General features: G+C 33.1%; 2 protein-coding genes across 4 annotated transcripts; one reads left to right on the top strand and one right to left on the bottom strand.

Annotated features, from left to right (window-relative positions):
- Positions 1 to 25,968: 25,968 nt before the first annotated feature.
- On the bottom strand, positions 25,969 to 69,438 carry LOC127730832 (uncharacterized). The gene is made up of 8 exons (XM_052239437.1): positions 69,180 to 69,438; positions 51,599 to 51,677; positions 44,950 to 45,060; positions 37,303 to 37,465; positions 36,311 to 36,430; positions 30,357 to 30,428; positions 29,381 to 29,552; positions 25,969 to 28,715 (listed from the first exon to the last, which is right to left on the bottom strand). The coding sequence occupies exons 3-8, from the start codon at positions 45,056 to 45,058 to the stop codon at positions 28,398 to 28,400; spliced, it is 954 nt and encodes a 317-aa protein (XP_052095397.1). The 5' UTR covers positions 45,059 to 45,060; positions 51,599 to 51,677; positions 69,180 to 69,438; the 3' UTR covers positions 25,969 to 28,397.
- LOC127730831 (probable methyltransferase-like protein 24) lies at positions 62,953 to 132,958 on the top strand. 3 transcript variants are annotated; one of them, XR_007995316.1, is made up of 8 exons: positions 95,030 to 95,263; positions 106,038 to 106,158; positions 112,679 to 112,756; positions 114,369 to 114,609; positions 124,264 to 124,383; positions 126,034 to 126,105; positions 126,769 to 126,940; positions 130,748 to 132,958. XR_007995316.1 is itself a non-coding variant. In XM_052239435.1 (7 exons), exons 1-7 carry the CDS (start codon positions 63,008 to 63,010, stop codon positions 131,090 to 131,092), a joined length of 1,059 nt encoding a protein of 352 aa, XP_052095395.1. In that variant the 5' UTR covers positions 62,953 to 63,007; the 3' UTR covers positions 131,093 to 132,958. The 3 variants fall into 3 exon arrangements, 2 of the variants coding, with proteins under 2 accessions (XP_052095395.1, XP_052095396.1); XM_052239435.1 differs by lacking the exons at positions 95,030 to 95,263; positions 106,038 to 106,158 and adding an exon at positions 62,953 to 63,038; XM_052239436.1 differs by lacking the exon at positions 106,038 to 106,158.
- Positions 132,959 to 144,179: the final 11,221 nt, after the last annotated feature.

Below are 144,179 nucleotides of genomic sequence, written 5' to 3'. Positions count from 1 at the left end.
ATGAATCTGAAAACGCATCACACGGTGTAGCTGACTTGTATAAACCCTGAGACCAAATTTCAGAAATCCGTATGATGGAGTTTCTGAGAAAGATGCGACGAAAAATATTCAAGGGACGGATAGACGGACTGACGGATGGACGGATGGACGGACGGACGGACGGACAGACAGAGGTAAACAGTATACCCCCACTTTTTAGCTCACCGGGGCCCGAAGGGCCCCATGTGAGCTTATGCCATCACTTGGCGTCCGTCGTCGTCCGTCGTCTGTCGTCGTCATCTGTCGTCGTAAACTATTTCAAAAATCTTCTCCTCTGAAACTACTGGGCCAAATACCTTCAAACTTTAGCTAAATGTTCCTTAGGGTATCTAGTTTATAAATTGTATCCGAAGTTTTGATCCATCGACAAACATGGCCGCCATGGCTAAAAATAGAACATAGTGGTCAAATGCAGTTTTTGGCTTATATCTCAAAAACTAAAGCTTTTAGAGCAAATCTGACAGGGGAGAAATTGTTTAATTGGTCAAGATCTATCAGCGATGAAATTTTCAGACGAATTGAACAACCCATTGTTGGGTTGCTGCCACCAAATTGGTAGTTTTAACAAAATTTTGCAGTTTTTTGTTATTATTTTGAATATTATTATAGATATATATAAATTGTAAGCAGCAATAATGTTCAGCAACGTAAGATCTACAAAAAAGTTAATATGACCATAATTGTCAATTGACCCCTTAAGGAGTTATTGCCCTTTAAAGACAATTTTACACAATTTGTTTATCAGGTTTGCTAACATTTAAAAATCTTCTCCTCTGAAATACAGGTGAGCGATTCAGGCTCTTAAGAGCCTCTTGTTTTAAAGCGGGGGCATAATTAAGTATGGCTCGTATCTAACAACTTTTCCTTTTCTGTAGCATCATTTAGCAGCATATGGATAATATATATCTTAGTTAATACAATACTCCGTGTTTTATGTTTCATATGATAATTTTCTTGATAGAGGGTTGCTTTTTGACTACGGGTTCCAAACGGCAAATTTTAAGTCATTCTTTAGAAAATTTTGAGGACACCTTTATGATTTGGCTGACCGTAATTAAATATCTGTGTCATATGACCATGAATATGTTTCACTTGTCGTAACCTCAAATCTGTTTCGTCGATTGTGACGTCATTGAATGAGATTTATCGACAAGTTTGATTTACCATGAGAATCATGATGAATTCCACTATTGAAACAGGGCCCCCCCCCCCCCCAAAAAAAAAAAACACCACCCAGTTTATGGTTGTGTTTGTCTCCTCAATCTTAAGTTTTTTTTTGTAGTTTTGTGGATTGTTTGTCTTTATTGTTTTTCTTTTTGACCATGATATTGATGATATTGTCGGTTTTTCTTTTTGACCATGATATTGTCGGTTTTTCTTTTTGACCATGATATTGTCGGTTTTTCTTTTTGACCGTGATATTGTCGGTTTTTCTTTTTGACCATGATATTGTCGGTTTTTCTTTTTTACCATGATATTGATGATATTGTCGGTTTTTCTTTTTGACCATGATATTGTCGGTTTTTCTTTTTGACCATGATGTTGTCGGTTTTTCTTTTTGACCATGATATTGTCGGTTTTTTCTTCGACCTTTGGTTCCCTCAGGAAAAGTGCAAAACGGATATGGATAAAATCTAAGTAAAAAATATCTTAATTCAGGACATTAAATAGAAGTTAGATTCAAATAGGTATCTACCACATGTTAGAATGAACTTACTGCGAGTTAATCCTAAGCTTTCGGTTACTGAAAGGCAAAACAAAATACACTCAAGATAAATTTTCCGTTTTGACAACAAATGGATCTTTTTTTGTTATAAAATACAGACTTCATAATTCTTTTTGATTAACCGTTTATCAATATATACTATTCACTAGTGATTCTGACAGACCTAAATAAACATAATTAAAGGAAACACAAGAGGACCGATATTTTAATACAATTAAGTAGGTATGATATCTACAGCAGCAGATTAAATGCTTTGAATATGGTTTTATGTACTGAATACATTATTTGATACAGTATTTATAGCATTGTTTTCCTGTAACTTATAGTGTCTCTCTCGTTTGTTATATAGATATAACAGAAATTCAGTTTAATTTATCAAAAAAAAAAAATAAATAAATGATACTTATTTTACTGAGAGGATTAAATAGGAAACAATGTTTTACCTCGCAACATGTCTGATGTACATAAGAAAGCAAACCTCAACTTAAGAATGAATTGATTGATAGTCAAATGAAGTCAAAGCAAAGTAACTTAGTTTTCTATAACATAAAAAGAAACTGAGGATGGAATTTGTTCTGAAATTATTCGTGAAAATAACGTGAAGATAAAAGGTGCTGCTATGAAAGTGCTTATTTTGGATGCTTGTCAATTAGGCAAAAAAGGTGAAAAGACACGTTCAATTTCAGTTATATTTTCAACAATCGAAAAACACCACTTTTTAAAGAAACACGCAAAGCATTTGAAAGGTTCGAAATTTGGTGTTTTGGAGCAATTGCCTACAGAAATCCAGATACGAAGGAAGGCATAATTATCTAGTATAATTGAGGAGTTGTGCGAGTAAGAGATAAAGGCATATTTCGTTAAAGACCGTATATTTGATGGTGGTAAAGAATGTGTACATCCCCAGAGAACAATCTGATGAAAATAAAGGCATATTTCGTTAAAGACCGTATATTTGTTGGTGGTAAAGAATGTGTACACCCCCAGAGAACAATCTGATGAAAATAAAGGCATATTTCGTTAAAGACCGTATATTTGATGGTGGTAAAGAATGTGTACACCCCCAGAGAACAATCTGATGAAAATAAAGGCATATTTCGTTAAAGACCGTATATTTGTTGGTGGTAAAGAATGTGAACACCCCCAGAGAACAATCTGGTGAAAATAAAGGCATATTTCGTTGAAGACCGTATATTTGATGGTGGTAAAGAATGTGTACACCCCCAGAGAACAATCTGGTGAAAATAAAGGCATATTTCGTTAAAGACCGTATATTTGATGGTGGTAAAGAATGTGTACATCCCAAGAGAACAATCTGATGAAAATAAAGGCATATTTCGTTAAAGACCGTATATTTGATGGTGGTAAAGAATGTGTACATCCCCAGAGAACAATCTGATGAAAATAAAGGCATATTTCGTTAAAGACCGTATATTTGTTGGTGGTAAAGAATGTGTACACCCCCAGAGAACAATCTGATGAAAATAAAGGCATATTTCGTTAAAGACCGTATATTTGATGGTGGTAAAGAATGTGTACATCCCAGAGAACAATCTGATGAAAATAAAGGCATATTTCTTTAAAGACCGTATATTTGTTGGTGGTAAAGAATGTGTACACCCCCAGAGAACAATCTGATGAAAATAAAGGCATATTTCGTTAAAGACCGTATATTTGATGGTGGTAAAGAATGTGTACATCCCCAGAGAACAATCTGATGAAAATAAAGGCATATTTCGTTAAAGACCGTATATTTGTTGGTGGTAAAGAATGTGTACACCCCCAGAGAACAATCTGATGAAAATAAAGGCATATTTCGTTAAAGACCGTATATTTGATGGTGGTAAAGAATGTGTACATCCCAGAGAACAATCTGATGAAAATAAAGGCATATTTCTTTAAAGACCGTATATTTGTTGGTGGTAAAGAATGTGTACACCCCCAGAGAACAATCTGATGAAAATAAAGGCATATTTCGTTAAAGACCGTATATTTGATGGTGGTAAAGAATGTGTACATCCCCAGAGAACAATCTGATGAAAATAAAGGCATATTTCGTTAAAGACCGTATATTTGTTGGTGGTAAAGAATGTGTACACCCACAGAGAACAATCTGATGAAAATAAAGGCATATTTCGTTAAAGACCGTATATTTATGGTGGTAAAGAATGTGTACATCCCCAGAGAACAATCTGATGAAAATAAAGGCATATTTCGTTAAAGACCGTATATTTGTTAGTGGTAAAGAATGTGTACACCCCCAGAGAACAATCTAATAATAACAGTAAATCTTATAGACAAATATTATAATAACATTTCATTTCATTATACTTCATGTCAAAATGCCAGATTTTGATTGGGTAATGCGAGGGAGACAATTTACTCTTTCCCTCGGCAAATACTCTATTACCTTTCACGGAGGCGTTTGCTCAAGTGTGCGCTTTAATAAATACAAATGATTGTTATGTACAAGACGACATAGTTTATTACTATGAATTTGAAATTTAATAGACAGTAATAACAGAACATTCAGTATAACAAATATAACAAATTAAATAACATATCTGAGAGGGTGATAGAGCAGATTGTTACCCCTCGAAAAGACATTGTCAACCTTGGCTTCGACTCAGTTGACGATGTTTTCTTGGGGTAACAATCATCTGCTCTATCACCCTCTCAGCTATGTGTTATTTATATATTTTAGTGAAACATGGTTACAAGAAAATACCTTTATAAACATAGCAGAAAAAGTTCTTGTTTCTGTAGTGATAAAAATATTGATACTAGAAAGAAAGTATTGTCAACAGCATTTATGTTAAGGTACTTTTGTTTAAAATAGACCTCAGCCATGGTATTTTTTCATTTTAAAATTTGAGCACACATTTTTTTAATACTTGTGAAGATATTGTATTTTTACATTGAGAAATCGAAGTATTATGATATTAGTGATATAGATTTTCATGAGATAATTGAAATTATTCCATATTGATAGAACTTTAGTAGGTTTTTCTATATGAATGGGATTTTGAATAAATAAGCATATTCACCTGCGGAAAAAGTATATTCACCGCGCAAAATGTCGCGTGGTTTTACGTGTATAATAACGATACAATGTTTGACGTTTAGTTGGTTTTGGTAAATAACTGTTATTTTACACATATTTTTCTGTCTCGGAACATGGAATAAAACAATTACTGTCTTTTGTTTCGGTAAATATGTGGTTTAATTGAGTTTTGAAAAACCTATTGACATTCACTTCGGCCGTTGGCCTCAGTGAATATCAGTTTTTCAAAAGTCAATAAAACCACACATTTACCTCATCAAAAGACAGTAATTGTATAGTATTGTTTAAGGTTATAATGAAAAGGGCATTGTTTTGATATGCCGAAATTTTAACAGTCGCATTGGTAAAATGAGTGACGTTTTACATAATGACCAATTAGATAAATATGTTATAACCCCATTATTTCTTATCGATGTTGAATGGATAAAGTTCCTACGTTTTTGGACGTAAATTATAACTGGTGTTCTTTATCACGGGGTTAACTATAGCTAACAGGCAGACAAGATAGCGATACGAATGGTAATTTTCACGTTTTGTAATAGTAAAAGGACCAGTGTCAACGATTATCAATTATACTATTATCAGAGACTTTAAAGTTCTAGAAATGAGTTTTGAGATCATATGCCTTATTAATTTTTTAAACTTAACTTTTCCACTGTATATTCAAAGAGTAACGGTACTCGAACACACAATTACATTAAATGGAAAATCAAAAAAAAAATATGAGTATTCACAAATGTTATAACCTCATAGAAAAAGACTATTGTTACTCTTCAGAAGTCGACACATGACGCTCAAAGGGATACTACTCCTATTATTAAGGATAGCGCTTACACAGTTTTTGGACACTCCGTTTCTTTTCATGAAAATACAAATCGTCAAAATCGTCCGAATAATGAATGGTGCGATAAAAATTGCAAAAACGCATAAAAAAGATTTCATGTAACGAGAAACTTTTTTTACGTCCCCAATCGGATGCAAACATAAGCGAATACGTGACTTCTAGAAATTCCTACAATTTTAAAAGAAGAATAGGTCTGAAGCTTTGTAGTATTGCAAAAACGAATAAAACAAAATTAGTTGACTTTAATGCCAAAAATTAAATCAAAATGTGTTGTTGACAACGACGAAATGTTGAATTATTTTGAAAAATTTCTTAGTAGACATTTTCGAAAAGTCGTCTACACTGACACTTACACCGACACCGATACCTACACGGACTATAAAAATATAGGGACCGTATCAACATTTCGAAACATACTGAATGAATGACCTCGTAAAACTTGGTTGCAGATATAAAAAATATATTCTGTATTTTTTCTTATATAATTTTTTATTCGGAATCGGAGCTAGAAACCCCGAATGCTCTCATTAATTTTGGATTATTTCAAGTAAAGAATTTGTGACATTCCATCTGCTTTTTTTATTGTCTCCGTTTGCAACCATTTAAATGGAATACAATGTTGCGGTAGAATATATAATTGGCGAATTGGATTGCTAGAAAGATTTCGGAACATAAATAAAGTATCTTATATCTTATTTCTTATGAAGCAAGGCTTAGTGTATATTAAATCAATGTAAGTCAACAGGTCTTAGGATTTGTAATGGAAGTTTCGGTGACTCAAGTATAAAAATAAAAATGGTTATATTCCAAAAGTAAAAAAAAACAACTGAGACAAAATAAATAAAAACGAAATGCAAAAAGTAATAAAAAAAAAACTACAAAATTACAACAAAATAAATAAATAATGCCCCTCCCCCCAAACAAACCTTTTTTTGCCGAAATTCCTAAAAACAAAAACAATTTCTCAAAAGGAAACACAAAAATATAATTTTGATCCCCTTCCCCCACCTTCACAAACAAAAACATGTATATCAAAGTTATATTTGACAACGTGCGCGGCAAAACCAGTGTTGAATTGTAAAGTGGAAGTTCTTCCTAAAACTTTTCAATTTCATACCCAGGTATCAAAATTGGTAAAAGAAAGTTTCATAAGAAATAAAAATTTGTTTTCTTTGTTTTATTAGGGGTATACGGAATTTTACAATGTATTTCCAACACCGGTGTAAAATTCCGTACACCCCTGATTACACCAAGATAACACATACAATCATCTTTATATCTATACGTTCTGTTTCACGCTTTAAAAGACTTTACACGTTCCTGTTTCTGATTAAAGTTTTACTAATTTTTTTTTACAAAGTACAATATTCAGATCGATCAATTCTCAGCTACTAAACAGACCTAATAAAGTAGCAAATCATCCAAAATAAAAGTTTTAAAGAGTGTTTAAAATGTAGATTAGAAAAAAATATAAATGCCTGTGGTCGTTGTACATTTTGAGATGACCCCTTCTCAAAAAGGTTACCTGTAGGCATAGGCGTAGGTGTAAGCGTCGGTATCGAAAAGTTTCGAAAATGTCTAGTATGAACCCACCCGAACTATCTGAGGCAGTTTTATGTCTAATAAATAACACTTATTTTGATGGTGTAAATATATAAACTAGATTCAGAAGACGAAGTATGAAAGCTCCAAAGAGTCTGAAATCCGATAAGAATGTAGGTAACGATGACATTGTAGGTGAGATCTGTACTTATTGCACTAATTTTCAAAACTTTGAAAACCTAATCTGTGATATTGATATTGGAATATATCCAGAAAATTGGAGACTGAATGCTTAGTTATTCCTGTTCCTAAAAAGTGGCGATCTAAAAAATAAATGATTAATTATAGACCTATAATATTAGTAAGATTAGCTTCGAAGTTGTTCACTAGTATTCTAACTGATCGTTTGTTATCGTGGTCTCGGGACGAAAACCATATTTAAAAAAACCAAATTTGGATAAAGCCAGGACGTTCGAGTATTGATACTATATTTACTCTGCATGTAATTATTTCTCACACTTTCCATATCAGCATGAGTTTAAATTCTAATGTGGTTTCGTAGACTTCCGTAGGGAGTTTGATTAGGTTAACAGACGAATTTTTATACATAAACTTCTCAAATCCGGAGTTAGCAGTAAACTCGTATCAATGGTAATATAGAACTAAAGATAAAAAGATGAGGTATGATTGCCAATGAGACAACTATCCACCAATGTTTAAAGCAATTATAGACAACCGTACGGCCTTCAACAATGAGAAAACCCCATACCGTATAGTCGGCTATAAAAGGCCCCGACATGAAAATTATGAAAAATTCAATTGAGAAAACTAACGGCCTGATTTATAACAAAAAAGTTAATGAAAAATAAGTATGACAGACATGAACCAATGACAACCACTAAACTACAGGCTCCTGACTTGGGACAGGTACATAAAGAATGTGGTGTGTTAAACATGTTTGTGAGCGCTCAATCCTCCCCTTAACCTGGGACATTGGTGTAACAGCACAACATAAGAACAAACTATAAAAAATCAGTTGAAAAAGGCTTAACTCATCAGATCGGTACAAAGAAGAAAAACATCAAACATTAACACATATATTCTCTTTTATTCCACTATGGGATTACGTGTATGGTCTGGTGGAATACTATCAGATGCATTGATAACCATCAGTATGTAAAACAAAGCGACCCTTATCTCTCTTACTTTTCTTAAATGACAGTATTCAGATATTTCAATTAATATAGACGAAGATGTCGTATCTTTGATGGATGTCTTATTTGATAAACTTGTACTTTACTGCACTAAATGGAATATCGAAGTAAATGCTGATAATACCAAAGTAGTGGGATTTATAACTGAATCTAGACTAATCAGTCCGGGATGCGGTTCGATAAAATTGCTCCCCTTGTTTATTTCGCTCTCCTGTCAAATCATGTAATTTCGCTACCTCCAATGGTAGACGCGACAACGATGGGTGTAGTCTCGATCATCCAGCCGCTTTATTTTTCAAAGCATAGCGTCTGGATGACAAGTGATATAGAAATGGTAATTTATGACAATCGGAATAGTATCGGCTTTTTTAGCTTGTTTAAATGGATAATATCAAAGACGAATAACCAAGAAGTTGGTTATTGACTTCGGAAGAAATTACATTACGATAATATTATTGAAAAGTCCGACTGTTTCGATTGTTGTTTGGATTAGTCGAATGACGTCGTTAAAAGCTATTTTTATTTGTTTGTGACGTTATACAAATCATGGAAAACACCAGACAACAGTCAACATGGCTTGGCCGCGAAGGAAAATAACAGCACAGCCAACCTTGGGATTGGTAAGATGTTATAACAATACAAACTGTAACAAATTTCAATGCAACCTGATACATTGAGCAGTTATATTTTTTCATGCATGTTCGTGCTGTGCAAACGAGTTAATAATTGTACAATCAAATGACAAATTTTGTGTTGACTGGGACCACTCGAATAGTCGTTCATGCTATAAATACAATTTGGGGTTGATATGTAGTATCTTTAACTTTATAAATATTTGATGAAAAGGGGCTATGACGCCGAAATATGACCTTCATCCAAGATTAGATTGTTGTATCTATCTGTATAAGGGAGTTTGCATCTTGATATGTGTAAAAAAAAGGGGGAGAGGAGAGATTCACAATGATGTACATATTCAAAGGAGGGAATGCAATCCAAAACCATAAGAAGAAGAAAAACAGACAAAGTGTATCTAGAAGATGCCATTTTGTATATACACCAAACGGACAAAATGTTCTGTACTCGATTTAAAAAAAAAACATGCACTTTGCTGAAACAATACAGATTAGAAATGGGACACTTTGTTATGCAAAATAAGGAGATGCGGTATGAATGCCAATGAGACAACTATTCATCCAAGTTCAAATGAAGTGGATGTGAGCAATCATAGGCAACTGTATGGCCTTCAACAATGAGAAAAATCTATGCATGGTTTGGATAGAGAATAGAAACATAGACTGTGTCAAAGAGACACCAACCCGACCAAAAAGCAGGAAACAGCCCAATGCCTCCAATGGGTCTTTACCGCTGTGAGAAAATCACCCTTCCGGAGGCGAGATTCAGCTTGTCCCTGGACCCTTATTTATACAATATATTTGTATGATGTTTTTTTCTCAAACAATACTTTTTTTTCATATATATGCTATGTTGGTGACCAAAATTGATATGATTTTAATATTTATTTTCTTTTGTAGACAAACCAATGATGATTTCTGGACATAGATTTTATGTGATTAATGTCAAGAATTAAAACAATATAATGTTCAGGATATTCATTGTATCATGCTTAAACAGCTTCAATTTTATAAGAATAAGATTCAAAGATTTTTTTCAAAATACTGAAGTATATATCAGTATAAATAAATCACAGTACCAAGAATGTTGTGTAAACATTATTTTGACAGCAACCATAAAGCCAAAAAAGATACACAGACGTATATTAAGTCTATAAAACAAAAATCAAGAACAACATTGTTGTCAGACATGTCAGAGCATTGAGATTTGTATTAACAAATTAAAAATCATTTAAACAATTAAGCAGTTAGTTTTCTCGTTTGAATTGTATCACATTTCTTATGTCACGCCCTTTTATAGTTGACTATAAGGTATGGAGTTTATCAATATTGAAGGCCGTGCAGTGACTATATTTGCCTATATCCACGTCATTTTTAACTTTGGTGGGTTGTTGCCTCTTTAACAATCATACCATATCTCCTTGTTCTTATATAAAGGTTCACAAGAGAATATATTGTTCTTGTGAAGCTGTCCTTTCTTGCATACTAATACAAAGTAACATGATGGATATTAAAATTATAGTAGAAATGATGGAGATCTGAAACAATAAATCAGTTAATTAACAACAATACACTTTTGAGTTGTTGGTTTTTTTACAAGTTACCATGCAGTATGGGATAAATCCTATTCCATCTTCTCCATGTGCATGATACAAACATGCATTCAAAGAGTATTGGGTTTCATAAAAGACTGGTTAAGTTCTGTATTTCCTCTATGGACACGGGGGGTAACACTGGCACAGTGGTATTGTGTGAAGGTTGGTTCATAAATTTGTTCTTCCCAAAAAGGATTAAGCGATACTATTCTGTCGTTTGCAGTTTATTTTGTAAATGAAAATTGAATTGGCTCATTGTGTGATCTCACTGATCTGCAAGTAAGGAAATTTTTTTACATTGCACATTCTGAGTATTTGTGTTAGTTTTCTTTACAAAGAAGTAACTTGTTGTGTGTTTTTTGTAAGGTAAGTGTATCCTGAGACTGCCATAACATATATAATAGTCTCAGGTGTATCAGATATCTGAAAGAATATATAACAAGGACAGCATAAATTATAACAGGAGTTTCAGAAATGAGAATAATGGAGAAAAAAATAAGAAAAATGGACTAAAAAATAAAGAATAGAGACTAATGGTGTGCTACAAGATAAAAAATAGAGAAAAGTGGTGTGCTATAATGTGAACAATAGATAATAATGGTGTTTTATAGTTTGAAGATAGGAGAATACCGTGGTGTGCTAGAATATAAGAATAGATTGATTGCTGGTTGCTTGGTTATCGTATAGTGGTAAATATATTGCATATTACATGTTCAGGACGAAAAGAAATTAACAATACATATAATAAGTATAAAAAAGAAGATGTGGTATAATTGCCAATGAGACAACTCTCCACAAGAGACCAAATGACACAGAAATTAACAGCTATAGGTCACCGTACGGCCTTCAACAATGAGCAAAGCCCATACCGCATAGTCAGCTAAAAAAGGCCCCGAAATCACAAATGTAAAACAATTCAAACGAGAAAACTAAGGTCCTGTAATAGAGGCCGTCCGGGATACAGGTCGTTGAAATTATGACTGCAACCTGCAAAGGGGCAGAAATTTAGCCTTTAGTACAACGGCCCACCTACGAACCCCTCTCTTATCACATAGAGAGCGTGGTACCCTCTATACACGAGTGCTATAACATTTAGAACAGACATTCACATATTGGAAAACTTGGACTGATCATGTATGAGTATTTACCAATTCAGTTTTTTCTTTTTTTTTTAAATGTACATGTACAAAATTCAGGTCAAAAAGGTCACCGTAATTACAGTTTATAATCGTTTTTGTAGAAATTTAAGCTAGACAAGTAGTTAATGATAAAGTCTTTTAGATAAAAATCATGGCAAAAAATTATTAAAACTTATAAGTATTTTTAATCAACGATCAAAATATCCGAAATCTGAATAAGTACGGTGTAAAGCTTTATTTTGACTATATATATAGATCTTAAATAAATGTTTATAAACCACTGAGACAAGAATACGTGTGAAATGGTATTTGAAGCCATTTTATTTATTTGACATCATTGTCTCTTAAAAATGCATATCACTGTCAAGTTGGGCATCACTGCGTGAGCTACAAGAACAAAGAATGTCAGTTTAATAATCACATATAGATATACTAGTACACTGCTTACTATTTTTTTTTTTTTAATTATTTTGGGGATAACGGAAGTGCTATTTATGGATGATGTTCTATATTTAATTGTTTGTTACGCCCCCTATAAATATCTGACCAGTCCGGTTAATCAACCCAGACGCTATATTTATGTATGCGTCTGGGTTATCGAGACTACGATGGGTGTCAGGACAGGTACGATTAAAGGAATCAGTTAGGAATTAGACGATCCCCATTGGTATAGGTGAGTTGTTTAATAGTTGTTGCTTTAGGATAAATGCATGTTTTAGATTAATTCATAATCAGGAATAGCTGGAAGGGAAAGAAACGTATTGCTACAAGAACCCGGAAACCGATGTTAGAAAATTTATAAAAAATCTAGAGACGATCGTTCTGAGTGTGCCACCTACACATTCAAGCATGTACACAACCACAGTTTCCCCTATCTATCTAATGTGTTTTCATAATTATGTGATATAGGGCAAAAAAAGGTAGCAGTTTTTTGTGTCTTGTTAATAAGCATTTCCAGGGGAGATAATGTTATTTTTTACGGGTGTGTTTGATAGGTTTGTTACACTGTAACATTATACACACTCATAAACTTGCTAGAAAGCTCCTCTCACACACAATTAACTCAATTTCAATTATTCTATTTACCGGGTTATTGTAGTCCTATAATATAAGACTTCGGAGGTTCATATCATTTACATTCAACGTTTTTTGTCGGATTTTTTTTACTTTCAAGGTTGCACGGTTGATAGTAAAAAAAAAATCCGATAAAAACGTTGGATTTAAATGATATGAACCTCGGAAGTCTTATATAAAGTACTATAATATAAGATCTCTGAGGTTCATATCATTTATTATTATACCTCAGTATATTTTTTCTATATAAAAAAGAATGAAATATTTGTGCTATTTCATTCCACAGACTATTTGCCAGTCAATAGTTTCAAAGACTATCACCCCGGTCAATAGTTTTATAAACATATTTCCCGTACTTTTCATACTAATTTTTCATTGGACAACAATGACGTCATCGACTATTCTGCTTGGATTTGTGCGCTTGGCAACGTTAAACTCTGAAATATCGTAAACGTTATAATCTGTATGTATCTGTCGTAATTTCAAATTAATATATTACTTACCAGAAGCAATTGAAAAAGAAAATCTAAGCGACATATTTTAAGAACTAAAACATGTAATGTATGGTATTGGTCTGTTGTCGTCTTCATAATCTGGGATTGCTTTGGTGAACGGTAAAATATTTTAGCTAATAATTATCAGATGCACGGGAATTTTTACACAAGGATTCCTGGTCTTGATTACAGTAAATAGATTATTGACAAATACCAGACAGGGAAAAAAACCTGATAGTTCATGTTGTACATGTCTATGTGATCATTTTTTTTTTCAAGTGATGTATGTAGTCTTTTTAGAAAGTTGTTTTGTTCGGTATAATAAAACACTTAATGACTGGTTATGAGGGTAATAGCAAGTTTGTTGTCCCTTTGAAACTAACTATTGTCCTCGGCTTCGCCTCGAGCAATAGTTGGTATCTCGGGGACAACAAACTTGCTATTACCCTCATACCCAGTCAATAGGTGTATACTAGTACATTCAACGTTTTTATCGTTTTTTTTTACTATCAATGTTGAACGATAGTAAAAAAATCCGATAAAAACGTTGAATGTAAATGATATGAACCTCCGAAGTCTTACATTATAGGACTACTGATTATTGGTTCTTTATCCTAACTAAATGTTTTTGTGGTGTATATTACAAAAAAGGGGGTGCTTTAAAAACACCGAAACACCTTAACAATCCTACAATACCTGTTTACAGAATAAGAAAGATATTTCGTATTCTAAACCTAACTTTTCTCACATATTTGTTAGATATGTTGAAAATATTGCCAAATGTTAAATACGTATATCCATCCCCTCTTTTTCAATTCATTAGTTAAACAGACAGCTTTAAAGAATAGGCAATAACCGAACATTGATAATTAGAGGTTTTAAAGTGATGCTAATCTGAGATTCCAATTTGAACTATAGAAAGCAATATATAAAGATATGTAGGAGAAATAATCTATATGAATAAAATTATCCCACAATAGGAACTGTCTTTTTTTCCCATACAGAATTTTGTCAAATTTATCCATAACAGAAGGGATGTTAATGTATCCTTCATATATTTGTAATACTGATGGTAATTCAGATGCACAGTTGTTTTTCTTCTGCTTCATATATTTATTAACACAAGCTATATTTTTTTGTGATATAATTGCTGAGATGATATAGCAGTGCCATTGGTTTCCCCTCTATCTTTGTTCAAAGAACTTGATCATCTGAACTCTTTTTTTTTTAGATTGGAGTTCTGTTCAAGAACAGTTAAAAGAACATATGCTTAATTTTCGTTATCTTTTTAAGACCAGCTTCATGATCAAAATAAATTTTAAATAAAACAGGCTGTACATTCTACAAAATATGCCAGTCAACCGGAAACGTTAACACACAAACAAGGTCTTCAGTATATTCATTTTTAAACTTACAAAATATGTCGAAGGTTTTAGCATCCCCAACAATTACCATGTGACTTGAATTTTTGATTTGTGTCGATATTTTCCAAAACATGATAATAGTTCCGTTTTTATTATTAACAACAAAGGACTTACTCTTGTATAAAACTGTAACAGATTATCAAAGACTGTCTACAAGTACAATTTTAATCCAAGCCGCTGTTCTTTTAAGCAACGTGTTAGCGACGGCTTGGTTGATTGAAGGGTTAGGTGCAGAGACTGAAATATTTGTCTTTAAATAATCAGACTTGAGACAATAACATGGAGGTAAGTATGTGTAAGGACAACGTTTTCAAGGTTGGTTTGAACAGTGCGAAGGTCGTCTTGGAATGTAGAAAAAAGATAATGAAAGTCTTTGTGCTGGTTATTTACATAAGGGAACGACCATTTAACTTCAAAAGGTGAAAAAGGGGGAGGGGTAAGATTTATTCCCAAAAAATATCGTCTGATCCCCAATTCGATGGAAAAAATATTATTGTCAGGCAAAATTTATAACCAAAAAAATATGAATTCTGATTTCCCCATACCTTATAGTGTTAAATTTTGAAAAAAAAAATATTTGATTGATAAAGGCGGAAAAAAAATGTTGGAGCTCAAACAAGAAAACATACCCCCCTTTGAAATTAAATGGTTGCTTCCTTGTTGAGGGATTGTTTCCTGGCTTGCTTTGATAGAGTATTGTTGCATGTTTCACAGATGTTGCTTTCTTTCGATAATTAAAAATGTTCTTCCTCTTGATTGCAAGCAAATAATTAGTATAACGTCTAAGTCGGGAATTTGACGAAGATCGCGTTGGAGGGCGATTTTCTCAGACCAATGTGGCATACTACATGTTATTGACAAGAAATGTATCGTGTCCCGCGATCGTTTACAACGCGATTCGCAAAGAAAAACTTTGGTAGGATTAGTTGGCGACTCAATATTTGACATATAAAGTATTTCAAGATTATGTTGTCCGATGTTTACACATTACTGACGGATGTCTGTTTTTTTTTTGTCTCTTACATGGTGGCTTTCCTGAAATAATTTCGCCATTTTTATATTGCAAACATTGCAGATACAATCATCCGACCGTATGTTAAACATACTGTTAGACCAAATTGAAGATAATCTGAGGGTTTGCATGAGTAATGGTAACACCGCCAATAATTGGTTGACTAACATTTCACGCACAGTATGCATTTGTGTTTAGATTTGAAGTTCATCATACTTTGGGTTAATATGTAAAAGATTTTTGTTGACTACTTCATTAAACACAAATGCAATTTCAAGACTTAATTTTTAAATTATCCTTAAAATAATCTTTTCAAAAACAATACTAATTATGGGGCACTAGTAGCGACATTGTTAGCTGTAAATAGGACCCCAAAAGTTTGAACAAGAATGAAAACACACTAGAGTAATATATACGTATTTGTAGTACATGAAATATGGAGACACTCGTGTACTACTAGTAGTTGTAATAGTGAGCATGTATGAGAAAAACTGAAATTATAGCGAGCCACCGTATAAGGTAAAAACTAATATTAGTGAGTCCTTATGCAAAGAACTTTAATATTCTTGAATCTGTTTCTGAGTTGTGAAGAACTAACATACAACTAACAGTAGGACAGTTATTTAAGTAAAGTACGATAATACAATCGAGTCCTTATGGGAAGAACTATAATAAAATTTAGTCTAATGTAAAACAGTTAACTAAATCAAAATCTCGTATACACGACTGTTAATGTCTAACAAATTTTCGAATATGGGTAAACTATTAAGAAAAGAAAAACAATTAAATGATATTAAATCAAATCTTATGAATAATATTAGCGATCAAAGAAAAAATATCACATTATGTCGACGGACAATTGCAAGATGCTATAAGATCGAATAAAAATGTATCGAAAATATAACACAAAAGAAATCGATGAAACAACTGCAATCCCAATTCAAGATGCAAACCCATCAAAAGAAAAAAAAATCACACCATGTCGGCGGGCAACTGTCAACTTTTAAAACATTGTACGATCGAAACATATGACAAAAAAAAAAAAAACCCAACTGCAATCAACAAATAAGACGCAAATAGTCACAAGAAATAACAAGATAACGCCATTGGCGACTTGTCAATACTGTATGATCGAACACAAACATAGCCAAAACATGACACCAAAGAAATAAGACGCAAACTAAATTACAAGAAATTACAAGATCAATATAAGATGTATAAAAAATAATTCCGATAGTACAATTGTTTGACACAAACAAGAGGAATACAACGATATAAATCTATGCTACTCCAAAAACTCAACTTGACAATGGTCAACCAATCCGGGTTACCGCATAAATAAGGTGTAACAAAATGTGTAACAAAACTTTTTAAATAATACAGAAATTATGACTGTAGGAGTAATTGTTATTGTTTAAGAAAAAAAAACATGTCAAACATGCAAATATTATTTTTAAATAATAGTTTTAATCACTAAAAAGTCATATGATGTTACATATAAAGGACGGGGTGTGTTCGATGCGTCAATCAATGAGGAAAACCCCGCCATATAACACCCAACTTTGAAATTGCGTACAAATGTCAAATTTAGGTGTGCCACTTTGGGAATGGTCTTAACCGATTGATAATTCATTTCTCAATATTCTTAATTTTTCCCAGATTTTTTCTATGTCGGGCAAAAAAAAGTAGCAGTTTATAAGGAGACCCCCTAATTGACGTAACAACTTGACTTATGGTCGTTTTAAAAACGATTGTTTGGAAGTTGCATTGTTAACAGTTGTACAATATGAAAATTTATTAACGTGAATGCAAATATTCATAATGTTTTTACGGAAAGTAACTGTTGTGTCATCTTGACAACCGCACACAAAGTTCATTTCACTTTTCTACCTTCTAAACACAAGAGTTCGAATTCTTTTGTTCTATTTAAACCGCATACCGGACTGTAATCGTTTTTGTCGAGCCTGCGACTTTTGTCGCAGAAAGCTCGACATAGGGATAGTGATCCGGCGGCGGCGGCGGCGGCGTTAGCTAACTTTTTAAAAGCTTTATATTTTAGAAGGTGGAAGGTCTGGATGCTTCATACTTTGTATATGGATGCCTCATGTTACGAAGTTTCCGTCAGTCACATGTCCAATGTCCTTGACCTCATTTTCATGGTTCAGTGACTACTTGAAAAAAAAGTTAAGATTTTTTATAATGTTAAATTCTCTCTTATCATAAGTAATAGGATAACTATATTTGGTATGTGCGTACCTTGCAAGGTCCTCATGCCCGTCAGACAGTTTTCACTTGACCTCGACCTCATTTCATGGATCAGTGAACAAGGTTAAGTTTTGGTGGTCAAGTCCATATCTCAGATACTATAAGCAATAGGTCTAGTATATTCGGTGTATGGAAGGACTGTAAGGTGTACATGTCCAACTGGCAGGTGTCATCTGACCTTGACCTCATTTTCATGGTTCAGTGGTTATAGTTAAGTTTTTGTGTTTTGGTCTGTTTTTCTTATACTGTATGCAATAGGTCTACTATATTTGGTGTATGGAATGATTGTAAGGTGTACATGTCTAGCTGGCAGGTGTCATCTGACCTTGACCTCATTTTCATGGTTCAGTGGTCAAAGTTAAGTTTTTGAGTTTTGGTCTTTTTTTCTAATACTGTATGCAATAGTTCAACTATATTTGGTGTATGGAAATATTTTATGATCTTTTTGTCAGTCACGCAGGTTTTATTTGACCTTGACCTCATTTTCAAGGTTATATGCTCAGTGTTAAGTTTTTGTGTTTTGGTCTGTTTTTCTTAAACTATAAGCAATAGGTCAACTATAGTTGTTGTATGCAAGAATTGTTAGCTGTACATGCCTGCCTAGCATGGTTCATCTGACCTTGAGCTCATTTTCATGGTTCATTGGTCAATGTTTAGTTTACTTGGTTAATGTTAAGTTTATGTGACAGTTGTAATAAAGCTTTATATTTAGGACTATGTCTAGGTTAGTCTATGGAAAGGTATATACTATGAAATTTAGAGCGAGGGGCTTGCCCCGAGCTCTTAATTTCATAGTATATACCTTTTCATAGACTATCCAATTTAGCACATATTTACAACTCGAGTAATCTTTTAATTGGTCTATTGATAGTTTATTTTGGCTGACTACTAGTATCACAGGTGTTTGTAAAAAGGAGCTCATTAACGCAGTTTTGTAAATCTACTCACGAGTATTATTGTAAAATATGTGATTTCAAAAGGCCCTTCACTCCAGAATGAAAAGGTGGTAGCTGCTGGTGTAAGTATGTATACTGATATAAAGCGGTGTTTTACTATACATGTTCTTCTTACATGGTAAGATGACAAAATAAATTGACCAAAAGCAGGCATTAATTAAATTGCAGTGGAAGCTTTACATGTTTTGATAACATTTTTTAATTTCACAGTAAAACTAAAGCTATAATAAATTTAAATTTGAAACATAGAGATAGTTTGTCCCCATAGATATAGTCTAGCAGATAGGCATTAAAAAGCAACTACCAATAGATCAGAGATTATAGGTTTTGTGTTTTGTGTTTTTTTTTTTTTATTATTTCAAAGTAAAAACTAAAAGATTTATCAGAATATGTTTATATATATATATAGGTGGCACATTATCTTCAGACATAATCACAGTTTTTCAATTCATGACATCGTCCTGAACATGCATGAAATATTTGCCACTGGACATTAAGCAACCAATAATCAATAAATCAATCAATTCATGACGAAATAGATCACCTTCCTTAAGAAAGTTTAAAAAATTATCACCAAGTTGCTTTAATTTGTCCTGCACAAGGTTTCATAGTACACACTTTTCTGTGTACAAAGTAATTGCATGGATGATACATTATCATAATTTTAAGATATCGTTGTACTCTAATCAAGGTATAAAGAACCATATGTATTACCCTTTATTTTAATGATAAAATTTGCAATTGTCAAAAACATTTTTAGATCCAAAGATTTTAATAGCAGGATATTTAAAAATCAACGTGAAAACTAATTACAAACTATTTAATTTAATTTGGAACACAGAATTTTATTTCAAAATAGCCAGTGGCAATTTTTGTTTTAAATATCTTGATTACGATACAATAAAATCTTACCCTTGTGGTCATTCATGCGTAGTTACTTAGTACACAGGAAAAGTATGTACTATGAAAATTAGAAGGCAAATATAAGCAATTTGATTGGACGAGAAGTTGTAAGTACGTGCTAACAACATAATATCAATGATTAGTAAAGAAGGCGAGACATTTCAGCGTGTGCACTCTTGTTAGTATAATAATAATGAACTCCTTGGTATATTATTACACTACAGCGGAAAGTTTGTGATACTCAAAAACGTTTAGCACACCAAGGATATACATCAATGTTATCTCTAATGAACTCTCTTATATAATTCTGTTACTCGAGAAAAAAAAACAACATTTGTTTCTTTTCAATAGTATGGTCTTGTGCTATGCATAAGAAATAGACTATGTGGTTTCCGTCGCACTTATTCATAACCGTTTTTTTTTGTAGATTTATGTAAAAATGTACCGACATGTTTTTCTATATACCGAACTTTTCCATTTGCCTGTGTTTATTGTAAGTAAACAGAAAATATTGAAACACTGGTTACATATTATTACAATTAAACCATTTGAAAGTTTATAAACTCTTGAATGGCGGTGCTAACAATGATTGTGATAACTGCAATTCAAGAATACGTGATATTTAATATGATTTTGGGTTAAATTAGGTATGGTTATATCAAGATGCTAGCATAATCTGTTAGATGCTAAAATTACTCGCATTAAAGATCAATACTTGCAAAATTGGTCAACAAATGTTCAAGAATGTAATAAACTTTGTTTTTATAATTGATTGAAATTCTCCTTTTGTATTGAAAGAAAAATAGTCTTGTCTGTTAACAAAGTTACGTAGTGGAACAATAATGTGAAATGTTGAAGTTGTTCGTTGCAATAATATTCCTAGAGAAAATCGTTTATGTAGACGCTAGGAACATTCAAACGCATAAGTCGAAAATAAACTGACATCGTTTAAGTGTAAGCTAATGAAGATAGATATTCGTTTGTTTTAGTTTGTCCAGCTTTTTACATCGCGATGACCGTGAGGGCATTCCGATGTATTGTTGCCACAAAGATTTCTACTTACGTAACTTTCGTTTTTGACTGGTAACCGATCTATAAATACGCGGACATTATCAAGTGCAAAATAACATTCCTTATCGCTTGTTATAAATTCATTTCTTCAACGAATACTCATAAAAATATTGTTTTTAGAACATAAATTAATAATATGAAAAATTTTTGTCGTTAGAAATATATATATAAGTAAAAAATCATTAATATCTATGCACACGTACAGAAAAATTGTGTTAACGCATGCGGAAGAATATCTCAAGAACGTTTTGCAGGTAAATATGAATGCCTGCTCAAATCCAATCTATTAGAAAAATCGAATTATTACAGAAGCATGTCCACCATGCACTTGTACTGCACTATTATTAGAATAGTAGAATAGAATGATATACAAATGGATGAAAATTATATATACATGTAACTGTTATATACAAATATTAATATAATATTACTACAATATTACAGTTATTACGGTGAGGTTGAATTCCCTGTCATTTATTCATCATCCACGCACGAACTAGTCTTAGAAAAAAAAATATATCTCTGTTCATTAACCTCACTTTCAGGTATAGAGATGTGATTTACTTTCTGAGACAAGTGCTTGTGACCATCCAAAAGACTGGCTTGCGGTCATTCGATGTTCAGCACTTCAGTGCTTTGATTATTTGTGTGAACTTGTTCTTGACCTAATAATCATAAACTTATGTATTTACTCCAGGTTCAAGCGTCCAGTAAGTTTATCACGATCAAATTATGTAATTATATAAAAACTGCATGGAATTTCAGATCTCATATAGATTTATACCTTTACATTTGAAATAGTATTTTACTGTTGTTCTCTTCTGTCTATAAAATTGATAATGGAAATGGGGAATGTGTCAAAGAGACAACAACCCGACCATAGAGCAGACAACAGCCGAAGGCCACCAATGGGTCTTCAATGCAGCGAGAAACACCCGCACCCGGAGGCGTCCTTCAGCTGGCCCCTAAACAAATATGTATACTAGTTCCAGGGGCGGATCCAGGATTTTGGAAAGGGGGGGCCGAGCGGAGCGATGCGAGAATTTTTTTGGACCTTTCTTTGGCTAAAAAACATAAAATAAGTGTAAAATGCACTTTTTTAACGGTTCCTGACGTGGGGCATGTATATTTTATAGTAAAAGTGTAAGGGTTGGACATTTTTGATGCCGTATTCTCCCCATTAGTTGTCTATTATAAAATGATTGGATGGATCCAAAGCTATGTACTAATATATTTGATGTGGGAATTGTCAGTAAAAAAATGACATGGAAAATTCTCGTTTGTTGTATGTTTAGTTAGCATAACCTCACGGATTTCTTGTTGTAAACAAGATATACGCCGGGCTATTCAATGAAATTTACAATTCGACCGACACGAGTTAAGAAAGACAAACAAGCAATTTTTATCCAAATGTTTGGTTGAAATGTTTCACCCAACAAGGGAAGTGAGGGGTTCCAAATCAACCAAAGGCTACGAATGAGTCTGAAATGACAACGAATTTATGAATTACGGTCGACAAATGGAGACATAAAGGCCACACCCCGCAGGCAGGTTGCAGTCGGGCCTTGAAAAAAGTATTCATTTTATCAGTTCGACGAAACAGACATTCCGGTCAGATATGGGATTTACATGCAAACCCCCGGCCCCAAATAAATTACGCCCGTTTTTTTATTCATCATGTTCATTTAATGCTAAATAATTCTGTTGGGAATTTTTGTTTCTAATAACAAAATAGTGGACAAGATCATTGTTTTCAATCCAGATACGGCCAGAATTTTTGTTTAAGGCAAAAATCAGGGTCAGAATTTTTTCTCTCAAATATCTCAGACTGCCCCCTCAAATCAAATGGTCCGTACCTTAGACTTTAAATCTATCTGGAGCTTATTGACTGGGGATCATTATTCAGCTATGTTATTAATAGGCTGGGGCGTGTGGGGTTAAACATGTTTTCGTAGGTAAATAATATCGCTGTGGAACTTTTTTTTCATGAGAGTGTAATAGAGTATTACTTTCTGTTTGGTGGAGTTGTGAAATAGAAGTCAATAAATACGTTCTTGCTCAATCCTTTGTCGCTTTGAAGATGTCATGCTTGTCATCCTCAGCCTAAGCAATGTGTTACTGTAATTTGAATTTCAAAATGACTGAGTGACGTTTTTTCGACGCACTGGTCAACTCCACCGTATCGAATCACATGATTTTGACATAATCAATAATATATTACAGTAAATACGAGCGAAACATATCTTTATAAGTAAAGAATTGTCGCATAAAAATTAAATACGCGGGAAATGGCAAAGTTCACGAAGTCTAGTCTGATTAATCATTTTACAAAAAAAAAAAAAAAATGCAAGCAAAGGGGGGCGTACGCCCTCTACGCCCCCCTCTGGATCCGCCACTGAGTTCAGTGATAATGGACGTCATACTAAACTCCAAATTATACACAGGAAACTAAAATTAAAAATGATACAAGACTAACAAAGGCCAGAGGTTCCTGACTTGGGACAGGCGCAAAAATGCGGCGGGGTTAAACATGTTTTTTGAGATCTCAACCCTCCCCCTATACCTCTAGCCAATGTAGAAAAAACAAACGCACAACAGTACGTACAGTAAAACTCAGTATAAGAGAAGTCCGAGTCCGATGTCGGAATAGGAAACAAAAGAAAATAAATGACAATAATACATAAATAACAACAGACTACTAGCAGTTACTGACATGCCAGCTCCAGACCTCAATTAAACTGATTAAAAGATTATGTCTTCATCATATGAATATCAGGGATAATCCCTCCTGTTAGGGGTTTAGTATTATACCGTCATAAAATATATGAGAACATAACCCGTGTCATGCCAACAACTGGTTTTAGAATAAATGTGTTTAATTCCGATGCAAAGACCCTATAAGTGAATTAATATTAAAGCCAAAATATGCAATCTTTAATGACCTGACAACAGTATCGTAACTATATCCCTTCTTAATAAGTCTGTTTAAAGGTTTTGTTAGCTTTTGAGGTGAATACTGACATTCCATGTTTTATATTATGTAATAAATGTTGTTAATATTGACATAATTTGTTTATGCTTTTGCAAAAAAGAATCATTCAAAACAGGCGCCTTGTGTGAAACATTGGATTAATTTTGCATATCGGGTCCTTCATGGCTATCTCATTTACTTATATCAGTTTAGTTTACTTACCAATTACTACAGAAAAAATAAACCATATTTGAATCATACACTTCTGTAGGCCTACCATTATATAAAGCATGGTCTGTTACTAGTGTAATTTCAAGTAAGCACCAAATAACATTTCGATAATAACGCCAATGTATAGATAACTATGAACTTTCAACCTAGCAGGAACACAAAGTTCAAAATTGTAAAAGGTAATTGTTCCCATACATTTATGTACAATATTTGATTATAAATGAATGTATGTATTACTATCGTTCATAAATTCTTGAAAGTAACATAGATTTGGCTATTCTGTTTATGTCATGTTTGGTCATTATGGTCCTGACGTATTCAAGTACTTCTACATGTACATCCGGGGCTTTCAAATTATTGGGCTTAAGCGTTTCTAATGAATGTAAATCCAAACAAGCGCTTCGGAAGCACCATATAAAAAGTGTTATATTCATTTTCTAATTTTAGACATTTTTTAAAATTTTGAATGGTAATACGCTTCATAAAATGTCTGAACTTGACATGTTCAATAAAAAATGAAATATCGAACAAGTCATTTTGTAAAATGCCTTATTTTTTTTAAAAAACAAAATAAAATTAGTGAAATACATGGTTAAAATAAAACACATTTTCCCATGAAGCAATCGAACATGTTTAGTAAAATAAAGATTATTCTTCAAAACATCATCTCTAGGTAATGTTTTGAGGTGGTTAATAGTTTTAATGTCTATAATAAGTACTTCAAAGTGAAAATACTTTGGGTATGTTCTTTGCCTGTATTTCAAAGGGTCAGATGTATCAATTGTGCAAGAAAATGGCATTCATTCCTGCCAAATTATAAAAGGAATCTTTATCTTTAATAACTCGATAGATTTTGGGTATGGTAATACCCTCAGGGAGAAAACCTCCACCATCAGTGACATTGACCCAGAGGTTGTAAATAAACTCATCATAGATACCAGGATTAAAATTGTGTACGCCAGACGCACGTTTCGTCTACATAAGACTACGGAAGCCGGTTAGTGTCATGGTGGAGTTTTATTTTCAAATCGTTATAACGACTTAGCTTACCTCATTCGTTAAAACAACTTAGCTAACTCGTTTAAACGACTAAGCTAACACGTTATAACGACTTTGCTAATCGAACTCGTTATAACAACTTAGCTCACTTGTTATAACGACTTATCTAACTCGTTTAAACAACTTAGCTTACTCGTTTAAACAACTTAATTAACTCGTTAAAACGACTTAGCTAACTCGTTATAACAACTTAGCTAGTTGTTATAACGAGTTAGATAAGCTAAGTCGTTTAAACGAGTTAGCTAAGTCGTTTTAACAAGTTAGCTAAGTGGTTATAAAGAGTTTGATTAGCTAAGTCGTTATAACCAGTTAGCTAATTTGTTTAAACGAGTTAGCTAAGCCATTTTAACGAGTTAGATAAGTCGTTTAAACGAGTTAGCTAAGTTGTTTAAACGAGTTAACTAAGTCATTAAAACAAGTTAGCTAAGTTGTTATAACGAGTAAGATAAGCTAAGTCGTTATAACGACTTAAAAATAAAACTGCACCATGACACTAACCGGCTTCCGTATAAGACTTATAAGTGACGCTGTAATAAAAAAAGTTAAAAGGTCAAATAAGTACGAAGTTAAAGAGCATTGAGGACCCAAAATTCCGAAAAAAATATTTATGTGAAGAATGATATCAGCATTCATGTTACCATTATTTGTTGAAATATATATATAATAAAAATCATGCTAAAAATCATGCTACTAAAATAAGCAATGATAATAAAAAGTGTGTGTAATCCTTTATTTTTATGAAATGTTTGTACAATGACGTATGACAGAATCGCCCCTTTCCATTAATAATGGTATGTGTACAAATCGTTTAAAACCAGTATTCTACATTACTGTAAACGATTTGCGCGTCCAAATAAATTCAACAAAAATAGTTCTATCTAAAAAACGATAATATCTAGCCATGATAGTGATAGTTATATTATTTTATGATAAAAAATGCAAACTAAATTATACGGCAAATATAGATAATTGCATCGTTTTTTTTAACTAGGTATCTAATCTAAAAAACAAAAACCTTATAAAACAATATATAGCCGGTTCGTCAAGATGTTCGACTAAACACGTTTCTAACGTTCTTAACCCCATTCTTCCTACAGTAAAATTGTCCCTCAGAAATATGGTGATGATGTGTGTCCAACTTACGGTGTCAATCAGATGTGGATTCTTCAAATTTCTAAGAATCTTCTCCGAAATCTTCGAACACAATCTTTACGATTTTGCTGTAATTTCAAAACGTATTATTTTTCTACGCTTTACTCTACTATATTCCATTCTCAATTAAAAGGCATCCATCTTGTTAAACAGAGCTTTTCTATAAAAATGGGAAGCGCAAATTCAAAATACATTTTTAGGTCATGAAAAAGATCAAACTTTGTGAAGAAACAACACGTATCAAAAACAATCACACCAAGGATGATAGCATCAAAATGCTGGACTTTTCCTTCGAAAACACACCAGATTAGTTGATTGATATTTCAGATACTGATCATATTGTTGTATTAATTTGACAGATATTTCCTTCCCCAATATTTGTCCTTATAATTTAATAAATTAGATTAAATACCGACATTGCAGGTGTCATCCCCATGAAATGTTCTCCTCAGTCCGATACCATTTTTTGACCCGATTCGATCACAATACTTGACCACCGTTACTTATTCTTTCACGATTATGCTTCTCGATATACTGAGTGACAGCCGTGGTCTGGGAAGTTTTCCCGATATACTGAATGACAGCCGTGGTCTGGGAAGTCTTCTCGATATACCGAATGAGAGCCGTGGTCTATGAAGTCATCTCGATACACCGAATGACAGCCTTGGTCTTGGAAGTCTTCTCGATATACCGAATGACAGCCGTGGTCTGGGAGGTCTTCTCGGTGTACTGAATGACAGCCGTGGTCTGGGAAGTTTTCTCGATATACTTAATGGCAGCCGTGGTCTTGGAAGTCTTCTCGATATACTGAATCACAGCCGTGGTCTTGGGGGTCTTCCCGATATACTGAATGACAGCCGTTGTCTGGGACGTCTTCTCGATATACTGAATGACAGCCGTGGTCTTGGAGATCTTCCCGATATACTGAAAGACAGTCGTGGTCTGGGAGGTCTTTTCGATATACTAAATGACAGCCGTGGTTTGGGAGGTCTTCTCGATATCCTGAATGACAGCCGCGGTCTGGGAAGTCTTCTCGATATACCGAATGAGAACCGTGGTCTGAGAAGTCATCTCGATACACCGAATGACAGCCTTGGTCTTGGAAGTCTTCTCGATATACCGAATGACAGCCGTGGTCTGGGAGGTCTTCTCGGTGTACTGAATGACAGCCGTGGTCTGGGAAGTTTTCTCGATATACTTAATGGCAGCCGTGGTCTGGGAAGTCTTCTCGATATACTGAATCACAGCCGTGGTCTTGGGGGTCTTCCCGATATACTGAATGACAGCCGTTGTCTGGGACGTCTTCTTGATATACTGAATGACAGCCGTGGTCTGGGAGATCTTCCCGATATACTGAAAGACAGTCGTGGTCTGGAAGGTCTTCTCGATATACTAAATGACAGCCGTGGTTTGGGAGGTCTTCTCGATATCCTGAATGACAGCCGTGGTATGGGAGGTCTTCTCGATATACTGAATGACAGCCGTGGTCTTGGAAGTCTTCCCGATACACTGAATGACAGCCGTGGTCTGGGAAGTTTTCTGGATATACTGAAGGACAGCCGTGGTCGAATAAGTGATATATTGAGAATAAAATTATGCTTCATATTATAAGAAGTATTTTTCTCTCAAAAATATTCACACCTATCTTTCTTTCTTTGATTTATTGGTTTGTTTGAATTCAAGCTCACGTGTAATATAATACCAGCATTCATGTGACTTTAATGTGTTAACATATTTAAAAAAAAACATGCTACTAAAATAAACAATGCAAATGAAAACTGTATGTGCGATCGTTAATGTTTTTTGCAATGACGTATGACAGAATTGCCCCTTTCCAGAAGTTCACAAATAATTTAAAACCAGTATTTTACATTACACAATAAGTATAATTGTAAACGATTAGTACGTTCAAATTAATTTAACAACATACATACAGGCTTTATGTCCATGTAAATTATTGCCTATACATCAAATGGAAGACACACTTTTATTATAGATTTTCTATAGGTTTCCCCGAGTTTGATTTAAAAAGAATATTTACATAGGCAACATCAGCTTGTATATTAAATGATTTCGGTTTAAGATTAAGTGGGTGCATGGCTGTCACAAATTTAAGTAATCCAATATCATGTAATGATTTGTAAATTTTTAACAGCTTTGGATAATCTTCTTTAGAAGGCCATGTGGGAAACAAATGGTATTCCAACATAAATTGTTTAATGTTCTGGAAGAGGTTTTCCTGCAGCAAGTATTTGATGATATTCCATTCATATCCTTCGACGTCAATTTTTAAAACATCAATTGTTCTCTGTAAAGTAAATGTGTTAGGCCTATAGTATAAATATCAAAAAGTAAATATGTAATACATGTCAATGAGAAAGCAACTAAACAACTTAAAGATTTCAATGAAGTTATATTATTCTCCGTCAAAATTTTCCTTAAAACAAATAAAGAAATTAAGCAGTTTCATTTCACGGCCAAAGCGAATTCATTCATTTAGGGTTATTTACACTTTGTTATATAAATTGGGTACACATCTATCGTCGAAGACTGTAAAGTGACCTCTACGAATGTTTAAGCAGTGTTTCATAGATATTATTTTTTTTCTTTTTTTTTTGTATTTTTACTAAAATGATTATGATTAGTTGGTGTCTTGTTAACGTTTGCTCAAACATTTGCTTATAGAATGTAGATACGTTTTTTTTTTGCATTAATCAGACCGGTAGTTTTCTCGATTGAATTGTATTACATCTTTTCATGTCGGTTTGTTTTTTGAAAGCTTGCTATGCGGTATGGGTTTTGCTCATGTTGAAGGCAATACGGTAACCCAATAGCATTAATACCAAATTTTCTTATTTTAATAATAAAGTGTTGCAAAGATTGATTTAATGTTAATATTTCGTAAAATATGTTTATTGAATCATATTATTTGAGTTTACATATAACTTGCATATATCATTCTCATCTACTCACCCCTTTATGTCCTAGTAAATCCATTATAGTTTTTAAATTCATTACTGGCCATGTTGTATTTCGTCTGACATAATTATCCCGTCGAGGAGAAAACTGTTTTGAATTACTATGACTGAGACCAATTGGATGGAAAACCACAGACGTATTACGTACATGTTCCTTCATTTTCATACTGAAAAAAAAAACCGCATAAAGTACCTTTAAAACTTAAACTGTTATGTTCAAAATGCCCTTTCAAACTACATTTTAGCGTAAACAACAACAGTCAGCTCTCCAGCAAGAATCAATTTATCAAGCGTTTCTTACATGCTATCTAATTGACACAGAATAGACATACGCAAGGAGCATATGCGGGATAACATCAATTTTGGTTTTGCTCATCTAAGAAGAAATCACTTGACACCTGCAAGCAAACATCTGCTGTTAAGTCCGTTCAATAGCAAGGTACGTGGCATGCAGGTTTCACGAACAAAACGTTAAGGAGAGGTAACACAAAAAAAAAAACAGCCGAAAGAAACCACAGGGATATTCAAACTCATAAGTCGAAAACAAACGGAAAATGCCATGGCAATAAAACAAAAACGACCATAAGACAAACAACAGTACGCAAAACACAACATGAAATACTAAAGACTGAGCAACACGAAACCCACACAAAACCGAGGATGATCCAAGGTGCACAAAGTAAATACAATCAATGTATAATGTTATAGTTTTTTTATCATTAAAATTGACTGCTGGAAAAAAGTAGCTGCTATCTTGATTAGCTGCTAAAAGTGGCTGCCAGCTTGAGTCTGGTGAACATATATGTGGTTGAAATACCCTTAACGTTGATAAATGTTTCATCCTAAGAACTTCCTTGTCAGTGAAAGTCAGGGTCTTTATTCTAAAACGTAAATGAAAATATGAATGAATGAGTACATTTGAAATTGTTTTATTTATGACTAAATTATGTGACCATTTCAGAAAATCTTACCTCGGATCAAAAGAATGCACCTCACAGCCGAGACTAGCCATTGCATCATCGAAACGAAAATCAAAACCTATACTGAAAATACAGACATCAACACAATTAATAAATATATCATCATCTTGATACTGGATAAAGTTCTTATGAGAAATAAAGCCGGGTCGTCATTAATCCGACTAAACATCTTTCTAACGTTCTTTCCGTCGTTCTTTCTACAGTAAAATGTGATCTTCAGAAATATTGTGACGAGGTGTATTCAAACAGTGGTGTCAATCAAATCAATTGGTTGACCAATACGTTGTGTTGGTTTATCAACTCACTAGCGACATGTTTTGGCGGTCTTAGATCTTTAGATAGATACCAGTATAGTCGTCAGATCTGTAATTTTACCGATTGTGTCCTATTCCCGATTGTGACATTCTGACTGAGTGTGATGCATGTATGTCCTGTTCCTGATTGTGTCCTATTCCCGATTGTGACATTCTGACTGAGTGTGATGCATGTATGTCCTGTTCCTGATTGTGTCCTATTCCCGATAGTGACATTCTGACTGAGTGTGATGCATGTATGTCCTGTTCCTGATTGTGTCCTATTCCCGATAGTGACATTCTGACTGAGTGTGATGCATGCATGTCCTGTTCCTGACTGTGTCCTATTCCCGATTGTGACATTCGGACTGAGTGTGATGCATGCATGTCCTGTTCCTGATTGTGTCCTATTCCCGATTGTGACATTCTGACTGAGTGTGATGCATGCATTTCCTGTTCCTGATTGTGTCCTATTCCCGATTGTGACATTCTGACTGAGTGTGAATTCTTATTGCGGGTGATGCGTGCATAGCAGGAGACGCTTGCCCTGTCGACACACATGGTCTTGCTCCGTTTGGAGTTCACGCGGTCCTCTCATTTTTTGTTTGTAACCTTGAATTGTCTCTTCATCTCGATTTCAGAGATTAGAACATCGACAAACTATTGTCAAAATGCAATCCAATTAGCGCTTAATAATAAGTATTGATTTAAATTTCAATAGTACTTCAATTTAATTTTTTGTTATTGAAATAAAAAAATATCTTGGTAAAAATTGAAATTTAATGGAATTACAAAAAAATGAAAAAAAGTTATGACCATTTTGATAAACATAAAAACATAACCAATGCACGACATGGGTTCAGCAAAAAACGATCTACGAAATCACAGTTAATTATAACCATCATGACATTAAAAAGTAAAACTGGAAAAAGAATATCAAAAGTCGACATCATCCTTCTTGACTATGCAAAGGGGTTCGACAAAGTACCACACCATCGCCTATTATACACACTAGAATACTATGGAGTCAACCCTAAAACTAATAAATGGATTCGGTCTTTCCTAGAAAACAGAAAGCAGAGCGTTTCACTAGAAGGAGATATCTCTTCGCAAGTCCTCGTACTCTGGTGTACCACAAGGGACAGTTCTTGGACCTCTATTGTTCCTGATCTTCATTTATGACATGTATGAAACAGCAGCATCATCGGAGGACAAATTATTTGCAGACACTAGGCTTCTTTTTCGAGCGATCAACAATCAGACAGACAGTGACCTTTTGCAAAGTGACCTAACATTATTGGATGATTTGGAGTATATTAAAATGGCAAATGAGTACAAAAAATGTCCTTTGATAGACACATTGCCAACATTGTAGGCAAAAGAAACAAGACATTGGGATTTATACATCAAAACCCGAATGATTGCACTAAACCCGTAAAATCAGCAGGATATACATCCTTTGAAAGACCCACAGTGGAATATGCTTGCACAGGATTCATCAAGCAAAGAAAATAAATTCAATAGAACAAGTGCAAAAAAGAGCAGCACAATTTGTTCAAAACAACTACACAAACCGAACACCTGGCTGTGTAACAAACAATTACAACGAGAAAGCCTGGAAGATTGAAAGAAAACCAACAGAATATGGGTTTTTCTCATTGTTGAAGGTCGTACGGTTGCCTATAATTTCTTACATCCACATCATTTGAACTTGGGTAGATAGCTGTCTCATTGGCAATCATACCACATCTCCTTATTTTTATATGTATGTTATTTAAGATACAGCATGAGTAAATAGATATAGGCGAACAACAATCTCTAATCCGAAACGACAGCCAGATCAGAGGTAAAAGCCGCTTCTATCAAGAAAGATTAATCGCCGACGACTATGTACTTTCATTCTTCCCAGAGATAATCAGGGATTGGAACCAACTTCCCTCTAAAATCACCTAGGCCGATTCAATAGATGAATTCAGAGATGCTATGAAAGCATGCTCTGGAAGGTAGAAGTCAGCACTGCATGAATGTAGATTTTATATCGGTGACTGTTTTAATTATAAATAACTTTGAGAAGACTCGCTATGTTGCCCGGCACTGCTAAAAGTTTTCGCAGTACCACATGCATTCAATATTGAATTCGGTTCCTTATTTGGAGGAAGAAGAAGACGAAGAAGATCAACAGTTATTGTAAATCGTACTGACATTGGGGTTTCTATGATTCGTCTGACTATTTTTTGTCATTTTATTTAAAAAAAAATTGTCTTCAAATTTCATTTTTATGTCAATTTTAATACACAATTCATAAATCTTAAGAAAGAAGAAAGATCAATTATAATATTGGATTGTTGGTCAAAATACCGAACTTAAACACACTGATAAGATTATCTGACTGCTAGAATTCTGACGTCAGAATGCATTTGAATACAGTGATTCATGAAATACAAAATATAAACAGCTTGAAGGAAATTGACCAATCCACACAATGAAGCACAATGCACTGTTGGCTACTTCGAGTTTACCATCACTTCAGAACGGTAAGAATCTAGTTAAAAGATTCATTTCTTAATGCATCTCGGAATCTCATGTTTAATATTTTTAGTCAGCTGAATAATAAATATAATGTGGTCGAATTAAAAATTAATATTGTTCGTCGGCTTCAGCATTCGTCTTTTTATCGTCTTGTCAAAAGTAGTCTTATAGGTTTTTGTCGAGCCTTCGACTTTTGTCGAAAAAGCGAGACATAGCGATCCTACATTCAGTCGGCGTCGTCGTCGTCGGCGGCGTCCACAAATATTCACTCTGTGGTTAAAGTTTTTGAAATTTTAATAACTTTCTTAAACTATCCTGGATTTCTACCAAACTTGGAAAGAAGCTTGTTTATGATCATAAGATAGTATCCAGAAGTAAATTTTGCAAAAAAAAAAATCCATTTTTTCCGTATTTTACTTATAAATGGACTTAGTTTTTCTGCGAGTTAACATTACATTCACTCTGTGGTTAAAGTTTTAAAAATTTTAACAACTTTCTTTAACTATCCTGGATTTGTACCAAACTTGGACAGAAGCTTGTGTATGATTAAAAGCTAGTATCTAGAAGGAAATTTTGTTAAAATTTAATTCCATTTTTTCCGTATTTTACTTATAAATGGACTTAGTTTTTCTTCCAGTTAACATTACATATAGTCTGCAGTTTAAGTTTTTAAAACATTTATTAGATTCATAAACTATCCTGGATTTTTACCAAACTTGGACAGGAGCTACTTACAATCAAAGATAGTATAGAGAGGAATATTTTTATTAATTTTTTTCCTCATTTTTGTTGAGTCTGCGATTAACAGCAAAAGTAGGCGAGACACTGGGTTCCGCGGAACCCTTACGAATTTTGTCTATAATAGTGCTATGCATTGTACCTCTACATTCGTTTAACGTGAAATTAACAATGAAGTGGCCAATATCTAGTATAAAAATCTTTTGAGGTCTTTCAAACTATATATATCATTTTAGAGGAAAGGGCTAAGTACTACTATATGCTCTAGGAATTTTCGGCATGCTTACGCTCTTCTAAAATTAATGGGTTTTTTTTCATATATAACCGCGAACACGTAACAGTAATCATGTTGAATATAAAGCATGTTCCGGCAGCGGATTTTTTGACAAGCTGCAAAGCACCATGGATTTAAAGACCGACGCAGAAATGTCTGCACTGGTTGTGTTGACTTTTTGGCAGGATTTCAATAATTTGTAAATATAAAAACACTTGGACGATATATTCTTAGGTTGTTTTTTTTGTGTCATTGTGTTGATATCTCATCTTCTTTGATTCGTACTAAAATATTTGAAATGACAGCATAATTATACTCGTATACATGTATACACCAAAGGTTAAGGACAGAATGCATGGTGTACCAATTCATGACACAAAATCACTACGAGTATAGTGAAATAATCATCGGGTCAAGTGCTGCAGTGTTTTCATTGTTTTTCATCTAAGATATTACTGTTTGCTTTAGGAGTTTACTGTATTCTTATGCCTTTCCAAAAACAATGTTGCTTGAGATCGTATTTGCGACACAGAATTCCTGTAGAATAATAAGCATGTTCCGGCTGCGGCGTTAACTAAAAATACTATTTTTTTTTATTTTAAGAATAGATTTTAATTCGCCACGGGAAACATTTTTATGAAACTAGAATGGAAACGCTTCCTTCAAAACTTGAATAAAGATTAAACTTTGTTTTGTGTCCATGCATAACGTACTCATCTAGTAGGACTTCGCCATCGTTAGAAAAAAATACCGATATCCAAGGAAGAAGTCGATAAAACCTGACAAAGCTAAACGCTCGACTATATCAACCACTGGAAAACAACTGTCATGTTCCTGAATTGGAAAAAAATTTCTCCGAAGAAAATGGTGGATTAAAACCGATTTTATAGCAGGCTAAACCTTCCACTTGTATAGTTCTGTCATGTTGACAAAATGGTCATAACTAAGTTTTTAGATAAGGAACAGATTTACTAAATGTCGTAAAATGTGAAACATATACAGTTGAATAGATTTTAAACCAGAGAAAAAGAATAAATAATAGAATGAATTTGTTTCTAATAAAGCTTATACATAAGCCCGTTTGCACACAATATTTGGTTTCGTACTATATGAATCAATAAGGTGTGTATCCACTGTCTTCATATTAAAATTGAACACAGATCATAAATCCTTATTAAAATAAAAAAAAAACCAATCTTTTAAAGCCAAAACAATGTTTTTCTTTCATGATGATAATAAAATTTAAAATATCTTTCAGTGATCTATTGTAAATATATCGGTATTTATTGTGGTCCAATTTCACGCCGGCAACAAAAGTTGCGAATGCATTACCGAGAATATAATTAAGATTCTGAAACAGCGAATAGACATTTAAGTTATCGTTCTTTGGGAACTTGCGACACTTGATCCGTTATTTTGCGCCACTTGAAAATTGACGTCTTATGCATTGTGGCGTCAGACATTTTTTTATGACATTATTTTTTACGGGAACGTTGGCGGACAAATAGCGATAAGGTGTATTCTACCACTAGTATAAAAAGGAGCTCATAAAATTTACACAGTTGACTTTACAAATAATCTTTATGTGATTCTCACAAATATTTGTTTATCTTCTTTACTATATCATTTATTTGATCACACAATAAAATATAAGAAATGAAATTAAATGATATCGCACAAGATCGGATGAAAATTAATATTCTGTACAAAATTGAAAACAAATTTTCGCGCAGCGAAGACGCGGAAAAAAATAAGCATTCGTGCAACAAATGAAAATAAATGATCAATCCGGAAAAATCCACCTGCAACCCCTCCCCCTCCCCTAAATTCCATATGGTCGTCCCCTAGTACAAACATGCGACAATGTTTATTATTAAAACTCATCTGCACCAATGTAAAGACGGTACACGTTTGTTTTAAGCATTGCAAGATCTGATGACTGAACATTTTCCCAGAATCTCGATTCCTTGTTTTTTCAATGGAAAGAACTACCTTGTAAAATCGTCCGTGTACTGATGAAATCCGATTAATTTCTGTCATTTGAAATAACACCGCAAGAAATGTTTTAAATAGAACATCTGTTTTTACAACTTGAATAAAAGATTTCTTACCCAAAAGAATATACAAGACAAGGTTTCTTAATTTTGTATCCTGAATCCAAGCAAATCCACCAATTTCCAACTGACTTGAATCGTTTACAACGATAATCTATGGATCTGTGTTGAAGGTCCCTAAAGTATTCATAAAATGTTTATACTCATTTCAGTATTTTATCACTTTTCTAAATTTTTTAATATTAGATTTTTGATTGGTTATCTTTTAGTTGCAAATATTTCATAGATTGACACGACATGACCAATTTATCAAATATTATATATAAACTAGGTATGTTTTGCAAAGTGAATGGACCAACGGACCAGAATGAAGGGCGGGGAAATTAGACCATCATCGCAGTTTCTAAAAACTAGAGGATCTAAAGAGCCCGTGTCGCTCACCTATATAGTCAACAATGACCACTTTTAGATCTAATAACACAATAACTAAAAAAGAGTATAAATAGAGCAGCAAAAAAACGTCCAAGGCCAAGTCTGAGGAAGTTGTAACTTTAGTTTTTTAATTGACGCCGTGTCAGCGCAAACAAGCTATATACATATCACGACGATCTTAAATGTAGTTGTAGAACAATTACGTCACTTTATTCATTTGGAACTTTACAGACAGAGTGTTTTATTTGAATCATGCCAAAACCAAAGCACTGTCGACTTGGAACATGACAGAATCAGACCGTGCGAGACTCATATGGGTAGACAAGGTAGTAACACCCGTAGTAGTGGAATATGTTACGCTCAAGTAATGCCCATTGTGCAAGGTAAAAAGTAGGATATATGTTTCTGTGTTCACAAAACATGTTTCTGGATTAATCCTTCACATTTTTTTCAGACAATATGTGGATTATATTTAAAAATCATTTATTTATTAGAAACATTAACTACCGAGATTTGAAATACAAATGAGGGGCTAGTCCAAAAAGAAGATTAATAGTGTGTCTAAAAATGTAATTACAATGATATGATGAAATTGTTTAAGCATAAAATGACATTACCATTTGAAGAAAGCAGCTGATCTCCACCAGTCAGTTTCAGTAACATTTATTGACATGTTATATGCTGGAAGTTTTACATTCCAATCATTTATATTAACTGGTTCAACTGGTACCTTCTCAGGAGGTTTGTAAACTGGTTTATTTAATGTGACCGTTTTATTTTCTGTTAAAAATAAATGATTACAATAAATAGAAATATAGGAAGTTACCCAGGGACATTCGTAAGTCATAAACCCAATAAAAACAACCAACACCACGAACAAAGAGTAAAACGACGTAAACACACCACTTAACAGAAAACTGGGGATGCTCCACTAGTGACGCCCGCTTTGTGACCCCTGTCCATGATGTGTGAACGGTTTTAGGTTCTATACAGCTCTCAAATAGTTATAGTGAGTTCCAAATAATCGCAATACTTTCAACGACATTACACCGCATTAATGTGTGCATGAATATAATCTAGAATATAAAACCATGATAAAACCATGCATTAATGCAACACATACTTGCATATCAAACAGTGGTATAATAGTCAAATGTTTTTATATGGAAAGCGCTATATCGTTCAAAATCAAAACAAGATAAGAACAAAATCAAGGGAGACAACCTAAAATATCTGATACCTTTCAACCTATTATTAAAAGACAGCAACAACTACTTGCATGATTCCTAACTCGCAAAGACTTTTTGGCGTTTTGGCATGGTAAGGGAAAGCACAAATTAAACAGATAGACGCACACTACAAAGAAAACTTAAAACTATAAGACAATTACTTCGTATGTAGAACTCGAAATCTATGGTTTCACAACCAGCTCTTTCAATTATTTCTAATTACAAAGCAAACAAATTTAGGAATCTCAAATATTTTTATTTCTGGCTGTTTACCCTTAAACGCGTAAAAGATAATAATCATAATGGTGTTGTTATATCTTTGTGTCTAGAACTATGCTGGTATTTATATAATTCGCTCGCTTATAGATTGATATCTGTATAACATAATGGTGCACACTTTGGGTATATCAGATTATGGTATCTTCTTGTAATATTCTTTACATTGCTGTATGAAATATGAAGTACAACCGCCAATACTGAACATGAGTTACATGTAGCATAAGTGTCCTGTGTGGTGCACGACTCTCATTACCTGCAGCTCCGTTGTAGTAGCTCTCAGTTACTGAAATTATTTCGTTGATATTATATTATTTTGTACCGTTTTACTTGCATCTAGTGTTTGTATTGTCTATTTGTAAAAGGGAGGTTTGAGTCGTCGCCCAAAATGTTGTACATATCTAATTTTTTCAACAATAAAAAATTCTCACAAACAGGCTTTGAAAATTTGGTTGAAATCTGTGCTTCCAAAATGTCGTATGTGAACTTATCATTTTTGTGATGGCTTGGAATTAAAAAAATGGACATTTCTGGAAAACACAAACTAACCTAATTATCACAGAAATAAAGAAATGTAAAAGTTTTTGATTCCCAAAGCCATTATACAACAATTTTACATACAACATTTTGGAAGCTAACTTTATTTTGCAACATGTCTTATTTCAAATGTTTTGATTGGTCTAAATGTATGATACTTTGGAATATCAGACATGTCCTCCCGCCAAGCCGGTTTGTGTGAACAAGTAGTTTTAGCCAAAAAAAGTAATATACAACATTTTGGGAGCCCAGCGACGGAGTGCGATTTCTTTTTTTTTTTAGTAAAATCGCGCTATATGTTCGTGTGCCTCTCCGAAGTCGGGAACTACGTCTATAAAAGTATTACAAGAATACCGAACGATTTGTATTTTGAATGAAAAACGTAGTTGTGTTTAGATGAAAAATTGTAGCATTTATGAGTCTTTAAATCAATAATAAACACGATTTATTTGATCCATTTCTATGAGATTAAAATATAATATTTAAGTAAGTTTTATACGTAATTTATAGGCGTACACACAGTATTAGGGTAACAGATTTCATATTATGTTTTGCTGGGTTTTTTTTATTGACTTGAAATCTGCAAAATGAACAATTTTAGAATCTAATATTAACTTTAATGACAAATCACACTTCCTTTATCATTCCATGTAACACGTTTCTTTACAAACTAATTTCAATCGACGTTCATGAAATGCATGTCTATCCTGTTACCGATACTAGCAAAACCGGTAAATTGTTTTCCTCTTTTGGATATTAAACTATTCACTGTGATGTAGGAAAAGTATTGTGTACTATTTTTAGGATCTTTGTGCTTTTAAATCATTGCTGAATAGTTTAATATCCAAAAGAGGAAAACAATTTACCATGTCTATGCTGATGCCAACAAATTTATAAATGACAACAATATTATGCTTGTGCAAAGTGTTATTATGTATTGGAAACCAAGCCCGCAGAAGAAAAATATTATCACTGCAACAAATGAAGTATAGTTATTTCACAACAGCATTCATAAATATAGAAATTTGTCTATATTAGTTTAAACATATTTTATTGTTCAAAAATGACAAATGGATTAGACACAAGTTTTTCAACTTAGTAACGTCTTCTCCAATATTGTCTATATTGTTACTGTCTATCCTGTTACTATAGTTTAAGTAAATTTTGCAATTTCGATATTTGTTTAAAATGACATGCATAGGAATGCTCTTTCTATGGTTCACTACAAAAATTTTATCTGACAGCACTATCCAATTTTAAAAATGGCCATCAAAGCTTTTGAGCGGTCGCGTCTCGTCAAAAACTACGAAATGTAGGTATGAAATTAGATGGTAGAAATGTTTCTGGAATGATCCTCCGCCAAAACTGCAACTGATTATTTCGATAAATTTATACGCATGATTACCATAACCTGAAATTGGATGACAGAGTTTCGGCAGAAACTGGTTGGCCCATTCAAACCAATCGACATTCCTCTAGGCTGCCATTTTCCCAAATTTTGTCCGATGGCCCATGAAGGTTGTCAGAATGGCCACAAAGCCTCTTAGACTAATTGGTTGGCACAAATTTGCAAGTAAATTTTACCAGCACTGATTATCTGTTCCCGCTCCCCCCTTCTCTGCTGGTTAACTAGACTTCCCCATAGGCGGATCCAGGGGAGCCTGGGGGGCGCGGGCCCCCCTTTCGTGGGAAAAATTTGGTTGATTATATAGGGAATCACTGAAGCATGAATGGAGCGAACCTCCCCCCTCCCCCTTATGTCAGTCAGCGCCCCCCCCCCCCCTTTTGAAAAGTTCTGGATCCGCCACTGTAATCCCTTTATTTTCGTATCTATGGAACAGGTACAATTTCTATCAGAAAACGTGATTTTGTTTTATTTTTACACTAGATCATTTTAGTTGCAGAAAATCATTCAAAAATACTTATCTGGTGTCATATATTACACTGTGTCTAAACTACCCCGGCAAAAAATGTTTGGACTCGATAGTATCTAATGTCCGGTACGGTGACGGACAATCAACAGACAGAGAAAAGGTAGAAATTCTGTTTATTTATTTGTTTTTTAATGACATTGAAGAATAAACATACACATATTACTATTTTCGATTGTGTGATGTAATATTTTCTACAACCGTTCTAGGTTAATGGAGAAATAAGTAAAAAGGCACATGAAAATGGTGAATTGAGTGAATCTTGCTACGAATTTGTTTAATTTCTTTCTAAATTGTGCACATTTTACGGAAAGAAAAGTACGGAAAGAAAGATATTAACACAGAGATTACATGGCTAGTCACTATGAGCACCTCAATATTTGCATTTCTGTGCATGGAACGAAAGAAATGGGTCATATCAAAATGGAAGGACCCTGTTTCGTCAATGTTGTTTATTACACAAGGACCCTGTTTTGTCTCAGTATAGGACCCGGTTTTGTTTTGTTTTGAAACCACAAATTTATGAAAAGCTACGTTAGCACGGATCAGGACATTGCCAATCGGAAGAAATTAAATATTTGAGTCAAAAAGATGTTATAAAGATTTTATTGCAATACAAACATGTGTTAAAATATATTTCAAACGGTAACTTTTCGAAATAGGGAGTAGACATTTTTGAATGCTATACGTATACCTTATTGATCTTATCTTCGAACTAAGTTTAAATGGAAATAAATACTTTATATCATGTACTTACATCAATTCCTTATGATAGAAAACAGAAGATGTGGTGTGATTGCCAATGAGACAACTCGTCACAAGAGATCAAATGACACAGAAATTAACAACTATAAGTCGCCGTACGGCCTTCAACATTGAACAAAGATCATACAACATAGTCAGCTATAAAAGGCCCCGAAATGACAAGTGTAAAACAATTCAAACGAGGAAACTAACGGCCTAATTTATGTACAAAAAAATGAACGAAAAACAAATATGTAACACAACAACAAACGACAACCACTGAAATACAGGCTCCTGGCTTGGGACAGGTAAATATAATTTTATACAGAATGTGGCGGGGTTAAACATCTTAGCGGGATCCTAACCTAGGAAATTGGTGTAACAGTAAAACATAAGAACGAACTATAAAAATCAGTTGAAAAAGCTTAAGTCATCAGATGGATACAAATAGAAATACATCTCACAAATGTTTGTTTGTTTTCTATACTACTGTAATGATGTAAAAATAAGATGTGGAATGATTGTGTTACCATATCAATTTATCAAAAGAGTAAGGATAGTATGCATTACTGCACTATACGCTATGTTTACAATATATTTACTCATTTGTTCATCCATTGACGGACAGTGAGAGAAAAAGCTCCGTTTTGAGGGCCGTACTTTGACCTATAATGGTTTACTTTTACAAATTGTGACATGGATGGAGAGTTGTCTCGATGGCACTCATACCACATCTTCTTATATCTATTAGAACGTTTTGGATATCTCAATCAAAATGGTTGCCTTTCGAACGTGTATTTTATGTCCGCTTCGAAATACACATGTTCTAAACTTCCCCATTAGAAACAAAATAATTCTATCATGCCATGCTCTACGCTCATTTTAACATAGGTAGGCATTATATTTGTCAATATTTTATACCTGGCTAACGCTTGGTTTAAAAAATTTAACAAATATAATGCCTTCCTATATTAAAATGAGCATTGAGCATGGCATGAAGGAATTATTTCTTTTTATAAATAAAAGTTGGTTTGCAACATTATAACGTCCAATATCTTCGTCTTCGTCTTCGTAGAACAACCTAATTGGCAATTTAGCCCGTGAAAAATGACAATGAAACAGCTTTCCATCAGAGACCAAATGACGTAAAAGTTAACAAATATAGAACACCGTATGGCATCCAACAATGAGAAACGTCCATACGGCATAGCAAGCTAAAAAAAAAGGCCCCGAAATGAAAACTGTAAAAAAAAAACTAATGTGGAAACTAACGACCTAGATTTATGTACAAAATAAAAAACGAAAAACAAATACATGTATGATATATAGCAACAAAAGACAACAACCGATTTACATGCTCCTCAATTCGGTACTGGTACATACAGAATGGCGAGGTTGAACGTGTAAGCCCCCCCCCCCCCCACGCCCCCCTCCAAAAAAAAAAGTGGTATAACAGCACAAAATATAAACAAACTATAAAATTCAGTGAGTTGAAAAAGGCTTAACTCATTTGATTACAGAGCCCCTATAGTAAATATGCGATTGGCGGCTGTCTCTGTTTTTTCGTCTTTTATTAAATTTTATGATGGTATACTATAATGTTACATTATATCAGTGGCGGATCCAGGGGAGTGGAGGGAGTACGCCGACCCCCCTTTTTGGTGGCTAGAAATAATTATTTTATCATGTTTTTTACGATTTATATATGATTTTTTATTAAGCATAAAATCGTTAAAAAAAGTTCCCCTTGCTACGCTCGGCGGTATAAAATCCGTTTATGAATACGCCCCTTTCAAAAATCATGGCCTCGGTCCGCCCTTGCATATTGACAATTTTAAACTTGACCAAATTGCTTAACTTGTAGAACATTTGTCAATGTACGATAATCATTATACAATGAAGAGATAAACCTATATATAATAGTTGTACTATATAGGGCAGTTGTTAACAACTTGATACTAGTGCATTAAAGAATTTGTTAATGTTAAAAAAAAAAAAGAGAGAGAGATAAACATCGTTTATTTATAAAAATTACTAATCAAATAATCATTATTGCAATTTCCGGATGGCCTAAGACTTTTATACTAATTTATACTTAGTATTATTGTAACAAGGAGGGGTAAACAGATTTTTAACGCACTATTATTGTGATCCTTTGCGCCGCCTGAAAATTCCTTTTCTTGGCGATTCTGCATGCACATACATTTGTCTTATTCTCTTGCTTTATAATGAACGTTTAGTTTCAGAATATTTATTTTCAAACGATTATACTGTCTTCCCTTTAAGTAGAGCGGAACACTAAGATAACCATCTTGTCCCAGAAAATCACATATCAAATGTGCGTCCTTAAATTTTCAAGGCCGTACACTAATTAAGTTTGAACACTTAAATTTACATAGATGATATAAAAAAAAATCTAATTCCGTTTCAAAACCTTCATTTCTTTTTAATTTTTCCTTTTTTTGTATACAAAACAAAATTGAAATTTGCTTTGTTCTAATATAGCAGAAATATAATTGTTTACGGATTCAAAAAGGTTATAAGTTATCCTCTGAAAGAAAATGTTTTTCAACGATCCCTCAAACTGCTGTTGAACGCCATATTTTAATTTTCGTCATGCGATTATGCATTATTTTCTATGACAAAACCGGGTCTGCTTTGTGAAATTTAAGAACAAAACCGGGTCGTACACATTGACAAAACCGGGTGCTTCAATTTTGACATGACCCACTTCTTTCATTCCATGCACAGACATGCAAATATTGAGGCGATCATAGTGAAAAGTCTTGAAATCTCCGTGTTAATACCTTTCTTTCCGTACAATGTGCTCAATTTAAGGAGAAATTAAACACATTCGAGGCAGGGTTCACTCAATTCACCATTTTGATGTGCATTTTTACTTATTTCTTCATAAATCTAGAACGGTGGTAGAAAATATTACATCTCGCAATCGAAAATAGATATATGTGTATGTATATTCTTCAATATAATTAAAACAACATATAAATAAACAGAATTTCTACATTTCTCTGTCTGTTGATTGTCCGTCACCGTACCGGACATTAGATACTATTGAGTCCAAACATTTTTCGCCGGGGTAGTTTAGATACAGTGTATTATGTCTATAAGCTTGACAATACAACAGATTAAATTGTGCTATGAAGAAAACGCTGAATTCAAATTTTGCTGCTTATTACCTGTGGACCAATAGATTGGTTTTATTTGCACAAAAATACCTTATGAATCAAGTGCGCCGTAAAATTCACATTTGAGACGACCCCTTTCATCTTACCTGTCAAAGTTAGCGTACTGAGACTTTTCGTAAATCTCTTTTACGAATTGTTTATTTCTATGTTTGTACTCCGATTGTGTTCATTTTTAGTTTTCGGTGGAATTATTATTTCATTCCTCTGTTATTCTAAACTGAAATGTTTTCATATAAATATACCCGTGGCTTGTTTTTAAATATCATTAATTCATTACAAACAGGCAAATGTCTTTTTAGCCCAATAAAAGACCTATTTTATATGCTTCTATTCTTACAAACCTGCTTTGATAACATTTGTAGTCTGTGGAACTATTGATAAATACAGGAAGATGACCAAAAGTAGCACTGGAGCTAGATATTTTCCCCAATATCGAATCGGTGTTAGCATAACTAAAATATAAAATAAATCGCATTTCAATTCCATAAAAATAAACAGATTAGGTAAAGTATTATAGCTAGAAAACATTTTTATCAAGCGCAGAGAGCATTGCATTCTCTAACGAGACCAATACCGGGTCTGGACCTGCGTGGCTGAATTGTTTGAAGTAACATGATAACTGAAGCATACAGATCATTCCCTTCCGTTCCCAATGAAACCGAGAAAAACGAAAGTTTGCTCCTCAAAATTTTTCGGACAGACGAACGGATTAAGGTAAAAAACAATGTATACCTATTTAGACTGACCTCCTACTCTCCTTTCGAATGTTTGCATAACTGTAAGACCAAACAAACAAGTGGAACGATATCAATCATAACCAACGAACAAGAAGAACACTATCTCTCATAACCAACAAACAAGAAGAACACTATCACTCATAACCAACAAACAAGAAGAACACTATCACTCATAACCAACAAACAAGAAGAACACCATCACTCATAACCAACAAACAATAAGAACACTATCACTCATAACCAAACAAACAAATAGAACACTATCACTCATAACTAAACAAACAAAAATAACACCATCACTCATAACCAAACAAACATGTAGAACACTATCACTCATAACCAAACAAACAAGAAGAACACTATCTCTCATAACCAACAAACAAGAAGAACACTATCACTCATAACCAACAAACAAGTGGAACGATATAAATCATAACCAACAAACAAGAAGAACACCATCACTCATAACCAAACAAACAAAAATAACACCATCACTCATAACCAAACAAACATGTAGAACACTATCACTCATAACTAAACAAACAAAAATAACACCATCACAGCAAACAAGAAGAACACTATCACTCATAACCAAACAAACAAGTGGAACGATATAAATCATAACCTGCAAACAAGAAGAACACTATCACTCATAACCAACAAACAAGTGGAACGATATAAATCATAACAAACAAACAAGAAGAACACTATCACTCATAACCAAACAAACAAGTGGAACACTATCACTCATAACCAAGCAAACAAATAGAACACTATCACTCATAACCAAACAAACAAATAGAACACTATCACTCATAACCAAACAAACAAAAATAACACCATCACTCATAACCAACAAACAAGGAGAACACTATCACTCATAACCAAACAAACAAATAGAACACCATCACTCATAACCAAACAAACAAAAATAACACCATCACTCATAACCAAACAATCATGTAGAACACTATCACTCATAACCAAACAAACAAGTGGAACGATATAAATCATAACCAGCAAACAAGAAGAACACTATCTCTCAAAACCAACAAACAAGAAGAACACTATCACTCATAACCAAACATAAAAATAGAACACTATCACACATAACAAAACAAACAAAAATAACACCATCACTCATAACCAAACAAACAAAAATAACACCATCACTCATAACCAACAAACAAGAAGAACACTATCACTCATAACCAAACAAACAAATAGAACACTATCACTCAAAACCAACAAACAAGAAGAACACTATCACTCATAACCAAACAAACAAATAGAACACTATCACTCATAACTAAACAAACAAAAATAACACCATCACTCATAACCAAACAAACAAAAATAAAACCATCACTCATAACCAAACAAACATGTAGAACACTATCACTCATAACCAAACAAACATGTGGAACGATATTAATCATAACCAACAAACATGTAGAACACTATCTCTCATAACCAACAAATAATAAGAACACTATCACTCATAACCAACAAACAAGAAGAACACTATCACTCATAACCAAACAAACAAATAGAACACGATCACTCATAACCAAACAAACAAAAATAACACCATCACTCATAACTAAACAAACAAAAATAACATCATCACTCATAACCAAACAAACATGTAGAACACTATCACTCATAACCAAACAAACAAGTGGAACGATATAAATCATAACCGGCAAACAAGAAGAACACTATCTCTCATAACCAACAAACAAGAAGAACACTATCACTCATAACCAAACATAAAAATAGAACACTATCACACATAACAAAACAAACAAAAATAACACCATCACTCATAACTAAACAAACAAAAATAACACCATCACTCATAACCAACAAACAAGAAGAACACTATCACTCATAACCAAACAAACATGTAGAACACTATCACTCATAACCAACAAACAAGAAGAACACTATCACTCATAACCAAACAAACAAATAGAACACTATCAATCATAACCAAACAAACAAAAATAACACCATCACTCATAACCAAACAATCATGTAGAACACTATCACTCATAACCAAACAAACAAAAATAACACCATCACTCATTACCAAACAAACAAAAATAAAACCATCACTCATAACCAAACAAACATGTAGAACACTATCACTCATAACCAAACAAACATGTGGAACGATATTAATCATAACCAACAAACAAGAAGAACACTATCTCTCATAACCAACAAATAATAAGAACACTATCACTCATAACCAACAAACAAGAAGAACACTATCACTCATAACCAAACAAACAAATAGAACACGTTCACTCATAACCAAACAAACAAAAATAACACCATCACTTATAACCAAACAAACAAAAATAACATCATCACTCATAACCAAACAAACATGTAGAACACTATCACTCATAACTAAACAAACAAAAATAACACCATCACTCATAACCAAACAAACAAAAATAAAACCATCACTCATAACCAAACAAACATGTAGAACACTATCACTCATAACCAAACAAACAAATAGAACACTATCACTCATAACTAAACAAACAAAAAGAACACCATCACTCATAACCAAACAAACAAAAATAAAACCATCACTCATAACCAAACAAACATGTAGAACACTATCACTCATAACCAAACAAACATGTGGAACGATATTAATCATAACCAACAAACATGTAGAACACTATCTCTCATAACCAACAAATAATAAGAACACTATCACTCATAACCAACAAACAAGAAGAACACTATCACTCATAACCAAACAAACAAATAGAACACGATCACTCATAACCAAACAAACAAAAATAACACCATCACTCATAACTAAACAAACAAAAATAACATCCTCACTCATAACCAAACAAACATGTAGAACACTATCACTCATAACCAAACAAACAAGTGGAACAATATAAATCATAACCGGCAAACAAGAAGAACACTATCTCTCATAACCAACAAACAAGAAGAACACTATCACTCATAACCAAACATAAAAATAGAACACTATCACACATAACAAAACAAACAAAAATAACACCATCACTCATAACTAAACAAACAAAAATAACACCATCACTCATAACCAACAAACAAGAAGAACACTATCACTCATAACCAAACAAACATGTAGAACACTATCACTCATAACCAACAAACAAGAAGAACACTATCACTCATAACCAAACAAACAAATAGAACACTATCAATCATAACCAAACAAACAAAAATAACACCATCACTCATAACCAAACAATCATGTAGAACACTATCACTCATAACCAAACAAACAAAAATAACACCATCACTCATTACCAAACAAACAAAAATAAAACCATCACTCATAACCAAACAAACATGTAGAACACTATCACTCATAACCAAACAAACATGTGGAACGATATTAATCATAACCAACAAACAAGAAGAACACTATCTCTCATAACCAACAAATAATAAGAACACTATCACTCATAACCAACAAACAAGAAGAACACTATCACTCATAACTAAACAAACAAATAGAACACGTTCACTCATAACCAAACAAACAAAAAAAACACCATCACTTATAACCAAACAAACAAAAATAACATCATCACTCATAACCAAACAAACATGTAGAACACTATCACTCATAACCAAACAAACAAGTGGAACGATATAAATCATAACCAACAAACAAGAAGAACACCATCACTCAAAACCAAACAAACAAGAAGAACACTATCACACATAACTAAACAAACAAAAATAACACCATCACTCATAACCAAACAAACAAAAATAACACCATCACTCATAACCAAACAAACATGTAGAACACTATCACTCATAACCAAACAAACAAGTGGAACGATATAAATCATAACCAGCAAACAAGAAGAACACTATCTCTCATAACCAACAAACAAGAAGAACACTACCACTCATAACCAACAAACAAGTGGAACGATATAAATCATAACCAACAAACAAGAAGAACACTACTACTCATAACTAAACAAACAAATAGAACACTATCACTCATAACCAACAAACAAGAAGAACACTATCACTCATAACCAAACAAACATGTAGAACACTATCACACATAACCAAACAAACAAATAGAACACTATCACTCATAACCAAACAAACATGAAGAACACTATCACTCATAACCAAACAAACAAAAAGAACACCATCACCCATAACCAACAAACAAGAAGAACACTATCACTCATAACCAAACAAACAAAAAGAACACTATCACTCAAAACCAAACAAACAAGAAGAACACTATCACTCCTAACCAAACAAACAAAAATAACACTATCACTCAAAACCAAACAAACAAGTGGAACGATATCAATCATAACCAACAAACAAGAAGAACACTATCTCTCATAACCAACAAACAAGAAGAACACTATCACTCATAACCAACAAACAAGAAGAACACTATCACTCATAACCAACAAACAAGAAGAACACTATCACTCATAACCAACAAACAAGAAGAACACTATCTCTCATAACCAACAAACAAGAAGAACACTATCACTCATAACCAACAAACAAGAAGAACACTATCTCTCATAACCAACAAACAAGAAGAACACTATCACTCATAACCAACAAACACGCAGAACAATATCACCCATAACCAACAAACAAGTAGTACAATATCACCCATAACCAACAAACACGTAGAACACTATCACTCATAACCAACAAACTAGTAGTACAATATCACCCATAACCAAATAAACACGCAGATCAATATCACCCATAACCAACAAACAAGTAGTACAATATCACCCATAACCAACAAACAAGTAGTACAATATCACCCATAACCAACAAACAAGTAGTACAATATCACTCATAACCAACAAACAAGTAGTACAATATCACCCATAACCAGTAAAGACGCAGAACAATATCACCCATAACCAACAAACAAGTAGAACAATATCACCCATAACCAACAAACAAGTAGTACAGTATCACTCATAACCAACAAACATGCAGAACAATATCACCCATAACCAACATACACGCAAAACAATCTCACCATAACCAACAAACACGAAGAACAATATCACCCATAACCAACAAACAAGTAGTACAATATCACTCATAACCAACAAACAAGTAGAACAATATCACTAATAACCAACAAACGTGTAGTACAATATCACTCATAACCAACAAACACGCAGAACAATATCACAAATAACCAACAAACAACGAACAATATCACTCATAACCAACAAACAAGTAGAACAATATCACTCATAACCAACAAACAAGAAGAACAATATCACCCATAACCAACAAACAAGTAGAATAATATCACAAAATAACCAACAAACAAGTAGAATAATATCGCTCATAACCAACAAACAAGAAGGAAAATATCATTCATAACCAACAAACAAGTAGTACAATATCATTTATAACAAAAAAAAAAAAACAACTCAGCTTTAGGCCTCCTCTGAACAATTAAATGTCCCCACTATGTATTGGTTACCTAAACTACACAAAAAAAACGTAAAATATCGTTTCATCTTGGTCTCTAGTAAATGTTCTACTACTAATCTTTTAGTGCTTTTAACGATTGGTTCTTGGTTGCTTAACGTCCAGTGGCAAATATTTCATGCATGTTAAGGACGACAGTTCTTTTAACGAGTTCTGTAACTACTATCAAAGAACTTATCATTAACTTTTGTAATAAAACATATGAAAATAGTCGAATTAACTATTTTTGGAGTGCAAAAAAGCAAAAAAAATCTTTTAATGTTTTAGAAAATTAGTTGCTTTTGATTGTCCCTTTGATTCGGTTGACAGTTTTGTCTTTTCCACTTTTTATACTACACTTCCACACAATCGTATGAAACAAAAGTTTTCCTATTTAAATAAGCGGTCATTTGATAAATTTGATTGCAAATGTATTTGCTGGAATTCATATAAAGACTTTTCTCTAATTAGAAAGGTAAATATGCTAGATATACTTACTGGAGGTGTGATGAGATGATTAAAGCTGTAAAATTTCTCGTTGACAACATTTATGTACATTTCAGCAATAAAGTTAATCGACAGGTTGTAGTTATTCATATGGGCACCAATAGTGCCCCTTTAATAGCAGACTTGTTCCTGTACTGTGATGAATCAAATTTTATGACCAAACTCAGTAAAGACCCGTATTAATATTCCATTTAATATTAAATTCAACAACACTTACCGTTATCGTGATGATATTTGTTTGTTAAATTATCAAGAATTCTCTAAATATACTGCCGGAATTCACCAAAAGGAACTTACTGTAAATAAATCAAATATTGATAGCAATAACTGTCCTTTCTTAGAGTTAGATAGTTCCGTTTTACACGAAAATTTTTACACAAAAATTTAAGACAAAAGGGACGATTTTTCTTACCCTCCTGCTAATTTTCTTTTTTGGACGGTGATGTTCCTTTGGCACCGTCTTGCGGTGTTTATATATCCCAACTCGTTCGTTATGCCCGTGTATTTAGTGACGTTTTGGATTTCAATGAGCGTAATCTATGTATTACTGGTAAATTATTAAGTCAGGGATATCGTTACAACAAATTAAATAAAACCTTTACTAAATTCTTCTATAGAAACAAATATTTGGTTTGCAAGTTTGGCTGTACCTGTAGAAAACTTATTTCAAACGGAATAGCACATGCTAAGTTTTACGGTGGGGTTGTTTACCGAGCCTGGAAATTTAGATACGATCCGGGTAAACTTGTAAATCCTTTAAATAAACTTATTCTAAAAGGTTACCAATTTAACACTGTAATTATATCTTTAAATATTGTTTTTATTGGTATAAATATTGATTTTGTTACCAGTAAATTAATAAAACCATACTTAATATTTTTGTTATACACACTATGCAACATCACGGTAATACACAATCTGTCGATACCTATATTTTGGCATTGCACAATGTCATGTTTTCTCTGACTGTTTATCTAAATCCATTGGATGTTGGATATGTACTGATTGATATTTTAGTCTTAGGTACATGATTTTTTTTATTAGTTGTTATTGGGTTTTAACTAGCTGTCAGTAACTGCGAGTACTCTCAAATCTGTATTTTTGTGTCTTTTTTTTTGTTGTTGTTACGGATGTATAAATATCATTTTTCATGTATTTTTGTATAAAAGTATTTTAACACGTACATTTCATAAAAGGCATTGTTAATTTGTATTCAGAAATCTTCATGTTAGTGTACCGAAATGGATTGCAAACAGTAAATATTTCGTGATGTAAACAATCTTTATAGACATATAGAATTGAGAGGTACGTACACATAGTTTGAAAAAAAAGGGTAAATGTGTGGTTTTTTATTAACAGAAAATACATTCTAAATGTTTCAGTGTTGGTGGTATTATGTCTTATTGTTCTAGAAATGGAAATCAAGAACAATGTTCAAATGCTCCTACTTTGAAGAGGGGTTTGATCAAGCATATACTATGCTTGGTCACACAGGAATAAAGCATCATCATAGCTTCATTTCCATCAGAAATTAAAGGAATAAAAATTGACAATGTATATTTGTGAGGAATACGATTATTATATACACATTTCGTTTTTTTGTATTGTATTGTATCAAAGCTTACATATTATGTATTGCGTGAACCCTCAATATATTGGTTGATTTTGTAGTCTTTCGGAATACAGGAAGTCGCTATTGTCTTTTCGGAATACATCTGTTCTTTTCTATGGCCAACTGCGTAATAGGTAATTAATTGATCTAATGAATATGCAGTTGCTTTAGAGTTAAGTGTTTATCGAGACTGATTGATGTCCTAAATCAGTAGTTAATTAATTAGAGATGCATGTATGAAGTTTGTGAAACACAAGCTGTAATCACATTGGAGATGAGATTTTAAGCGAAAAAAGTTATCGGAGAGGGCGTTTTTATGATATTTAAATTTAGCCATTTTAGCAAAATTAAAATAGAGTGCAGTCCATTTAAGCAGCTATTAAAATTCTACGTCCAGGAAAGAGGCGTATATGAAAAAATAGTATTTATAATTACACTTCTGTAAATTACAATTACATAGTTGAAATTACTTTTTTATTTTACATAATGGAGTAACCATAATCGTTGGAAGAGGAATATATTAGGAAAAAATATATATTCTTAACCGTCATCAAAGTAGAAACAAAAACAGAATAAAGTTCGGTCATGAAAGCAAGGAAAGCCGTATGGTAGCCTATGATTGCTTACATCCACTTCATTTAAACTCTAGTGGATCGTTGTCTCATTGACAATCATACCACATCTCCTTAATTCTTATTAATCTTATAAAAACAATGATAGTTAACTCTGGAAATTCAGACGAATTTAAAGGCACCTTTTGGGTGTGGTACATAAGAGACATATAAATGTGACGGAATTATATGTCTCCGGTTAAATGCAAAAACATATGTCATATCGAAACAATTGATTAATGAATATGCGTTTGAGTCCTTAAACTTATTCTATAGATATAAAACGATTCGAGGACAGTGAGTGATATTCTTTTGCGTGAGTTGATGACTTTCTATTTATTTAAAACTTACCAGAACACACCCGCGGGTCCGGGACTGAATTAAAGTACCTATGCCTTATTTTTAGTATTCGTATTGTTATTTGATAAAGTCATGCTGATTGTAAGGTGCACAAATTTCTCTGCTTTCAAAATCTTTCAGTTTGAACCCGTCCTGGTTTTCTTACTACAATAAATTTACTATACACTGAATTTATTTTTTTAACCAAGGATTTGTATATGTATATTGATTCTGTTAAATTTATTCATAACTTAACTATGATAAAAAATCAACATACAGATATTGTATGGAGACTGACTATTCTTGAAGACTGTATGATTTCCTCTAACTGTCAACATGGTCAATGCTCTTGTGGTAGTTGGGTCAGTTTCATATACTAGAAGAAAGGACAAAGACAAGCTGCGAAAATAAATAATTGTTTTGACCTTCTCTTTGGGGTTATCTTAAACAGCTCTTACTAGTATCATAAAGATGTGTTGGGCTACTAAAATTAAGATCACAAGAAAAACAACAACATAATTACGATAATTTTCGGCAACTGCCAAATGTAAACGACTATCAAAGTTTATTTTCCAGCTTGAGAGAGGTCCTCAATATGACATACTCAGAAGGAATCGTGATATCTTTGCGAATTAAAACAAAATATTGATCAAAGATGCTAAAACAAACTAAACCTAACAACAAACAAGTCAGAAATGATTATCTTGCAATACACGCTGTTCGACCGGATATTTACTAACAGGCGCGTATAAATTTATAGTGGCGAGTACGCAACATCTCACGATACGCGAGAAGTGTCGATATACCGCGAGATTCCAATCCTTCTCACTATACAAATCCTTGTTTTAACAAATTAACAAAAAATAATAGTGGTATTGAGGTGGAAGAAAACAGACTTGTTAAATAGTGTACTATAGTGTAACATAGATACATGTATAAAACAACTACTGGAAGAATTCCAGGTTCTCCTGATAGAGAAGGGATTTACAGAATGTAACAGATAACTAAAAACAAAACAACCGGAAACTACATGTGACGTATACTATTGGTATCGGTATCGGACTCGACCCGGAACTTATTAATTATTGGTAATATTAATTATGTGGAAAACAAAAGTGCCTGGAATGGTGTAATTTTTAAACAACACTATTTCCTATATTAGTTATATATAAATTTTAATTCATTGATTCGTCGTTTTTACGTCATGCCGGCTAACAAATTGGACCTCGTTATTTTAGTAGTATAGATGGCCATTGCAGTTACAAACAAGAGGCTGTCAGAGTGAAAGCAAACCGGATTTCCTGCAAAGGTCGAACCCTGAACAGTTGAGCAAGTATGGACACTACATTTAAGCTTAAAACAGCTCTGAATTTGGATTGTGATTGAATATTTGACACAGCATAGGTTTGTGACACAAAATGAATGTGGTCAAAGAACTGAAATATTTGAAATTGGACATTTAAATACCTATTATGGTCCAATATCCAAAATCTAAGTACATATTAGAATCAGCATATCAAAGAACCCCAAGAATTCAATTTTTGATGAAATCAGACAAAAGTTTAATTTGGGACCCTTTGGACCTCAATGTGGACCAATTTGATAAAGGAGCCCACAATCCAAAATCTCTCAATACATGGTTAGATTCAGCATTTCAAAGAACCTCATAAATTCAATTTTTGTTGAATCAAACAAAGTTTAATTTTGGACCCTGATTTGGACCAACTTGAAAACTGGGACCAAAAATCTAATATTTAAATACAGGTTTAGATTCAGCATTTGAAAGAACCCTATATATATTTAATTTATGTTGAAATAAAAAACAGGTTAATTTTATCCATAATATTTTCTGTGCAAAGGGAAATAACTCAAACTGGATAAATAGTTCTCTAAAATAAGATATGATGCAATTTTTCAAATTATAATCAATAATATAATAACAACAACCAGTGATGACTAAGTTCTCTAAAATTAGAGGAATGTGGTATTATCTTATTAATAATGAAAAGAACTACAGGTTTAGATTAAGCATTTGAAAGAACCCTATATATATTCAATTTATGTTGAAATCAAACACAGTTTAATTTTGTACTCCGATTTGGACCAACTTGAAAACTGGGCCCAAAATCAGAAATCTAAATATATGTTTATTAATAGACAATATAAGCTTAGTTATTAAAGGAGTTCACTTCATCAAAAAAAATATATAGCATTTTTACAAAATAACAAACAAATTTGCCACAAAATTCTTCAAACAATTTACCAAAGAAAAAATCTATAAAACTTATCAGTAACAAGAAATAGTTGTAACAGGATGCTGTTACGAAGTCTCCCAAACAAAGCTCCAATAATTCGTCATTCCCATGGTTGCCTGACATTGGGCAAAGTCCAGTACAAATTGGTTTGTGATATGCATAAGTGACACATGGAATGACCCTGTATGTCATTCAAATCTTCTTGAAATTACGAACAGGAATATATATATGGTTTAGGGGTGGAGATCTCGACCGTTTACAAGTTCTCGAAAGGGGGGGGGGGGGGGGGTGTGATCCCCAGGGGGACTCACTCTTTATTTCATATGATTTGTTTTTTTGTCCCATACAAGAATATAAATGGTCTAGGGGTGGGGATCTCGACCGTTTACAAGTTCTTAAACAGGAGGGGTGTTGGTGACCCCAGGGGACTCGCCTTATATTTCAATTGAATTGTTTTATTGTCCCATACAAGAATATATATGGTTTCGGGGTGGGGATCTTGACCGTTTACAAGTTTTCAAAAAGAAGGGGGGTGGGGGTTACCCCAGGGGACTTCCCCTCAATTTAATTTGATTTGTTTTATTGTCCCATTCAAGAATATATATAGTTTAGGGGTGGGGATCTCGACCGTTTACAAGTTATAAAAAAGAAGGGGTTGGGGGTTACCTCCATGGACTTCCCCTATATTTCATTTGATTTGTTTTGTTGTCCCATACAAGAATATATATGGTTTAGGGGTAGGGATCTCGACCGTTAACAAGTTCTCAAACAGGAGGGGGTGGGGGTGACCCCCAGGGGATTTCCCCTCAATTTCATTTGATTTGTTTTATTGTTCCATTCCAGAATATATATGGTTTAGGGGTGGGGATCTCGACCGTTTACAATTTATAAAAAAGAAGGGGATGGGGGTTACCCCCATGGACTCCCCCTATATTTCATTTGATTTGTTTATTTGTCCCATACAAGAATATATATGGTTTAGGGGTGGAGATCTCGACCGTTAACAAGTTCTCAAACAGGAGGGGTGGGGGTTACCCCAGGGAACTCGCCTTTTATTTAATTTGATTAGTTTTATTGTCCCATACAAGAATATATATGGTTTCAGGATGGGGATTTTGACCGTTTAAAAGTTTTCAAAAAGAAGGGGGGTGGGGTGAACCCGGGGACTCCCCCTATATTTCATTTGATTTGTTTTATTGTCCCATACAAGAATATATATGGTTTAGGGGTAGGGATCTCGACCGTTTACAAGTTCTCAAACATGAGGGGGTGGGGTTGACCCCAGGGGACTTCCCCTCAATTTCATTTGATTTGTTTTATTGTTCCATTCCAGAATATATATGGTTTAGGGGTGGAGATCTCGACCGTTTACAAGTTATAAAAAAGAAGGGGGTGGGGGTTGCCCCCATGGACTCCCCCTATAATTCATTTGATTTGTTTTATTGTCCCATACAAGAATATATATGGTTAAGGGGTGGAGATCTCGACCGTTTGCAAGTTCTCAAACAGGAGGGGGTGGGGGTTACCCCAGGGGACTCGCCTTTTATTTAATTTGATTAGTTTTATTGTCCCATACAAGAATATATATGGTTTCAGGGTTGGGATCTTGATCGTTTACAAGTTTTCAAAAAGAAGTGGGGTGGGGTGAACCCGGGGACTCCCCCAATATTTCATTTGATTTGTTTTATTGTCCCATACAAGAATATATATGGATTAGGGGTGGGGATCTCGACCGTTTACAAGATAAAAGCACATTCTCAAATTTAAGGGGGGTGGGGTAAGAATATATATGGTTTAGGGAGACTTATTTGTCTACAAAATGTCTAATAATGAACAGTAAATTTCAAACTTCATTTATACAGTCCTACTAGTAAATTTCAAACTTTATATATACAGTCCTACAGATTAGGAAACAGAAAATTTTCAAATAAATCTGTCACTCCAATGATTATCATATGCTAAGATATAACCCAGATCTAATTAATAATTAATAATGTAATTAACTTCAAAATGTCTAATAATATAGCTTATAATCATCCCCACTTAGGAAATAGAAAATTTTTAAATAAATCTGTCACTGTGAGATAAGACGTTATGTTTAGTCATAAAATGATAACAAGAGAAATATATTTTAAAATACCACTTTTGGATATTAAAAATGGCGATAACTCCAAAAGGAGAAATACTAAAATCGTGAAAATTGAACAAGATCTTCATTAAGTCACAAGAAACAACATATCTAAATGTGAAAACAAATCATCACAGCGTTTTCATGTTATTGAAGAGACACTGTTTGGCAGCCCCCCGCCCGCCGTACATCCCCAAATCAATAACCGATATTTCCTTTGATACATTCCTCGATGTTTGGCATCAAAACTATTGTAAATTGCTGCCGGTATGTGGTTTGCGAGAATAGATTAGCAATCGTTTAAGTACTTATAATACCAGGAAGATAAATATTATTTAGTTATGATTATTTTATCAAACTAGAGATCAGTTTGTCATTTTTTGGGGAAAATGTGTGAGTTTTCCAAGGGACACCTGTGTCGACTATCCTCCCCAAAAAATATATTTAAAAGTCAATTCTTTTCTTTTTGGTACATGTATGTAAAAAATAAATAAAATTAAAAGTTAAAGTAGCAGGTGCAAAACTTTGTGTCCCATCTATAGAAGAATCATTGCAAGTTTTGGGGAAATCCGTCAATTCATTTTCAAGGAGTCGCAGCAATCTGTATTCATAAGCCAATTTAGAGGGTCTAATTGACAGAGGTCTAGAGCGTGTTTGGCGACAAAATATGACAATATGTTAACAAAATAGGTGATACAAAAAAGTTTGTATTCATTAGCACAAAAAAAAAACACCAAAAAAAACCAAGCTTAGTACAAATTGTTATTCTTAATTAAACTCAATATCCGTACCTTGCTCCTTTCTGTCTGTCTCACAACCGTATAAAAGCAACAAAACAACAACTTCATTTTATTTTGGCTTATTTACAAACTAGAAATGAAAAAGTGAGATTTGTTTGAACAAGTTTAAAGTTGAGCTTTCAAACTTGTTCACTCCGAAAGCTTGGTTGGAGTTTGTTGTCTATGGTATAAATAAATTGAGATCAGTCATATCTTGAATATGATAGCCAATGACCAAACCATATAAAGCAGTTTGATTGGTTTTTAAAAACAGCTTTAATTCGGGATTATCAAATAAGAATACAGCTCAGGATTTGAACTATTTTTAAACTGGCTACACAAACAAATAATCATGATGAATTTCATTAAATTTCTTCAGATTTGCATTTCGACTTTAGCCAGAAAACAAACTTTAATTTGAAAAACAGCACCTCAGAATTGAACATCCAGAGAGTGACACCTATTCAGAATGTTGTAATGTTATCTTTCGGGAGATAGAGGGAGCGGAGATAGACAAATGACCCTTTAACAAGAATATTCTGCCCAACATTGAACAGCAGTTACATTAACAATCCATCATCAGTTTCTAAAATACAAAAAATAGGTAAAACCATGCATCTTTATTTAACAATTATCTGATCTTTCATGCCAAACAGGCATTTATGTTCACGATTGCATTCCTTTTTTTAAAGAAAGCAACTTGTTTCGTTATTTGTCAAATACAGCGGATAAGTCCCCGAGTTTATCATTAGCTCAGTAGTCAGTACTTCGGTACTGACACGATTTATAACAAACCTTTCTAAAATTGTTTACCTCCAAGGGTGACTGGGAATAGAAAAATGTTCACTTCGGTCCTCTTCCGACCGGCAATAAAACCCTTGCCAAAGTGCTGCGTCCGTTTGGCTGTGCGGGATGTTCAAGTTCACAGCCAAGTCCGGTCAGAATGGGGCGTGTAAAGAGAGTTTCACTCTCACTGTACGTTAAGGGGTCCAAGGGTGGCCTGTTGCAAGGCAAATTTCTGTTCATATCCAATATACACTAATTTTCAGTGACAGTCTAAATGTCCTGACCTTCTTCTGTTACAGGACCTACCTATTGGATTTATTGTTAATTTGTTGTCGTCCTGAATATGCATGAAATATTTTCCACTGGACGTTAAGCAACTAACAATTAATCATTAAAAATTTTCCGTTTATAAATTTAAAAATCATAAAGAAACTTAAATTTCAATTCCATCAGGCAAAGTTGACCTTATAAGGATTTGGCTAATTTTAGGTCCTTTTGGTCATATAGCTCTTCAAATATTTCGGTTCTTCTACATCCTTGACTTTCAAATATTCGGCTTTGAGCGTTCCGATCTGAAGGTAAATCCAGAAAAGCGCTTCGAACGTATGAAATTTATAAAGTGTTGTTTTTATTTTTTATTAGATATTCCATTCAATTCGAATGTTAATATATGATTTGGGGGGAAAGGCGGCGCTACTTTAGTAGAATATTTGGGTTAATATTGATTTTTTCTGATATTTTACTGCTTTTGCTTAGTTCTTGCTCCTATGATTTTTGATTAAAAAACAAAGATAGCATGAAATGAAATTGAAAAGATTACGGGTCCCTGTACGCGGTTCTAAAAAAACGTTTTAAAAGGGACCCAGTGATTACTTAGATATCGTAATATTACAAGGTTATGATAAAAATGTTTTTAGAACAGAAAGTTATCATTAAATTGAAAAGGGCTAAATTTGATCAACATAGCAAAACGTTTTTGGAATTTATTAAGAATATATAATATTTTCCACCGCTAAATTACAGTTACAATCTTAACAAAAGTCAGTTTTAAGCCCAAGAATGTCTTCTTTTTTATTCACATGGTTTTTTTTTAAACCCCGACCATCTGTTGAAAAACCCAGACTACAAGGATATTGTGCGTCGGTTGTGCTCAAAACATGTATAGCATTCAGAATAAAACGATTATAGTCGCGAAATAGCAGTTAATCGATCTGATCGCATGTAATATCACTAGAAAAAACCTGATCTACACTCGAATAAAGTGGACCGATTCACTCGAGAAAAAAAACACGATCTCAGCCGGGCACTTATACCTACCGTGAATTAAATGTCGGTAATTTATTGTATAAAAAATAAAAAATACGATGTCGAGGTACATGTTTTGTGCCTTAAGGTAAATCAGTTTTATTGGAAATGTAATGACAGTATATTGTTAGTGATATACTAATTGTTAAATTAATAAGGCAAAACAACAGAATAACTGATTGTGATTGAATTTCATTTGCACTAATATCCGAATAACTTCTGGTTGAATAAAATGCATAATTATGTTAATGAAAATTAGTGCATTTGCAGTGTTGTATAAAATAAATCCTGCTTTTTATTTCAATTATCTATTTGATTATTTCTTTTATTTTATAGGTAAACTCATATTCTTTTATGCAATACAAAGCTAATTGGTATGGTTTATTGTGCAACTTACAAGAAAAATGCACACATTCTGTTTTATTATTTCAAATATGGCTAATCAAGTATTATGGACGATGTTACATATTGACTTTTAATTAAAGCAGTTTTTAAAATGAAACCGAAACATTGTACATTAACAATCTATTGTAGGCTTTGTCAGTACCCAAATGCTGTTTCGGTTTGCACGTTCGACGCTTTTACAACCCTATATATTATAAAAAGAATCATTCGATTCTTATAACTACATTTTTATCCTACAACCATGAATTTAAGAGTTATATCAAGCTTTTCGTTTTCTTATAACATGTCACGGATAGCACGTGCAGTCAAAACTGTTGTATTTTATACGGAAATAAGATATGAGGGTCTGGATGGGGGTCCTCCATATCTGTATTTTTTTTTATTTTTTAGGCTATTTTTCTCTTTTCTTTTTATTTTCTGACCATTATTTTCTATTCTTTATATTTTAGCACCTCATTATTCTCTATTCTTTAATTTTTTGTCCCATTGTTCTCTATTCTTTTTATTTTTTGACGATTATTCTGTATTCTGTAAACCCCCATCCACACCCTAAAATATAATATTGGAGTGCCTCGCGATTGTTGACAGCCAATCAAAATTATGAATTCTAATGAACCATACATATAATTATGTATATTATTAGAGAAATCACAAATCTTCGTTGCCAAGGGGGAAATGTGACCTTTCACTGACCTAACGAATAACCATTGGAAATATCGCGATTTCTTTACGCCCAAGAAAAAAACGAAATTGTAATGGCTATTCTTTTTATATAATATAAAATAAAAAGATGCGGTATGAATCCCAGAGAAACAACTCTCCACCAGAAACCAAAATGACGTAGAAGTTAGCAACTATATGTCACCGTACGTCCTTCACTAATGAGGAAAACCCATACAGCATATCAAGCTATAATAGGCCCCTATTTTTAGCAATTCAAACAAGAAAACTAACGGCCCGATTTACGTACCAGACAATAAACGAAAAACAAATACGACATTCAGCAACAAACGACAGCACAGGCTCCTTACTCGGGACAGGCACATACAGAATGTATCGGTGTTAAACATGTAAGTCGTTTTGGTCACATATACATGTATAGCTCCTCAAATATTGAATTTTTATACTTGAATTTCAAAGTTTTTGATGAAGGTAAATCCAGAAAAGCACCTCGGACGCACCATAATTGGCATAAATTCTCACTTTCATGTTTCGAGTGATGTGGTATAAATGAATTTAAAAAGGTGATATAACAAATGTCATCTTAACATGTTTGTAGTGTATATATGAATAATGAATCTTTGACAAGGACATCATCAGTAATAGGATTAATTACCAGTGACATCATCGTACATGTAAATGTACTGCGTAATGAAAATGTTTTATGTTTAAATAGTGATGTTTTGATGTTCATTATGCTACACCTTATATTTCGAGGTAAGTAGGTCATTTTAAATCATATTCTAATTTACACATACAAATATTGTATGAATGCTGTCTCAATAAATTGCTAAATTGCAAATTAACTGAAATTCCTAAGGTGACACGTCGTGTACATATTTCTGTTATACAAAGTACTACAATACGTTGTCGTCTGTGAACTTATTTCCCATTAGCAATACCTATTCCAATCCGTTAAACAGAATGTTTCTCTTTGGTTACTTGTTAGAGTGCCTTAACCTTCATCGTACTCTTTATTTACTTTAAAGGGTTTATAAGTATTCATTGGATGTTTTATTGCTTGATTTGTTATTTTTTACAAAATAATCTCGTTTTCTTTAGCAGTCTATCACTTGTCATAACTATAACAAACATAACTGAGAGCGAACATGCGCACTACTTTATGCAAATGTAAATAAAATGCTCCGTAGGGAGTAGCTTAATACGACCGCAGAGGTCGAACCCTGAACAGTTTGGGCAAGTATGGACACTACATTCAAGCTTGATACAGCTCTAAATTTGGATTGTGATTAAATATTTGACACATCATAGGTTTCTTACACAGAACAAATGTGGTCAAAGAACTGAAAAATTTGAAATAAGACTTTTACTTTTTATGGTCCAAAATCCAAAAACCTTATGGTTGGAATCAGCATATCAAAGAACACCAACAAATCAATTTTGATTTTGAAGTCAAACAAAATTTTTTTTTTAATGTTTTACCCCAATTTGGACCAACTTTGAAAACCAGGCCCAAAATCAAAAATCTTAAACACTGTTGGATTGAGCATATCAAAGAACACAAAAATTCAATTTTTTGATGAAATCAAACAAAGTTTAATTTTGGACCCAGATTTGGACCAACTTGAATACTGTGCCCAAATTAAAAAATCTAATTACACGCTTAGATTCAGCATATCATAGAACCACAAGAATTTATTTTTTAATGAAATCAAAAAAAGTTTAATTTTGGACCCTTTGGACCTCAATGTGGACCAATTTGATAACAGGGCCCTGAAAATCCAAAATCTATATACAAGGTTATATTCAGCATATCAAGGAACCCCATATATTCATTTTTTGGACCTCGATTTTGACAGATTCAGCATATCCAAGTACACCAATAATTTATTTATTAATGAACAATTTGAGCTAAGTTTATAAAGGGGTTCGTATTATAAATATATATATATATATATATAGCATTCTGAAAAGTAATTTATACAGAATAACAAGCAAACCTCATACGAAGTTCTTCCAAAAATTTACAAAAAAAAAGGAAAATAACAATTTCCAAAATATTATTCCCCATTAATACAGTCCTACAGTTGTCCCCAAGAAATCGCATTAAAATGATGATGATTGGAAACAGCCTTTTAGCCACACCACTTAGAAAACACAAAATTTTCAAATAAATTTGTCACTCCAATTATAAGTGTGTTAGTAACTGTTCACGTGTTTTCTTTTCTTGATAATAGGTGGTAATTGCTGCATGAATGAATTAATAGTAAATACACAACACTTATCCATATTCATGAATGTGAATTAATTACAAATGTAAATATGTAATACAAATTGTGTGTAGTTTTTAAAGGAAAAATAATAATACATGTAATAATAATTCTTCATTAAAGAGAGTAATACAGTTAGCTGTAAAGGAAACTAATCTTCCCTGAGGCATTCATGACATACATTGAAATATAACAAACAAATTATTAAAAAATAATCAAACAAATACATACATTAGCTAATGTATAGGGAACTAATACATCACAAACTTTCCTTTATTCATTTTAATATTCAATTTCCATGATTAGTTATAAAAATGTTAAAATAAACAAAATTTCAATTAACTTCATTGTTCCTGTCCTGGAGTGGTGATATCAGAAACTGGACAAAACCTCTCTCCATATCAACAGACTAATTTTTTGTTTAAACATCTGTTTGTTAAGTTATATTATCTGTCCCATTATCAACATGCGATGACAGATTTACAGCTCTACTTAACCATTTTGTAATCTAATAATGAACAGTAAATTTCAAACTATATCTCTTCTCTAAAATTAGATAATCATATGATGCTATATCTATTTTTAACTATGACTCTACTCATAATTTCTATTAATTGTGCAATGCAGCTCTAATTAAATATTTGACATAGCATAGTTTCTGACACAGAATGAATGTGGTCTAAGTACTTAAATTATATTAAATTGGATATTTACCAATTATGGTCCAATATCCAAAATCTAAACACATGTTTGGAATCAACATATAAAAGAACCCCAAGAATTCAGTTTTTGATGAAATCAAACAAAAAGTTTGATTTTGGACCCTGTAGACAATTTGATTACGAGACCCTGAATCTTAAATCTAACTACACGCTTAGATTCAGCATGCATATCAAAGAACCCCATATATTAATTTTTTGTTGAAATCAAACAAAAAAGTATAATTTTGGACCCCCGATTTGAACCAACTTGAAAACTGGGCCCAAAATAACAATTCTAAAGACATTGTTAGATTGGGCATAACAAAGAACACCAATAATTAATTTTTTATGAAATCAAACAAAGTTTAATTTTGGACTCTTTAGACCTCAATATGGACCAATTCAAAAACAGGGTTTAAAATCCAAATTCTAAATGAGCGGTAAGATTCAGCATATTAAAAATAACCCAAGAATTCAAGACTTCGAATTAAACCCCATTGAAAGTGGTGAAGAAATAAGTAATTTATACAAAGTATTACAAAAGTATTGTTTTTGACCCATTTTTCCCAAACCGTTAGGGTCATAACCCCTAAAATCAATCCAAACCTTCCTTTCATGATATTAAACCTTGTGGCATAATTAAATAGCAATCCATAGACTTATACTCAAGGCATTGTTCAGGAACCAGAAAATCCTAGTTTTCTTACCCCTTTTCGGCCCCTAGTTAATAAACGGGTTGAGCTATGACCCCATAAAATCAATCCCAACTTGCCATTTGAAGTATAGAATCTTGTGGTAAAATTTCATAGAGATCCATACTCTAATACACAAATTATTGTCCTGAAACATGAAAAATGCTTGTTTTTGGACCCTAATTACGAAACAACTACGACAATAACCCCGGAAATAAATCCCAATCTTTCAATGGTGGTATGGAACCTTGTGCTAAAATTTAATAGAGATCCATACACTTATACTCAAGTTATTGTCTTCGAACCAAAATGTCTTCGGACGCCGACGCAGACATCGCCATAACATAATACGAACGCAAAAAAATCATTATTATTTGCTTTTATATATAAATCAGAAATAACCAATTTAAAATGGAAAATTTTAAAGAAAAAAAAAATCCCCTCCAATTTTTTGATCCCCCTTATGATTCATCACCCCAAACTCAATCCCAGCCTTCCCTTTGTGGTATGGTACCTGCAGTACAATTTCAGAGAGATCCATACCATACACTTGAACACAAGTTATTGTCTGGAAACTAGAAAAATGCTTGTTTTTGCCCCTTTTTGGCCCCAAATTCCTAAACATTTAGGGCAATTACCCCCAAACTCAAACCCAGCTTTCCCTTTGTGATATGGAACCTTGTAGTACAATTTCATAAAGATCCATACACTTACACACAAGTTATTGTCCTGAAACTAGAAACATTTGTTTTTTTCCCCTTTTTTGGCCCCTAATTCCTAAAATTTTGAAGCAATTACCCCCAAAATCAATCCCAGCCTTCCCTTTGTGGTATGGTACCTTGCAGTACAATTTCAGAGAGATCCATACACTTCAACACAAGTTATTGTCTGGAAACTAGAAAAATGCTTATTTTTGGCCCTTTTTGGCCCCTTATTCCTAAACGTTTTGGGCAATTACCTCCAAACTCAATTCAAGCTTTCCCATTGTGATATAGAACCTTGTAGTACAATTTCAGAAAGATCCATACACTTACACACAAGTTATTGTCATGAAACTAGAAAAATGCTTGTTTTTTGCCCCTTTTTTTGCCCCTAATTCCTAATATTTTGAAGCAATTACCCCCAAATCAATCCCAGCATTCCCTGTGTGATATGGAACCTTGTGGTACAATGTCAGAGAGATCCATACACTAACACACAAGTTATGTCTGGAAGTTACAAAAATGCTTATTTTTGGCCCCTTACTCCTTAACTGTTGGTACCATAACCCCCAAAATCAATCCCAACCTTCCTTTTGTGGTATTGAACCTTTTGGTAAAATTTCATAGAGATCCATTCACTTAAACTAAAGTTAGAGTGCGAAAACCAATGTGTCCTCGGACGACGACGACGACTACAACAACGACGACGACGCCAACGTCATACCAATATACGACATCATTTTATGTTTTATTTGAAAGAAACAATCCATTCCTTTTAACAAAAGTATTTGTCTTTAGATTTTTTGTTATAATACAAATTTTAAAATAAATGCCGGATATTTTTGTTAATGTTTCATTTGTTTTTTGCATTCATCAAAATTATCTTAATCAACTAGTAACATAACGACAATACTTCATCCCACCACGTTTCTTAATTTTATACTCGCTATATAACATGGTTGTTGAAAGAAATTCTATCTTTAGTTATCACGTACGGGTAGATGACGCATGCTGGTTATGATATGAATACCAAGATTCCTGCAAAGAAATTTCTCTCACGACACGACGGGTATCTGTATATACTGTTGTAACATTTAAGTTCGGATTATCATAATCAGAACGTATACATATATGGCAAATTAAAATCATGTGAGATAATTCGTACTTTCCCTTACTAAGGAAAATAGTTGGCCATGGTTTTATTTTCCTTTGCAAAACATTAAACAATAGGCAAATGGATTATTCATGTATTGGAAATACCAATTTTCACTGTAATTTATGAAATGTAGTTTATGGGAATTAAGTTAATTTATTCATATGCTCAGCATGTTCGGTATTTAAAAATATATGAATGTCAAAATTGAAACAAGGGAAGAACCATTTCGCTGACTGACTCGGCCTCGGCCTATAAAAAATCATTCTATGTTGCGGACCCAGGACCTTGCAAAAAAAGGGGGGGGGCAAAAATAGCTAGGCAACATTTGGAAGGGGACATGTAGAAAATCTATGCATTAACCATATATGTAGCTCCATAAGGGACCCCCTGCCCCTACCCCCCCCCCCCTTTTCCCTAATTCTGCCTCTGATTCTGATTCTTTTACTGGTAAAACTGTAATCTAAATATGTTTTCGATGAAATTAAACAGACCTAACAAAACCTGTCATTATATATCTATATTTATGTTTATATTGGGTCACAGGACCATCAGTAGTGTTCGTGGATTATTTCGTTAGTCGAAATGCTGATTTCATGCATTGTTTATTGTTTCTAACGGAACTTTTGTAATTCGGGTAAATATTTAAGTATGTAAAATATAATCAAAATTAACGAGTTTGAGTAAATTTGGTGGGAATGAATTGTCCGGCATCTAACAGGAAAAGAAAGGATAAAAACCTTACTTGTCGTTTGTAGGGTTCCTTCTATCTTATAAAGTTTACAAGTTTTAAAAAATTACGCATCTGACGTAAGGAAATTTCAATTTTTACCTAAAGACATTTCAATATTAAGACATACCACATGTTTAATTAAGTCTGTATATATTATTGAGTAAAAGCTTTGTAACCTAATGATATCATTGTAAATAGTACAGTGCAGTATCTAATGTTTCGTCTGTTACTTTCTACGAGGCGTGGGTACTTTAGTTTACTCCAGTAGAAAGAAAGTGACATGTGTAAAAGTATCCTATTATTATAAATTGGTCAGTTGGTTAATCAGATTTTTTTCTGTGTTCGCCTATAAAATTAACTACTAGTAACTTTATTTTCTTGTAAATTAAGATGCTAAAATACCAGAAGAAGACAAAATGGTTCTCTGTGAGTGTCAACTTGTCAAGAAAAGAATATTCGGACCGTTTAGAATTTCTAAATATCTGAAGTTGTGTATAGACACATTTATAAAAACGTTTTTCATGATATACAACGTACAGTCTATTAAAATGGACTGCAATTTAATTACATCACAACAAAAATAATGATTAGATAGGATTGAAATTGAAAAACGTATTGAACAAATGTGTTAACATTTTGCTACTTACTGATTAATCAATTATAATTTTCCTCCAGTTCGTGTGTTATTTATTCACACAGAATACACATTTCCTCGAAGTGTGTCTGCACCGTCTACACTCTAACTAACTACTTATATCAATGAAACATAGATCATATTGCAGTAGACTGGAATTGATTGCATGTAGCTATGATTATGTTAGAATTAAATCGTTTGGAGCGATTATCATACCCCGAAAAAAAAAGAAAAAGAAAAAAAGAAATGAGCTTAGTTAATATTCCGCTGAGGAGGGAAGGTTGAGAACTTATACATTTGCATTAGATTAAACCATGAGGGAGTTAGACCGATTGGATGTCTCTAAATTACTACAAGTTATAATGATAGATTTCAATAATTTAGGAGTTTTTTTTTAAATCTGAACTAATTTTTATGGAAAAGCATCACAAATGCATTGTCCAATTACAATTAACAGCATATTGGGTTTAGATATTAAAGTATCTGTCCAAATTCCTGATGCTCATCATTAAATTTTGATATCTTCGTGTATATCTTAGTGTTTTTGTCGGCTTTATTTTAAACAATATTTTATAATGAAATGAAGTCAATACATTTTAAACAATATACACTTACACTGTGATAACTAAGAGGCAGATCACTATGATCGATTACATTGTTTTGGTTAATTTTATTCGCAGCTTGTCTAGACTACTTAGAGCTTGATGTTTACAAGATTTTAAAAGGTATGTCCTCCCTGCCGAGATATTCGTCAAGTCTAGTACAAGCATGTGCCATATCAGTTGATGGTTTATGCTAGGGTTCCCAAATTGTCAACCGCAAATAGAGCACAATATATACGGTAAATATAAACATAAGAAGATGTGGTATGATTAGCTCTTTTTTGAAGGGGAATACACAAGCCCGTCAGATCGAATCAGTCAATTTCTCTGGAAGTCTGTTCTTTTCTGCGTATTTCGTTACGGGAAAGTTACAGTTTGTTCCTGGTTGAAAATGATGCCTTGTTAAATTATTTTTTTTGCGTACGCCTATATATTGGCGAGTTTTGGAAGCTTCTATGGGCCATTCAATATCCTCGGAAACAAGATTCTCGGAACGTCTCGAAAATTTTCGATCATTTATACAGGTGCATGTAGTTATCTCTGTCTTTGATACGCTCTATTAGAGATTTCCAATAAAATGACTTTACTCGACATAACCGACCTAACTCAACGTATTTCGTCCTATTGCATTGAAGCATAACGGAGGGGAGCATACACTGCATCCATTGTTTGCTCTTTGACCACGCATTTTTTGCTGATATAGACTTAATGTAAAAATCAACCCAACTACTTTTTTTAATCTTTATATATTTTGTTATTAAATTTTGAATGATTTTATTGACAAAAATATGTTAAGGGAATGAGTAAGTTAGCAACTTGTAATCAAATACACCCATCGTTTCTTGTCATTTCACTTGACCCATATTTCAGTTCTTCTCAAAATATGAATTTTAAAAACTTCCAAGTAAATATTTAGCATGAAAATATTAAAATAATGAAATCCGAAGCGAGAAGGTTATTTCTTTTTTTGTTTTTATAAGTTTTAACGTTTAAAAAGTAGATCCAAACACACCCGAATGTAAAAGGTGTACGCGACTAACTTTTAAAAACAATTATTTTTTTATAATTTAATTCAAGATAATTTGACGTGGGCAGAAATTCATATCATTGATACATTTATCAAATAGTACTTTTTCGTCTGTAAGGTTCCACTAAAGTCAAAATATAGGACACTTCATAAACATCTAAACTTTGCCTGTATTTTTCAACCTATAATGAGTAAAGTCCTAAACTATGAGAACATATGTTCATTTAAACATACTTAACATATACACACTGTGTAAATTGTAAATAAACTTGAAATTGTTATGCTGTGGCCAAACCGGTTCTTGGGGTGAACACTAAATTTTCAAAAAAATCTGGAGGCCTGCGAGACGACTTAATTTGCTTAAAATTGGTATGGACGAATACTGTTACATGTAATGCAGGGCAAGCTCGTGTTGATTTGTCACATACATATGTTTTAATGGCATATTTGTCCAATTTCTGTATTGTAACTTCGATATTTGTTCACCTAGATACATGAAATTAACTGAAACTCGAAAATCAATACATTTTCTGAAAAATCAACATGAGCTTGCCCTGCATTAGATATAACAGTATTCGTCCATACCAATTTTAAACAAATAAAGTCTTCTCGCAGGCCTCCAGATTTTTTTTGAAAATTTAGTGTTCACCCCAAGAACCGGTTTGGCCACAACATAACAATTTCAAGTTTATTTACAATTTACACAGTGAGTATATGTTAAGTATGTTTAAATGAACATATGCTCTCATAGTTTAGGACTTTACTCATTATAGGTTGAAAAATACAGGCAAAGTTTAGATGTTTATGAAGTGTCCTATATTTTGACTTTAGTGGAACCTTAACACGAAAATGTGATACTGACGTGTAATCTAATGGACACATATTCTTGTTTCTGATGTTTCTTATAATATAAATATTTATTTATTTAGTTATATATAATTCCACTTACAAATCATCATGTATCTTTTGCCGATAAATTATCATTACATTTTATAGAAACTACATAAAATTTGCTATACAGTTATGTCATACAGACACTCTGTGCTTTTGACATGACAAAAGGTCTTGACTGTTTAATATGTACTTTTTATACTTAATTTGTGATATGTACAAAAAAGAAGATGTAGTATGATTGCCAATGAGAAAACTCTTCACAAGAGACCAAATGACACAGAAATTAACAACTATAGTCCACCGTACGGCCTGCAGCAATTAGCAAAGCACATACCGCATAGTCAGCTATAATTAAGAGGCCACAAAATGACAAATGTAAAACAACTAAAACGATAAAAATAACGGCCTAATTAATGTACAAAAAAATAAACGAAAGCACAGCAACAAATGATAACCACTGAATTACAGGCTCCTGACTTGGGACAGGCACACCCATGCATACTGTGGCGGGGTTAAACATGTTAGCGGGCCCACTTACTTGGGACAGTGGTGTAACAGTACGAAATAATTGATTAATATTCTAGACTGGATAATTATTCTGTATTTATTAGTTGTAGTTGTTTTAAGATAGTGTTCAGTAACTGTGAATACTCTAAGTTCGGTTCATGGAGTTTATTTGGAAATACTAGTAATTGCTGTTTTTGTGCTTCGTTTTAGTCGGACGAGTTAACCCCTTTCTTACTGTTTTAATTGTGAGTAGACATGATCATTTGATAAACATCTATGATCTCTATTGGCTTTAACTTGGACATTTATAAAAACTATGTAGCAAAGAGATGCATGCGTAAAATAAGTTCTCGACATAAATTGGCTAAATTATCAGAATTTAGCCTCAAGCTATAATACTTATGACGAAGAAACCTCAATCTATAATACATTCGACGAAGATTTAGCCTCACGCTATAATACTTATGATGATGATGATAATGATGTATGTCTTATATCCAGCGACAAATATTACATATATATCAAGGATGATGAAATGATAATGATAAATGAATGTACCTTTTTGTATATTACCAACACTTAGAGTCGCATGTTTATATGCTAGGTAACAAGATAGCGTACCCGATACAAAGACACACTTGTCTTTCTTCGATTAAACCAGTACATGCTCTTACTCGTGAATGCATTATGCTTGGTTGAGAAGCCGAAAAATTTAGTCGTAAAATCATTTGATCCGGGGGTCCAACAAAATAATTGAACCCGTAATCGAGGCTAGCCTGCTACATGTACCAGTCAATCCCATATTTAATAAAAAATCTGTTTATATATTTTATGTTTTATGTGCATATATTATTATTCTAGCAACACTTGTTTTGTTTTGATAACACTTTTTTTTGCATAATTTATTTGATTTTTCTCCTTGTTTCTTTGTATCAAAAAGCACAGCTTCAATTATCCTTGTGACTTGCTATTGTATTAATATCCAGTAGGCATGCAATTATCATTCTAAATAGTATAAAAAAAAAATTAAACTTAAATTCCTTACCACTACATGTAGCATCTAAGATACATACACTGACAAAATATTGTACCCGCATTCAAATTACAATCACCATGTCTTGTCTGTCCATCTGCCAGTCTGTCCGTTCAACAAATATTTTCAATTTTCTCTTTAAAAGCATTAGTATGCTTAGCATGCATTCTTTTTTCGATTTTTTCCTCACACTCCGACATGTATATACCTGGATCCGTATGGAGCGTCAAACTATCAAACAGAGTCCAATTGGTGTGAATAACGACTACAGTCACTGTGGCTCGTGCTGTCGTCAACAATAAGCAAAAACTCATACCGTATTATCAGATACTAGTATATAAGGCATTGATTTAAAAATTGTAAACAGTTCAAACGAAAATGAACAACCGTACGGCCTTCATCAATGAGAAAAATCCATACCGTATAGTCGACTGTAAAAGGGGCCAACTTAAAAAATATGAAACAACTCAATTGAGAAAACTACCGGCCTGATTTAAAACAAAACAATTTACGAAAAAAGAAATATAACAGATATGAACCAACGACGACAAGTGAACCATAGGCTCCTGACATGGGACATAAAAAATGTGGCCGGGTTAAACATTTTTGTGAATGTTCAACCCCCCCCCCCCCCCTTTCCCCCTAAGCCTGGAACAGTGGTGCAACAGCACGACATAATAACAACCTGGAAAAAACTTCCTTCAGAGAGCTTGGTTCACACAAATATATACATATTTAAAGTAATTATGAATATAAAATGTGTTTTCAGCCGTGTATCACCTTCACTGGTGGTCCTATGCATGGATATGTCGCAGAGTTTAACTTTTATATATAAATGTATACCTCTAAGGCCAGACAAAAATTGAAACTCAAAATTTTGTGATAGTTTTAAAATCCACTTCTAATTGGATTAGTAAGAGTTGTCTTAATCCAAAAAAATCCTCAATATCAAGCCTTACTAATTAAAAGTACATTTTAAACAGAAAATCATTGTAAAGACTGAAGTGGCATTATAGTTGTCTTAAAAATGTCACAAGTATGTAAATTGGCATTCATATCCACTTTTAATCAGAGATACTTGGGAACAGGACATTTTTTTAGCCAATTACTATGTACTATAAATTGATAGTTTACTATCCACAGCGGTCAATGTTTATATGCAGATTAGTCATCAATTGCTAATCAAGTACACCTTCCAAATTACAATCTATACAACGAATTGGTGTAGACATTTATTTACATAAATCATTAGTAATTACAAACTTTTTTTTTTTAAATGTTAGTTGACTTTCATTTGAAAGAAAAGTGTATGTCAACAACTAAAATTTGAAGAAGTACAAGACCTGTATTGATTTTTTTTAATTACACCTTATATAAGAATGCCGGATTTTGATTGGTTGTTAGCCAGTGTATTTTTCGCATATTCTAACATTTTTTCCTCATTTCAAACGAATTTGCCTGTTTTTCACCACTGCCGGTGAATTTGCCTCAAATTCCCCTCTCTGCCGGTGTATTTGCCATTTTGGATATTCCTTTTTTACCCTCGCGAGCAAGTTCCCGCCAAACTTATTCGGAACCTTTCTCACTTTATCCCGACAACATGGTTAAGCACTATTGATTGAGTCAAACCGAAAACTGTCAGAATATACATATAAAGAGGGGATTAAAAATGTCTATACAAATGAACGATTTAATGATGGTATAACAATGACGTTTACACATATAGATACAAAAAGACAGCACTAACGCGTATAAGTACATGTATAATTCCCGCGGTACTACGATTTCCCTTCACATGTACAGACAGTTTCAATCAAAATCTATTCGGTGTAATTAAACAGATATATCATGTTATGGAGGGGTATTTTAAAAAAATACCAGTCTTGGGACCAAATTTCCCTCGCCTAGCGGCTTGGGAAATTTTACCGTCTCAATGATGCTAAATAAAGTATGATGCAATCCGATTTATCAACTTTAACAGAGACAAATCTGACTAACAATTTAAATTCGGTATTTCTGAAATTTCTAGAAAAATCTCTGTCTAATAATAAATACCCACGGAAATTAAATATTATAAACCATTAAAAGACGAAAGGAAAAAGGGACACCAATCTGATAACGACAAATATTAAATATTTAAAGGTTCATTTGCAAAGTTTATCGAAAAACTAAGTCATGTACAAAACCATGAAAGACAACTCAAATCAATCGTTACTATGATAGGTAAAGATACGTGTATATACGTGGTCTTATGACAGTGAAGTTTTGGCGGGAATCTTAATTATCACGTGATATATAAAAATCATGATTTCTTTCGTTTTTCATCATCTTAGAAATAATTGATATTGATAAAATTTATCATGAATGGGTTTAATAGTTTAGGAATACTTATTTGAAACTTGAGAGACGCATTTAACAAAATTAATATGTTAGTAATAACCGGTCCCGTTACGTGCGTACGTCGAGTTAGGTACGTATGTCATTTTATTGGAAATCTCTATTACCACGTGACGTATTAATATTTCGACAATCAAATTAAAGTTCATTTATAGATCGGAAAGTAAACAATTAAAGAATAGATTGCAGTAAGAAAGCCATTGATATATTCCAATCTTTTTTTTATTTGAAAGAATTTGAAAGTATTAATTATGAAGTATAATGATATTGCATTTATATAATTTATGTTTTGAGACAGTCCGTGTACGTTGTTCGTGTACTATTTAATACAACGTGCTATTGTGCATTGTGCAATAAACATGTGAATAATATACTGACATTAAATTATGTCCTAGAATAAACTGACTTATCCAACTATAGCAGTCATCACGTGACATTGGCGACGGTCACACATCACCCGTATCATGCCCAAGTAAAATGTATAGAAATGCACAGGGGCTTTCATGAATCGATAAAATAAATTACTTTAAGTTCATGATAAAAAAAGTGTGGAAATATATAGTAATTCCTCATATATTTAGAAATATATTTATGCCTTTGGAAGTTTAAATTTTGGTCTTCTCCCTTCCAAATGCTTTTGAAAATTTGTCTTGTTGCCTCGATAATTCACACTGTTAAATCATCCAACTCCGATAAATATGGGTCTCTAAAAACACCGCAAAGGACTTCCTCTGTGCACAAAGGAGCACAAAGGACCATAAAGGAGTTTGATATGAGCACAAAGGACCTGAAATTCATTTCAAACAAAAATATATTATAATTCATGAAGAAAAATGTAAAAAAAAAAAAATCAATTTCAATAAAAATTGTGATTTTAATAATGTACGATTTTTAGTTATCACCGGTATCGGTTTGGAACCGACTTTATATCCGGGTTAAGTGATAGTTCGTGTATATGAATTTTTAAATAGTTTAAATATATTAACATAAACGATAAAAATGTCAATTATTATTCTTGGTATTTTATGGTTGTAATTTTTCAAGGGTAAAGCATTACCAAAACTTCGAAAATTATATAGGATAGCAATGTGTTGTTGTTGTTTTTTGTTGTCTCATATATCATCACTTTGTTTTCTTACGTATGATAATATTTTTAAGTGAAGTATAAGAATACTTGCATTATAACAAAAAGTCAAAACTTTATATTTCCAATTATTATTTATTAAGATAAAACAAACATGATAAATAAATACATATGATTTAACAATAACATTTAAAATTTTGGTTTTGTCCTCACTGCAGCTGTCCTTGGCCGGTGACGTTGACCAGGCTTCTTGGCGAGACGTTTAACCTTCAGTCGCAAAATTTTTTCAGAAATTTCAATATATACTTTGTTTTATCAAATTTTATTCTGCACAAAAATAAAGTATTTACCGAAATTTTCTTACTTGACGAATAATATATTTCTATGACGAAAGGGAACGGTACAAATGTATGGCAGTAATTCTAAAGATAGGAAATGGGGTTGAATTTTTTCAATCCGTTTTTCAGAAATTTCAATATATTCTTTGTTTTATCAAATTTTATTCTGCACAAAAACAAAGTATGTACCGAAATTTTCTTACTTGACGAATCTTAATCAGAACAAAAATGTATACACAGCACAATGAAAAAAAATCTGTAGAGCTGTCATTTGGTTATTTGTGTCGTTGGGTTGCTTGTTACTGACATATATACTATGTCTGAAGTTTGTTTTTTTTTTTAATATATTAATACATATAATTGTTTTTTCAACAATGTCATTGTTTTTAAAGACGGTCTTTGAACGCTGATAATTAACTGTAAAGAATATATAACGCTTTGTTCATCCCAAGCACAATCAAGTCCTCATTATACAAAACTTATTAATTGTGAAATTGAAATCTTTACAAACAGTGTTAGCTTAATTTTTTCTCTCCGGTTTAATGTCCAGTCTTTATTTATATGTTCATGTTTTCTCGGTTACGGAACACGGTTTTGTAAATCTTCAACTTTATACCGATTTAACTCGAGTATTTTAATAAAAATTAATATTTTTTTCGTGAGAAATGCCTTTCCCCCCATTTTATAAACAATTTCAGGTCCTTTGTGCACTTATCATACTCCTTTGTGGTCCTTTGTGCACAAAGAAGGTCCTTTGCGGTGTTTTTAGAGATCGGATAAATATTGGATTTTCTGTCGTGTTAAACCTAAAATTGCGATTTAAACAAAACAGATGGAAAAATTGTGGAAATATGTGCTTATTACTATATTCATAAATATTTGAAATATCGTACATGCAATAGTTTAATTTTTTAATACGTCCCTTCCAAATTGATTTGAAAATTAGCTATTTTCAGAAAATCGGGTATTATTTTTCAAGATGGCGACCACATGGACAGCGTGGGCCGACTTGGTAAAAATATATTTTGTAAGATTGTTACAATGAAAATCAAATAACTGTTGAATGCTCGCGATTTCAGTCATTGTCTTACCTTAAAGCAGCATAGAATCAAACATTGGTTCCTTTTGATAAAGCTGATACATGCTGTTGTTTTTTTATAAAATTTTTTAAAATTGGCGACCAAATAATTTTCAAACGTAGACGATGTTCGACACTTATTTTGTCCATGCAAATAATAATATTTAATTTCACTGTTTATATTGCAATTAAATATGACACGTTATTGTCACTATAATGATAGCCAAGCACATAGCTAGACTAAGGAGATATTAAGTCATAACATCAACGTAATCAAAGAAAACAAACATGGCACCTAATCACGATGTAAGTTTTGACAATACCTATGTAGATGTATGTTTTGACAATACCTATGTTGATTAGTGTTGTCAGATTCTCAATGAAATTCATTACGATATTATTTTATATTTATAAAAGAAGTCCTCGAATGGATATTAACCGAGGTGAAATAACTATATTTTTCAATATCTTTAAACCATTCATCGGGTAACTAGTAAATTTTACATAATCCTAATTAAACCAGTAACATGCAGAGTTATCGAACGTAATTATGACTGGAATAGTTGCATATGTTATTTCTGAACGTTTAACCTCGGAAAACAGAAAGAAAATTAAACAAATCGATATTCTATGACTGTCTTAAATAATTTTTTTCATAAATAGATATAGTCCCAGATAGATACTAACAGACCAAGGGAATATTCATTAAATTAAAAAAGATTAAACTGAAACTATATTTATCAAAATAATAGTAATACGGTATACAATACTGCTTGTACAATATGCGAGTCAAAATTTATTTTCCAAATTATACATAGAATAATACTTATATTATCTATCTCCAAATGTAGAAGAAATGTTAGGGGCAAACATGTACAATACTTCTATTAATCGATATTTTGAACAAAGATTTCTCTCTTTCTTTCAGGAATGGAATCTACAAATGACTTTAAAAATGTTTCCTTGGGTATATATGTTTCACTATGCAAACAAAAACTGTGTTTTAAAGTTATAATTAAAAGCCTATTTTAAATAAATCATTTTTTTGTATACTATTTACCAGGCTCAAACTAGCAGCCACTCTTATTGGCGCAAATGAGATGTTTCATTTTGGCGCAAATGAAATATTTTTTTGGTGTAAATGAAATGCCAATTGGCGCAAAAGCAAAGCCGGGCACCGAATAGAATATAATTAATAATGTTATATTATCATCCCGCGGGTTTTAACAGTGAATACATTTATGAAAATCATATGCAACATGCATATGAGTACCAATTATCAGGAATGAACACAAATAAATAGTATCTAATGTTTAAAATGTAGGGAATGAAAAAAGTAGTTGCATGGTTATAATTCACAAGCATTTTGAATCCTTGCATTTCACAAAAAACGTAACTAATATCACTACGTTTACGTTACTAATTTTATACCGTTTACGTGTGGTTTTATAAGTCTCTACTTATATTTTGTATAGAAATAAAATAAAATGTTAGACTTGAAGAAGAGATTGATTTGATAAAAAATGTCCATAAGTAAACACTTGACGTTTGTGTTTATTGATAGTATATTTCAAATTTCTGGAAAAGATTTATTAACAGCTAGTAATGTATGTTAATTAAATTTTATTTTTTTTGTTTGTTTTTAATAGTTCAACTATAGCATCTTAATCTTTTCAATGATTGTGCGATTTTGAATATGCATTGTGTCGACCAGCTAACCTACAAACGTCTTAAATCGTTTATTTACATAATACTAGAAAAAAACCCACGCGAGCGCGGCTTGAAGACTACTTGACCTTTAGAGATACAAAACTACCAAAAAGAGCTCACAAAAAGAATGTAAGAAAGCTTATTTTACATACATCCACGACATCATAAGCCCAGAGCAGAAATCCAATCCTAAGAAGTTCTCGAGCTTCATAAAGAATAAAAGATGCAAAAATGGAGGAGTTGAACCACTTAGAAACACAGAGGGGCTCACATACTCGGATAACAAAATGAAGGCAAATATATTCAGCAATCAGTTCTCTTTGGTATTTAACAGCAATGAAGACAAGACTACCATAAAGAAAATGAAAACGATTCCGTTCCCACACATGGAAAACATCACTATTTGGGAAAACGGAATACACAAACTACAGTGTCAAATCTTAACATATATACATAAAGCATCAGGGCCAGATGAAATCTCTACAAGATTATTGAAATCAATAGCTCCTGAAATATCACCAATACTTACCACCTTTTTTCAAGCCTCAGTCGACCAAGGCACATTACCATCTGATTGGAAAAATGCAAATGTAGTACCAATATTTAAGAAAGGGGATCGTAGCCAAGCATCAAACTACCGACCTGTCTCGCAAACTGCAATATTATGTAAACTATTGGAGCATATCATCTGTACCAATATCATCAAACACCTAGAAAGTCACTCCATCTTGACTGATGCTCAACATGGTTTTAGAAAAGAACGGTCCAGTGAAATCCCAATTGATTCTCACAATTCAAGACCTAGCAAAAAACATCGACAATAAAGAGCAAGTAAATCTAATTCTCTTAGACTTTTCAAAGGCCTTTGACAAAGTCCCACATGAGCATCTACTGTACAAGATCGACCATTGTGGCATTAGAGGGACAACAATAAAATGGCTGAGAAACTTTCTGGATGACAGACAGCAATGTGTGCTCCTGAAAGGAGAATCGGCAGAAACCTCGCCAGTGCAGTCTGGAGTCCCACAGGGTTGGATGCTTAGCCCGCTGATGTTTCTTATTTTTATAAATGACCTCCCATAATATGTGTCATCTTCAAATGTTAGACTTTTCGCAGACGACTGCGTTCTCTACCGACAAATAAGAAACAAAACAGATGTGAACACCCTTCAAAACGACCTGGATGGACTACAACAATGGGAAGCAGACGGGCAGATGGAATTCCACCCCAAAAAATGCCAACTCCTAAGAGTAACAACAAAGCGAAAAACAGTTAAGGCAAATTATAACATTCACGGCCATATCCTAGAAGAGGTTGACTCTGCGAAATATCTTGGCGTCTCCATACACAAAACATTGAGTTGGAACAAACACATTGACAACATCGCAAAGAAAGCTAACTCCACCCGAGCTTTTCTTCAAAGGAACATCAAAAACTGTCCTAGTAAAACCAAAGCTTTATGTTATCAAACGCTTGTAAGAACACTCATGGAATACCCTAGCACCATCTGGGATCCATCTACTAAGGACAACATAAACAAATTAGAAGCTGTACAACGCTAATGTGCACGATTTGTAATTAATGATTTATAGAAGAACAAGTAGCGTAACATCAATGCTACAGGCACTAAACTGGAAGACCCTACAGGAAAGGAGAGCTCAATGTAAGGTCATCATGTTTTATAGAGTAGTGCACGAACTGATTGCCATACCAACTACAAATCTACAGCCAGTAACATCAACATTAAGAGGACACAAAGAACAATTCCTCGTTCCTTTTGCCAGGACTCAAGTATATCGATACTCGTTTTTCCCAGATACCATCAGAATCTGGAATGGACTGCCACAACACTTAGTAAGCTGTACAACCCTTGAATCATTCAAAAGGGGTGTACAAGTGGTCCAGCTTCGATAGATGTCCAACCTTGTTATTTTAAAGAACCACCGTTTTCACTGTAGATAATTCGCACGTACCCGCACATTTGTTGTTCTCATATCGAACATGTAAATAAAACAGTACGATAATACTCCCATGGGAGGCCTGTACTATAAATGAAGGAGAAGAAATGTTTATGGTGATACACAGCTTGGGTTCGTGTTTCTCAAACTGTTTTTATGCACTGATGCATTATGTTGATATTTTTTATTAGTTAGTCAGTTCTTATTCCATAGGAGTTTGAATGTGCAATTAGTAGTTTCTGTCTCGGTGTTACACAGGTGCTCCTAGATCGGAGGAAATAACTCAGAGAAGAAGAAGACAACCTAGAACACTGACGATTAAAACATTTCTTCAGTGGTGCGAGTTTGTAGTATTTTTTTTCTCGAGTGGGGCGATTTCTGTCTCTGTGTGACACGGGTGCTCCAAGAAAGGAGGAATTTATTAGAGAAGAAGAAAACAATCTAATGATTAAACACATTGAGTTTGTTATATTTCTTTTTTTTTTTAGTGGTGCTAGTTTGATAAAGTGATGCAAGTTGTAATAATTAGTGAGAGTGTTTGAGTGGTGCGAGTTTGCCGTGGGCCGAGTTGACTGAGCATGCGCGAGAGCGTATAAGACACGAATCGATAACGGTCTCCGAATTTGGATATTTTCTCAAAAATTGGCGTTTTCTGTGAAAAATATTGTTTCAAAGACAAATTTACGAAGTACAAAACACTACATTTATACCTCATATCACAAATATTTCCGACTTTGCATGGTTTCAGAGGAGTTGCGGCTCAATAAAATCGGTCTCTTCCTTTAGTAGTAAAGATTACTATAATTATTACACCTAACTCGAATGATTTAGCGCCATCTATCGGTCAGTGTCCTCTCGAATGTAGCGATCGATAGTGAGTCGGAATATAACGACTGCATAAGTCGGGTTATGTACACCCTGTTCACACAACACAACAACATCGAATTTAAAATCTGGTTTGACAACAATATCGGTTTGCGTTGAAACAAATTCCGGATTGAATGGCAACGAATCCGGAGACAAACGACTTGATGTAGGCAGTTTGACATCCGAATTCAACTAACAATAGATTTGAACCTAGAATAAATATACGCGATGACGCAAATGCATATTCTTATCAGAAAATCAGTGCATATGCTTGCCATTTACAATTTCTTGCGCAAGAAAACTACGTGCATGTGTAAACATTGATTTCACTCGTGGTTGGTAATTTTTTGCATTTCTTTTCTAAATCTAGGACACGACAGTAAGAGCTTGACATCGATTTTGAAGCATGCTCATCATTGATGTTCTCTGACATCTAGTTGTTTTTCTAATCTTTTTCTTTCTTTTTGAGTGACTGTCCTATTAGAAACTTTGAAATTTTCGAAATACTAAGAATAACCCGAGGAATAGATTACCTTAGCTGTATTTGGCAAAACATTTCGGAATTTTGGGTCCTCAAAGCTCCTAAACTTTGTTTTATATTTGGCCTTTTTTAACTTTGTGATTCGAGCGTCACTGATGAGTCTTTTGTAGTACTTTAATCCTGACCACGTGTCCATGATGAGTTTATTGATTTTTACCAAATATAAACTTTTTATATAAATTTGTTCTTTTGAGTGCATGTTCGGGTATTCACATGACTTATGAAAACAAAACTAGGTTTTCTTGTCGAATTTTTTAAATTGATTTAAGTTACTTCAGGAAATCCTTAAAATTTGAAATGTTTTATCTGACCAAAATAATTGTCAGTATATAATTAAGAGGTCCTAATGAAGCTGGTGTGTTTCTATCAAGAACAAAATACGAAATCTTCTTATAATTTGTGTTACACAGTGTTACACAGTTGCACTTCACAATTGGACTTTCAATTTCTCTTTACCACCTCTTCCATTAGTACAGACAGCTTCAATGAGTATAAGAATAATTTAAAGCATCAAGGAAACAAAATATGAAGATATGAAAGATGAAATAAACGCATCCAGATTATAAAACAAACTGAGTGCTGAACATTATATCTTGATTGGTCTGTGCAATTTGCTTTAGGCATCCGGTTTGCAGAAATTGAGGATTAGGTCTTTGTACATAAAACACTGAGAAAAAATGATGTACACTCCCAAGTAATAAATAAAATAGTCAGGACTTAAAAGGTAATTTCAAATGGTAGCTGTTAACAATTTTCTATTTACAATTAAAACCCAACAGTGATTTTAATTGACTTGTGCAAGAATCTACACACAATAGAATATTTTCAATAAAGGTGTTTTAATATTTTCATTACCTCATTCTATTAACAGTATTCATATCAAAAGCAAAAATAAATCCAGCAATAAAAATTTGGTGATCAGTCACGTATTGCTTTTCTTTTTTTAAAGAAGTTCATTTGTTATCTGACATGTTGATTGTTCACAAAGCAAATGTCGTTTAAGCTGGGGTCACACATTCAATGATTTTTACTGCCGTCCTTGATAGGACCATTCCCGATTAAAATTTGTCAAAAGTCAGATCAAGATCCTGTGAATCGTGGCTTGAAATTCAAACTTTAATTAAAATTTGTAAAAACATTTATTTAATCACGACAACGATCAGATATTGTTCAGGAAGTGTACAAATTCAGCCGTTTCCAGCCGAATGTTGTCCCGACTATCCCGTTCTCAATACGATTCTAATCCGATTTGTATCTTTTGCATGTCCCGACAGTGTCCCAATTCGGCCGAATGCGATCCGACAGAGACCAGACAGTGACCAGACAGTGACACGAAGCTGACGGGAGATATCCGTTAGAAAATCTTTTCATGTGATAGTCCCGTTCTATAAAAAAATCGCCACATTCGGGATGCTCAGGTACTGTTGGAACGTAATCCTATCACAGTCTGCAGTACCACATTGCAAACGGCTTTGTCTGGACTCAGTCGTATCCTGTTCTGGGACTGTAACGGGACTGTTGCGGAGCAAAGACGGTTCGCATTCGGCAGTATCTGGAGGCAATCTGGACTCAATCAGCAAAAAAAACAGCAATAACAAATTTCGCCAGATCATGCTCGTTCCACAGGGCACCGTCCAGAAAACAGAGAACATTGTTACGATTTTGATCCGATACAGCAGAATCTGTCATGACATAGTCACGATTGCAATCCGACTAAACAAAATCGGCTGAGTTTCCACGAATGTCACGGGACGCACCTAACTGTCGGGGTTGCTTGGCCGACCTCTCCGGACCATTCCAGATCCGTAGGAATCTGTTACCTATATGAATGTCGGGGTTGTTTCATGATAACAATCACCGTTATTGCTCGTATCAATGCTAGTTTTACTGTGTGTATTGCTGTGTGTTTGTCATTCTACATTGGCCAGAAGTATAGGGAGAGGTTGAGATCTCACAAAACACGTTTAACCCCGCCGCATTTTTGCGCCTGTCCCAAGTCAGGAGCCTCTGGCCTTTGTTAGTCATGTATGTTTTTTTTTAAATTTGGTTCATTTATATGTTTAGGAGTAAAGTGTGACGTCCATTTTCGCTGAATTAGTACGCGTTTTTGTTTAGGGGCCAGCTGAAGCCCGCCTCCGAGTGCGGGATCTTCTGGCTATGTTGAAGACCTATTGGTGGCTTTGGGCTGTTTTCTGCTCTTTGGTCGGGTTTTTGTCTCTTTGACACATTCCCTGTTTCCATTCTCAATTTTTATTTTAGTTCTATTACGAGTCGATGATACTTCATAAGGGGCTGATTTGTGGCGTTATATCTGTACTATAAAGATGCTTTCCTGGTTTCAAAACATAGATTTATATATTTTCCAATGATTTTTAATAAAGACCAATAAACCCAATTCGTAGAGACTACCTCTTTAAACAGAACTACTTAGTTCAATTTGCTCATTATTTATCAATAAAAAAATGTGTTCCGTGTCATTTTCAGGACGGCAATGAATTTAATTAAGAGTAAAAGCCCTATTTGTAATCAGTCTGTTGAGCAAGAGGTAATAAATTACGCAAGAATGTTAACTCATGTCACAAGCGATTATCCAAAGTTTCTTGAAGCACATGTTCACGAAATGAAAAGTAATACTAGTAATATATTTAATTAGAACATACTCACACCTTCTCGTCCAATGAAAAGCCATTTTTTTTCTTCTAATTTTCATAGTACATGGCTTTCCATGCACTATAAAATGCTTAGCACAAACTTACAACTTCTCATCCAATCAAAGTGCTTGAATTTGCCTTCTAATTTTCATAGTACATACTTTTTCCGTGTACTAAGTAACTACGCATGAATGACCACAAGGGTAAGATTTCATTGTATCGTAATCAAGAAATTAAAACAAAAATTGCGACTGGCTATTTTGAATTAAATGCTTTGTTCCAAATTAAATAGTTTGTAATTAGTTTTTACATTATTTTTTTACTATCCTGCTAGTAAAATATTTGGATCTAAAAAATGTTTTTGACGATTGCAAGTTTCTTTCATTTAAATAAAGAGTAACACATATGGTTCTTTATACCTTGATTAGAGTACAACGCCATCTTAAAATTGTGATAATTTATCATCCATGCAATTACTTTGTACACAAAAAACTATGTACTTTAGTACTATGAAACCTTGTGAAGGGAAATTAAGGCACCTTGATCTTTTTCGTCATGAATTAATTGATTGATTGATTGACTATTGGTTACTTAATGTCCAGTGGCAAATATTTCATGCATGTTCAGGACTATGTCATGAATTGAAAAACCATGATAATGTCTGAAGAGAATGTGCCACCTACATATATACAAGTCTAAATTGAAAACAACGTCCAAACCTATGATTGCGTTGGATAAAAACCGCAATTTTTATACGTGTGCATGTAAAACAAATGTTTTGGTAGAGGGGTCTAAATACAGCACAAACAACATTTTCCAAAAGACCAAAAAGGTGAAAAAGTATATTTTAACAAAACGCATTTGACTAGCAGGTCGAATAATAGATGTTCTTAAACCCTGCTGACTGCCATGGCGATTGCCAAATAAACGGATCACCAGATGTAACAAAATGGATCTTAATTATTAATCTAATACCAAACAGAAAACAATAAACTAGGTAGAGGGATCTTAATACAGCACAAACAACATTTTCCAAAAGAAGTTTTCAACTATTAATAGGGCGATTAGTTAGTAGAATTATTACTGATTATTACACTTTTAAAAGTATCGTTTGTAAACCGGCAAGGATTTCTATTTAGAGTTCATGAGACATGGAAGGGTGAGTTGCAGGATGCTTCCCAGTTGAAATTAAACAAAAGAAAAGGAACTCTTAATTAAAGAAGGTATAAATGGTCAAGTTTGTATATTTGAATTGTTTACATGTGTTTCTATGGACTTCAAAGGTTTCATGTAGGTGCATAATTTAGGATATTTAAATTGTAGTATTGAGCTTCGAGATATTTGTAAACTTTGAAAGAAAAGATGCATTTTCACAAAACAGTCGATTATGGTTGGTGCAAATACATGTTGATTTTTTTTTTTGCGAATAAGCATAAAAAATTCCACAGAAAGATAAAAGATTGATCTTTTTAAAGCACAAATTTGTATCTCTGCAACCGGCAACAGTTTTTTTTTGTGAAAAAAGTCATAAAACTGGCAATAATATCATCGAAAACAGAAAGTCGGATACACCTTTTATTTTCAGACGTGTTTGAGTTGACTGTTTTAGTCTTGAAAACGTATAAGGCAGATATCTTTGATACATCATCTCGCTTCAAATTACATTATTTTTTATATATATAGGCTACGTGTTGATATAATAACACTAAAAATTCACAGTTCCAAGAAATAAAGTATATTGGTCAAGCGAAATACCTTTCTAATGGGTCATAACAACAAAGTAGGTGTGTTTGAATTAAAATTTAGTTCTATTTTATTTTCGATCACTCATTTTTCAATAGAAAAAAAAATTAGTCATATGAATTATTTTATTCATGAAATGTACAACAACAATAAATGATAAATAAAAGTCGGACACACCGTGCACTAACCCCCCCCCCCTTAAATTTTTACTGTAAACCCTTGACGACAGACTTTACATGTACAAGAGGATCTTAAAAATGCATAACTTTAGATTTTTTTCATTTTTTGTGTGTATTATCTAAGGTAATTTTACCGCCTCGGTGGTCTCGTGGTAGCGTGTTCGCCTCGAGTGCGGAAGGTCGTGGGTTCGGAACCCGGCCATGTCAAACCAAAAATTTCAAAATTGGTATTTGCTGCTCCTCAGCTAAGCACACGACATTAAGGAGTAAGAAGACTCCTTAAAGACTGGTAAACTCAGAATAATGTGTTCGGGTAAGGTTACATGTCTTCCTGCTGACTGTTACCTTGTGAACTAGCACGTTAAAAATCCGGCTCAGCGTGTCTGTCTAGTACAAAGCAGGGCAAAATTTCATATTACATTAACATGTTCTCGTCCTGAATATGCATATCAATTTGCCGCTGGACGTTGATCATCCATCCATCATCAATATCATCATCTAAGGTAATTCGTCTTCAACCTCTGAATTTTTTTAGTCTGCCCTTCAATGAAATGTTTAATTATGATTATTTAATGTTTTTTGTACTTTCGAAACTTCACCTTGACAACCAATCAGACAATAGTGTTCACCCTGACAATCGATCAAACAATAGTGTTCACCCTGACAACCGATCAAACAATAGTGTTCACCCTTACAACCGATCAGACAATAGTGTTCATCCTGACAACCAATCAAACAATAGTGTTCACCCTGACAACCGATCAAACAATATTGTTCACCCTGACAACCGATCAGACAATAGTGTTCACCCTGACACCGATTAAACAATAGTGTTCACCCTTACAACCGATCAGACAATAGTTTTCACCCTTTCAACCGATCAAACAGTAGTGTTAACCCTTTCAACCGATCAGACAGTAGTTTTAACCCTGACACCGATCAGCAAATAGTGTTTACCCGACAAAATGCATAAAAGAACATTATACATGATGCTTAATAGCTATTAATAAAATTAAAATTGAGAATGGAAATGGGGAATGTGTCAAAGAGACAACAACCCGACCATAGAACAGACAACAGCAGAAGGTCACCAACAGGTCTTCAATGCAGCGAGAAATTCCCGCACCCGGAGGCGTCCTTCAGCTGGCCCCTAAACAAATATATATACTAGTTCAGTGATAATGAACGCCATACTAAACTCCAAATTGTACACAAGAAACTAAAATTAAAAATAATACAAGACCGACAAAGGCTAGAGGCTCCTGACTTGGGACAGGCGCAAAAATGCGGCGGGGTTAAACATGTTTATGAGATCTCAACCCTCCCCCTATACCTCTAGCCAATGTAGAAAAGTAAACGCATAACAATACGCACATTAAAATTCAGTTCAAGAGAAGTATATTTGTCTTTTAAAATACACTGCCATGTAAGAATGGTATTGATGCTATAGCAGATATGTGGATAAATTTATCAGTTTTGAAGAGCTTAATTGACAGTGCGTCATCCCTACAATGACTTCAATTTTCGAGATTGAAAAAATTAGGTGGTATAATGGGGAGATAACTTTGACGAAGTAGAATCCTGATAGATTGATATTATACTCTTTTTGAAAATTCCACGCAAATTTTTAATGTTATCGACTGAGAAAAATGAATAAATCATTAATCCACTATCTTAAATAGTTCGTTTAATGTATGCCTGTTGTAGCAGTTTTTTATGTTTTTTTTATGAATTTTTTGTTTTGTCATTTCTACTTTTTTTTTTCTTCAGTTGTGTTCCCTTTATTTTCGACTCTCGGCTGACCACATTAATGTTAGTCAGAATTTTGTCACAGAAAAAAAATCAATTTAGATAAAAACGGCATAATTTAGATAGTGTAAAAATAAAGAAATTAATTGAATATTAAAGAGATTATATAAACATTTTGTGAAGGATAAAATGTAATAATCTGGTTTGTAAAAGAAAAAGCCACTCTGTTAAAATAAAACATGAATTTCTCAATAAGAAAAACGAAAACAAAAACAAAACATGATATTTAATTTTGACTTTACGGAAGTATACTATCAAGAGTGCATATTACTTTTCAATGCTCGCCGTCTTCTTATCATATTATTCACCTTTTATAGATAACTCGTCTTGTAATTCAACATCCTGTATTTAAAATACAAATTGGACAAAATCTGACATTGTTACAAAAAAAAAGGGATTATCTGTGAACATAGCTCTATGAAACAAATTAAACCTCAAGTCACTGTAAATAACGCAATTAATCAAAAACTGTATCTCATCTTCAATTGTATTATGACAAAATAGAAAAAAATGTTTCATCTAACAGTATTGGTGGTTTTGTATAACGCCCCGTCAAAACAGAAGCCGACAGCCCTGTAGATTCAAAAGGTTGTATGTACGATGTTTACCGTCTTTTTCGTTCGACCTGCATATGAGGGAACCTTCACGACGAATAACGTTAACGGTATTTTTATCTGCATTTGACGTTCAAGGGGAGTCAAAGAACTACTTTGTGAAATAGTTTTAATGTAACACCAATGTGGCCGTTTGGTTCGAAATTAAAATGATCTATATAAGGATAATTAAGTAACCTCTTGCAGCAGAGATTTTTTACATGTAAGATCGCGTCAATGAACTTCGCTATATTAAATGCTGTATGTGCCGTTTGTGTGTACTCTTTGTTATATAACCACAAGGGTTTTACTTTCCCGTGATTTCGGCATCGTTACCTCAAATTACGTTCATTTCAATTTTGCTATAACACCGTGTAGAAAGCCACGCCACAAAATCCGTGAAAAGGAAAACTGAAGAGGTTTTTTTTTTGCGAAAACAAGGCACCAGGAACATCTGCTTCTTCTTGCTGGAGATAGATTATATGTCAGCACCTTTCCGTGCACTATATTGTTTGGTGCTAACAATTATCAAAAAAGACAATTTGATACTTTTACTTGTCTTGGTCGTATTTTCTAAGCTTCGAAGCCGACATCCTATGTCAAATATTATCAACAATCCGTACGAAGCTTTCTACACGGTGTACAGTAAAACGGAAAAGTATCATGAGTTGTCCTTTGTTTCTCTCATTATGCTGACCAACACAGTTTTTTCAATACTTTGTTATGTGTATATGTGAAGTCAATAATACGTCGTCGAATGTTTTAGTTTTTATTTTAATAACAGAATTATAATTTGTCCCTAATGAAACAAAGTGTATCGTTATAAAGAATGGGTCATGCGTTTAACTGAGATTAGAAATGATAGGATTAGCCTAGTCTTTCATTCTGAGGAATAGGATTATATGCTAAGGACAGTGATTTCCTTCGATTCTTATGAATATAAAGGCTTTGGCTTCTGACTGTCATCCATTCTTTGGAATATAAACATAGTCTAACAATTATCTCCTATTCTTAGGAATATAAGCTTAGGCTTGTGATTGTCTTATTCTCATGAATATAGACTTAGGTTTGTGATTGTCTTCCATTCTTATGAATATGGACTTAGGCTTGTGATTGTTTTCCATTCTTATGAATAAAGGCTTTGGCTTGTGATTGTCTTCCATTCTTAGGAATATAAACTTAGGCTTGTGATTGTCTTCCATTCTTATGAATATAGGCTTTGGCTTGTGATTGTCTTCCATTCTTATGAATTAAGGCTTTGGCTTGTGAATGTCTTCTGTTGTTAGAACTGACTGTCTTCTATTCTTAGAAATATATGGTGAGGCTCGTGGCTGTCTTCTATTCTTAGGAATATAGTCTTAGCCTGTGACTGTAATCCATTCTTAGGAATATAGGCTGAGGCCTGTCTTTGGCTTGTGACTGTCTAACATACTTAGGAATATAGGCTTTGGCATCGGACTGTCTTCATTTCTTAGGAACTTAGGATTATAGGCTCGGACTTATCACTGTCGTCCATTCTTATGAATATAGCCTCGGGCTAACTGTCTTCAACTCTTAGGAATATAGGCTGAGGCTCGTGACTCTTCAATTCTTAGGAATATAGGCTTATATCAAACAAAGAAGATGCGGTATAATTGCCAATGAGACAACTCTCCACCAATTGACATCGAAGTTAACAACTATAGGTCACCATACGGCCTTCAACAATGAGCAAAACCCATACCGCATAGTCAGCTATAAAGGGACCCGAAATGACAAATGTAAATAAATTCAAACGAGAATACTAACAGCCTGATTTGTGTAAAAAAAACAATGGACGAAAGACGAATGTGATATACAGCAACAAACGAAAACTACTGAATTACAGGCTCCTGACTTGGGGCAGGCGCATACAGAATGTGGCGGGGTTAAACATGTATGCGGGCGCCAAACCCCCCTTACCCTCAACATGGAACAGTGGTGTAACAGTACAATACACTACAAACCAGTAAAAGTCTGAAATGGCCTATATCTGTACTCGACTGTACTGATTTTTACTCGACCAGTCTGAATTGGTCTGAATTTTACTCAACATTACTCTACCCCAGTCTTAACCATACTTGACTGTACTGATTTGTACTTGACCCTCATCTTTGCCATTGAAAATAGTCTGAACTATTACTCGACCAGTCTGAAACAGTAGTATAGGGGGAGGGTTGAAATCTCATAAACATGTTTAACCCCGCCGCATTTTTGCGCCTGTCCCAAGTCAGGAGCCTCTAGCCTTTGTTAGTCTTGTATTACTTTTAATTTTAGTTTCTTGTGTACAATTTGGAGTTTAGTATGGCGTTCATTATCACTGAACTAGTATATATATTTGTTTAGGGGCCAGCTGAAGGACGCCTCCGGGTGCGGGAATTTCTCGCTGCATTGAAGACCTGTTGGTGACCTTCTGCTGTTGTCTGTTCTATGGTCGGGTTGTTGTCTCTTTGACACATTCCCCATTTCCATTCTCAATTTTATTAACCCATTCTCGACCTGTACTCGACCTATTTTTTCCGTCTAAACCATACTCGACCAAAGGTCTGAACAATACTCGACCAGTCTGAACCATACTTGACCAAATAACCTCTACTTTTTCTAAATTTTAACTGTTAAAATAAATTTCTTTTTAACTGACATGACAACAGCCACAATAAAATAAAGATATATTATAAAAACAGATTTTTACATTCTTACATGATTCTCAGATTTATCGAATAGAGATAGTTAAATCAAATTATCTTATATAATAATTTAATAATATTAATTCTAAAGTTTTAGAGTTTTGTTAAAAAAGATTTTCTTTTACCTAAAAACCACACCTACACTGAGGGTAATTAAACCTTATTAAGGTGCTTCCTGTTTGGCATGTGTGTTTTTTTAAAATTAATTTTCCTAAATTCCTAAATAAAAACTACATAGGTTTCATGGTTACATACAAAATATGTGCAATAGTTATATAATTATCTTTTTAATGAGGTAACAACAGCCAACAACATCACTGAAATTGTTTAACCTTATTTTAGAAATATATCTATTATTATAATTTGGGATATATTAAATTAATAAAATTGTTCTTCTGATTAGTGGTGAAGTATAAAGTAATACCTCCTGCTTGGGGCAAACTTATGAAAAAGATCACACCTGGTCAGAGAGTACTAAATTCTAAATAACATTCATTCAAAATTGCAACATCCCGTGAAACTTAAATCGCAAGGCCTTTTGAATTCACTAGATAAGTAATACACAAGTTTAAGAAAAATAGGGCTTTCTTTTAACCTGTAAAACACACATGTACTGAGGTAATTAAAGTGCTTCTTGTATGCCATGTCTTTAATTTTGACAAAAATTATTTAAATTTAATTGAAATAAATTTTTACTGTAACTTTGGAACACATTTCCTTTTTTTAAAAGTTTATCACAGGATTACTATGGAAGTTCTATTATCATGATTATATTAAATTCTTGGTTTAACAAAACAAAGGTGTCATTTTTTAAATTGCTTTATATACTATTTTATATATATTTTAATAAAAAAATGTTCACTGCATTATTAACTAAACTCAACTGACACCATAAATCTATACGGGGCTTAAGTTAATGGTGAAAATTGTCCAGTAACCATAAAATATATCTGAAACATTCAAAAAATTTTGAATAACATTGAAAATATTAGTCACAATTCAGTTTTGAGATTATTTGATCAGCTTGTTTTATTTTTATTTTAAAAGTGATATATATGTATGTATATAAGTGTTGATGAATATGGTGATGAAGTTATATTATTTTTATTGTGAAATTTTGGTTTCAATGCTATATTGAATACATTTTTAATTTCAAATTTTTGTTCCTAAATTGATGAAATACAATAGATAGATACAAAAAACAGGTCTAGGCTGGTTAAGACTTGGTCGAGTATAGTTCACACTAGGTCGAGTATGGTTCATACTAGGTCAAGTATGGTTCAGACTAGGTCGAGCATGGTTCAGACGCGTATAAAATGGTTAAGTAAGGGTCGAGTACAAGTTCAGACTGTTAAGTATGGTTCAGACTACAGTCGAGTATTATCAAGTAAATTTCAGACCAATTTAGACTGGTCGAGTAAAAATCAGTACAGTCGAGTACAGATATAGGCCATTTCAGACTCTTACTGGTTTGAAGTGATATATGAACAAACTATGAAAATCAGTTGAAAAGGGATTAACTCATCAGATCGATACAAAGCACAAAAACAAGAAACGAAATCACAGACTTGCCTTTGGCTTGTGACTGTTTTCCATACTTATAATTTAGTCTAAGGCTTGTGATTGTTTTCCATATATAGGAACATATGCTAAGGAAATTGATTTCCTTTGATTCTTATAAATATATAGGCTTAGGTAAGTTATTCATCTGCCATTCTTATACGAATATAGGCGGAGGCTAGTGATTATCTTTCATTCTTATAAATATACGCTATGGCTTTTGTGACTGTCATCCATTCTTTGGAATATAGTCTTAGGTTAGTGGTTTCCATCTTCCAACCTTGGATATCTTAATTTCGTGTAGCATAAACTATCCTAATTTCGTGTATCATAACATATCTTAATTTCGTGTAGCATAACATATCTTAATTTCGTGTAGAATATAGGCTTAGGCTTCTGACTGACTTATATTCTTAGGAATATTGACTCACACTTCAAAGGAGGTAGGTGTCAAACAAAATACAAACAGCTTTGGTTAAAGACGGATGGTCATTTGATGTCATTAAACCTTACAAAAAAAGTCATGCGATAAGATAACTCTTAATGCAAAACACAACAGACTACAAATAAGTGATAGTTATGTGAGTGCACGTTGACAAGGAGAAGAGTGAGATTATATGTAAAATTAACTTTCTTCCTTAGCTAAGTTTACAATGACATTATACCGGTAGTTATCGTACTATACGCGAAAGGAAATGAATTATTTTGATAAAAGACTGTAAACATGTTTGTAGTCGCAACACAGGAACGTATTTATAAGTGATAAGATAACATATTGTACTGTGACACGTAAAATCCACAATGGCCGGTTCTTGTAACGGTAAGTCTAACATTCTTTATTATCATGTAGTTATTATCATTAACGCTGTCTGTTATTTTTTATTTATTTTTATACAACATATATATATGTGTACATATATGGCACTAATTTACTGCAATAAGTGGGTCAGTTTGTTATGAGTGGTTGATGTTGTTTACTTCTGTTTTGATGGATACTAAATATAACAATTAAGAATGTAAAGAGGGACCCTCTCCATATTCATTTCAAAACTGACGCATATCGGATAATTATGTACTCAGTTAAATTTAGAATAGTAGCTCCATCCCTTTACTAAATTGTCAATAAAAATGATCGGTTGCTCATTATCCCCTCGTTGAATACCAAGTAATAATTCAGGTAATGTTTAGTCACAATTTTTTATGTTTTTTAAGGAGGGCATCCTACTTCTTTATTAAATTTTTACTGAATATATACTATAAGCATTGCCGTATTATACTGTGGTTCTCCCATGTAATTCGCTAATGTATTATGATTAAATCAATCTGATTAAAATACAGACCCTGTGTGTCCAAGATTTGTCAGGTTGTTTTTACACATGTAGGCAATGTAAAACAGAGCAGTGCTATACTTTCACGTTTTTTCATGGTTTTTTCTTTCCCACTTTTTTAAATGACGATTTATGTTCTGTTAAATATTTTTACCATCACCTCCTTCCTTTAAGGATTTGCCAATAGTATATTTTGGATTGTCTGGGAGGAGGCAGGATGATTTTTTTGTGAACGGAATATTCATACACCCTTTGTTGTCTGGATTATTTGTATTCATACGAAGAGCAGTTCATTAAACATTTCTTACTCCATCAGGAAAATCTAGAGTCATGAAATCATATAGAATATTATAAAGAACATGTTTCCATAAGATAATTATATTATCTTTTTGAGGAAAATCTGAAAATGAGTTTTTACTGTAAAAATAACTGAAATTTGTTTTTTTTTTCTTCAATATTTTACTTGATTTTTATGAGACATCTTTACGTTAAACGTTTTTGAAAAATGTAAATAATACATGTATATCAATAAATTCGCCGACCTAAATTGAAATTAATTAGGGTTAGGGTTAGGGTTAGTAAGTATTTTAAATACTTTTCCATGGATTTTATCGCAGGCAAAACACATTCCATATAGTATTCTAGTATAGAACCTAGTATGACAAAATGTGCAACAATTCAATAGAGAAAACCAACGGTCAGATTTATACCACAACAATGATCGAAACCAAAACATGACAGAAATCACCAAACGACAACTACTGAATACAGATTTCTGGCTTATGACAAAGAATTTTAGGTGTTTAACACGATAGTGAGTGCTCGGCTCTCACCACAAACTGTGACAATGGTGCATCAATACAATGTAAAAACAAACTAAAAAAATCAGTTAGAAAGGGTTATAACACAAATTATCAAAATGATAAAAGACTTTAAGTACCGATCTTAGAGTACAAACAGTTATTGAAAGCTACTACAGGGTCCAATATCAACTAACAAATAAAACGTTGTTCTCCCAGAATAAAACGCCAATCAGTACACCTCTTACTGATTTAGTGAACAGGCGTCGTAAGCATTCTTAGAAAGGCATGATATGGCCTGATGCAAAACCATGAAATGAGTATAGACAGGATGTAGTTGGACCATAAGTGTTAATACCTGAATGCCAATACAATCATGCTGATAAGAATTCATGTATCAAAATTTTAAAAATAAAATCAATGAATATACCGATAAAGACATTATTCAAAGATCTTACTTATAATGCCGATTTATAACCTTTAAGAATAGGGATGATGCCTTAATTATTGAGTTCTTTAAACAACATCGCTGTAAAATTAGGATGTGATATCCAATTTGATTTTAAATTTCTACAAGTACAGCCAGATTCCCAAACCAAATATAGCGATATATAACTTTCTGGATCAAGTATGAAATACGGAATTGAAGTATATAGCGATATATAACTTTCTGGATCAATATATATAAGAAGATGTGGTATGAGTGCCAATGAGACAACTCTCCATCCAAGTCAAAATTTATAAAAGTAAACCATTATAGGTTAAAGTACGGTCTTCAACACGGAGCTTTTGCTCACACCGAACAGCAAGCTATAAAAGGTCCTTAGAATTACTAGTGTAAAACCATTCAAACGAAAAAACCAACGGTCTAATCTATATAAAAACGAGAAACGAGAAACACTTATGAACCCCATCAACAAACAACAACTACTGAACATCAGATTCCTGACTTAAGACAGGTGCAAACAATGCAGCGGGTTTAAACGTTTTAATGGTACCAAACCTTCACCCTTATCTGAAACAATAGTGTAACATCACAACATAGAAAGACACAAGTATGAAATACGGTATTGTAGTATATAGCGATATATAACTCCCTGGATCGAGTATCAAATACGGTATTGTAGTTAGTTTGGATGGATTAAAATATTAAGAAGAGTGTATCTACTCGGCTCGAAATTTGTGATGAGGATTTTTAATTATTGTATTATCATAACTATTAAAATATTAAATTTCGACAAAAAATAAACATTTCGTATAAAAATTTACTCAGACAATATAAAATATCTTTGTCCTCATTGTTTTCAAGTACCTGGCTATTTTATTTTTTCTATTAAAAACCTATCGTTGTATTTGTCACGTGTGTTCTTTGTGTTGTGTAGATTATTATTGCTTCGCATCACGGTGCGGAGCTATTAGTTTCAGTCGACATACACGCTATCTTGAAATAATTACTTATCACGTAAAGATTCTGATTGGTTGCTTTATGATGCGGCTAAGATACAGCTTCAGCTATTGGCTTAATTGAGTTAAAGAATTACAGACTTTTCTCGTCTCAGGATAAGACATCAAATGCCGGAAAATTAACTATGTGTATTTCAGTTCCGATCAACTGTCATTAATTCATCTTCGTTTTATTATGCAATATTGAAATATCAATTATTGATACGTGTTTATTTGCTTTTTTAATCTGCAATATGCACGATTTGTTTTGCTAAACAATGTTCCTATACAATGTTTACAAAAGCATTATCTGTATTTTATAACTTCTGCCAATCTAGGCACACCTCCAGAGTCGTGTCTATTTGTAAATGTTATAATTTTCAACAAGTAAAGTGAACCAAATTTTAAAAGCATGGGTGTATATCAATCAATATCTAAAAATACAACATTTCCAATACTAAATCAACAACCACATTACCTTAAATTATGATAGAGCGAAGCAGTCCACAGCTTTTTAGAAAGCTCAAACTTGTTTGAGTTATATTAAGTCGTTATGATGTTAGTACTATATTTTTACATTATAATACTCCCATGATCATATTCTCAAGTGTTTCCGTAGCTGAAATTCATGTAGAAAGAACACATGTAAACTTTAACAAATAGTTTTAAGATATAAATAATGATGTAGAACACGGAAATGGATTTTTATAATGTTTTGCGAAACATTGGATCAAATTTAATTACTGAAACGATGGATTACGCATTTATAATCGTTAAGTTTATCAAGGCCTTTTTTGGTCATATAGTTTGTACACATAAGTTTATACGTCATCTGTATATACCCAAGAAAAAAACATGTAAAGGATTTACTCTTGTAGAAAAATAGGGTAGATAGGTAGGAATTATTTTTTTTGGTGCTTATTATTTATCCTTAAAACACAGCAGACTTGCAATTTTGTCACTTTACTGACTATTTTATGTGCCATAAAAAAAACCCAACTCATTTGAACTAAAAAGGAAACCTTTCACACGAGTTATTTCTATTTTTGGTGGAGATTAATAGTACGTGTTTTTGATACAGTCTAAATGCGTACACTACATAACTTTGAAGTGATTTATTTGTTTTATGTTAGTTTTTTCAATGGGAAATAATAAACGATTCAAGATTACATGTAAGTCATATTCGCATTTTTTTCAGTTAAATTTTCCTAAATTAATGCATTGCACACTGTAAATATAAGTTTTTTTTAGACCGTGTATAACGTGGAACGTGGAACGTGTAATAGTGGTCTAAGTATTTACTTTGGTGTTCCAAATTTTAAATACATGTGCACCTTAAGAAGGCAATGTGTGTACTACTTGGACGAATATTGTGTACATCTTGGACTAAAAGTGTGTACCCTTGAACACCTAGTGTTACACGTTGAAAGCATCCTGGATCTTGTTCCAGCATTATCTGTTAATATCAAGAACACTTAATGTAAGGATCTTGATAGGGGATCTTTCATTTCTGTACTCTTTCATTTTTAGGTCATGCTTCTCTATTCTTTATATTTTAGAACCATTCTCTATTCATAATTGTGGGAACATTTTTCTCTATTCTTTTTTTTTTGGCCCATTTTTGTCTATTGTGTATTGTTTAGGCCCATTTTCTCTAACTAAGCCCATTATTCTCTATTTTGTAAACCCAATCCAGACTCTCTAATATGTTCAACTGGAACATATTTTTACATATTCCTTTCTTTTTAACATTTTAATGGCCTTGAAATAGTAAATATTTTATTGATTGAAATTGAAGTAATAAAAGAAAAAAGTTCCAATGTCCCACTGCGTTGCACATATTTTATCTGTCCAAGGCAATAACAAAATTATAAATATCTTACAAGAAATGCAGTTATTTGATCGATAATTTCCAAGGGGTATAACTCAAAAGAATAGTTGGTCGGCAGTCTTCAATGACCTTGCTGATATAAGCAATTCATAAGAACTTCATGAAAATTCGACGAGAAATGTAGGCGACGGAGTGCTTCCGATGCAATGTGCAATACAAATTACATTTCACTGAGACATACTGTAACTCCTGTAGAAATAGTTGATCAGCGCTGATTTGCAAACTCGACTAAGACCTTGCTGATACAAATTTCATTACAATCCTACAAGAAATGTAGATGTGAGAGTGCTTACATTGCAATTTTCGTCATAATTAATATTTTCAAGGGCATAACTCTTAAAGATAGTTGATCGTCACTGATTTTTTAACTTGTCCGAGACGTTTCTGATATGAACCTTATATATAAACTTCATAAATATCTGGAAGGTATTTTATACATGAGAGCGCTTACAATGCAAAGTTGATAATTCCAAGGGGCATAACTTTTTTTTAAATATTTGATCGGGGTTTACTTTCGGTCTTATCTTTAACTTAGACATTCCTGACATAAACCTATGATATAAGTTCGTAAATATCTGGCAAGAATTGTACACATGAGGGCGCTAAAATTGCAATTTTCAAGTCTATAAAATTTACGTTTCTAAAGGACATAACACATGAAAAAAGAATTCTTCAGCGCTGATTTTCGAACTTGTCCGAGACATTACTGATATAAATCCATGATATAAACCTGACAAGAATTGTACACATGAGAGCGCTTACAAGACCAGACGGACGGACGGATTGTCGGTATTTCTATGTCCCCAGCAACGCGTCGCTCGGGGGATCAAACGAACTACAATACAAGAAGATACGAGCAACTACAAATTTCAGTGAACAACTTTACAACATTTGATAAGTATTAAAAGGACATTTTATAACTACACTTCAATTTAGCAGGCCAAATTTGAAATTATTGCAGAATCTCCGCTTCCTCACGTCCATGTCTGCTGTTATGAATTACTTTATTTAAAAATGTTATAAAATGGTACAATCAAAGTTTTTGCACAATGACAATAATTATTTTCATAGTCATAACACGTGCATATATAAACCTCAATCGAAAAAAAATAGAAAAACATGTTAAATCTTCTTTAAAATTGAAATAAATACATAAATAATAAAAAATACGAGAGTACAATTTTACAATGAAAGTCTACTGTACTGAGAAGCAATTATATTTGCCTTAAGTAAATAAAATTTAAATCTTCTAAACTATTGAAATAAATATAAAAATAATCAAGAGATACAAGACTAAAATTTTAAAATAAAAAGTCTATTGTTCTAAGTAGTAATTATAAATACCTTATTTCAAAATATGCATGACTTTTAAGATGACAGTTCGTTTTATCTTTCGTCGCCTCTAAAGAGTTGAACTCGACCCCGAATGTCTTTACTAAAACGATAACTTCTTTAGGATCTCAGTTGTAATGGCTTATTCGTCAAAAATATTTTCAATAATCATAGAACCGTTAGATAGCTCTTGGGATTAATAATATATATAATTATAGCTCCAAATAGGGGGCCGGCCTCACCCCTTAAATCCACCTTTACAAACTCTGCTTTAAAATAAACTCTCCCGCCAAATACCTCTCCTTTACGTAAACACATTTGGGTCATGCTTTTGCAGCTATCTGGTCCAAGTTAAATGAGATATAGAATTTTTATTTCTTTTAAAGTGATTTTTGTTGTTGCGGATCTAACCTATTTCTGTCTCGATTAGCTCTATTTGAATAGATGATGTCGGATTATAAAGTGTGCATAAAATGATCGGGTCAGATGCACACTTTAGACGACCACCAGGAATGCTTGCGCGATATGGCCATGTTTGCACCCTTCACATTTATTTCGAGCACAAACTACTGGTGCATCTGGGAAAGTTTAATGGCATGTCTGAACCTAGATATATAAAATCTTATTTTTTTATATACTTCAAAGGACAAGTTACACTAAGGGCCGTATTTGGTCCCCTATTTTGTCACAAAATAATTTTCATGACATAAATGAACTTAGCATCGGAAAAGATTTGCAGAAATCTGTTCTTCAGTAGCACATGCGTATTTTATCTTTTAGTAAAGCAGAAACCTGATTTTGGGTTGCTTAAAGTGCTTTGAATACGTCAAAAGGTAGAAAAATGTTGATTTTTGGACTGACATATTTGGTTTCAAAAGGACTCCGCCAACGTTAGCAACTGTAATAGTTAGTGATTAAGATGGCATACAAACGGGGTTTGCAGACTAAGAAAAGAAATTATTGGCTCACTTTGGCGGAGGCACTCAAAAATTAAAAAAATCTCTTTTAAAAAGAAAACCAATAACTTTCGTCGAAATAGTAATATCGGAGCGAAATCGGAAAAAGAATGATAATCTGATCTGTGAAGACACAAAAAAAGGCAAACATATTTAATGATTATTTTTGTAGTCAATCAAATCTTGATGACTCTAACACACAAATGCCAGACATACCGGACAGACGAACAGATGGACTTAGTTATATGGTCATATCTGAGAACGTGGTAGTAGACATTTTGAAGATTTTGGACGTATCAAAAGCATCGGGACCAGATCGTGTAAGCCAAAGACTTCTCAAGGAAGCACCTGGAATTTTGAAATATCCACTGTGATATCCTGTCTTTATCACTTAGCAAATGTGCTAATGTTTCCTCTGTATTTAAGAAAGGCTCTCCAAGTGATTATAAAAACTACAGACCTATTTAATTGCTAAGCGTTATTGGGAAAGTGATGGATAGATGTGTTTTTAAGCATATTCATAATTTCTTACTTGCAAACCAGATTATTACTCCAAACCAATCAGGTGTCACACAAGAGGACTCAGCCATTAATCAATTGCTTAATATTACAAATGAGTTTGGGAAGGCATTAGATGTCGGGAAAGAAATTAGAGTATTTTTTTGCGACATAAGTAAGGCGTTTGACAAAGTTTGCCCTAAGGGGTTGTTGAGAAAATTGAAAGCTATTGGCATAAAGGGTTCTATTTTGGCATGGGTACAAAATTATCTTTCCCATAGAAAGCAAAGGGTCGTTATTAATAATGTATCCTGTGCGTGGGGCAATACAAAGGTTGGAGTACCCCAGGGGTTCGATCCTGGGACATCTGTTATCATTGATATTTATAAATGATATCATATCTGATATATAGTCCACTATTAAGTTGTTTGCTGGTGATACTAGTTTATATTTGATAGTAGATGACCCCCGAGAATCGGCAAGAAACTTTAATACTTATCTAGCAAAAATCCATAGATGGTCTTCAAATTGGCTAGTGACCTTTAACCATCAGAAAACCGAGACCATGACAATTTCATGGAAACTTCGCAAACCTGACACTTAGTTGAAATTTAATTAATAAAATATGTTTACACTAAAGGATTTTCCTCAAGTTTTGAGTCTCATTCACATTTTCCCCAGTTTATTTTCGCTGTTTTATTGTCGAGCCTGCGACTTTTGTCGCAGAAAGCTCGACATAGGGATAGTGATCCGGCGGCGGCGGCGGCGTTAGCTAACTTCTTAAAAGCTTTATATTTTAGAGGGTGGAAGACCTGGATGCTTCATACTTTGTATATGGATGCCTCATGTTACGAAGTTTCCGTCAGTCACATGTCCAATGTCCTTGACCTCATTTTCATGGTTCAGTGACTACTTGAAAAAAAAGTTCAGATTTTTTGTAATGTTAAATTCTCTCTTATATAAGTAATAGGATAACTATATTTGGTATGTGCTTACCTTGCAAGGTCCTCATGCCCGTCAGACAGTTTTCACTTGACCTCGACCTCATTTCATGGATCAGGGAACAAGGTTAAGTTTTCGTGGTCAAGTCCATATCTCAGATACTATAAGCAATAGGTCTAGTATATTCGGTGTATGGAAGGACTGTAAGGTGTACATGTCCAACTGGCAGGTGTTATCTGACCTTGACCTCATTTTCATGGTTCAGTGGTTATAGTTAAGTTTTTGTGTTTTGGTCTGTTTTTCTTATACTGTATGCAATAGGTCTACTATATTTGGTGTATGGAAGGATTGTAAGGTGTACATGTCTAGCTGGCAGGTGTCATCTGACCTTGACCTCATTTTCATGGTTCAGTGGTTATAGTTGATTTTTTGTGTTTTGGTCTGTTTTTCTTATACTGTATGCAATAGGTCTACTATATTTGGTGTATGGAAGGATTGTAAGGTGTACATGTCTAGCTGGCAGGTGTCATCTGACCTTGACCTCATTTTCATGGTTCAGTGGTTATAGTTGAGTTTTTGTGTTTTGGTCTGTTTTTCTTATACTGTATGCAATAGGTCTACTATATTTGGTGTATGGAAGGATTGTAAGGTGTACATGTCTAGCTGGCAGGTGTCATCTGACCTTGACCTCATTTTCATGGTTCAGTGGTCAAAGTTAAGTTTTTGAGTTTTGGTCTTTTTTTCTAATACTGCATGCAATAGGTCTACTATATTTGCTGTATGGAATGATTGTAAGGTGTACATGTCTAGCTGGCAGGTGTCATCTGACCTTGACCTCATTTTCATGGTTCAGTGGTCAAAGTTAAGTTTTTGAGATTTGATCTTTTTTTCTAATACTATATGCAATAGTTCAACTACATTTGGTGTATGGAAATATTTTATGATCTATATGTCAGTCACGCAGGTTTTATTTGACCTTGACCTCATTTTCAAGGTTCATTGCTCAGTGTTAAGTTTTTGTGTTTTGGTCTGTTTTTCTTAAACTATAAGCAATAGGTCAACCATACTTGTTGTATGGAAGAATTGTTAGCTGTACATGCCTGCCTAGCATGGTTCATCTGACCTTGACCTCATTTTCATGGTTCATTGGTCAATGTTTAGTTTACTTGGTTAATGTTAAGTTTATGTGACAGTTGTATTAAAGCTTTATATTTAGGACTATCAACATAATATCAATGATTAGTAAAGAAGGCGAGACATTTCAGCGTGTGCACTCTTGTTATTTTTAACGAAGGCAGTAGAGTAGTAGCCATTTGAAGAAATAATATTTAAGGAAGTACCTTTCGATATAGATTTCAGATGCACGCGAATTTTTGTAAGGTTTAACTTGTGTCAGTGGATAACAAAAAATGTCCTTTCAAAATGATTTCCGGTCCTTGTTTTAAAAAAATTGCGGCAATATAATGTCTTCGTCAGCGTCGTGAGCGTCGTCGTCCGAAGACATTTGGTTTCCAGACAATTATTTGAGTATAAGTGAATTAATCTCTATGAAATTGTACCACAAGGTTCGATACAACAAAAGGAAAGTTGGGATTGAATTTGGGGGTTAATGTCCTAACTGTTCAAGAATTAGGGGCAAAAACAAGCATTTATATATCCCTTTGCACAGTTAATTAATTGATATCTTTAACCTGTTTAAGGATAAGAATATGTTTGCACTCGTTTGTGGTCACATGAAAGAGGGTCGATCCATACAGTCGTATCTTAAGTTCCACCGGGGTGCATTGTACATGTCAACTTTTGATCTCTTTCCTCTCACTGACCATACTCTACATAAAACGGTACAGAAATCTATATTATGAATCATAAGTATTGAGAACAAAAATCGTCGGTGAAGTTGTCAAAGTTTGTCATAGCTTGTAACTGATTGACATGTGATGGTTTGTATCTTCAACAAAGAACACTTTGGTCACTGTGGAGATTAAATATTGTTTGTGGTATTCTATATGGCTGATATATTATGCAATAGGTTTATCCAATAAATTACATTTTTAATATTGACGTCCTGCTAGTTTCCAAATCAGACTCTAAGCCTTGTCTTATAACAATTTTTTTCACAGATTTTCACCAATGGTGTGTATGTGGTTGTTAATATCAGATTATATCTTATTATTGTGTTTACCTGTTTTGGGGGTAATTTATACTAAACATAGTATGCTATACATGCTATATTGAGAGAAATGCTTTATTCACCAAGTTGAACTCCTTAGAAAGATAATCATTGAATCCATGAACATCCTACAGAACATTATATATTTGTCAAAGAAAACTGTTCATAGTTCATATAGTTGTTGTTTTATAATAGAATAAAATAATAGTTCAAGTTATGAAGTCTGTTTTTTAGCACAACAGCTATGGGGCAGGGGTTTTGATTCCCCGAAGCTAAAGCAAATACTCAGAAATCCTGCTGGATAATACATTGTCGCTAATATTATGATATCAGGAAGAAACATATTGCTTTTAAGGTCAGTATGTCCGCATTATTAAGGTCTTTTTTTCCTTTAAGTGAACACCAAGTGACTTCCATCTATATTCGGATAGAGATAGATCTACAGAAGTGCAATACCGTAGATGACAAAATACCATAAAAAAGTACAATACCAACATGATCAACGTAAATCATACATGAAAACGGTCGTTGTAATGCAGTGCGTACGGTTGCTATGTAGTTTCTAGGCATGCAACAAGCGAACAAAATGTAAGATTTGTACAATTGCCGTTTAAGTACCTACAAAATAAACATAGCTTTGGTTAACAAATTATTGATTACATAAAGTATGTGGTTGCTTATTATAAGGTTTTGTTGCTATGGGTCATTCTGGTGGTTAAGGTGTTGATATATACTCGTTTAAATAATATAGATAAATAAAACGTAATTGTTTGAGATTTCCATATCTGTATTATACAATGATACATTTTTATTCATACGGAAAAGACGTATTTTTTTTATAGATAAGGTTTATAATAGTATATTAATGGCAGGTTTCAAATCTGTTGCTAGGCAAAAAAAAATAATGATAATAACAAAAACAAACAATTGTAATTTCGATACCTAGTCTATATTTCAATCTTCTGCAGGATTAAAAGAAATGAAACTCAAAATTCAAGAACGTTTTAAACTTAAAAAAAAGCATACAACTTTTATATATTTAGGTCCAGTAATGCTTTAAAACTTTTCCAGGGCACAGGTTTGTCTTTACTCAAATTAATTTAGAACTGTAAAGAATGCCACATTGCACAATACCTTATGATGAACCATATTCATGTTTCAATGCTAATTATATGGGAATTGAAAAGGTTGTTAAGGACTTTTTTAAAACAATAAACGGTAGTGTAATATGAAAAAATCAGATAATCCAATTATTTTTATCTTCGAATTAATTCATTGTGACTAGAATTTGCAGCAAGGACAGTCAAGTTCACCGTTTCAATCGAACACGCCTTTGTTCGATTAAATAAAGAAATGGAGCCGGATGGACATAACGGTAATATGAAATTGATTATGATGAGCAGTGAACGATTTGGCTTAGGTAAACCAACGGAATTTTTTAACACCAATTGTACTGGCATACTTCAAGGTCGGCATTCACGAGTCAATATCATACTGCGCTAAAAATTATAATACATTGTACATGTAAAGTAAAGTAATACTCTAAAAAAGGGATACACAAACGTCTTTGAAAAGAGACATGTTTTTTTCCCTAAGAAATCAGCAATATTTCTACTCTCTCCTGATTTGTAAAATCAAAATATGAATAAAATGAGATGTAGAGTATACAGTGTTGCTCAATCGGTTAATCAACTGCATTCGATAAGCGGTTACACGGTCTATTTCTGTATACTTTCTATTTACACAGTTTTAAATTATTCGAAACACAATGGTTTTTCTACCCCCTGGTATAGAAGGCATTAGCCGTATTTAACTTTTCGGAATTTTTGGTCTTTCAACTTTGTATTTGGTTTGGCCTTCCAACTGATTTCAATCGAGCGCCATTGAGGAGTCTCATGCAGACGAAACGCACATCTTTCATTTCAAATTATAGTCCTGATATCTATAATGAGTTTTGAAAACCACTGGGTCGATGCCACTCCTGGTGGACGTTTTGTATCCGTGGATATCTCCAGCCCAGTAGGCAGCACTCCTGGTGGACGTTTTGTACCCGTGGATATCTCCAGCCCAGTAGTCAGCTTTTCTGGTGGACGTTTTGTACCCGTGTGTATCTCCAGCCCAGTAGTCAGCACTCCTGGTGGACGTTTTGTACCCGTGGATATCTCCAGCCCAGTGGTCAGCACTTCATGGTTGACATGATATATCAATGAAACGGTCAAATTAAATTTTCTGTTTTACAAAGTTTTGAATTATTCTAAACACTAATGTTGTTCTACCCCCAGTCATTAATGGCCGTAGCCGTATCTGGCACAACTTTTCGGATTTTTTGTCTGCGGTGTTCTTCAATTTCGTATATTATATGCATGGCCTTGCAAATAATTTGATCCGAGCGCCATTGATGAGTCTAATGGTATCTTTGATGGGGTTATAAAGTTAAGTTTTGTTAAGCCAAACCAACCGACCATGTTATTATGTAATCGGTTATAATGTATTAAAAGCAACAGGAACATGAATGACATTCTCAATATGCTAAAACATTACAAATGATAAGTAATGTTTAAAGTTTACTGAATATGCAACAAAACATCTATAGAGCATAGTTTCAAGGATTTTAACTCTACTATAACTTTTGAAGCGTACTACGAGCAAAGTTTTTAGTTCTGATTAGCTAAACAATCAACAAAAATTATCAGCAACACAAGATCTTCAAATAATTCAAATATTTGACAGGAGTTGAAACAGTTGACATAAAACAAATGATTTTAACCTACTTAAGCTCACCTGAACCGATTTGTCTTTCAGTAGTAATTGCACTTAAATGATGATTTTAGACTCATTAAAAAATAAGCGTATTAGCGACACACAAACTTCTTTTTCTATATTTTCTGATGTTTGCGTTAAAACGTAAAGGGTGTACACCTCTGAAGAACCAAACATTTCTAGCATTAAACATTTTTTCTTAACTTGATTTTTGGGTTTGCTTTTTAAAAGTACCCCATTTTTGATGATTTTCCCATTTTTCATCAAATTTTACCTTTTTTTGTGCTATTATCATGAAAAAAAATCACAGTTTCACAATTAAACTTTTTTTCATACTTTCACTAAAGATGAAGTGGACCAACCTGAATAAATTTAACTGAAAAAAAAACTATAGGTTGGTGTTAATATTAGAAAGTTTTATAAAATTTTGTTGCTTTTTTGTGTCAAATTGACAATGCTGTCAATTTATGATTTTTCTCTTTTTTTACGAACAAAAAGCATACTATTTCAACTTCTTTGTTATAAATGATTGAAAAAATACATATCTAAGAATTTTGAAAAGAAAAAAATTGATATGGGATGTACATATTTTTGGTAAAATCATTTCTTTGTACCCCTCATCCATTTCCTCAACATTTTGGCTGATGACGCTGACCGGATTGGTTGTAAATTTTGAAAATTTTATTACTCAAAAACTACTTATTGTAAGAACTTTTTTTCATACTGTTTAGTTTGATTATAATATATTTTTAAATTCATTGATATTTTCCACATGTATCACATGTTTTGGAAATAATTCCCGAACGAGATTTCAACGAGACTGAAATTTCAGAAGGATACATCCTTTAAACGCAAACCTTTGCAAGATAATGCAAACATTTTGATTTTAATCATTCATTAAGTTTTGTATATTTCATAACTAAAAACTACTTGTGTCGCAACTACATGTTTACACAAATTAAGAATGATTTTTGTATGAAAATTATATAAATTTAAAATGAAAATAGATATTTCAATAGAAATAACACGATTTTGATCTACGGAAAGTAGCAAAGTAAAGATGCGCTAAAAAATTTCATGCAATTGTGAAACGATAATAGAGAAAATGATCTTTCGGCTTAGAAATTGATTAATTAGTATGAAAATTTTGTTAAAATCTCAGAATATCATAAAGATTCTTTTACAAAAATCAAGGGGTTTTGAATTTAAGTCTAGTAAGGTAACTATTTTTGAAAAGACGCTTGGGTAGCAATTTGAATGTAAAATACATAATAATTATAACCATTTTTTTTTTATCTTGTACAATTATTTCAAGAGGGGAGCTTGTTTGGATCTATTAAACTTATCTTACACAAGGATCGTATGAGCGCTTACTTTGAAAGTAAATATATAGTCAGCTACATTAACAGGGTTGGTTTTTAATTTTCTTCTGTACAACTTCAATTTACTCAATTGTCTTTATGTTCTCTTGTGCTTTATTATGTCATGATTATATGCTAAACACTCCAGCATTTCACTTGGCAATAAGTGCAAAGAGTAATAAAATTTAATACATGCAGCCTCGTCCACTTATAATAGCTACATTTTTTATACTTCCCTTGAAACATGAACAAGAAATAAGATAACACAAAGGTTTGCGTTGTAACGCAAATATAGGAAGAAATATAATGTAACGCAAATATAGGAAGAAATATAATGTAACGCAATTATAGGAAGAAATATAATGTAACGCAAACATAAGAAGAAATAAAATGTAACGCAAATATAGGAAGAAATGTAATGTAACGCAAACATAGGAAGAAATATAATGTAACGCAAACATAGGAAGAAATATAATGTAACGCAAACATAGGAAGAAATATAATGTAACGCAAATATAGGAAGAATTATAATGTAACGCAAACGTAGGAAAAAATATAATTAAAAAAAAGTTTGTGTGAGGCGCTAGTACGCTTCCGTACATTTAGTAGTTTTTGCCTATTATCTTTAAAACTAATAGGTAGGTAGAAACAACGAAATTGGTCAGCTATAAAAGATCTACAAAAAAATGACCGTTATCATCAGATAGCTCATTAATTGTAGGAGTAATTGTCAATTTTAGAGTATTTACCTCTAATCATGAAAGACATAATATAACAGATGGGTAGAAAATGTAAACAGCAAACATGATCGGTTTACAAGATCTATAAGAATCCCAATATGACAGAAACCATTGGTTGACCCCTTATAGTAGAAATTGCTCTAAAAAGACGATTTTTTACCAGCTTTTGAGTTTTTGCCTTTAATTTCAATTTTGGAAAGGTTGGCGATTCAGGCTCTTAAGAGCCTCTTGTTTATTTTGAATTCCAAATACTTCAGCACCAAAACAAATCGGCACGAGAAAATGTCTGTATAAAGAAAAATCGGCGCCTCATAACGACAAAAAGCTACTTTGTTTATTTTCCACGTTTAGCTTTCAGACGTTGTTAACTCAACAGTTTTAGTGGCCTTCCATTAAAGTTTCTTGATACTGGATGTTTAATAATATGGCATGCACGTTATTGCGTAACAATTGGAATGTTTATAGCAATAAAATCTACGTACAGGTATTTTGTTTTCGTAAAATTTTAGAGATCAAATGATCACCATCTGCAAACACAAGTTTTGCACTTTTGATCTTCATTGCAAAAACCTATTATGGCTAACGTTACTTTATGCAGTTTAGAAATACCAAAAACAAAGTTAAATTCAAACGCCATATTCAATATTGTTAAATTAAGTGACAATCTGTTTTTACAATTTATATGAAAAATATGACTTAAATAGTGGCAAGTAACTCAACATAAAGCTTTCTTTTATAAAATATATGCAAAGTCTATTTCACTGTATTTAAGTCGAACATATTTTTGTGGATATAAACAGTTTCCCCCAAAGAATATGAGAACAGTAATGTTTGTCTGATTAACTTTGATCTTCTGATTTATGAAAAATCAATACGTATGAACTGTGTTTTGATATTTAATTTTAAAAACATTTAAAGTTTTGTCTCGCATTCGACGAATATAACGGAAGGTAGATTAAACATATGCTAATCCGACGCATACACTTATATTGACGGCGGCGTAAAATATGAAAGTAAGTATACTTTCATGGTCAGATGGGAACTGGGCTAGACAAAAATTATGAAGTACATAAAATGCCTTATTCATACCGGAAATTTAAAGCAGTTGAGTGTATACAATTTTTTACTCGTCCTCCAGTCAGTCCGTCAGTCATTTCCGTTTTCGGATGCTAACCCAAATATTTTATAACGGATTGCAATCTTAATCGGATATGTATATCATATTTGTTTTTCGTTCATTATTTTGTATATAAATCTTCCTTTGTTTATCATATCAACAGTCATTGTTTCTTAAAAAAAACATTGATTTAAAGGTCTCGTAAAAAAAACTAGATTAAATATTATTTCACCTACACCTTTTCCCCTTTTCCATTCTTTTTTTCTTGTTGTTCTGTATAAGTACCATTATATAACGTTTACAATATTGAAATCTCAACTGAAAATTCTTATAGTTCAATATCTTGTTTTCATTTATAAGTATCGGTTAGTCTATGTAAAGGTATGTACTATGAAATTTAGAGCGAGTGGCTAGCTAACAACAGTACTCATGAGTTTTTTCTTTTGCTCTTTTACAAGACAATTTGTACTGATTTTCCATTGGACGAGAATGGGTGAGTGTGTTCTAATTCTTAAGGCATAAATATCAGAAAGGAATCATACTTGAAAGTAGACCGAAAAACCGTGTCACCAGGCCATTAAAAGCTTTTCACCTTCATTTTTTCAGGGCGTGGGTATGTGAGTTTTCTCGCTTAAAGTTCTTTAATGATCTTAAGGATTCGTCTAGACATTTGTTAGTTCGCCGTGATCTCAGTTCATGGTTCTTGGATTTTATAAACCAAACTAAACTAAATTAAGTTTCATGTATCTGAATGTACCTAACCTTATATAATCATCTTATATTTTTTTTATTCGAATCTTATAATACATAACCATACTCTAATATATTCTTATTCATATCAGTAAAATACGTTCGTTATAAAATGAATCATTAAAATCTGTTGATTTTTACTTCCAGGTTATCAACATTGGATAAAGTATGTCGTTGTTGTAACCATAGTGATAACCTGTTTATACGTCACTTTATACCAAACAGGTAAACATTATGGAAGATATCATCTCTGAAATAAAACGTTTAATTAGTTCAAGTGGATCCAATTTAGCGTCTCTTTGGATATATTTATTGACAGATTTGTATGTATTAGCATGGGTTTCAATTCAATTGAGGAAAGACAATTGCTACAAATATGCTACAAGCTTTTTATCGAATATGAAACGTATACAAAAAAAAAAAAAAAAAGTAGCATGCATGTATAAAGCAAACAATGGAATACAGCGGAACATTTATTATATCAAGATGTTGACCGGAGTTTTTTCAAACATGTATGGTCGTGTGAGAAGTTACGAAACAATTAAGACTGTCCTTCTTGGGTAGGTTGGTCTACCTTTTTGGACAGAATTATGCCAAATTGGACGAAGATATATAAAGAAATCAACTGTTTTCACTTTTTTATACACCTATACGGAGTTATTTGCTTTCAGAACGATAGGCCATACTTTTGAAGAAACAACCCGGACGATAGTGCTTCTGGGCATAAAATAATGACCTGTGTCAGGTCATTGTTAAGTCCGATTATTATGCAAACATTATCTAACGTAATGGGTAGATTAATTGTATAAGAAAATTCCGATCAAGTTTTGTTCCAGTAATTATTGCTGTCACTATGATTTCATTAAAAAAACAAACAGTTAGTGCAGGATTTGTAATGAATATAACATGCAGGATTTGTAATGAATATAACTTTTCAGTTAGTTTATGCAGGATTTGTAATGAATAAATTTTTCAGTTAGTTTATGCAGGATTTGTAATGAATATAACTTTTCTGTTAGTTTATGCAGGATTTGTAATGAATATAACTTTTCCGTAAGTTTATGCAGGATTTGTAATGAATATTACTTTTCAGTTAGTTTATACAGGATTTGTAATGAATATAACTTTTCAGTAAGTTTATGCAGGATTTGTAATGAATATAACTTTTCAGTTAGTCTATGCAGGATTTGTAATGAATATAACTTTTCTGTTAGTTTATGCAGGATTTGTTATGAATATAACATGCAGGATTTGTAATGAATATAACATTTCTGTTAGTTTATGCAGGATTTGTAATGAATATAACTTATCTGTTAGTTTTTGCAGGATTTGTTACGAATATAACTTTTCAGTTAGTTTATGCAGGATGTGTAATGAATATAACTTTTCAGTTAGTTTATGCAGGATGTGTAATGAATATAACTTTTCAGTTAGTCTATGCAGGATTTGTAATGAATATAACTTTTCAGTTAGTTTATGCAGGATTTGTAATGAATATAACTTTTCAGTTAGTTTATGCAGGATTTGTAATGAATATAACTTTTCTGTTAGTTAACTAATATAATTTTTCATTTAGTTTTTGCATATAGTCATCTTATAATAAATATAATTTTTCATTTAGTTTTTGCATATAGTCATCTTATAATAATTTACCGGTTAATATGAGTGTTGTTTCGGTTGATCAAGTTTTACTGCATTGTGCCTTTGCACATTATATACTATCAAATGAATGCTCACCTTCAGTTATTGCTGTAGTCTGTAGTGGACGATGCATTAGCAAAACATTGGAATGCTTGTTAATGCTTGTTATTACATGTTATGATTTTATTTTTTGCAGGTTACATACAACGCACAAATATACCAAACACATTTTTTTTACCTGAACCAAAGGCGATCAACAAAACAGAGGTAATACCAAACAAACAGTCACAACTTAAGTATGCAACACCCACGACTACTTTTGTCCCTGTTTTACCTGTAGTCAGAAGTGACTGGAATGAAACGTTTCCAGTCTTTTATGATGTACCTAAGGATATATATAAAACTGATTGGTGGATGTCAGCAGCGTTTATAGAATGGTTAGTAATATAAGTCAATTATTGACTGATTCGATCATAACAATTGAATGTGTATGCCCTGACAACGATAGTAGGGGAGGGGCGCTATATGTTTACCGGTCTGTCTGTTTGTTGGTCTAGTACAAGTTATAAAGTGTGTGTGTAAGGTATTCTGAATTTAAGGCCATTTACCATGAAGTTGCGTCCTAATCAACATGAAACTTGTAGTATATAATACATGTTCATTATCTTTTGAAAAGATATGCCAAATTAAGTTTTTGACATGTATTTATTTATTCATGAAACATGGATATGTGCGAGCGGTGCATGTTGCCCTATGGACATACATTCGCATCCTGTCGGAATGACGACGTTAACTCCGATGTTGCGTGTAGGGAGTATGTTAAAGATATGATTTTCTAAAGTTTAACAAAATGATCACTAAGATAATTTAAAATATAAAATTATGTAAATTTTAATTATTTTGGTATTTGTCTAGATTGTAAATAGTCTAATTAATTAAATGGACTAGACTTTTACTCTAGGACGACCCACAAAAGTTAATGAAACTTTATTTCCAGTGGGGTCCTTTTAAGAAAGAGACTTGCAGTTCACACCAAGCTTGACACATATAAATAACAAAAATCATTTAAAATACCTAAAAAAAACTTCATATAACTGAATAGGTGTAACATTAATTGTAGTAGGTATTTTTTTTATGCCTTAAGGGGCATTAAGTTTTACCCTTGTCCGTCCGTCCGTACATACGTACGTACGTCCGTCCCAAAGTTGGTTTCCGTTCTCTTACTTTAGTTTGCCTCAACCAAATGTTATGAAACTTATACAAAATGCTTATTACCACAAAACACAGATCAAGCTTGAATTTTGGTGGCGTCACTTTAACCGTTCTAGAGTTATGCCCCTTTTCAAATGGAAAAATTGCTGAATTTTTCGTTTCCGGTCTCTAACTGAAGTTTGCCTCATCCAAATATTATGAAACTAATACACAATACTCATTACCACAAAACTCAGATCAAGTACAAATTTGGATAGCGTCACTTTAACCGTTCTTCAGTTATGTCTCTTTATAACTTTATATGATATGCAAGCTGGGGCATCATCTGTGTCCCATGGACACATTCCCCATTTATTTCTTTTTTAATAAGATAGAAATTGTAAAGATGAGTGAAAGTGGATAGAGCAGAGATTTTTATGAGTTTTCAGGTCAGATAAATGCCTCTGGTATATTGCTTATATAACTACTCTTGTTGACGTTAAGCAAGCCTGAAAACTGTCAATTGTACAAAAGGTGTAGACGAGGGCCCTTTTTGCCCCCAATATAATTCCATTATTAATTAAAGAATTTACAGTATCAAGATGAAGCATGAACATATGAGAGTTAAATAGAACGATTTTTGTCGAGCTCTTCTTATAAAGTCGACAAAATCTGGATTTTAACCACATTTAGGTCCTTTTTCTTTTCTTTTCTTTTTTTTTTTATATATAACTTGTAATAATTTGAAATAAAATTGAGAATGGAAACGGGGAATGTGTCAAAGAGACAACAACTCGACCAAAGAGAAGTAAACATCTCAAGGCCAGCAAGGGTTCTTCAACACGGCGAGAAAATCCCGCATCCGGAGGCGGGCTTTAGTTGTCCCCTAAACAAAACTGTATACTAGTTCAGAGAAAATGGACGTCACACTAAACTCCGAAACATATAAAGTTTATCTAGTAGAAGAGACCATATTGGAATTTTACTGAACATTTTCATTATTAATGCTGCATTCACTGATTTAATGGCTGGTTGGCAAATAAACAATAAGAAAGATTTGTCGGGAAATACTTATTGTCGAGCCTGCGACTTTTGTCGCAGAAAGCTCGACATAGGGATAGCGATCCGGCGGCGGCGGCGGCGGCGGCTACGGCGGCGGCGGCGGCGTTAGCTAACTTCTTAAAAGCTTTATATTTTAGAAGATGGAAGACCTGGATGCTTCATACTTTGTATATGGATGCCTCATGTTACGAAGTTTCCGTCAGTCACATGTCCAATATCCTTGACCTCATTTTCATGGTTCAGTGACTACTTGAAAAAAAAGTTCAGATTTTTTGTAATGTTAAATTCTCTCTTATTATAAGTAATAGGATAACTATATTTGGTATGTGCGTACCTTGCAAGGTCCTCATGCCCGTCAGACAGTTTTCACTTGACCTCAACCTCATTTCATGGATCAGTGAACAAGGTTAAGTTTTCGTGGTCAAGTCCATATCTCAGATACTATAAGCAATAGGTCTAGTATATTCGGTGTATGGAAGGACTGTAAGGTGTACATGTCCAACTGGCAGGTGTCATCTGACCTTGACCTCATTTTCATGGTTCAGTGGTTATAGTTAAGTTTTTGTGTTTTGGTCTGTTTTTCTTATACTGTATGCAATAGGTCTACTATATTTGGTGTATGGAATGATTGTAAGGTGTACATGTCTAGCTGGCAGGTGTCATCTGACCTTGACCTCATTTTCATGGTTCAGTGGTCAAAGTTAAGTTTTTGAGTTTTGGTCTTTTTTTCTAATACTGCATGCAATAGGTCAGCTATATTTGGTGTATGGAATGATTGTAAGGTGTACATGTCTAGTTGGCAGGTGTCATCTTACCTTGACCTCATTTTCATGGTTCAGTGGTCAAAGTTAAGTTTTTGAGTTTTGGTCTTTTTTTCTAATACTATATGCAATAGTTCAACTATATTTGGTGTATGGAAATATTTTATGATTTATATGTCAGTCACGCAGGTTTTATTTGACCTTGACCTCATTTTCAAGGTTCATTGCTCAGTGTTAAGTTTTTGTGTTTTCGTCTGTTTTTCTTAAACTATAAGCAATAGGTCAACTATATTTGTTGTATGGAAGAATTGTTAGCTGTACATGCCTGCCTAGCATGGTTCATCTGACCTTGACCTCATTTTCATGGTTCATTGGTCAATGTTTAGTTTACTTGGTTAATGTTAAGTTTATGTGACAGTTGTAATAAAGATTTATATTTAGGACTATCAACATAATATCAATGATTAGTAAAGAAGGCGAGACATTTCAGCGTGTGCACTCTTGTTTTAATAAATAGTTCCATAAGTGTTTATTTGTAAATCATTAAATTAAGTCTGAAAATCAACAAAAACTTATCCTGTCATTTAAGGTTTATGCTCTGTTTTAGTGTATTATAAGTTTAGTATTTTTATTTGAAATAATATGTACTATACATGATACAAAACTGAAGCAGAAAAAAAAACCCAAACAGGACATTATTTCAAACTGCAATGGTAAATGTTTTCAAGAAACCTTTCAAATGAATAAAATGTTTCCATCCCAGAAAGAATCTTATGGTTCATATATGATAACAGATGTAAATGATATTTTATATTTTAGTGAAAAATTCGACAAGGATAACGATTACAATTAAATTATATTATAATTATATCTATCTAATATTCATTTTGTTCACATGCAGAATTGAGAATGGAACCTGTATTACTACTAAATGTGTCGAAACCATAAATGATTAAGAGGATATACTTGTGAAAATATAAGAGATCTCAAATGCTTATAACCATCCTATACTACAAAATACAAATTGTACATTTGGTCATCCTTATTTTTCAAATGTCAAAGATTTAGTGAGGCAGGTGCCACCTTGCCTGAAGAGAAGCTACGCCTATGTTTTCATTATGTGCAGTCAAGAGATTTATGGCACTTTGAATGTTTTTTATTTTGTTGCTTATTGTAGAAAAAGTACGGCTTCTGAACTCAATTCCTCTGGAGTCTTATTTTTTTTAAGCTTTCATACATTGTAAATATAAAATTAAACAGATGTGATATGATTGTCAATGAGACACCCTTCCACCCGAAACCAAAGATCGAGGATTTAAGATTGTTTGTGACCATTGGCTGTTGATCATACATTATGACTATTTACATTTGACAATTTTTGCAAGCGTTAAAGGTACTTCGACTATATATAAGTTTTTGCTTGTGTTGCAACTGAGACCTTGTGAACACCACTCTTCTTAAACCATGTCAGAAAGTTTTCATACATATTAATAGCAATTCTCTGTATCCACCAACCAATTTGCGGCACGCATAGTGTCAGATTTTCTTGAAATTTTGTTTTACATGACCTTGACCTCTGGCATTTAACCTTGTTACCAAATAAAATCAATAATCGTTCTGAACATTTGTTCTATTCAAGGTATGGGTATATTTGTAACCATTTCTGTCAAAATCTAATAAAAAAGACTATCAAGGTCAAGGTCATCAATAACCTTTTACCTGTGGATCAAACTTCGAGCTCTTGTAAATACTCTCTTTTAAAAGGATCGTTTTGCTATTAGGTTCACATTGTAGGAGGTGACATTCCATATTCTAACGAGTTATGTTTCTGTTTGATGTTTACTATAGTGGGTCGTGACTTTCTCCTTAGAGGAATATGGTGAAAGTTATTCGAAGTCACGGTACTACATCTACACTCTGTCGTATAGTGCAGTTGCCAAATAATATTTGATAAACTAATAGATACACGCAATTGGATATGCGAATACAATCTAATAAAGAAATCAATCCCCACTGATTGGATTAACGAACTAAGAAGCGCCATTAGTAATCTGACTAATTTGAAGCACATTAAAATCTAGAATATAAACAACATATTAAAATTATATGGAAAGAAATTTATTCCCCCTAAAAAAATCAATTAAAATCATTACCAAAAATACTACATACACGTAAATGTACTAGTGCAAAATGTGAATTCTAATATGACGTGCTTCTTTCGCTTTGTAAACAACAGCGTGATAAAATTCTCGATATATCTATACTTAGCGCAGACTCAGAGATTACATATTGATGTCTGTTACTATTTACCTCCCACTTAAATCCACATGTATCGTAACCTATGTGCAAACACTATGTCGATTTCGTTTTGTTCAAATTGAAATTGAAAAAGAAACTACAGAACCGTTATTCCTATTCTAATGCATAATAAAAAGAATTAATGCACAAAATTAAGAGCTTAAACAATCATGTATAAAATCAAAATAAAATAAAATTCCGCTGAATTTCGTGAATGATCTTGGCCCATTAACGTCATGTCATAACATGACGTCATACGAATGAAAACTCTCAAGCTGAAGGTTTTCCGTAACGTATACGCCCTAAGTTCGGATAATATCGTAATGGAGTTTTGAGGTAGGTGTTGTTTCATTTTCTATTCTATTGCATTATTTGCACATTTGTGGATTTCAGCAAGTCAACATGGCGGCTCACTCCTTAGTTTAATACGACATATCAGCTGTGAATTTGACAGTAAATAGTAGCCAACGAAAAAAAAATGTTTGGGTTAAGAATTATAATGCTGATAGTCAAGCACTTTTAGGAAATTTATACAAACACATAATACGGAATTTAAACACACATGTTTATCAGGTATATATATTACTATCCAATTAATAATGTCAGTGCTAGATTTATTTATGATAACATTTCTAGTCGTGATACTACTAACGCTCAGAATAAAATTCGAATATCACGGCCCAGGCCATATGTAAATGTCCAACAAATCTATGGCTTCCAGGAATTATTTCTTAAATTAAATGGAAAAGAACATTTAATACGGAACTAGACTGACAATCAGTTTGTAAAAAGCTTCACAAGCTGCCTGTATCAAACAATGATTTCCAATTCCAATGGAATACATAATACTGAATTTAAATTGTACCAAATGCGAAAGTCCGATGGCCTTTGTAACTTATGTGGCAAATGTTTTGAAACCCAAGAGCATTTATTCTATTATTGTTATAAAATTAATAACGTCATTGAAGAAATAAAATGATTGCTATCTCTGTGCATAGATCTAATGCTTAGCTTTGATGTCCAAAACATAATTATTGGATATAATCAAGATCTTGATAACATGAACATGCATATTGGAAATTTTATAGTGTTTTCGAGAAAATTTAGTATTTGGAAAGGTCGGAATGACATAAAATACAACAAAACAGCATTTAATGAAACATCTATCCTCCGTAATTTTAAGAAAGATATGCATGATTTTATCAAAATGATCGCTAAATAAAAAAAAAAAAAACACAAATATTCGGAATAGACAAACTTGACCGTTCATCTCAAATATTGTAATTACTATTATAGTCGAATTTTGCTTATTCTTTGCTTATTCTTTGTTCATTTTGAAGATATATATATAGTCTACATTTTTTTTTAAATAACTTGTGCCTCGGTATTCTAATCATAATTATCATTTGAATACAAAAGGTATTGTTTACACCTTCATTTACCAACAATCGCCATTATTTATATAAGTTAATTTTTATATTTTATATATATTTATATTACATAATACATAGTTGTATTACTTTTTTGTAACAGTATTTTACTCACCACAGATTGTGTTTCTTTATTAGTGCTCATACATTTATTTCACAAATAATCCTTCATCGAAAATGCTAAAGTGTTTAAGGCACGTGTCCTGTCGATGTCAATACCTAACATATAAAACACTCCTGTTGTGCATCATAAAAAAACATTTCTTTATTTCTTTTAATGAACGCACGAAAGACTTTCATTCGCATTGTATCGAAACACAATAAGCATTTTAATAAAATAATGGTTTCTTTAAAATTAGCTAGTAGCCTTTGATATTTAAAAAAAATGAAGGAATAGACAAGCTGGGACCAAGAGACGGTATTATTCATGCAAGTCCCAAGTGCGGCAAATTGACATTGAATGAAAAAATAAATGACTAAACTCTACAAACTGTACAAACAAAAACAAAAACAAACAAAAAAGAAACTTCACTGTGTAAAGGCATAGAATAGACTGAGTTACGCTATTGTTTTAGAAACTACATGTTGTAGTGGCATCGTATATTGACCAATACAAACAGATGTGGTACTCGTCAATACAAAACTCCCCAAAATGCATAAACTTTTATAGACTGTTAAAAAAAAATTGGACTTTGAGAACTACCTGAATATTCTTGATGACAAATATGTGTTTACCTTATGTAAATTCAGAGCAGGTAACCATGCGTTGCCTATAGAAAAGGGGAGATGGCAAAACATTGCCCGCAATGAATGACACGTGCGTTGTGTAGTTCCGATGATATAGGCGACGAATTTCATTATTTGTTTTGCTGTTCGCAATTGAAGAACGAACGAAAATTATTTCTACAAACTAAATTTTCACTTAGTCCAAATATAATGTCAATTTGCTCACTCTTTAATACTAAAAAGCAATCAGTTTTAAGAAAACTGTGTTTATTTATTAAGTGTATTAATAACAAAGTAAGTCCCTCCATTAGAGGAAATAGATAAGCTATATACTATCCACAAATAAGTTAAGATAACTTAATTTGAAATCAACTCCTTAACATGAAACTTTGGTGAATTGTTTATATATATTGAAATAAGGTCCCTTTTGATTTTTATAAAATTCTGATTTTACATTTTGGAGTATTGGGACTTCCTTTATAAAAAAGGGTCTTTTTGTGTCAATTATTGGTTGCTAGGCACTTTTTCAATACAAATGAATGATTGCTATGCACTTTTCCACCACTATAAATGAACTTTTGTATTAAAAAAGGGTGTTTGTTAAGCACTTTTTACATGACCTTGATTTCTTTCTGTTGACCTGTACACAAAATAGAGGCTTTAATCATCCTGAACATTTTCTTCGTGTATTGTTTTCTTCTTTCTATTATATTGTCTTATAAAATCCAATTAATATACGCAAGGTCAAAGGTCATAGGTTATCAATGACCTTTGACCTTGGGTCAAATTGAAGGTCATTTAATGTTCGATAGTTTCCGCATCATAGTCAGTAAAAAGTAATTACAGTTTTCGGGTTATCTAAATAACATGGTCGAATTTCTGAAGAAGAAAAAATGACACATTTTGGTTTCCATAGCAACCATTCTAGCACCCTGAATCCCACACATTTTGTTGTAAATTATTGACTAGAAACATTAATACTTGATATTTATAAGCATAATTAAATGGAGATGGATGCAAAACTGTACAGTTTGTTCATGCAAAATGTGTATAATTTGCCTTCACAAATATAATGAAAAATGACCCCTGCTCCTGCCGTTGTGACAATATTCAGCCAAAATATTTTTTATATATGACATTGCTGTTATGTTTGTTAAATATCATGTTTCTGAAAAATATTAACAAATATCATTAAATAAAAATTAGTTTTGCGTCAGAATGCCTGCAAAATAGTTTTTTCAATGCTAAATTCACCAAAATGTACGGGAAAACTCATTGACTTGGTTGCCATGGCAACCGTGGCCTAGCAACACTTTGGGAGGCATTTTTCTTAGTTTTTCACCTGATTATATGGTCAGGTTAATTTCAGGAAATGCGAACCGATCCCTCTATATGAAATGGTTGGTGGTTACGGAGAATTTCTGTTAAGATTGTTTTCATAATGTGCAGTTGACCATACTATACAGTCATTTAGATTGGTTGATTTTTTAGTTTTATGTATTTTTTTCTTCTGTTGAATTTGATTTGAAATTTTTAACATGGCAGTACATCATGAATAATTTAGGATTTATTTTTATTGATGTATGGTATTATGGAAGTGAATGTTATGTATTACAGATATCATTAATTATTTAAGTAAAATAATGTTTCGTCGTGCTTGTAATGTCTATAACGTTGTTTGGTCGTCAACCCTTTAGACTAATATTGCAACGTTGCAAAGCAGCCCGGGAGAGAGACATTCGCTACAGCTCAACATCCTGGTTAGCTTACCTTGCTCGTGCATTGGGCAATGTGAGCTATTGCTAATACATGTCGACCGGTCTTAGTCGTCCATTAAATTATTTTTTTAATCTTCTCTAATACCACTTAAATCCACGTCATGTATACTGTTATGGATAGTTGTCTAAATGACAATTATATCCAATCTCATTATTTTATAATAATCAATTTCAACCAAATTTTACTGAATGATCCTTAGGGTATCTAGAATATAGTTAGAGTTTATGTCCCCGCAAGCCTACGTATATGGCGGCCACGTCTATAAAAATAGACCAACAACTGCGATTGAATAAATATCAATTAAATCGGACAGGGACAGAAATGCTCAGAATGTCAAGATCTTCCCCCTTTTCTACCAAAATGATCAGATAATTGACCAATTTTAGATTTTTTTTTATAAAAATATAATATATAGATTAAGAGAAACTGGGAAAAAAAATTATCAGCAAAATAAGATATATAGATAAGTCACCATTCTAGCCTAACTTATTATAGGAAATTTTGTCCTGCAATAATTATGTTTTAGTCTTTGCTATTGAAAACCACAATAAATAGACAAAAACTGCATATAGAAAAAATGATCAGCAAATCAAGATTTACAAGGAATTCATGTGATGGAAATCGTTAATTGACTCCTTTTAGTTGTTCTTAAATGACTTATCCTTTATAATATCAATGTTTTCAATGGATGGATCTTGATTAAATCTGGTCACAATCTAACTTGTAGTGTGGTAGATGGCAGCCACTTTTGCTTATGATTTTAATTTTGAATATTTTACCAAAAACTTAATTCAGGTGCCACCTTTGAGCTCCTAATTTCTTACATAAATGTTTTTGTTTTCAGGGATTTAAAACACAGAAGAGTTGATTACCATTGTCAGGACATTAAAAAAGTTGGAAACTGGTGGATCTGCTTAGATGAAAAATATGTAATTAAGAAACCATGTTTAGTGTATTCATTTGGGTAGGTAGCTTTATAATAGAAAAAAAAGACTAGAGAACCGGATCCGGATCCAGGATTTTGAAAGGCGGGGGCCAAACTAGGCACCTTTTGGAGCAGGACATGTAAAAAGTCTAAGCATTAATCATATCCGCGTCTACCAAACTGTAGCAAAGGTACGTAGGATAAAAAGCGGTTGAACGAATCACAAACGATGTAAGGTGTTGCATCTTAAAGTGGTAAACATTCCTATCGTAAATCATATTTAAAAATCGTGGCATGAATTTTTAAAAACAAGTATAGGATAATGCAAAAATGTTGATATACATGTAAGCTTTAATCTAGTTCCTTGCATATCTGTTACTTATAATTGTACTTTGATAACTTAAGGGGATACATTATTTATAAAGTTCGATACAACATTTTTGTACAACGATTTTTTCCAGTAAAAAAATGATATTACTTTAAGCATTCATAAAATAGTTATTAGACCACTTTCGAGTTTCGAGTTCGTTGCATTTCCTTTTAAAACTTTGGTTTTAGTGAACATCATTCGTGCGTTTAGGGGCATCGCCACTTCTTTCTAATGTTGAGCAAGCAGTTGAAAAAATAATAAAATATAGCACGAATTATTCGGCAAATTAATATAGGATTAAACGCCTTTTTAAAGGAATTTATTGGTGTATAAACTCGACCAATTCACTCACAGTGACTTGGTCCAGTTTATACACCAATAAATTCCTTTGGAAAGGCGTTTAATCCTTATAATTCTTTAAAATTGGAGATAAAGAATTGATTTTTCCACATTCGTAACCTCTATCACACGTATATTGTATATTTGTGTTATTGAATTGGCCTGGTGCATGAATACATGTGTTGGTTAACGCAAAAATATGTACTCCGTGAAATTTGCTATCTGATTAAAAAAAAACTACAAAAATAACTTGTTATCATTCAAATGAATGTTTTTATGTTTATTAATTAATTTAACGATTAGCGCGAAGTGAACATAAATATTTTTAACGTCGAGCCGGATTATGTAATTATCGCCGCCATCTTGCTTACATTGGTGACAAAAAGTAGTTCGGTCAACCTTCGTCTATCGAAAAATAAACAACGTCAAGATCCACTACCGGAAGCCCTCTCGACCAATCATATTAACGTATTCCCTAATATGCAAACCATATAAGAATTATATTCTTATAATTGATAATCAGCACTGCTGTCATTAGGAAATTGTGGTTAGGTACCTACGGAACAAACATTATTTCTAGTTTATCCTGCATAATGACAATCACGAAGCCTGGCTCCTCTATCTGGTAAATGACGTCATAAAGGACGAACTTTTCCGGTGAAGGACATTACTCGAAAGTGGTCTATGATCGTCTATTCGACTATTGGCAAGTTGACATTTAAACTATACATAAGCATTTAATCAATATAAGGAAGGAAATGAGCAAATTCTAAAAGAAAGGAGGGGGTGTAAGTACTCGTGTATATCTTAAACGCATGAGCAAAAATAATGGTTGAATGATCACAAGTCTGAACCAATAAGAATGCACACTTTTTAAAATTTAGTTAATGTTTGTTTGTATACCTTTTTGCATGGACTGGCTCACATATAATTGAAATGTTTATATTAATCTCACCAACTTTCAAACTGTCTTTTTGCAGAATTGCTAATGATTTTAGTTTTGATGATGATATGGCTGAACATGGCTGTGAAGTACACTCCTTTGATCCAAGGTAACATATTATATGATGCTCTCCTTTGATCCAATGTAACATATTATTTAATGCTCTCCTTTGATCCAAGGTAACATATTATTTAATGCTCTCATTTGATCCAAGGTAACATATTATTTAATGATAAATTGAAATCATAATGCCGATAATTATTAATCGAATTCAAACGCTTAAATATTAGCCTCATCAAGACAATATTTTTTTCTATATAATTTATTTAGTTCAGTGAATTTGAAAAAATGTATACTCGTCCTTAATGACAAATAGACGTTTTTATGAACTTATAGTTTTAAAATCACTCTGAAAGTATTTATTGGGATATACATCACAGAGACAGCAAGCCAACGACTCAATGTCAAATGTATATACAATATGTCTTAATCACCACAAGACTACTGATAAGTTAGGGGAAAACGTAACACTAACAATCAAATATCTTTCTGTATGATAGCGTGTTTGCAAATATCAATGCATTTTTCATTCCTATAGAATGTATATCGAAATAGGGAGATATTTTGAACAGTTTTATAGGCATTATTTCCTTTAGATTCAATGATAACAGATAACTCGGTTATTTGGTAATCTTCAACATATAGTTCATTGGAATTAGCCCTTAGAATTTTTTGATATGTTACATGTACATTGAAAATGATTAATTTTCAGTATGAAAAAAAATGATTATACCAGACCGTCGTCAGTACGTTTCCATGCTTTAGGACTGAGTAGTTATACAGATGACAAGTTCCTGCCTCGTAAGGATATTTATGTTCATGATAATGAAACATGGACTATTATGACACTCAGTTTAATAAAAACAGCTCTAGGTCATAAAGAAGTAAGTTGAATACACAAGCCATTACATCTTTGGTTTTTGTTTTTGTCTTACAATATTTAACATTAAAATGAAAGGTTTGTATCAACATTAGAATGATTAGTATTGAACCTTTCAAACTGCCAAATATAATCAAAGAAATTTAACATATATAGAAATTTCATTTTTCGTGGATTCCTGCGTTCAAACGTGTCAACGATCACATCACGTTCTAAATGTAAATTATAATGCACGTTCATCAATGCACCAATAAAAGTGTGTATATCGACCCTCTTTTTCTCAATATTGTCTTTGCATTGGCTCTTGCCTCGGCAAGGCTCTTTTTACAAGGTTTGTCCCCCCGGTCGAGATGTTCGTTTAGTCTAGTACAAGCATGTGCCATATTATTTTATGATTTTATGCTAAGGTTTCCAAATTGCCAACCGCAAATAGAGCACAATGAATAAGCTCTTCTTTTGAAGGGGAGGACACAAGCCCGTTATATCGAATAAGCCAATTTCTCTGAAACAGTCTGTTCTTGCCTGCGTATGTCTTTACTGGAAAGTTATACATGCAGTTTGTTCCTGGTTGAAAATGATTCCTTGTCAAATTAATTTTTTGTTCATTTGTTATTTGACCTGTTGATTGCTTCACAAGGCCAATGTCGTTTATATCTATATTTATGACGGGGGTTGTTTCATGATAACACTCACCAGTATTACTCGTAGCAATGCTAGGTCTATTACGAGTCGTTGGTACTTCAGAAGGGGCTGATTTGTGGCGTTTCCTGAAGAACAGAGGGTAAAAGTTACAAAAAAATGTAAAATGTCCGAATTTTTAGACAATTGAAAGAATAAGGGTATAGGATTAAGAGTGTTAATAAGACTCAAAAACGAAAATATAATATTTGAATTTAGACATCACAGTAGAAAACCATCAATGGTCGAGGAAAGTTGCCATGCAAATTTAAACTTTTAAAATTTAGTTAAACGTAACATAAATAAAATTATTAATTACCTACTGAAAACATCTAAGATTGAGGACTATCTCTTCATTTTCACACCTACACATCAAAGGAATCGAAGAAGTAATTAACGATCGCTGAGCACATGTTCCTTCTTACTTCTACGCACACGTGCTGGTGTATCAAGCCTTCTTAGATTGGAAACAAAATGCTTTTCACTTGCAATATTCAAAATTAATATCTATTGACATATGTATTACGAATAAACCTTATACTTACCTGTATTACCTGTAAAATGAATAAAACGTAAAAAAAAGTTAATCCCCAAATGCGCACAGATGTAATGCGCCGTATAAACATACATGTCAAGATGCATTCCAGGAAGACACCGTAAGTTGTTCGCCTTAAGGTAAGTTATTACCAGTGATAGACAAATTGATAAACTAATCAAAATATTATAATAAAATATACTTGGTGCACTTTTTTTGTCAACTCCAGGGCACCGGGTTGCCACCCCCTGGATCCGCCTCTGAGTCTTGACAAGCAGACAAATGCTTGCATAACTAGAAAGATGCAAATTGTATAAAAAGAATTATTGGAATTTCGGATCATTGTGTACATGTTTTAACCTACCTAAAGACTTCACTTTTACATTAAGTTTGAATTTCTGCTTTTCGACATCAACGCTGTCATTACACTTGCAATTTAACGGAAACATTTTTCTTTTTCATCAATAAAAATTATTTCGTTTTGGATTGGCATGAAACATTTGCATCTGGACGCAAAGCTAACAACAATGAATGGCCGTTTTTTGTGCCATTGAGTAAACTACTGCAGACGTGGACTGAAATCCCTCGAGAAGGTTGTGATCCCGGTAGCCAAGTAAATGCTCCTGTACAGATTTAAGATTGATATTATTATTGGACAATTTGTAGCTACGTGAATGTAAAGCATGTCAAGAAAACTATACAAACAAATATTTCAGCTTCTATTCAAGATTGGTCAAAAACCTTGAATTTTGTTTGATAATTCTTACTAGTACTTAAGGATATTTCGAATATTTTGATTGCTATGAATTGATAAATATGGTCATACTTAAGAGGGAGATACCAAGGGCAATCTGATAGAAATACAGATCATATGTCCATGTTTCGCTTACAAGGATATGAAATTGCTCCATTCTACTTTCTGTTTTAAACACCTTTCGGAATCCTATGGTTTTGTCGTAATGATAAACACCTTCAAAATCTTGAAGGGAGAAATTTCATTGGCTGATGTAATTAATACAAAAACAGAAAGTAGAACTGAGTGTTGTCATATCCTTGTAAGCAAAGCGTGAACAAAGGATCTGTATTCTAATCAGAATGTACCAAGGGGACAATAAAACCTCATAAGTCGAAAAAAAACCAGACCAAATTAAAATGTCAATTGTTCGTGAATTGAGAGGTCTTTCCTTTTCGTAATGTAAAATGTATGTTTAAGTATGAGTAGAATACATTGAAAAGCTCTAAAACACACATAAAACCCTTCAAATATGGTCAAAAACACATAATTCGCTAATTTGAACATGACCTTGACTTGACCTTATGACCTTTGTCAAGGGCATTGGTCCACGATGACATTGCAAAAGACTGCATGGGTCTAGTACCTTTGTTTCAAGAGGTAAAGCTAATTTTGTGTTTTGAGAAACCGTTAACGGGGGTTATGCCCCTTAAGGAAAGGTCAAATCTCTTCGGTCAAAATATAAGAAAGATGCGCCTTAATGTCACAAACATTATTCACTATTCAAGACTTCTGCAAGTGTATTTTGAGATATCTCATAAAAAATTGTAAGGTCAAAGTGCAAGGTCAACCCTAAAAAGCTTTAAAACACACTTAAAACCCTTTAAATAAGGTCAAAAACACATAATTCGCTATGTGGGACATGACCTTGACCTTTGATCTTGTGACCATTTTCAAGGTCATATGAATTGATGATCATTGGTGAAGATCCTCGGTGGCTACGACTTACGGTTTCTGAATTTTAGTGGCCAATAGACATCGGTTAATTTTCAAAGGGGCATTACCCTACCAATGAGTCGTTGAATCTTTACGATCCAAATGTAACGAAGAACCAGGGTCTGGTCCTGAACAAATACCACTCTTTGGTGTTTTCTACCTATTACGGTTACGGTGTTTGAATGATACCAAGGTTTTTAGGTTTCGGGCAAATAACTCCGGACCGACAAAATTTTACGACTCACAGGGTGAGTTCCGGATAGGTATTTGTGACACCGATACAAAGTGTGAACCTGAAAGCGACACGTCTTACGGTTACGGAGGGAAATTTTGTCAAAGTTTGGGGGTAAAAAAGAATAATAAACAGAAGAAATATAGAAAGGTCTTTCCCTTTTGGAAAGGCTTGTATATTTAAGAAATACTTCATTTCGACCCTTTTTGTGTGTCAACAAATGGGTGTTAAAAATTATTACTTGATTTATTTGTTATAATTATAATTGTTTTAATAAAACCGTACTTATGGTTTCATTTTTACCGTAAATATGATATACATTTTAATCCATATTTGTATATCAGTATTCAAACGGCACAAAACGCTTCAAATTAAAATAAATGCGAATGCTATCTTATGGAGTGCATGGGGGCTTCCACGCGACATATCAGAAAACGGGAGCGATGAGAGATTAGTTTTTAATTAGATTGGATCAATAGATAAATAGGAGTAAAATTCGTAGTAAGTATTTTACTTTATTATTTTGATGCATAATGCAACTTAATATTATTGTGATGTGTAATATTACTTTAAGTTATTGAATGTTATGTTGGTAAAACATATATTACTGCTTAATATTTCTCTTTCGATTTTGTAGAGGGATATTGATGTGTTGAAAATAGACGTTGAAGGCCATGAGTGGGCAGTAATACAAAACCTGTTTGAAGATAAACTCTTCTCACATGTTAAACAATTCATGTTAGAGTATCATTTATTCCCGGATTGGCCACTGAAATCCGACTATTCAAAACTTTTGCGGACTTATAAAAAGTTACATGATATAGGATTTCAAAAATTTGTGACAGCCATACATCCATTGATTCATATACCAAAACAGTTTAATATTCAGGCTGATGTTGCGTATGTCAATACAAAATATATTACGTCCAGAAAGAAACGAAGACCTCTCTTCAAATTGAATAAAAAAAAGACAAAAAGGTGAAATGATTTAATGCGGTATTAATAGGAGTTATAATAACTGAGGATAGTATGGAATTGAAAATTATGAACATGGTTGCCTTTTGCACTTTATCGTAGAATCTCGGTGAAATTACATGTATGGTTTTGACATGTAGCTTATTATGTTGTTAGTAGATGATTTTATGTGAATTATAACATTATATTTCTTGTCCTATTTTGCGACTGTTGGTAATATAATGCATACGTACAAAATGTAATAATATACATGAGTTAAATGCTAACCTTCAAAATGATATTTATATAAATGAAAACTGTGTTCGGCAAATTGTATGAAACTAAATGCCAAAAATTGTAAATCAATGATTATCGGTTCAAAACAGAGACTTTATTCAACTGAGAATAGTTTAGATATCCATATTTCAGATGAACGATTAGAGACTGTAGATTGTGAAAAACTTCTTGGTTTATATATCGACAATAACCTAAATTGGAATGAGCAAATAGATAAAATGTCGTGTACAATATCAAATACAATCAACACAATCAACTTATTACAAAAGATACGAAAGTATTTACCTATGCATATGTCGTGTACAAGTTGCGATTTTGTACATGTTATAACATGTACAGAAATATTGTACATGTTATAATTTGTACAATGCAAAAGTACATGTTATAACATGTACAAAATATTGCTTAAAAATTGTTTTAACTTGTACAACATTAGAAAATTAATTCAAATAAAGCAGACTATACATTTGAAATTTATTGATTAATGAGAACACCAATCAAAAGCTTCAAATGTTATTTCTTTAGAGCACAGTGATCACAAAGTTTCAGAAATATCTTTATTGTTTCAGGGCTTATGTTGGCAGAATGTGTTTTCGTGTCATTGTTTGTTTTATGCAGTCCAACATGGCCTACAGCAGTGTGGCTGTTTAATAATAGCATACATTTCCTCAATGGCAACAAAGTAGATAACTGGTTCATCTAAAAATTTTATTAACGTTTTAAAGTATACCCTCCTCCCTCTTTTTTTTAACATGCAAACATTAAAGCAAGGTCCCCTATGCACGTTCTATAAAAGCCAGAGAGAGAAAATGATTTTCATTAGACAACGCTTCATTATAAATAACTATGGAATTATTGAATCTGCTCTTCAACATGTTTGGCCTTGAGCATAGCTGATGTAAATCTTGTGCATCAAATTATTATTGTTTGATAATTAATCAGACCATATATTGCATGAGTCGAATGTCATCTTGATGTTTTAAATTTCTATTCTCTCCTTTGAAAACATGGTATTGTTTGCAGAGGAATTTTTCACTTGCATCTTAAGTCTCAACTAGTACGAACGTATTTTCCTATAGCCTTCTGTGGGGAAACTCACACTCATAATTCATCGAGTGAGAATACTGAATAATGTTTGTTGACTATATGTGTGCTTTAAAAGGTATTAAATAATTATAAAAACTATTCATCTGGTCAATAACTGTATAACTAAAGGACAAAACACACTAACATGAATGAACAATAAGTTAACGAAGAGAATATTATTGAGGTTACTGACATGTGTTGTAATAATAGAAACATATCTTTATTTTCAAATTTTGTACAAGTTAAAACCATTTTAAGCTATTTTGTACATGTTATAACATGTACGAGGTACTTTTGTACTTGTTATAACTTGTATGTTTGCATTGTACAAGTTATAACTTGTACAATATTTTTGTGCATGTTATAACATGTACAAAATTGCAATTTTTACACGACACATATACGTATTATTTATTTTAATGCTTATATTCTGCCATTGTTTGATTATTGTTGCAAATGGGGTAGTTAAAATGAAAGTGGAATAAATAAACCTAATAAGTTATTAAAGAAATCTGCTAGGGTTTTATTAGAAGCTGACATAATAACATCCTCTACTTTATTGTTTAATAGTTTAAACTGGTTGAATGTGGAAAAACGAATTCAATATCAAAAGACAATACTTTATTTAAATCATTAAAAGGATATGGTTCCTAAATATTTACGACAAAACTTTCATTTTACTGATAATCAAAATTATAATTTACGTTCAGCTGATGAAAAACTATTAAAACTTCCGAAGCCAAAAACAAATTTTTGAAGACAACTTTTATATATTCTGGTTCTCAAAGTTTACCAAATGAAATAAAGATGAGTAATATATTTTAAAACAATAGTTACAATTGTTTCATGAAGAAGGCAGATTGATATGCGTTTTCATTAATATCTATATAAAAATGTACATTGTATATATATATAGATTCTACCACTGCATCGAGTGTGATACGATATTTATCCACTCGAGACAGTTAAATTTTCAAATTTAAAACGCGAGGCTCGCCGAGCGTTTTAAATATTTAAAATTTAACTGTCGAGAGTGGATAAATATCCTATTACACGAGATTTGGTGGTGGAATCTGTTTCTCTAATGATTTTCAAACAATACGCAGGCAAATTTATTCCTTCTTTTTGAATGATCTGCAAAAAGATGTGTTCTTTCTATGTGACGTCATCAGGCATGGTCGCCTTTTTTCATGCCGTCACAATAGGAAATTCAGAGGAAAGCAAGAAAATTCGACGTCATAATCGGATTTTAACCAATGAAGAACTGAGATCAAACGAACCACACGTTGATTAATTTTTTTTTATACAATGGGTGCAGAAAGGGATAAATTCACGAAGAATTAGAGAAATAATTATAATATTGTAACACGTCTAAATTGAAAACAACGTTCAAACCTATGATTGCGTTGGATAAAACCCGCAATTTTTATACGTGTGCATGCAAAACAAATTTCTTGGTAGAGGGGTCTAAATAGAGCACAAACAACATTTTCCAAAAGACCAAAAAAGTGAAAAAGTATATTTTAACAAAACGCATTTGACTAGCAGGTCGAACAACTGATGTTCTTAAACCCTGCTGACTGCCATTGGCGATTGCCAAATAAACGGATCACCAGATGTAACAGCATGGATCTTATCATTAATTTATTACCAAACAGAAAACAATAAGTTTGCGGAAAAGATTGGAATACCGCAAACATGAAGTGCAAAAATTTGTACACCATATCCGGATTTCGACAATTAATGTCCCTTCAGTGATGTTAGGAATCGAAACGGTATTTGGAAGGCCATATAATTTACCTCAATTTAGGAAATACTCTAGAATTTTGAAAGAGTTGAAATAGGATGAACGGATCATATAAACCCGAAGGCAAATATAATATAAGCCCAAACGAAAAAAATATTAAAACACGTCTAAATTGAAAACAACGTTCAAACCTATGATTGCGTTGGATAAGAACCGCAATTTTTATACCTGTGCATTCAAAACAAATTTCTTGGTAGAGGGGTCTAAATACAGCACAAACAACATTTTCCAAAAGACCAAAAAAATGAAAAGGTATATTTTAACAAAACGCATTTGACTAGCAGGTCGAACAACTGATGTTCTTAAACCTTATAATATTGTATGTACTTTATGAATATGTTATTATTATTTTGAGGACTCTCAGGAAGATTAGTTTTAACTAATGGGATTATCCTCTTGCAATAAAGATTATTAATTTCTTCTCCAAAACCGCTGGTCAGATTAACTTAGGGTTTCACAATATGTTAGACTAACATGTCTAGTGGTGCAATCAGGGTTTTGTTTGTGCAATGGGGTTTATAAACGGGCACTTTAAGGGGCAAAAAGGAAGGAGGGTTTACTATAGAACTCTATGGGATTTTATTTTTTTTAATTTTCGAATGATTATAACTTGAAAACAGTTAGTGATAGACACAATCTTTATAATTGAAAATGTTCTAAATGATAAAGCACATTAAATGAAATAAAAGGTTAGTCCCAAGGGGTAACCCCCACCCCCTGCCATTTGGGAAAGTTTTAATATCTTGTAAGTGGTCAAGATCCCCAACCCTAAACCATATATATTCTGGTTTGTCATGATAAAGCACATCAAATGTAATACAAGGTTAGTCCCCAGGGGTCACCCCAGCCCCTGCCATTTGAGAAAGTTCTAATATCTTGTAAGTGGTCATGATCCCCACCCCTAAACCATACATATTCTGGTTTGTCATGCCAAGATGATTTGAACGATAAACAGGGTTAGTCCCAAGGGGTCATCCCGACCCCCTGCCATTTGAGAAAGTTCTAATATTTGTAAGTGGTCAGGATCCCTACCCCTAAACCATATATATGTTGGTTTGTCATGCCAATATGATTTAAATGTTATACATGGTAAGACCCAAAGGGTCATCCCCATCCCCTGTCATTTGAATATGTTCAGATATCTTGTTAACGGTCAAGATCCTCACCCCTAAACCTTTATATTCCTGTTTGTCATGTCATAAAGATTTGAATGGTATATAGGAGAGGTACCCAGGGGTTTCCCCCACCCCAATGTTATAATATCTTGTGAATGGTCGAGATCCCCACCCCTCCTGTTCGTCATGTTCCAAAGATTTTCATAATATATAGGGTCAGTCCCCAGGGGTTCCCCCCACCCCAAATGTTCTAATATCTTGTAAATGGTCGAGATCCCCATCACAAAACCATACATATTTCTGATTGTCATGTCAAAAAGATTTGAATGATATATAGGGTCAGTCTCAAGGGGTACCCCCACCCCAAATGGTCTAATATCTTGTAAATGGTCGAGATCCCCACCCCTAAAACATATATATTCCTGTTTGTCATTTCACGAAGATTTGAATGACATACAGGGTCAGTCCCTAGGCGTCACTAAAGATATCATTTTACTGGACCAAACCAATTTGTACTGGACTTTGCCCAATGTCAGCCGACCATGGGAATGACGAATTATAAGAGGTTCGTTTGGGAGACTTCGTAACAGCATCATGTTACAATCTTTTCTTGTTTATTTAAATATTACCAGCTGTGGGACCGTTCCTTCTGGTCCGTATAATGCATTTTTGAATATATCACCCTGCTCATTCGCTTTGTAACATTCGTTATCAGCGACGTCACAATGTGTGAGGAGACATTATCAAGTTTACGTTTAAGATAAATTGTCTAAGAGCGGGGAAAAAACAGTAATAGAACGATACACATATCGGAATAGATATCATCAAATAGATGAAGCTTTTTTTACCCCCCCCCTCCCTTTTTTTTACTATGACGTTGCTAATAAAGTTCCTCACACATTGTGACGTCGCTGATAACTTCTTATCAAACGATGTGACGTCGCTGATAATGTCTGCTCACGTTTTAAAGCCGTGATACGTGATATTATTTTACGATATCTATACGTAGAAAACCCGATAGTCTGTTTATCGTTCTTTTACTGGTCTTTCCCCCCTCCTTTAGACAGTTTTACACTTGACGTAAGCAAGCTTGATAGAGTCTCCTCACACATTATGTCGTCGCTGATAACTTCTCCTCGGAGATATTGCCTGCTCACGTCCGAAAGCCGTGATGAGAGAATTACGGAGCGACTGTGCAGGGTGACATAGGCAAATGGAAGGACGGTGATGGTAAATATCAGCTGCAAGCCGTGAAATGAAGCTTTTTGTCGAGTTAGTTCAACGAACGAACGAGCGCATCTCACTTTTTGTCGTTTTGTTTATGGTGGAAAGCTGTATTATTTTACAATAACAATATGAGTTTGATGAAAATCTAATTAAATGATCGTATTTATTAAGTGTTTTTATGATAGAAATACAAGTTTTCTTTTGCAAGAAAATCGGAAAGATTGGATCAAGCTCACCAATGTTGAGTTAAACATTATGATGTCTGTGATAATTCTGGATCAAAGTTATTAATTAAGGCCAGGTAAAGCAAAGCCACAGGAAACCCTATAAGGCTAAACTTTAAAAGTTAGACAAAAAGATTTGATGAATCAATGAGACATAATGTGACCTCAACTTTCGATAAGGAATAAACTTTACGCTTCCCTGTTGAAAGTTTTTCAGCTAGTGTTCATTGTTTAGATGGCAATATCAGTGCAGTGACATCTGGGATATAAGTATGTTTTAATGCTCCACCTTGCACGCGTGGCTATAATGGAAGAAGACAACAATCTGGAAAAGGATACAACCATTCGAGCTAAAGCAAATGTTTAACAAAATATTAATGACGTATTAATATTTCATGATAAAGTGTTTTTCAGAAGTTCTGAAAAAAGTAAGAAAAGTCGACATCCTGAAATGTCTCGCCTTCTTACCTGATCATGATCGCTGATCCAGGAAATGAGGTCAAGGTCAGGCGACTCCTGTCGGACAAACATGTAGACCTTTGCAATGATTCTATATACCAAATATAGGTGTCCAATCACTCGTAATAAGACCTTTCTTAAATGCACAGGTAATACTTGAAAACGGAAGTAACCGGTATCAGTTTTGTCAATGTCTTTCGGCTCTTGAAATGATCATTAAAATAAATATACGCTCGAAAAATATGTTTTGAATGTGTTACATATTCCTTACTCCTCGAAAATTATCGAAAATCAATTTTTACCTGATATTGATGAACAATCCATATATGTACCTATGTATACAGAAATACATACTAGCAGATAGCGTAATGTTTTGCAACCTTTCTGTAAGCTTCCAAAAAGTCATTTTCCGTCAGTTTAAAAGTATGACAAAATTTACACGACGTAAAATTGGATTTTTCTTATATAAATGTGGGCACATAAAAGCGATATCGTAAATTTTGTTTTGCTTTATTTAGTTAAGCAATATAACAGCAAATGTATAATTTTTACTGGAAAATTTTTAAAGGACAATGATGTGATAAAAATAAGTAACTGCATGTTATTTACCTGTTTATATGTATACTGGTATGTTCATTCGTGTTCTTGTTTTACGCCTGGTACTGTGTATTCCATTGATATGCGTCTGTATCCTGTTATGGATATTCGTTTGTTTTCTTGTTTTGTATAATGCCTGGTTTTGTGTATTTCGTTGATACACGTCTGAATCGTGTTCTAGAAATTCGTTTATTTTCATGTATTGTGCCTGGTAATCTTATATTATGCCTGACATTGTTTTTTTTTTCATAGATAAACGTCTGGATCCTGTTCTGTAAATTCGTTTGTTTTCTTGTATTTTAAAATTGAGAATGGAAATGGGGAATGTGTCAAAGAGACAACAGCCCGACCATAGAACAGACAACAGCAGAAGGTCACCAACAGGTCTTCAATGCAGCGAGAAATTCCCGCACCCGGAGGCGTCCTTCAGCTGGCCCCTAAACAAATATATATACTAGTTCAGTGATAATGAACGCCATACTAAACTCCAAATTGTACACAAGAAACTAAAATTAAAAATAATACAAGACTAACAAAGGCTAGAGGATCCTGACTTGGGACAGGCGCAAAAATGCGGCGGGGTTAAACATGTTTATGAGATCTCAACCCTCCCCCTATACCTCTAGCCAATGTAGAAAAGTAAACGCATAACAATACGCACATTAAAATTCAGTTCAAGGGAAGTCCGAGTCTGATGTCAGAAGATGTAACCAAAGAAAATAAACAAAATGACAATAATACATAAATAACAACAGACTACTAGCAGTTAACTGACATGCCAGCTCCAGACTTCAATTAAACTGATTGAAAGATTATGTCTTCATCATATGAATATCAGGCACAATCCTTCCCGTTAGGGGTTTAGTATCATACCATCATAACATATATGAGAAGAACATAACCCGTGTCATGCCAACAACTGGTTTTTAAATAAATGTGTTTAGTGCCGATGCAAAGACCCTATAAGTGAATCAATATTAACGCCAAAATATGCAATCTTTAATGACTTGACAACAGTATCGTAACTATATCCCTTCTTAATAAGTCTATTTAAAGGTTGTGTTAGCTTCAGAGGTGAATACTGACATTTTTGTGCTTTATAAAGAATATTTCCATAAAAAATTGGATGTGAAATACCTGAACGTATAAGAAGTCTGCATGTTGAGCTATATTTACGAATGATGTCCTTATACCGATGATAAAATTTAGTAAATGTTTTGACTAGTTTGTGATATCGAAAACCCTGGTGTAATAATTTTTCAGTAATACATAAATTTCTCTCGTTAAAATCTAAAACATTGTTACATACACGAGCGAATCGTACAAGTTGAGATATATAAACACCGTAAGATGGTGACAAGGGAACGTCACCATCTAAAAATGGATAATTAACGATAGGAAATGAAAAATCATCTCTTTTATCATATATTTTAGTATTAAGCTTTCCGTTAATGATATAGATATCAAGATCGAGGAAAGGGCAGTGGTCATTGTTAGTATTAGCTTTATTTAAAGTAAGTTCAACAGGATAAATTTCTTTAGTATACATACTGAAGTCGTCATTATTGAGAGCCAAAATATCATCCAAATATCTAAAAGTATTATTAAATTTGTGTATCAGATGTTGTTTCGATGGGTCTTTGCTGATTTTTGTCATAAATTGTAACTCATAGCAATACAAAAAAAGGTCCGCAATAAGTGGTGCACAGTTAGTCCCCATTGGAATTATGTCTGGTATTATATATTCTATTGATATAATTCTGTTTCCTGTTCTAGAAATTCGTTTGTTTTCTTGTATTATGCTTGGTGTTGTGTATTCCATAGATATACGTCTGGATTCTGTTCTGAAACTCGTTTGTTTTATTGTATTATGCTTGGTATTGTGTATTCTATTGATATACGTCTGTTTCCTGTTCTAGAAATTTGTTTGTTTTCTTGTATTATATCTGGTATTGTGTATTCCATAGATAAACGTCTGGTTCCTGTTCTGAAATTCTTTTTTTTTTTTGTATTATGCCTGGTACAATACACAATGTATTCTATTCATAAACGTATGTTTCCTGTTGTGGAAATTCATTTGTATTCTTGCATTATGCCTGGTACTGTTTATTCCATTGATGCACGTTTTTCAATTATTTATTGCTTCGCATTACGGTGCGAAGCTATTAGTTTCATACGATATTCACTCCATCTTGAAATTATTACGTAACAAATATCGGTTCTCATTGGTTGCTAAATATGATGTGGTTGCTGGAAAGAAACATAGAATTTGGAACATGTCCCGGACAAGAGAAGATATTAAATACGGAAAAAAAAATTAGTATTGGTATTCAAGATCCGATCCGATCCGATACCCGATTGCCTTTACTGGTTTACCTTCCTATATGTCGCGTCAAATTCATATTGATAAGTAAGAGGACGGGGACAAAGATGAACAAGTTTCTGAGTGGTCATCTTATTATATATGAATATACACCAACACTTAAAATACATATAACTGCCAATGACCTTCAAAAATTTTGTCGTAATACATGTGATCCATGTTATAAAACCAAATGATATAGAAAAAAAACCATCTCCACCAAGAGCGCATGATACCACCATATTGTGCTTATAATTGTTGTGATAATGATGTGTAAATAAACTCATCATAGATACCAGGATTTTAAATTTTGTACCTACGCCAGACGCGCGTTTCGTCTACAAAAGACTCATCAGTGACGCTCTAATCCAAAAAAGTTTCAAAGGCAAAATAAAGTACGAAGTTGAAGAGCATGGGGACCAAAATTCCTAAAAGTTTTGCTAAATACAGCCCAGGCAATCTATTCGTGAGGTAGAAAAGCCTTAGTATTTCAAAAATTCAAATTTTTGTAAACAGTTAATTTATAAATATTACCATATCAATGATAATTCATGTCAGCACAGAAGTGCTGACTACTGGGCTGGTGATACCCTCGGGTATATTGAGAAGGCATCAAATAACAAGTTAGTAAAATGGCTGTGTAGAAAAACATGCATGATGAACAGTATCCATATGCAAATAAATATTGCGTCAGAAATAACTGTTATAAGTCCAATAACTCTGGCACGATAAACCATACATTTTCAAAATACAAAGCAAATCAATATTTTCCTATACTAACAACATAGTGAAATATGTAGTAAATTGATCAAAGCATATTTGATCTAGTGCATTACATATAGAACAATACCTCTTATTAATATGATCGTCAAAGTCCGATAACTGTGGAATCTCTTGAATGACGCAACCAAAGAATTTGAAAATCTAAATGAAGCTTTCTTCTAATTTTTTATTAGTTGTTATTGGCTTTGAACTAGCTTTCAGTAACTGCGAGTACTCTCAGATCTGTTACAGTACTTTGTGTCTCTTTTGTTGTGAGTGATGTATAAATTCCCTGCCACGTCCAGTCTGTGTTTTTATGCACCACCTAGGGGCCTTATGTTTTTCGGTTTGTGCGTCCGTTCGTTCGTTCGTCCGTTTGTCTGTCCCGCTTCAGGTTAAAGTTTTTGGTCAAGGTAGTTTTTGCTGAAGTTGAAGTCCAATCAACATGATACTTAGTACACATGTTCCCTGTGATATGATCTTTCTAATTTTAATGCCAAATTAGAGTTTTGACCCCGATTTCATGGTTCACTGAACATAGAAAATGATAGTGCGCGTGGGGCATCCGTGTACTATAGACACATTCTTGTTGTTAGAGGTTTTTTGATTTGTATCGATCTGATGAGTTTAGCCCTTTTCAGCTGATTTTTATATGTTGTACTGTTACCACTGTCCTATGTCAGGGGAGGGTTGGCGCCTTCATTCATGTTTAACCCCGCCACATTCTCTGTGTGCCTGTCCCTAGTCAGGAGCCTGTAGTTGAGTGGTTTTCGTACTTTTTTTCGTAAATTATTTTGTTAAAAAATTAGGTCGTTAGTTTTTTAAATTGAATTGTTTCACATTTTACGTGTCGTGGACTTTCATAGCCGACTATACGGTTTGGGTTTTTCTCATTGTTGAAGGCCGTACGGTTGCCCATAATTGCTTACATCCACTTCATTTGAACTTTTGTGGTTATTTGCCTCATTGGTAATTACACCTCTTATCCTTATTTTTATATTCTATCTATCCTTATGTTCCGTTTAAGTTTTGTGGGAATTGGTTAAAACAAAAATTATAGGAACTATTCATGGATGAACTACAGTATAATATAATACATCCCATCTAAGACGGGCTTATAATACCACACTAATAAGTATATACACAAAGGAGATAACTAACACCTTTCCCATACCACATAAACCACAACTTACTTAAAAGTATGACATGTGCGAAGCACTCCAAAGTTTTTAAGAAAGTCAAAACTTGTGTATATAAATAAGAAGTTGTGGTATGAGTGCCTATGAGACAATTCTCCATCAAATTCACAATATGTAAAAAGTAAACAATTATTAGTTAAAGTACGGCCTTCAACACAGAGCCTTGGCTCACACCGAACAGCAAGCTATAACGGGCCCCAAAATAAATAGTGTAAAACAATTCAAACAGGAAAACCAATGGTCTAATCTATACAAAAACGAGAAACGAGAAACACTTATGAACCACATCAACAAACGACAACTTCTGAACAACAGGCTCCTGACTAAGGACAGCTGCATACAAATGCAGCGGGTTTAAACGTTTTAACAGGTAGTAGTATACACCTATTGACTAGTTATGAGGGTAATAGCAAGTTTGTTGTCCCTGAGATACCAACTATTGGTCGAGGCGAAGCCGAGGGCAATAATTAGTATCAAAGGGACAACAAACTTGCTATAACACTCATAACCAGTCATTAAGTGTTTTATTATACCGAAAAAAAAAACTTTCTAAAAAAGACTACATGTATACACCATTTGGAAAAACACCAAATAGTCACATAGACATGCACAAGATGAACTATCATGTTTTTGTTATTTGCCCGTGTGGTATTTGTCAATATTTTGATTACTGTAATCAAGACCAGGAATCCTTGTGCAAAAACTCCCGTGCATATAATAAACGTTTGATAAAATATTTTACCATACACCAAAGCAATTCCAAATTATGAAGACGATGACATACCCATACCATAAATTTGTTATGTTTTAGTTCTTAAAATATGTCGCGTAGGTTTTCTTTTTCTTTTTTAATTGCTTCTCAGTAATATCTAAGTTTGAAATTACGACGACAGATACATACAGATCATACCGTTTACGATATTTCAGAGTTTAACGTTGCCAAGCGCACAAATCCAAGAAAAATAGTCTATGACGTCTTGTTGTCCAATGAAAAATAAGTATGAAAAAGTACGGGAAATATGTTTATAAAACTATTGACCAGGGTAATAGTCTTTGAAACTATTGACTGACAAAAAGTCTGTTGAATGAAATAGCACAAATATTTCATTCTTTTTTATATAGAAATAACATACTGAGGCATAATAATATGTATTGATATATATGTTTTAAACACTGTAAAGTATAGTGCCCGGCTGAGATCGTGGTTTTTTCTAGTGAATCTGATTCGGTCCATTTTTTTCGAGTGTAGATCAGGTTATTTCGAGTGATAATACATGCGATCAAACCGATTTACTGCTATTTCGGAGTATAATAGTTTTATTCTGAATGCTATACATGTTTTAGCACAAACGACGCACAATTTCTTTGTAGTTCACTTACAATTCAGTGTTTTATATTGTCCGCGTTTTTTCGAGAGCTGCATTTAATAACGTTTATCAACAAATGGTCCCGGTTTTTTAGAAAAAAAATGTGAACAATAAAGGAGACATGCTTAGGCTTAAAACTGACTTTTTTCTAGTTTGTAACTGTAACTTAGCAAAGGACAATGATATATATTCTTAATAAGTCCCAAAAATATATTACTATGTTGATCAAATAATCCTTTTCAATTAATTGATAACTTTCTGTTCTGAAACATTTTTACCATAACCTTGCAATATAACGATGTATAAGAAATCACTGGGACCCTTTTAAAACGGTCTTTAGAACCGAGTACAGGGACTCATAATTTTTTCAATTTCATTTCATGTTACCTTTGTTTTTACAGTCAACAATATTTTATGATTGATATATATTATAGTGACAAAAAACATGGAGCAAGAAAACTAAGGAAAGCAGTAAAAAATCCGAAAAATTCAATATAAACCCTAAAATTCTACTAGAAAATCCCTCCCCCCCAAAAAAAAAAACAAATAAAAATATAAATCAATTGCTTAAAAAAGCAATTGTAAACGGTCTTTCCCCTTCTGAAACATGATT

Source organism: Mytilus californianus, unplaced genomic scaffold (genome assembly GCF_021869535.1).
Source record: "Mytilus californianus isolate M0D057914Y unplaced genomic scaffold, xbMytCali1.0.p SCAF_2, whole genome shotgun sequence".
NCBI classification, from domain to species: Eukaryota; Metazoa; Mollusca; class Bivalvia; order Mytilida; family Mytilidae; genus Mytilus; species Mytilus californianus.
This window is presented reverse-complemented; position numbering and strand designations above follow the sequence as displayed.

Bases quoted from the DNA above. Each gene is read 5' to 3' on its own strand.
- LOC127730832 (XM_052239437.1), bottom strand. From the start codon at position 45,058: ATGCTAACACCGATTCGATATTGGGGAAAATATCTAGCTCCAGTGCTA. The intron at 37,466-44,949 runs GTTTGTAAGAAT...TATTTTTAACAG, and splicing joins TACAAATGTTATCAAAGCAG to AAAATAAAACGGTCACATTA. The intron at 36,431-37,302 runs GTAATGTCATTT...TGAATACTTTAG, and splicing joins TCAGCTGCTTTCTTCAAATG to GGACCTTCAACACAGATCCA.
- LOC127730831 (XM_052239435.1), top strand. From the start codon at position 63,008: ATGTTCATTATGCTACACCTTATATTTCGAG. The intron at 114,610-124,263 runs GTTAGTAATATA...TTTTGTTTTCAG, and splicing joins TCAGCAGCGTTTATAGAATG to GGATTTAAAACACAGAAGAG. The intron at 124,384-126,033 runs GTAGGTAGCTTT...GTCTTTTTGCAG, and splicing joins TGTTTAGTGTATTCATTTGG to AATTGCTAATGATTTTAGTT.